Here is a 144179-nt window from a genome sequence, read left to right as displayed (position 1 = left end):
AGCTAAACAGCCACCTAGCTAGCTAGTTGACTGCTGTGGTTAGCCCAAAAGGGCTTTTATTGAAAGTTGGATAATCCTACCCTTTGAGGCTTTAAACGTGTTCTTATGCTATGATTTTTAACATTCAAAGCAACTGGTAAACATACATGGCAGTCACTGTTGTAACCTTAGCTTTCTACATAACTTCTGTGTGATAGGAAGCAGGAGCATCACCTATCAGCCTACACCACTGTGCGCACCACTGTATGGCGCACACACCCGTTGTTACTATGACAACTGGCATAGCCATGTCAGCAAAGGCCTGCTGTCTGAACACACACATCAGATAATTGTATGTGTGGGGTACAGAGATGGGGTACTCATTCAAAACTCATGTTAACCACCAGTATTGCACACATTTAGTCCGTACAACTTATTATCTGACTTATTATCTGATATTTAGGATTGCCATAACAAAGGGGTTGAATACTTGACATTTCAACTTTTCACTTTTGATTAATGTGTAAGAATATTTAATTCCACTTAGACATTAAGGGGTATTGTGTCTAGATCTGTGTGTCACTGGTGTAGAGAGGAGTAGGCAGGAGGCAGTTGCAGGTTGAGAACTACTGAAGTTATTTAAGCACCACAGATCAAAGCGGGGACGAAACCCAAACGCTGTTGTGCTCAAAATATATCTTCATAAACAAAAAGGCACAGGGCGAACCCAAAGTGCAAAATATAAAGTACTCAGGAAAGAGTAGGAGAGATTCCTCTCAGGAAAATGACTGACAGAGACAAATGGCAGAAGGAGTATATATACAGTGATAGAGTGGGGATTGGAACCAGGTGTGTGTAACGATGACTAGACAAGTCCGGGGTTGATGAGTGAAGGGCGCCGAACACTTGAGCTGGGCAGGAGGGGGAGCCAAAGCGAAGGCTGGTGTGACACTGTGACACAAAATCTAAATGTAATACATTTTTAATTCAGGCTGTAACACAACAAAATGCGGAAAAAGTCAATGGATGTGAATACTTTCTGAAAGAACATTAAAAATCTGAGTCTAATCTGAGTCTTGTGAGAAAATACAACAATAATTATTATCATCAACTATACATATCAGAAGACTGCTCCTTACTAATAAAATAATATATGACTAGATACATGTGCAATGTTCCCCAGGTCAATAATTTAAAAAAAGAGAGGCGGCAAGAATATTTAGAATTCGGCCTGATATATATATTTTTTCAATAAAACAACTAATTGTTTATGGATTCACGCAAAACTTCCTAGATATGTAGATGCACTAACCAATCATTAGCAAATTGAATTCTAAGGAGTTTATATCTCTTTTGTTATTTAGTTGTTACTTTGTGCCCGTGCTACTTTGTGCCCCGAAGTATGCGGTTATAGCAGAAAGTATTGTTACCTGTAGTATAGCTTGGACATTGCCCGAATAAACTTGTGTGTATTTAAAGGGGAAGTTTACCTAAAATCCAACATTTCCCAAGTGATTCCATACATTGAAACTATGTAGTTCGGTGAAGTTTGCCTTCTCCCCCTCTCTCTCCCTACAGTCTACAACTTGAAAGCTGCCAAAACAACTTGCACAGTTACCTATTTCCACAGCTATTGCAGTTGGCCACATAAAGTAATAAAAAATATAATTTTAGGTGTCAAATTATTTCCCCAGTAAAAACCGATAGTACTTTTGTTAAAAAAATAGCTATTTCAGCATAAGGACACATCACGAGTCACATGACCATTTTTGCAGCTCTCCAGATCTAGACTAATTAGAGAAAGGGGGAGAAGGCAAACTCCACCTAACTAGTTTCAATGTTTGGAATCACTTGGAAAATGTGGGATTTTATTTTATTTGTATTTTTGCACCTTTATTTAACCAGGTAGGCCAATTGAGAACAAGTTCTCATTTACAATTGCGACCTGGCCAAGATAAAGCAAAGCAGTGCGACAATAAACAACAACACAGAGTTACACATGGGATAAACAAACGTACAGTCAATAAAAACAATAGAAAACTCTGTATGCAGTGTGTGCAAGTTATGTAAGGAAGAAAGGCAATAAATAGGCCAATAGTGGCGAAGTAATTACAATTTTGCAATTTACACTGGAGTAATATATGTGCAGATGAGGATGTGCAAGTATAAATACTGGTGTGCAAAAGAGCAGAAAAACAAAAACAAACATGGAGATGAGGTAGGGAGATGGTTGGATGGACTATATACAGATGGGCTGTGTACAGCTGCAGTGATCAGTAAACTGCTCTGACAGCTGACGCTTAAACGTAATGAGGGAGATATAAGTTTCTAACTTCAGTCATTTTTGCAACTCGTTCCAGTCATTGGCAGCAGAGAACTGGAAGGAAAGGCGGCCAAAGAAGGTGTTGGCTTTGGGGATGTCCAATGAAATATACATGCTGGAGTGCATGCTACGGGTGGGTGTTGCTATGGTGACAAGTGAGCTGAGAAAAGGCGGATTTTTATCTGGAAAATACTTTATAGATGACCTGGAGCCAGTGTATTTGGCCACGAATGGAACGGATGGCACTGTGATAGACTGCGTCCAATTTGCTGAGTAGAGTTTTGTAGGCTATTTTGTAAATTACATCGCCAAAGTCAAGGATCGGTAGGATAGTCAGTTTTACGAGGGTATGTTTGGCAGCATGAATGAAGTAGGCGTTGTTGTGAAATAGGAAGCCGATTATGGATTTAAATTTGGATTGGAGATGCTTATTAATGTGAGGTGGAAAAGGTGGAAAGCATGGCCAGCTGTAGAGAAATGCTTATTGAAATTCTCCATGGGTTCAAGCTCTGATTCAGATTGGTCAACGAAGGAGGGAGAGAGGTGATGATGGTGCTGAATCTCCCGCAGAAGGTTATCCAGATGGATGACCATCACGATAAGTGCGTCCAAGGAGAGGTTGTCATCTCCGCCAACTCTGTCTGGATCACCTCGCAAATCCTCTACAGGATAGGGTGCGGAGCGCCGGCTCATTCCATCTGCTGGATTCTGCCACTGTCCTGAAGGTGAGGGCGTACTACATATTGGTCTGGCCGTCCTGCCATAGGTGGAGTAAACACTCACCTCCAACTCTGCCCTTGGATGGATAGTTAAAGATCCCCCTGAACAGAGCCATGAACTCCTCATACAAATCCAGCTCCTGCTCTCCTCTCTCCCATATGGCCGTAGCCACTTCCTTGTCACGAGGTGGCCTATCGTAGCGGTGTGCAGGCCAGTACTAAGCATACCCCTACGAAGAAGTATTTGGGCAGGAGTTTGTGCTACCTGTTGATATTCTCATGGACAGATGTGTGAGGGATTATGTGCATGCATTGAAACAGAGGCTGCGGTCAGTGGCCTGGTCCGTTCAAGGACAGCAGCGAGCAGCAGCTCAAAGCCAGAAAGCATTCCATGACTTGAAAGTTGCCTATCTGTTTTATGAACTAGGGGAGAGGGTCTGGGTGTGAGATGAAAGGAGACTAAGAGGTCAGTGCCCTAAACTAAGAAGGCGGTATGCTGGACCCTTTGTCATTTTGCTGACTTTCTATAGGCTAAAGGGAAATAATGGGGACACTGTATTACATTTAAATAGCCTAAAACCACGTTATGACTCTGATTACATTTTGGCCCCTGTAGACGCCAACCAAGCAGTTGACCCAGCCCTGTCAGAGCTGGCAGATCCACAGCCCCCATCCAGGCAGAGTGTGATAAACTGAGTTCATAAATTATATGGCCATGCACTGATTAATTCTCCAGGTAACTGGGGGGAACTGCACAGGTGCAAGTGAGACAGGACTCTATATTGGGACCGGGTAAGAAATCCTGTTCTCTTGTGTTGGGGAACTATTGTGTAGAGCAGGGGTGGGAAATTCCAGTCCTCGAGGGCCTGATTGGTGTCACAGTTTTGCCCCAGCTAACACACCTGACTCCAATAATCACCTAATCATCATCTTCAGTTTAGAATGCAATTTGATTAATCAGCGGTGTTTGCTAGGGATAGAGAAAAGGTGTGGAACCAATCAGGCCCTTGAGGACTGGAGTTGCCCACCCCTGGTGTAGAGGAAGCTGCAGGGGGTGGCGTAAAGCCAAACTCTGCTGATTCAGTGTAGCATGAAGTTATAGTCAAGAGTATTGTTAACTGTAGCGTAGCTTGGTCAGTGCCTGAAGTAATTGTGTGCATTTAAGTACGGACAGAGTATTGGCCACTTAGGCCAGAAGAGTATCGCTATATGTAACAGCTTAGCCTGGTTTATGCTGAAGATGTGTGAGGATGGCGTTTGCCACCGGCTGAGGATTTAGGAGACCCATTACCATATAAACTGAGTTTTGGGCCTCAACTTGCAGCTTCATTAAATAGTACCCACAAAACACCAGTCTCAACGTCAACACTGCAGAGGCGACTCTGGGATGCTGGCCTTCTAGGCAGAGTTGCAAAGAAAAAGCCATATCTCAGACTGGCCAAAAGAAAGAAAATAATAAGATGGGCAAAAATAACATAGACACTGGACAGAGGAACTCTGCCTAGAAGGCCAGCATCCCAGAGTCGCCTCTTCACTCTTCACTGTTGATGTTGAGACTGGTGTTTTGCGGGTACTATTTAAAAACGTCTTAGGGATAAGGGGCAGTATTCGGAAGTTCGGATGACTGAGATGCCCAAAGTAAACTGCCTGTTACTCAGGCCCAGAAGCTAGGATATATAATTGGTAGTATTGGATAGAAAACACTCTGAAGTTTCTAAAACTGTTAAAATAATGTCTGTGGTATGACAGAACTGATATGGCAGGTAAAAACCAGAGGAGAATCCATCCGGAATGTTTTTTTGTCGTTGAGGTGACCACCCATTGAAATGGGTGTCTATGGGAAAATCAAAGGAAATCATCCCAAATTGCAGTTCCTATGGCTTCCACTAGATGTCAATAGTCTTTAGAAAGGGTTTTAGGCTTGTTTTTTGAAAAATGACCTAGAATTTGTAGTTTTTCAAGGTGGCTCTCATTTCGTTATTTATCTCCGGTATTGAACACACTATTCTCTGTCTTAAATGTGATTGTTTATTTACATATTAGGGTAGGATTGATTAGAAACGTTGTTTGACTTGTTTGGACAAGATTATTGATACATTTTGGGATTCCTTTGTGTGCATTTTGAACGAGTGGAACAGGTGGATAGCTGAATCAAGTGCGCCAACTACACTGACATTTTTGGGATATAAAGAAGGACTTTATTGAACAAAACAACCATTTGTTATGTAGCTGGGACCCTTGGGATTGAAAATAGAGGACGATCTTCAAAGATAAGTGTTTTATTTTCTCGCTATTTCTGACTTTTGTGATGCCTCCGCTGGTTTGGTAAATGTTTTTTTAATGCTTATGTACAGGGGGCGCTGTCCTCAGATAATTGCATGGTATGCTTTCGCCGTAAAGCCTTTTTGAAATCTGACAAAGTGGCTGGATTAACAAAAGGTTAACCTCTCTGATCTCCCCATCCCGGATCCGGTATCGTGACTACAGCCTCAAGCTCATTACCATAACGCAACGTTAACTATTCATGAAAATCGCAAATGAAATGAAATAAATATGCCATCTCTCAAGCTTAGCCTTTTGTAAACAACACTGTCATCTCAGATTTTCAAAATATGCTTCTCAACCATAGGAAAACAATAATTTGTGTAAAAGTAGCTAGCTAGCGTAGCATTTAGCGTTAGCATTAGCGTTAGCATCCAGCACGCAACATTTCAACAAAAACATAAAATCCTTAAAATAAAATCATTTACCTTTGAAGAACTTCGGGTGTTTTCAATGAGGAGACTCTCAGTTAGATGGCAAATGCTCAGTTTTTTCCAAAAAGATTCTTTGTGTATTAGAAACAGCTCCGTTTTGTACATCAGATTTGGCTACAAAAAAACCCTGAAAATTCAGTCCTCAAAACGTGAACTTTTTTCCAAATTAACTCCATAATATCGACTGAAAACATGGCAAACGTGGTTTAGAATCAATCCTCAAGGTGTTTTTCACATATCTCTTCGATGATATATAGTTCGTGGAAGCATGGTTTCTCCTCTCAATCAAATGGAAAAAAACTTGCAGCTGGCTTTGCGCACCAATTTCGACGCAGGACACCAGGCGGACACTTGGAAAATGTAGTCTCTTATGGTCAATCTTCCAATGATATGCCTACAAATGCGTCACAATGCTGCCGACATCTTGGGGAAACGGCAGAAGGTCTAAGCTTATTCCTGTCGCATTCACAGCCATATAAGGAGACATTAGAAAACAGAGCTTCAGAAATTCTGCTAATTTCCTGTTTGACGTTTCATCTTGGTTTTGCCTGTAGAATGAGTTCTGGGGCACTTACAGACAATATCTTTGCAGATTCTGAAACTTCAGAGTGTTTTCTTTAAAAAACTCAAGAATATGCATAGTCGAGCATCTTTTCGTGACAAAATATCGCGCTTAAAATGGGAACGTTTTTTATCCAAAAATGAAATAGCGCCCCTAGAGATCCAACAGGTTAAGCTTTTAAATTATGTTTTACAGTTGTATTTTCATGAAAGTTTAATATTACGATTTTTGTATTTTGAATTTCGAGCTCTGCAATTTCACCGGATGTTGTCAAGGTGGATGGCTAGCAGCACGTCTAGCCCAAAGAGGTTAATGAAGCTGTCAGTTGAGGACTTGTGAGGCGTCTGTTTCTCAAACTAGACACTCTAATGTCCTTGTCATCTTGCTCACTTGTGCACCGGGCCTCCCACTCCTCTTTCTATTCTGGTTAGGGACAGTTTGCGCTGTTCTGTGAAGGGAGTAGTACACAGTGTTGTACGAGATCTTCAGTTTCTTGGCAATTTCTCGCATGGAATAGCCTTAATTTCTCAGAACAAGAATAGACTGATGAGTTTCAGAAGAAAGTTCTTTGTTTCTGGCCATTTTGAGTCTTGAATCGCTAATAGCTAACACAACGTGCCATTGGAACACATGAGTCTCGATGGTTGCTGATAATGGGCCTCTGTACGCCTATGTAGATATTTCATTCAAAATCAGCCGTTTCCAGCTACAATAGTCATTTACAACATTAACAGTGCCTATACTGTTTTCCTGATTAATTTGATGTAATTTTAATGGCCAAAAGCTTTTCTTTCAAAAACAAGGACATTTCTAATTGACCCCAAACCTTTGAATGGAAGTGTGTGTATATATATCATATATTGTAGCAGGCTCAAGGGTGTGGAGTTTCCACATCACCAGTTCAATAACCAAACACGCACAAGGAGCACAACTAGAATGCAAATGGGGAATTTATTATGTCACCTCTTTGATCCTCCAAAGGACCTTGAACAGCCACACGAAACCGGGGGTTCTGCTTCTTAAAGTCAGGTGCTGTGGGAGGTTCCTGGTGGAGAGCCAGACGCGATCACCAGAATGGAAGATGGGAGCCTCACTGCGGTGGCGATCCGCCTGCTCCTTCTGGCGGCAGATAGTGCGCTGGAGTCTCACATGGGCATCGTTCCAAACCTCTTCTGAACCACTCGTCCATGGCAGGAGCGTCGGTCTAGCTTAAGGTCCACGGAGCCAAGGCTGGCTGATATCCCAGAACACAATGGAAGGAAATCAGCCCGGTGGAGAGTGACACAATGAATTCTGGGTGAACTCTGCCCAGGGAAGGAATTGGGCCCAATCCCCTAGCCGGTCCCAACCTCCCCAGCTCCTGGTTCATCCTCTCCACCTGCCCGTTAGAATGAGACTGGTACCCGGAAGTGAGGTTGCCCGTGACCCCCAGCTTCTCCATGAAGGCTTTCTATACCCGTGACGTGTATTGGGGGCCACAGTCAGCCGGAAGACCTGATAGAACAGTGCCTGAGTGACATGGAGAACAACATGGAGAACCAGAGAGAGGGATAAAATGGCAGGAATTAGAGAATCTGTCCACAACCACCAAAATGGGGGTGAAACCATCAGAGGAAGGGAGATCTGAGGCATGGGAATGGGAAGGAGTTTCCCTGCTGGAGCGTGCCGAAATGATTTAGTAAAGGCACATACGGAACAGGAGTTGGCATAGCGAGCAATGTCCTGCGCCAAGGTGGGCCACCCACCTTAGTTCTGGTGATACCTGGATGTCCAGCGATGACAGTTGTGTGCGCCCAGGTCAACAGCCAATCCCTTATCCCCGAGGGAATGTAGGTGCACTCAGGAGTACAGGTAGCAGGTGAGGGTTCCCTCCCCAGGGCCTGGTGAATGTCCACATCGACATTCCAGAGCAAGGGGGCTACGACTCAAAAGGGCAGAATTATGGGTGCCCTCAGGACAGTAACCTCTCCTGAATCGTAGAGACGGGGCAGGGCATCGGTTTGGATGTTCTTTGAACCACTCCTCTAATGCCAACTTCACTGCCAGGAGCTCCCGATCGCCAATATAATACTGCCTCTCTGCAGAGACAATTTCTTTGAGTAATATGCACATTAATACAATTTCTGTGGATTACCTTGTCGTTGGGACAGGACAACCCCCACACCCACTTCTGAAGCGCCCACCTCCACCATGAAGGGCAGCGTCGGATCTGGGTGTTTTGAGCAACGGGGTGGAGGTGAAACATCCCTTCAGTAGGCGGAAGGCCACCCTTGAGGAAAGAGGTGAGAGGAGAGGCGATAGATCTAAAATTCTTAATGAAACGGCGGTAGAATTTGGCAAACCCCCAAAATCGTTGTCACCCCTCTATGGTGGTTGGGACTGGATATGACCTGACAGCATCGACCTTCTTATCATTCATTATCACACCTGAGTGGGTTGATTCACTGATGTGGTCATCCTGTCTGGGTTGGCGCCCCCCCCCCCCTTGGGTTGTGCCGTGGCGGAGGTTTTTGTGGGCTATACTCAGCCTTGTCTCAGGATGGTAAGTTGGTGGTTGAAGATATCCCTCTAGTGGTGTGGGGGCTGTGCTTTGGCAAAGTGGGTGGGGTTATATCCTTCCTGTTTGTCCCTGTCCGGGGGTGTCCTTGGATGGGGCCACAGTGTCTCCTGACCCTCCTGTCTCAGCCTCCAGTATTTATGCTGCAGTAGTTTATGTGTCGGGGGGCTAGGGTCAGTTTGTTATATCTGGAGTACTTCTCCTGTCCTATTCGGTGTCCTGTGTGAATCTAAGTGTGCGTTCTCTAATTCTCTCCTTCTCTCTTTCTTTCTCTCTCTCGGAGGACCTGAGCCCTAGGACCATGCCCCAGGACTACCTGACATGATGACTCCTTGCTGTCCCCAGTCCACCTGGCCGTGCTGCTGCTCCAGTTTCAACTGTTCTGCCTTATTATTATTCGACCATGCTGGTAATTTATGAACATTTGAACATCTTGGCCATGTTCTGTTATAATCTCCACCCGGCACAGCCAGAAGAGGACTGGCCATCCCACATATGCTCTCTCTAATTCTCTCTTTCTTTCTCTCTCTCGGAGGACCTGAGCCCTAGGACCATGCCCCAGGAATACCTGACATGATGACTCCTTGCTGTCCCCAGTCCACCTGACCGTGCTGCTGCTCCAGTTTCAACTGTTCTGCCTTATTATTATTCGACCATGCTGGTCATTTAGGAACATTTGAACATCTTGGCCATGTTCTGTTATAATCTCCACCCGGCACAGCCAGAAGAGGACTGGCCACCCCACATAGCCTGGTTCCTCTCTAGGTTTCTTCCTAGGTTTTGGCCTTTCTAGGGAGTTTTTCCTAGCCACCGTGCTTCTACACCTGCATTGCTTGCTGTTTGGGGTTTTAGGCTGGGTTTCTGTACAGCACTTTGAGATATCAGCTGATGTACGAAGGGCTATATAAATACATTTGATTTGATTTGAGACAGCCTCCTAATGGAATTTGCACTTCTCCTCTTTTACATACAGGTGGTTGGCCATTAGGTGTTCCAGGACTACGCGGACATGAGCGATGGCATCCTCCAAGGTAGCCAAGTAGTACAGGATATACATGACCACCTGGTGTCCGAGCATGTCCCAGAACATCTCGTTATCGAATGCCTGGAACACTGACGGAGCATTGGCTAATCCATAAAGCATCACAAAGTACTCGTATTGACCAGACATCGTGCTGAAAGTTGTTTTCCATTCATCCCACTCCCGGATAAGATTGTAGGCACTCCACAAGTCCAATTTGGTAAAGAACCGGGCCCTGCAGAGTTGTTTGATCACGGCCGGTACCAACGGGAGAGGGTAGCAGTACTTTGTGGCGATGGAATTCAGACCTCTTATCAATTCACGGCCGTAACCCTCCATCCTTCTTGGCCACGAAGAAGAAGCCTGCCGATGCAGGGGAAGTGGACGTGCGAATGAAACCTCGTTGGAAAGCCTCATGGATGTACTCCTCCATAGCCTTTGCTTCACCCACCGACAGAGGGTAGCCTGTAAGAAGGTCGTTGGCACATTCCCAGGGGTGATGAGGATGGAGACAGGAGAAAACCTCCCGCAGGTCTTGGTATACCTCTGGGATGTTGGGCTGAACGTCCACCACAGGACCCTTGACCGACTTGGAACCACAGGGGAAGGGAAATCATGTCCTCCGGCATTCGGGTGCCCAGTCCGTGATTGTCATCCTCGACCATGAAATGGTGGGAACATTACATTGGAGCCATGGGAGGCCGAGGATGATCTTGTGTACGGGTGCACTGATGAGCAAGGGAAGGCTGTCTGATGTATGGACTCGACAGTGAGGGTGGTGCTGTGATGTGTGTGATAGTCCTGGATCCCAGTGGTCGATTATCCAACACTTGAATTGGAAAGGAGAGCAGGTATGAAGTAATGTTCATGGAGGAGGCGAGGGCCTGGGCAATAAAATTCCCTGCGGAACTAGAGTCCACTAGAGCTGTAGAAACAGCATATGAGGGACAGACAGTGTGAAAATCGTGAAATCGACACTAGAAAGGGTTTGGGGGAAAGTGATGATGATGGAATACTGATGCCTAACCCAGGAGACAGATGATTATGGGGCCGTCCCTCTGCTTTCAAAGACCCCGGGTTGGAACGTACCCGACATCGTTGAAGCTGGTGTCACTCCTGACCGCAATAGGGACAGAGCCCCAGCTGTAAGGTTATCCAGATGGATGGCCATCGCGATGAGTGTGTCCAAAGAGAGGGTGTCGTCTCGTCATGCCAACTCTGTCTGGACCTCATCGCACAGTCCTCTTCTGAAGAAGGTGCGGAGCGCCGGCTCATTACACCCGCTGGATGCTGCCACTGTCCGGAAGGTGAGGGCGTATTCCGTAGCAGTCTGGCCTTCCTGCCGTAGTTGGAGTACGCATTCACCACGTTCTCTGCCCTCTGGTGGATTATCAAAGACCCCCTGAACAATGCCATGAACCTCTCATAGGAACCCAGCAGGGAAATAACCATGGCAACCTTGTACCGCTCGGTGGTGGGTGCTCCCATCTGATGGACGAAATAGAGGGATCACTGGAGTAGGAAGCCACGGCATTTAGATGGAGTCCCGTCATATTTGTCCGCGAGGGACAATTGGGCACCTGGGCAGACTGCTGAATGGGTTGGGGTGCTGGCTCACTGGGTCGACTCGTGGTCGAGAATCCTCTACTAGCTGGAGGTGACGATCCTCGGGTAATGTCGAGATGTTGAAGAACGTGGAGGACGTCATTCATAGCCATCCCCAGTTGCACTAGCTGGTCGTGGTGTTGGCGAAGTAGGTGTCCATGTTCGCCGACCATCTGGGACATGTCTTGATTACCTGCTGCTTCCATTTGTTGAGGTAGTATTCTGTAATGGAGATGCAGGGAGTCAGGAAGCAGGTGCAGTTGGTGAGTGTAATAATAATGAGCATGGAGAGATACAAAACAAGAGAGGCTTCTGGACAAGAAAACATAACAAATACTGCCTGATGAGTGAGGCTACAGAGGAAGGGGAAGTAATCAAGGTAGTGATGAAGTCCTGGTGTGCATAATGATGGGGAGCAGGTGTGCGTAATGATGGTTACCAGGTGTGCGTAATGATGGTTTGCCAGAACCGGTGGTTAGTAAACCGGAGACGTCAAGTGCCGGAGTGGGAGAGAGAGAGAGAGTAGGCGTGACAGATATTCAACATCTAATATTTGAAGTGCTATTATTTTTTCCCTTTTTGTTTAGTTTGTCTTTGAGTTGCAAGTAGGGTTGCAAGTGAATAATGGTGTGATAGACATTGACAGGTAGGGAAAGCGTTTAGGTATAACGAGTATATTTATATGGTCTGTACAAATAACTTAATAACATGGGTTGTGTAGCAAAATCAGATGGGTTGAGAAACTAACGTAAACATATGGGCCTGTGTTACTGTCAAAGCCAGTTATTGCGCCCCTACGGGGCAAGACCCTACTCTTTCCCCTACAGAAGGACATCAGCTCTGCTATTCATTCTGGCTGTAATAAACTGCAAACTTTGTCTGTGTTGTGTCCACTGCACACTCAACCCCATAATAGGTTTTACTACACACCTTACTATCCCTGTTGTGGTTTCATCAAAGAATGTTACTCATAACTGGACCAATACATGCACCATGCAAAATAAACTCTTAGTGTTAATTTTAAGTTGTCAGTGATAAAGGAAAACAAATGAATGGAAAATATGTTATCCATTTATTTTCACCTATTTATTAGGACGCAACGTTTTGGAACATTCAGATAGAAATAGGCTGTAGATGTGGTAAAGACATCAATAGAACTTGACCAAAACAATGGTAATACCATGGCAACTCCACTCACAAGTCCCCTAGTGGGTGAAAAATTCACTGAACACTGAACAATAATATAAGCATATGCAACAATTTCAAAGATTTTACTGAGTTACGGTTCATAAAAATAAATCAGGCCCTAATCTATAGATTTCACCCGACTGGGAATAGAGATGTGTACATGTATCTGTTGGTCACAGATACCTTAAAAAAGGTAGGGGCATGGAACAGAAAACCAGTCAGTATCTGTGTCGACCATTGGCAGTGGGACACGTCTCCTTTGTGTAGAATTGATCTGGCTATTGACTGTGGCCTGTGGAATGTTGTCCCACTCCTCTTCAATGGCTGTGAGAAGTTGCTGGATATTGGTGGGAACTGGAACATGCTGTCGTACATGTCAATCCAAACAGGCTGTCGTACATGTCAATTTGATTAACCAGAGAATCATCATTTGTTTTTCAACAGGACAATGACCCAAAACTCACTTCCAGGCTGTGTAAGGGCTATTTGACCAAGAAGGAGAGTGATGGAGCACTACATCAAATGACCGGGCCTCCACAATCACCCAACCTCAATCCAATTGAGATGGTTTGGGATGAGTTGGACCACAGAGTGAAGTAAAAGCAACCAACAAGTGCTCAGCATATGTGGGAACTCCAAGACTGTTGGAAAAGCATTCCTCATGAAGTTGGTTGGGAGAATGCTAAGAGTGTGCAAGGCTGTCATCAAGGCAAAGGGTGGCTACTTTGAAGAATCTCAAATATAAAATATATTTTGATTTGTTTAACACTTTTTTGGTTACTACCTGATTCCATATGTGTTATTTCATAGTTTTGATGTCTTCACCTTTATTCTACAATGTAGAACATAAAGAAAAACCCTTGAATGAGTAAGTGTGTCTAAACTTTTGACTGGTACTGTAATTCCACTTTGACATTTTGGGGTATTGTGTATAGGCCAGTGACACAAAAACTCAATTTAATCCATTTTAAATTCAGGCTGTAACACAACAAAATGTGGAAAAAGGTTTGTGAATACTTTCCGAAGGCATTGTACATTATTTTACTGCACTGGTAGATCATTTATTCATTATCAAGTGCTTTGGAGTCTGAGGTATCAAGAATGAATGCCTGTAAGCCTGTAGAATAATTAAGAAAGCCATGCCTAAGCTGCAGGTGGCTTGTGCTTGGTGATCTGAATTTCAAAGCTATGGGGCCCATCTCTACAGCAGGCATATTTCTCACATTTCAGTCTTGGCTATGTTCTCTGAAGAAAATATTCTGTTTCAGAGTCCTTATGCAAGTTATGATCACTGAAGCATGAAAGTGGCAATTCTGGTCCTATAGGAGGAATGTCAAGCCAAGTCCCTTTTATATTCTAGAACTTAGTCTCTATACTCTAGAAGACTGGGTAATTAAATGCCTTAATATGTCATCCAGCAGTCCCTGGGTTTGAAAATTCTTTAATTGACCTTTTATCCCAGCTGTCACAGCATAAATCTATCCAGATCTGCCAAGCAAATGATTACCAGCTAGGCTACTTCAATACAACTCCATTTGACCTTAAAACAAATGTCAATGCCATGAAGCGCAATGAGCTTGTCCAAAAATGGGTTGCCACTCAAACACCATCCCCTGGTTCCATTTACTGTACACTCCCCTCCGCATTTATTTGGACAGTGAAACTAAAACCTTTAACTTGGTGCAATACTCCTCTATTTTGGATTTGAGATCATGTGCTTTCATTTTTAAACGGTAAAACATACTGTATGTATGAAATACCCTTGACATTCTGAACTATTGGGCTAAAACATTAGCTCAATAATAGACCAAAAGACGCTAACATTACTCCATACTTGTTCTGTTTAGAGGCGAAATAGATCTGGCAGCCAAAACAGCCAAATAATCCATCTAAACGTGAATTCATCTTCAATTGCAGGACGGTTTTTAGAAACATAAATCTCTCTACTTTAATGGACAGAATTTCAGAATCTCCACATGAGACCTGGATGGAGTCTGAGGAAGTAAGGGAAACGATCTCAGAGAAACCGAAGATTGACCACAGGAAGATTGAGGTGGAGTGTGCACACAGAACTGGTGGAGTGTGCCCACAAAACCCACCACCGGCCCAGGTGACAGGCCCAGGCCAATAGTGGTCAAGTTGCTGAGGTTCAAGGACAAGGACGCTGTTCTGGAAAGAGCCCAGAACTTGAGAAGAATATATATCTTCCTCAATGAGGACCATCCTGAGGCTGTGCACCCGAGGAGGAAATAACTTATCCCTGCCATGAAAGCGGCCAGAGCACGTGGGGACGTTGCTTACATTTGCTATGACAGGCTCACTGTCCACTCTCCCTTTCAAAAGCCTGGAAGTGAGTGAAGCCTATGGGTTCGTAACTTCAACCCCGCAGCACACACACACACACACACCAATTGATTAATGGACTGCTGAATGTATATATTTTTTCTCTTGTTTTGTTTGCTCATTTCCATATTATGTCTATCTCTCATAACCTACCCAGGAAAGGCCTGAAAATAGCCCATATTAATATATGTAGCAAGGTTCATGAAATCAATAACTTGCAAGCATCAGATAACATTCATATATTAGACATTTCTGAGACTCACTTATATAACTCATTTGATGATACAGCAATATCAGTACAAGGATATAACATCTATAAAAGTACAGAAATGCTTATGGGGAGGTGTTGCTGTATATATTCAGAGCCATATATCCCTGTAATGCTTAGAGAATATCTTATTTCAAGTGTTATTGAAGTGTTGTGGTTGCAGGTTCACTTCGCACATCTAAAGCCTTTTCTTCTGGGGTGTTGCTATAGGCCACCAAGTTCTAACAGTTATTATCCAAGTAATATATATTAAATGCTTGAAAGTGTCTGTTTTGAAATGGGTGGCCAGTAATAAACTGGTCCTGAACATCTCTAAAACTAAGAGCATTGTATTTGGTACAAATCATTCCCTAAGTTCTAGATCTCAGCGGAATCTGGTAATGAATGGTGTGGCTGTTTGAACAAGTTGAGGAGACTAAATTACTTGGCATTTCCTTAGATTGTAAACTGTCATGGTCAAAACATATAGATTCAAATGTAAAGATGGGGAGAGGTCTGCCTGTATAAAGAGATGCTCTGCTTTTTTGACACCACACTCCAAAAAGCAATTCCTGCAGGCTCTAGTTTTGTCTTATCTTGACTATTGTCCAGTCGTGTGGTCGAATGCTGCAAAGAAAGACCTAGTTAAGCTGCAGCTGGCCCAGAAAAGAGCGGCACTGCTCTTCACCGTAATCAGAGGGCTAATATAAATACTATGCATGCCAGTCTCTCTTGGCTAAGAGTTGAGGAGTAACTGACTGCATCACTTCTTCTTGTTATAAGAAACGTTCATTAAAATTCCAAATTAAATGGGAGAAACTCGCCAAGTACAGGTGTGCCAAGCTTGTAGCTTCATACCCAAGAAGACTTAAGGCTGTAATCGCTGCCAAAGGTGCTTCAACAAAATACTGAGTAAAGGGTCTGAATACTTATGTAAATGTGATATTTCAATTTTTGATTTTGAATACATTTGCAAATATAAAAAAAACAGTTTTTGCTTTGTTATTATGGGCTATTGTTGTAAATTGATGAAGGAAAACAAATGTCATCAATTTTAGAATAAGGCTGTAGCATAACAAAATGTGGAATGAGTCATGGGGTCTGAGTACTTTCCGAATGCATTGTATCCTGTTACCTAGTCACTTTATCCCTACCTATATGTACATAGCTACCTCAATTACCTCATACTCTTCACATTGACTCAGTACTGGTACTCCCTGTATATTGCCATGTTATATTAACTCGTTATTGTTGTTCATTATTCTGTGTATTTATGCCTTGTGTCACAATTTATTTTTATTTTTTCTTGTTGGAAAATGACCCGTAAGTAAGCATTTCACTGTTAGTCTACACCTGCTGTTTACCAAGCATGGGGTAAATAAAATAAAATTAGATTAGTATTTTATATGATCTAAAACGAGACCAAATCATGAAGTGCAGTCACCCTTTAACAAGCTGATCATTTTTACACTGTGAATTGACCGCAAGAATACCAAACAGAATTAACAACGGAATTATTTCAAGCCTTGATTACATTGGGATATGATCACATATGCCTCTCTATTTATGCGTGGGAATAATTGTGAACAGATTTCCTAAATTAAAATCACATGTAGCTGATTTCCTGGTGATTTTACAGTGTTTTATGTCCAAAAATGAAAATAATAAAAAAATAGATTCATTATTTTGCTCAGAAAATATTTGGGGCCAAATAAAATCACTTGCGGGCCGAATTTGGCCAGTGGGTCACATATTGGGGAACACTGCTGTACAGAATGTCAAGGTGGCTGGGGATTTGGACCAACACAAAGGATTGTAAACAAATACAGACTGTGGACTTTCTGAAAAGGGAGGTGATGGGGCTGAGGACAGGCTTTGGAAGAGCTGTTGAGAGGGGTGGATATCAAATTAGGCAAACAGTGCTAACTGATTTCCAGTAAGCAAATTATAATAGCATGATAAAATTATTCAATCAACAAGTAGCCTCTATGTACCCTACCAAAGTAGCCGAGGATAATGTCCCTACCCGCAAAGAGGCTCTCAAAACAATAGACTGATTGGCAGAGTAGAAGCAATGCTGCCATTATCCAATCAGTCTGGTTTGATTTGTGACAATCATTGCAATTCAGACATTTGTTCGTGACAGGAGACTCAATCTATCAAGTCCATTGCCTTTGCTGCTGTTGTAATCTGTCCATTGAATAGGACTGAGGGAGGGAACTGGGTTTTCATTCATGCACTTCTATGGAGGACAAGGAATGACTCTTTCTTTCATTCTTTCTTTCTACAGTGATATTTTAATTGTTTAGCTGTATTTGTAGGTGTTCTAGGGACGGCAGGTAGCAGTTAAGAGTGTTGGGCCAGTAACCAAACGGTCCCTGGTTCAAATCCCAAATCCCGAGTGTCTGCTAACATGTAAATGTACAGCATATTAGGCCAAAGGACAGCAGATGGCGATATTGAGTCATCTTCATTTTACCATTCATATGCATTGAATGCAGACAGCAATATTCGTATCCCTCGTGGACCAGTTTGTGTCTAAAACATGCAATTTCCTCCCTAACTTTATTTAATTGCGAAAAAAGCTGGGAAAATATGCATACTTTCCATATGAAATACCATTGTCCACCACCATGCTAGAGCGGCTAAATACTTATCCTGGATGTTGTGTATCGCGTTCAGCGGAAAAATAAAGAAGATTTAACGAAGAGTCAACTCAAATTATTACATTGCTAAAAAAAAAATGTCATGCCATGAGATGTTCCAGAACGAAACAGTCCAAAACAGAGAGGTGGCAGATCCTGTTCCGGCAGGATTGGCTCAAATGAAGCACTGCTTTTCATCACTCAAAATGTTCTGTGAAATAATCTATCCTATTTTATATTTTACAAGGTTGAAGTTCTTCTGGCACCATGTTGTAATCTTAGTCAGACTGTAGCCTACTGAGCAGCAAAGCACAAGCAACTGGCTCAGCTTCAAAATGTTAGTGATCAATTTAATAATACCCAAGCCCTGAAGGTACCCTACTTATTGATGAAAAAACAGGCCTTACCCGGCCCTAACCAGATATATAATGAATGTTGGGGCCTGTTGGACTCGGGCAGGTAGCAGAGATGTATTACCTAGCCAGCTAGAAGGATGAAATAACAAGCTAACATTAAACGGAGCCTACCTCAGCTGTTCAGCAGGAGCAAAAAATAAGCTACAAAATTCTCATTATAACGTTGCTTTACAGAGAGTAGGCTACTGAGACAGACAGTGATGTGTCGCACTGGCGCTCAGTGGTAAGGCTGAGGCAGGAAGAGAGGAAACAAGCAGAGAGAGATTAGTACAGTGGTTCCCAAACGTGGGGTCGGGGCCCACCATGGGGTCCCCTTAGAAAATCTGTGCTAATCTTAACATCTCCATATGGCCAATCTTCCCCATAGGCCGACGTTAAAATGCAATGAAAATGCAAACAATACAGTTCTACAAATGTTATACCTTGTTGTTATATCTGTGGTTGTTCATCTTATCTCAATTGTCCACTGGAGTTTATAGTTAACCTTTTTTACCACTACATCACTGATAGTAATTCAGAAGCGTAAGTAATATTCTAATAATTAATTTGAATGTGATATGATCATCTGTGTGCTTAATTGATGTCTGTTTGTGCATAGCTTGATTATAAATGCCTAGGAATACAAATGTGAATGCTATGCAACTTGAGAAAAGAGATATCTATGTAAAGAGTTGATGATTTTATGCAATTCATCATTACAACTGACTGAACTGTCTCTGATGCTACAGGTTAGTGTGAATTATTTCTCATATTTACCTCTTTTCAGGGGTATAACGTTACAATTGCATAGCTAATAGACTATGTGTTTGTAGATTGACTGAGGTCAATAAACCTTTTAGCCACCAATTGTCTTGTTTTGCACACTTTGTACAAAATAATAAAATGCAGTACTACAGGATATTTCTTAACGTAACTCTTTATTAGCTAGCTATAACTGGCATGTTCACGTATCGCCAACCAGGATCAAACTGCCATAAACCTAACCATTTGGGTGGTCTTAACCAATAATAGCACAGTATGATATGGCAGTAAAATGCATCCAATTACAATTCAGTATGTTTACACATATGAATATTACATCCCCCTTCTTTTACAACAAAAGAAAAATGTTTACATATTCTAAGCGTTTCTTTTGAATACATGCTCTGTAGTTTGAACTCAAGGTAAGTCACCATTTATATTGCATACTACACCAACAGAATCAACATAGACTCTGAAACAATGATCCAGCATACTGTTACTTTTCAAACAAGGGATTCTCAGCAACTCAGCTTTCACTGTAGAAATTACATCTTAACATTTCAAACAAGTACAATACCAAAGCATTTCAAGTGAACTTTCAATAACAAGTTTACAGTCTGGAACTCTATTAGGGCAGCGATCCGCCTACACCCTTTGACATTTCACAGGTCTAGGACAGCTCTGGGCTTGACCTCTCTTCCTGACCTTGTGCGATATGATGCTGAGCATGCTTCTGTGTCAGTCAACAGTTCTTGTGGTGTTGCAGGTAAGTATGGTGTATGTTGTGCTGTGTGTGTGTTTAGTCCATCACGTTCTCTTTCAGGGGAACAGTTCATCTCATCAGTGTGGTGTTCTTTTGTGTTCAGTAGGTGACGACGATTGCGGGAGTACACCACTCCTTCTGTGGTGCGGACGTGATATGAACGTTCAGAGTCAGCTGGCTGGATGACGACTGCTGGCTTCCAGAGGCCATGCTCCTGGATTCTAACTGACTCTCCGTCAATCAGTGATGGCAGTGGTCTAGCTGATCTGTCGTAGTTTTGCTTTTGTTGTTGTTGTCTCTGTGCACGTTTTTCATGCATTTCCGTGTAGCTGACGACCTCAGGTTGCAGGTGCTGGGAAGGATTGAGCGAAGTCTGCGGCTCATCAACAGCTGGGGTGGTGATTTGAAGTTGTCAACTGGAGTGTTGCGGTATTCAAGGAGCCTGAAGTAGGGGTCTCTCTTGTCTACTTTTGCTTTATCCATGAGTGATTTAGCAATCTGCACAGATTTTTCAGTAAGGCCATTACTTTGAGGGTAATGTGGGCTTGTGGTGAACTCCCATGCTTTTGTGAAGGATTCAAACTCATTTGATTTGTAACAGGGCCCATTGTCAGATATTAAAGTCTCTACAATGCCATGCCTAGCAAAGGCCACTTTCAGCTTGTGTATCACAGCTGCAGATGTGGTGCTGTGAAGCTTGTCGAGTTCAAAGTATCTGCTGTAGTAGTCCATTGTTACGATGTAGTCCTTGTTGTTCCAGGTGAACAGATCGGTTGCCACGACCTGCCAGGGTCGGTCTGGGATACAGTGAGGTAACATTGGCTCTTTGGTGTTTGAGGGGCATCGTTCAAGACATATGGCGCATTTACCAACGATGTCCTCTATTTGTTTGTACATTCAGGGCCAAAAAAAAATGTCCCGTGCTCTCTGTTTGCACTTTTCCATGCCCATGTGTCCAGCATGTGTCCAGCATGGATCTTTGTCAAAATCTCTTCTCTGAGACTGGTAGGAATAATGATTTTCTCTCCTTTGAAAATTATTCCGTTGATTTGTGATAGTTCATCACGATGGTTCCAGAATTCTGAAACACTGTGAGGGCATTTTCTCCTCTCCTCAGGCCATCCATCCTGTATGACTTTCCTCAGCTGTACGAGTTGTGAGTCCTGTTCTGTTTCTGCTTGGATCTCCTTTAGTTTTGTGTCACTAACTGGTAAGTTGCTGTACACAGTGTGCACTTGCATGTCCATGCCTTCACTGAGGCTGCTGTCCTTATAGGTAAGAAACTTCCTGGAGAGTGTGTCTGCGACAGGGATGTCTTTGCCTGGACGGTGGGTGATTGTGAAGTCGTATTTTTCTAGTTGAAGGATCTCGGTAGCCTTGGCGGGGCTGCGGCTAGTGGTTTCCTCATAATTGACTCAAGGGGCTTGTGGTCAGATTCCACAAAGACTTGTCGTCCATATCTGTACTGATGGAAACGTTTACATCCGAACAGAATGGCGTAGAGCTCCTTTTCAATTTGAGCGTAGTTGATTTCACAGTCTGTGAGAGATTTTGGAAGCGTAGCCGATGGGCTTTCCTTCTTGCAGTAGCACTGCACCTAGTCCATACTTCGACGCGTCCACTTGGAGTCTGAGCTCTTTGTTGGGGTCGTAGTAGGCAAGGATTGGTCCTGGTTCTCTCGTGATCAAGTCTTTCACATTCTGGAAAGCAATGTCGTGTTGCTTGTCTGAGAGAAACTCACTGGACTGCTTTAGCAGTTGGCACAGGGGTGCATTAGCATTGGAGAGGCTGGGTGCGAACTTGGCTAAGTAGTTGACCATGCCAAGCACTGTTTCCAGCTCTGCACGGTTCTTTGGTGGCTCCATTTATTTTATTGCTGAGCTCTTCTGTGGATCTGGCTTGATTCCAGTCACTGTGAGAAGATGTCCGAAGTAGCTGACCTCTGGAGCGCCGACTGTGCTCTTCTCGGGGTTGAGCCGGACTCCTCCCTCGCGGGACCTTTGCATCATCGCGAGGCAGTTTTGGTCGTGCTCCTCTTTGGTTCGACCATAGACAAGGATGTCGTCCACAATTGCCACAACTCTGTCGAGGCCTTCGTACACTTCGTCGATCTTTCGCTGAAACTCGTCTTGGGCTGAGATAATCCCAAAAGGCAGGCGACAGAACCTGTAGCGTCCAAACGGTGTATTGAATATTGTGAGCTTAGATGACTCTTCTGTGATCTTGATAGCCCAGTAGCCTGATCTAGCGTCCATGACACTGAAGTAGTGTGCTCCCGCTAGCTTGTGTGTGATGCAATCTAGCGTCGGTAAAGGATAATGGGGGCGTTTGATAGCCTTGTTCAAGTCTCTTGGGTCGAGACATACTCGGAGCTTGCCTGTGCGTGGTTTCTCCACCAACACTAACGCGTTCACCCAGTCAGTCGGTTCTGTAACCTTGGTGAATATGTCAGATTGCTCCATGCTCTAAAAACTCTTTCACCAGACGGGCACGGAGAAAGCAAGGGGAATCTTTCTCGGTGGGTAGACCACATGGTTTGCGTCTAGGTCAAGGTGAATGGTACATTCTCCTGGGAATAATCCTATTCCTGTAAAAACATCAGCAAACTCCTCCAGTACATTGTCTGTTTCTACTGGTGCTGTCACTGATAAAACTAGCTTGATGAGGTCCATGTCTAAACATGCTTTAAGACCTAGCACTGCAGGTGCTCTAGTGTCAACAACATAAAAGTCCAACATCATGTCACTTTCCTTGTATTTGCATTTGAAAGTGCATGTACCTTTTACTGGGAGCTGTTCACCACCATAACCAGTCAGTCTGTGCGTGGTGGGCCGTAGCTCGCACTCAGATGTCAAGCTGCGATACTTATTCAGAGGAATAATGTTTACTTGTGCACCAGTATCTAGTTTGAACTTTAGCTCTGTGCCTTGTGTTCCTATCTCAATGTCAGCAAAGGCTTGCTCTGTCTCTGATATTTGACTTTTCTGTGTCACTGACTCAATAAACAGTTCATTAGCGTTTGACATTTCATCTTCACTCACTGTGTTTACTGTTTTTACACGATAAGCTCTGCACACTTTTGCAAAGTGATTCCATTTTCCACATTTAGTACACTGTTTGCCTTTAGCTGGCAATTTCCTTGTTCGCCATGCACTTTGTATCCACAATATCCACATGTTTTGGGGCGTTTTGAGTCTGTGTCGCTATTGTGGGGGTTGAAAATATGCTTGGCCTATCATGAGGGTGTCTGTGAGTGTTAGAAGTAACATTTTGCAACATATGGTGTGACTAGCGGAAAGGCTGTGGCTGGCCTTGGGTAGGCAGTTATCATCAGTTGTTGGGGGCACATACAGAATATAGTGTTGCGAGAACAAACTGTCTTTTGTTAGATAACAGGAGCCAGATGTGTGCTAACTGTATCGAGAGTATGAGCGCATAGATATTCTACACAGAAACAACGACTGACCGCTGAAGCGCCTAGGGGCTGGGACCAGCTCGTGCGCCAACAATCAATGATAGGCTGAGTGAGTTTAAACCACGCCCAGTATTTTAGAAGATAATATTAGTGTGTTGGCTAGTTGTCTGTTCTACCCTGCGTGGTGTTACAGCGAACCCGTAAATACGAAAATTGCATTTACCATTTATTGCTTCAGTTAATAAAAAGTACTTATAGAATAAAATCGATGTTTCTGAAATTCACTCTCTAACCTGAAACCAGATTCGAATTGACGCAACCCCTTACACTCTGTTTTGGAGACATGTCTCTCTCGTTATAAAACGCGCTCTCTGTGCACCTGAGGTGTGCTTTGATGTCTGCCTGACTGCATGCACTGGTTGTTCACGTGATGCGCTCGTGCTGCCGCGCAAAATGGTTTTCATCTGAGCCAGTGCTAGCTCGTGAGATCTAGCTATGTCGATAGCTTTGTCCAGCGTTACCTCAGACCCAACATTCTCTCTCACTCGCGGTGAGTGTATTCCAAATACAATACGGTCCCTGACCATCTCATCCTTGTTTGCATAATCACAGTCTTTCACAAGCAGATGCAGCTCTGTCACAAACTGTTCAAAAGACTCGCTAGCTCCCTGTACTTTCTCATGGATTTTGTACCTAGCGAAAATCGTATTGGTTTTCGGCGCAACATATACTTCAAAACGATCATAGTACATTTTCAGTACTTTTGATTCAGCCTCGGTAAGTGTCCATGTGTTGTAAATATCTCCCCTTTTTCACCGATCCAGAGGAGCAAGTAGCTGCATTTTTCCTCTTCTCATTTGCCCTTCAGAGGACCCGTGAACATTAGCGCCACATGCTGTTTGTACTTACAAATGCATCGGGTAAGTTTGTAGACTCCCAGTCCATTCGAGGTGAAGGAACTCCAGAAAAATCCATCTTTTAAGACCTTTTACTCTGACACCATGTCTTGTTTTGCACACTTTGTACAAAATAATAAAATGCAGTACTACATGATATTTCTTAACGTAACTCTTTATTAGCTAGCTATAACTGGCATGTTCACGTATCGCCAACCAGGATCAAACTGCCATAAACCTAACCATTTGGGTGGTCTTAACCAATAATCATAGCACAGTATGATATGGCGGTAAAATGCATCCAATTACAATTCAGCATGTTTACACATATGAATATTACACCAATTAAATCAACATTTGCAGTCCATCACATAATAATTGGAAGAATTATTATTTCAAATTATTTCATACTCTGAAAGGTTTTACTGTTAGACCGTGATGATTCTGATTATTCACATTCACAAATGATGAGACGCAACATCAAGGTCAAGGGTTAATTTCCCCCAGGGATCAAATATCCACCTGTGGATAAAAGTGTCTGCTAAGTGGCATATGTTTTGGACAATATCTGGTCGTTAGGCTACAGCTCATGTGGTGTGTAGATGATTCATAGCACAACTGGTATACTCTCCAAGGTCAACTGAACCAGCTCCACATAAATAACTGCACTTTAAACCCACATTGATAAGGTAAGTCAGATATAGGGCCATGCCTTTTGGTGCAGAAATGGTTGCACTGTGCTTTTACCGATATTTCCAGCATTATCCCGCTCTTGGGTTACTGCATGTAGGAAATCCTAGGAAATGGTCTGGAGTGTACACAAGCTGTCTCCTATCAACAAATCAATGTCTGGTTGTGTGAACGTATGCTTGGCAGGGAGGATTGCCTGAGCCAGGGAAGACGTAGCTCTGCAAATCTGGATTGCACAAAACCTGTTATTAAGCAGGAATATTATTAGTAGATCAATAATTCTACACCTCACTTTTCTGTATGGATTCGGTAGAGATCAATCAAACCCGAACAAAACAATGGAAAAATGCCATGGCAACGTCACTCACACTCGTCCCCCGTGGGGAAATATTCATAAACACCCCATTGTCCCCCATCAAAATGAGCTTACATTTAGGCTATTCACACTATTTTGGGGTAATAATCGAGTATACGTTTGTTTTACTCACTGCTTTAGCACACTCTGCCAACCCTGATCCTTGCCGTGTCTGAATCCTGGCTTAGGAAGGCCACCAAAAATTCTGAGATTTCCATACCCAACTATAACATTTTCTGTCAAGATAGAACTGCCAAAGGGAGAGGAGTTGCATTCTATTGCAGAGATAGCCTGCAAAGTAATGTCATATTTTCAAAGTCTATACCCAAACAGTTCGAACTTCTAATTTTTAAAATTAATCTCTCCCGAAATAAGTCTCTCACTGTTGCCGCCTGCTACCGACCCCCCTCAGCTCCCAGGTGTGCCCTGGACACCATTTGTGAATTGATCACCCCCTATCTAGCTTCAGAGTTTGTTCTGTTAGGTGACCTAAACTGGGATGTGCTTAACACCCCGGCAGTCCTACAATCTAAGCTAGATGCCCTCAATCTCACACAAATCATCAAGGAACCCACCAGGTACAACCCTAAATCCGTAAACATGGGCACCCTCATAGACATTATCCTGACCAACTTGCCCTCCAAATACACCTCCGCTGTCTTCAATTAGGATCTCAGCCCTCATTGCCTGTATCCGCTACGGGTCCGCGGTCAAACGACCACCTCTCGTCACTGTCAAACTCTCCCTAAAACACTTCTGCGAGCAGGCCTATCTAATCGACCTGGTCCGGGTATCCTGGAAGGATATTGACCTCATCCCGTCAGTTGAGGATTCCTGGTCATTCTTTAAAAGTAACTTCCTCACCATCTTAGATATGCAAAAAATGCAGAACTAAGAACAGATATAGCCCTTCGTTCACTCCAGACCTGACTGCCCTCGACCAGCACAAAAACATCCTGTGGATGACTACAATAGCATCGAATAGTTCCTGCGATATGCAACTGTTCAGGGAAGTCATGAACAAATACATGCAGTCAGTCAGGAATGCAAAGGCCAGCTTTTTCAACCAGACATTTTCATCCTGTAGCTCTAACTCCAAAAAGTTCTGGGACACTGTAAAGTCCCTGGAGAACAAGAGCACCTCCTCCCAGCTGCCAACTGTACTGAGGCTAGGTAACACGGTCACAACCGATAAATCCATGATAATCGAAAACTTCAACAAGCATTTCTCAATGGCTGGCCATGCCTTCCTCCTGGCTACTCCAACCTCGGCCAACAGCTCCGCCCCCCCGCAGCTACTCGCCCAAGCCTCCCCAGCTTCTCCTTTACCCAAATCCAGATAGCAGATGTTCTGAAAGAGCTGCAAAACCTGGACCCATACAAATCAGCTGGGCTTGACAATCTGGACCCTCTATTTCTGAAACTATCCGTCGCAATTGTCACAACCCCTATTACCAGCCTGTTTAACCTCTCTTTAGTATCGTCTGAGATCCCCAAGGATTGGAAAGCTGCCGCGGTCATCCCCTTCTTCAAAGGGGGAGACACCCTGGACCCAAACTGTTACAGACCTACAGTGGGGAGAACAAGTATTTGATACACTGCTGATTTTGCAGGTTTTCCTACTTACAAAGCATGTAGAGGTCTGTCATTTTTTTATCATAGGTACACTTCAACTGTGAGAGGCGGAATCTAAAACAAAAATCCAGAAAATCACATTGTATGATTTTTAAGAAATTCATTTGCATTTTCTTGAATGACATAAGTTTTTGATACATCAGAAAAGCAGAATTTAATATTTGGTACAGAAACCTTTGTTTGCAATTACAGAGATCATACATTTCTTGTAGTTCTTGACCAGGTTTGCACACACTGTAGCAGGGATTTTGGCCCACTCCTCCATACAGACCTTCTCCAGATCCTTTCGGTTTTGGGGCTGTCACTGGGCAATACGGACTTTCAGCTCCCTCCAAAGAGGGTTCAGGTCTGGTTTCTATTGGTTTCTATTGGGTTCAGGTCTGGAGACTGGCTAGGCCACTCCAGGACCTTGAGATGCTTCTTATAGAGCCACTCCTTAGTTGCCCTGGCTGTGTGTTTTGGGTCGTTGTCATGCTGGAAGACCCAGCCACGACCCATCTTCAATGCTCTTACTGAGGGAAGGAGGTTGTTGGCCAAGATCTCGCGATACATGGCCCCATCCATCCTCCCCTCAATACGGTGCAGTCGTCCTGTCCCCTTTGTAGAAAAGCATCCCCAAAGAATGATGTTTCCACCTCCATGCTTCACGGTTGGGATGGTGTTCTTGGGGTTGCACTCATCCTTCTTCTTCCTCCAAACACGGCGAGTGGAGTTTAGACTAAAAAGGTATATTTTTGTCTCATCAGACCACATGACCTTCTCCCATTCCTCCTCTGGATCATCCAGATGGTCATTGGCAAACTTCAGACGGGCCTGGACATTGCGTGCGCTGCAGGATTTTAATCCATGACGGCGTAGTGTGTTACTAATGGTTTTCTTTGAGACTGTGGTCCCAGCTCTCTTCAGGTCATTGACCAGGTCCTGCCGTGTAGGTCTGGGCTGATCCTTCACCTTCCTCATGATCATTGATGCCCCACGAGGTGAGATCTTGCATGGAGCCCCAGACCAAGGGTGATTGACCGTCATCTTGAACTTCTTCCATTTTCTAATAATTGCGCCAACAGTTGTTTCCTTCTCACCAAGCTGCTTGCCTATTGTCCTGTAGCCCATCCCAGCCTTGTGCAGGTCTACAATTTTATCCCTGATGTCCTTACACAGCTATCTGGTCTTGGCCATTGTGGAGAGGTTGGAGTCTGTTTGATTGAGTGTGTGGACAGGTGTCTTTTACACAGGTAACGAGTTCAAACAGGTGCAGTTAATACAGGAAATGAGTGGAGAATAGAAGGGCTTCTTAAAGAAAAACTAACAGGTCTGTGAGAGCCGGAATTCTTACTGGTTGGTAGGTGATCAAATACTGATGTCCTGCAATAAAAAGCTAATTCATTCATTAAAAATCATACAATGTGATTTTCTGGATTTTTATTTTAGATTCCGCCTCTCACAACTAAAGTGTACCTATGATAAAAATTACAGACCTCTACATGCTTTGTACGTAGAAAAACCTGCAAAATTGGCAGTGTATCAAATACTTGTTCTCCCATCTGTATATCCATCCTGCCCTGCCTATCTAAGGTCTTCGAAAGCTAAGTTAACAAACAGATCACTGGCCATCTCGAATCCCACCGTACCTTCTCCACTGCGCAATCCGGTTTCTGAGCCGGTCACGGGTGCACCTCAGCCACGCTCAAGGTACTAAACGATTTCATAACCGCCATCGATAAAAGACAGTACTGTGCAGCCGTCTTCATCGACCTGGCCAAGGCTTTCGACTCTGTCAATCACCATATTCTTATCGGCAAACTCAGTAGCCTCGGTTTTTCTAATGACTGCCTTGCCTGGTTCACCAACTACTTTTCAGACAGAGTTCAGTGTGTCAAATCGGAGGTTATGTTGTCCGATTCTTACCTTATCTTTTCTCTGCAAATATCAACGATGTTGCTCTTGCTGCGGGATCCACCTCTACGCAGACGACACCATTCTGTATACTTCTGGCCCTTCCTTGGACACTGTGCTATCTAACCTCCAAACGAGCTTCAATGCCATACAACACTCCTTCGGTGACCTCCAACTGCTCTTAAACGCTAGTAAAACCAAATGCATGCTTTCAACTGTTTGCTGCCTGCACCCGCACGCCCGACCTAGCATCACCACCCTGGATGGTTCCGACCTAGAATATGTGGACATCTATAAGTACCTAGGTGTCTGGCTAGACTGTAAACTCACCTTCCAGACTCATATCAAACATCTCCAATCCAAAATCAAATCTAGAGTCGGCTTTCTATTTCGCAACAAAGCCTCCTTCACTCACCCCGCCAAACTTACCCAAGTAAAACGGACTATCCTACCGATCCTCGACTTCGGCGATGTCATCTACAAAATAGCTTCCAATACTCTACTTAGCAAACTAGACGCAGTTTATCACAGTGCCATCCGTTTTGTTACTAAAGCACCTTATACCACCCACCACTGCGACCTGTATGCTCTAGTCGGCTGGCCCTCGCTACATATTCATTGCCAGACCCACTGGCTCCAGGTCATCTACAAGTCCATGCTAGGTAAAGCTCTGCCTTATCTCAGTTCACTGGTCACGATGGCAACACCCACCCTTAGCACGCGCTCCAGCAGGTGTATCTCACTGATCATCCCTAAAGCCAACACCTCATTTGGCCGCCTTTTCTTCCAGTTCTCTGCTGCCTGTGACTGGAACGAATTGTAAAAATTGCTGAAGTTGGAGACTTTTATTTCCCTCACCAACTTTAAACATCTGCTATCTGAGCAGCTAACCGATCGCTGCAGCTGTACATAGTCCATCTGTAAATAGCCCACCCAATTTACCTACCTCATCCCCATACTGTTTTTTAAAATGTACTTTTCTGCTCTTTTGCACACCAGTATCTCTACTTGCACATGATCATCTGATAATTTATCACTCCAGTGTTAATCTGCTAAATTGTAATTATTCGCTCCTATGTTCTATTTATTTTCTACCTCCTGAAGCCTTTTGCACACAATGTATATAGACTCTTTTTTTCCTACTGTGTTATTGACTTGTTTATTGTTTACTCCATGTGTAACTCTGTGTTGTTGTCAGTTCACACTGCTATGCTTTATCTTGGCCAGGTCGCAGTTGTAAATGAGAACTTGTTTTCAACTAGCCTACCTGGTTAAATAAAGGTGAAATAAAATCAATTTAAAAAAATGTCAACCCCAATACATATATATGTTATTAAAATGGCTTAAAGTACCACCACCGATTTCTATATGGCTAGCCATGCTAACATCTTATACGGACGGGAGATAGCATATAGCATAATTTTTTTCTAACCCCCAAAAATTATTATTTCGAAAACAACTAAATATATACAAATTGGATTTTAGTAACCACATTGTGGTAACAGATTTTTAAAAATATACACTTTGTAAGAACAGATTCTTTGAACATCCGCCAATGATGCTGTCCTTGTTCTTCCCCCAACTGTCTGTGTTCCATTGATCTCTTTACCGCATATACAGTAACCAGTCAAAAGTTTGGACACACCTACTCATTCAAGGGTTTTGCTTTATTTTTACCATTTTCTACATTGTAGAATAACAGTGAAGACATCAAAACTATGAAATAACATATGGAATCATGTAGTAACCAAAAAAGTGTTCAATCAAAATACATATTAGATTGTAGATTATTCAAAGTAGCCACCCTTATGTTAGATAATTACGGTATAGCCTACACACGTGACAGTTAATTGACACGTGGTGTGAGAAGGTGCTGTATCGGCCCTGTAATGGCCTTTTGAGGTGGGGTGATCAACTTGCTTGGTAGAAAATAACTGGAACAAAAGACATGGCTCTGGGCATATGCTGTAGGTCTACCATGCTGTTCCTTCTAAAGTGTTAAAAACACAGGGTTGCAGAAATCAGCCAGCAAGCCCTCAGCGGATGGCATGTCCCCACAGATAGCTGACAGTGTAAGCCTGTGATGCATTTTAAGCCTGTGATGCGTTCTGCAGCTTTTAGCACATCCTGTATATTCTTCTGCCTTCCTGGAATTGATTCAAACTGCTCTTCATCACTGTCTTCCACCTTTATCTCTCTCCCTGGCATTCACTCCTAGTCTGAATATCATTATTTTTAGCTAACATTCCACTCCTTGGCACTCCTGTCTGGTAAGTGGGAATAAAATGGATTTAATTGTAATTTTTGGTTAATGATTTACACAAAATACTGTAATGTCAAAGTGAAAGAAAAAGTAAAGCAGTAAAAAAATGTAAAACTAATATACTACAGTATATCTTGATTAGATACGTATTCAACCCGAGTCAATACATGTTATAACATTTTAACCTATAATCTATAACCTTTGGCAGTGATTACAGTTGTGAGTCTTTCTGGGTTGTGAGTCTTTCTTTTACAATATAAGCTCTGGTAAATTGATTGTTGATCATTGCTAGACAGCCATGTTCAAGTCCTGCCATCGATTTAAGCCAATTTAAGTAAAAACTAACCAGGCCACTCAGGAAAAAAAAATTATTTAAATGTTTTATTTCACCTTTATTTAACCTGGTAGGCTAGTTGAGATCAAGTTCTCATTTACAACTGCGACCTGGCCAAGGTAAAGCAAAGCAGTGCGACGCAAACAACACAGAGTTACACATGGAATAAACAAACAAGAGAGTCAATAATACAATAGAAAAAAGTCGATATACAAATGCAAATGAGGTAGGATAAGGGAGGTAATGCAATAAACAGGCCATAGTGGCAAAATAATTACAATATAGCAATTAAACACTGGAGTGCTAGATGTGCTAGATGTGCACCCCAGTAGAGATACTGGGGTGCAAAGGAGCAAAATAAATCAAATAAATATCAGTATGGGGATGAGGTAGTTGGATGGGCTATTTACAGATGGTCTATGTACAGGTGCAATGATCTGTGAGCTGCTCTGACAGATGGTGCGTGAAGTTAGTGAGGGCGATATGAGTCTCCAGCTTCAGTGATTTTTGCAGTTCGTTCCAGTCATTGGCAGCAGAGAAATGGAAGGAAAGGTGGCCGAAGGAAGAATTGGCTTTGGGGCTGTGCTACGGGTGGGTGCTGCTGAAATATACCTGCTGGAGAGTGTGCTACGGGTGGGTGCTGCTATGGTGACCAGTGAGCTGAGATAAGGCGGGGCGTTACCTAGCATAGACTTATAGATGACCTGGAGGCAGTGAGTTTGGCGACAAGCAAGGGCCAGCCAACGAGAGCCGAAGTCAAGGTTCGGTAGGATAGTCAGTTTTACGAGGGTATGTTGGCAGCATGAGTGAAGGATGCTTTGTTGCGAAATAGGAAGCCAATTCTAGATTTGATTTTGGATTGGAGATGCTTAATGTGAGTCTGGAAAGAGAATTTACAGTCTAAACAGACACCTAGGTATTTGTAGTTGTCCACATATTCTAAGTCAGAACCGTCCAGAGTAGTGATGCTGGACGGGCGGCAGGTGTGGGCAGCGATCAGTTGAAGAGCATACATTTAGTTTTACTTGCATTTAAGAGCAGTTGGAGGCCACGGAAGGAGAGTTGTATGGCATTGAAGCTCGTATGGAGGTTAGTTAACACAGTGTCCAAAGAAGGGCCAGAAGTATGCAGAATGGTGTCGTCTGCGTAGAGGTGGACCAGAGAATCACCAGCAGCAATAGCGACATCATTGATGTATACAGAGAAAAGAGTCGGCCCTAGAATTGAACCTGGTGGCACCCCCTTAGAGACTGCCAAAGGTTTGTCAGACTGAACTCCGATTTGTCAGACTGAACTCTGTCAGAGAAGTAGTTGGTGAAACAGGCGAGGCAGTGATTTGAGAAACCAAGGCTGTTGAGTCTGCCGATAAGAATGTGGTGATTGACAGTCGAATGCCTTGGCCAGGTCGATGAATACAGCTGCAAAGTATTGTCTCTTATCGATGGCGGTTATGATATCGTTTAGGACCTTGAGCGTGGCTGATTTGCACCCATGACCAGCTCGGAAACCAGATTGCATAGCGGAGAAGATCGGTGGGATTTGAAATGGTCGGTGATCTGTTTGTTAACTTGGCTTTCGAAGACCTTAGAAAAGTAGGGTAAGGATAGATATAGGTCTATAGCAGTTTGGGTCTAGAGTGTCTCCCCCTTTGAAGAGGGGGTTGACCGCGGCAGCTTTCCTATCTTGGGGATCTCAGACGATACGAAAGAGAGGTTGAACAAGCTAATAATAGTGGTTGCAACAATTTTGGTGGATAATTTTAGAAAGAGAGGGTCCAGATTGTCTAGCCCGGCTGATTTGTAGGGGTCCAGATTTTGCAGCTCTTTCAGAACATCAGCTATCTGGATTTGGGTGAAGAAGAAATGGGGGAGGCTTGGGCAAGTTGCTGAGGGGGGTGCAGGGATGTTGACCGGGGTAGAGGTAGCCAGGTGGACAGCATGGCCAGCTGTAGAAAATTGCTTATTGTCGCAGATTTATCGGTGGTGACAGTGTTTCCTAGCCTCAGTGCAGTGGGAGGAGGTGCTCTTACTCTCCATGGACTTTACAGTGTACCAGAACGTTTGGGAGTTTGTGCTACAGGATGCATATTTCTGTTTGAAAAAGTTAGCCTTTGCTTTCCTAACTGCTCTGAAAAGTTGCATATCGCGGGGGCTATTCGATGCTAATGCAGTCTGCCACAGGATGTTTTTGTGCTGGGCAAGGGCAGTCAGGTCTAGAGTAAATTGAGGGTTATATCTGTTTCTGGTTCTAAATTTTTTGAATGGGGCATTCTTATTTAAGATGGTGAGGAAAGGACAGGGTGCCCGTAAACAGGGTGCCAGTGTTTACGGATTTGGGATTGTACCTTGTAGGTTCATTGATCATTTGTGTGAGAATTGTGAAAGCAGGTCCTCCAGCATTCAAGTGACCAGTCCGTCATTCTCCTCCTCGATCATGAGATGGTGGGGTTATGGCGTTGGAGCCATGGGAGGCCGTGAAGCCCCCCTTGATCACAATAGGGACAAGGCCCTGCCTGCGTCACAGCTGCGGGGAGGCATGTGACCCCTACCTCCATGGGTTCAGGCTCTGATACAGAGTGGTCACTGAGGAAGGGAGAGAAGTGATGAGGGTACCGACGCTCCCGGAGGTTATCCAGACAGATGGCTATTGCGATAAGTGCGTCCAAGGAAAGGATGTCGTCTCGACATGCCAGTTCCGTCTTGACCACCTGGTGCAGTACTCTTCTGGCTCATTCCATCCGCTGGATGCTGTTACTGTCCGGAAGGTCAGCGCGTACTCTGCAGCGGTCTGGTCATCCTGCCCCAGTTGGAATAGGCGCTCACCCCCTTCTCTGCCCTCTGGTGGATAATCAAAGATAACGCTGAACAGAGCCATGAACCCCTCATATGAAGCCAGCTCCTCCTCTCCTCCTGATGGCCGTATCTCACTCCAATGCTTGCACAGTCAGCAGAGATATAACCATGACAACGGTTAGGTGTACCAAACTACTAACATTCTTTATTTAAACTTTTTTATTTATCAGATTAACTTCCGGCAGGTCAGCGCGTACTCTGCAGCGGTCTGGTCATCCTGCCCCAGTTGGAATAGGCGCTCACCCCCTTCTCTGCCCTCTGGTGGATAATCAAAGATAACGCTGAACAGAGCCATGAACCCCTCATATGAAGCCAGCTCCTCCTCTCCTCCTGATGGCCGTATCTCACTCCAATGCTTGCACAGTCAGCAGAGATATAACCATGACAACGGTTAGGTGTACCAAACTACTAACATTCTTTATTTAAACTTTTTTATTTATCAGATTAACTTCCGGCGCAGACAGAGATGATCCAGAGAAACCCTGGATCATTGTTATTCTAACTTCCTCAACGCATATAAGGCCCCCCCCCCCCGCCCTCCTTTCGAAAGCTGACCACGACTCCATTTTGTTGCTTCCAGCCTACACCACCCACGCTCAGGTCTGTTCAACGCTGGTCCGACAAATCTGATTCCACGCTTCAAGACTGCTTCGATCATGTGGATTGGGATATGTTCTGCATTGCGCCCAACAACAACATTGACGAATACACTGATTCGGTGAGCGAGTTCATTAGAAAGTGCATCGGCGATGTTATACCCACAGCAACGATTAAAACATTCCCAAACCAGAAACCGTGGATTGATGGCAGCATTCGTGCGAAACTGAAAGCGTGAACCACTGCTTTTAACCAGGGCGAGGTGACAGGAAACATGACCGAATACAAACAGTGTAGCTATTTATTCCCTCCGCAAGGCAATCAAAAAAGCTAAGTGTCAGTATAGAGACAAAGTAGAGGCGCAATACACAAGAGGTATGTGGCAGGGTCTACAGTCAATCACGGATTACAAAAAGAAAACCAGCCCCGTCGCGGACAAGGATGTCTTGCTCCCAGACAGACTTAATAACTTTTTTGCTCGCTTTGAGGATAATACAATGCCACTGACACGGCCCGCTACCAAAACCTGCGGACTCTCCTTCACTGCAGCCGACGTGAGTAAAATATTTAAATGTGTCAACCCTCGCTAGTCTGCAGGCCCAGACGGCATCCCCAGCCGCGTCCTCAGAGCATGCTCAGACCAGCTGGCTGGTGTGTTTACGGACATATTCAATCAATTCTCATCCCAGTCTGCTGTTCTAACATGCTTCATGGGCCACCATTGTTCCTGTTCCTGTTCCCAAGAAAGCTAAGGTAACTGAGCTAAACGATTACCGCCCCGTAGCACTCACTTCTGTCATCATGAAGTGCTTTGAGAGACTAGTCAAGGACCATATCACCTCCACCCTACCTGACACCCTAGACCCACTCCAATTTGCTTACCGCGCCAATAGGTCCACAGACGATGCAATCGCAACCACACTACACACTGCCCTAAATACCTATGTGAGAATGCTGTTCATCGACTACAGCTCAGCATTTAACACCATAGTACCCTCCAAACTCGTCATCAAGCTCGAGACCCTGGGTCTCAACCCCGCCCTGTGCAACTGGGTACTGGACTTCCTGACGGGCCGGCCCCAGGTGGTGAGGGTAGGTAACAACATCTCCACTCCGCTGATCCTCAACACTGGGGCCCCACAAGGGTGCGTTCTGAGCCCTCTCCAGTAATCCCTGTTCACCCATGACTGTGTGGCCATGCACGCCTCCAACTCAATCATCAAGTTTGCGGACGACACTACAGTGGTAGGCTAGATTACCAACAATGATGAGACAGCCTACAGGGAGGAGGTGAGGGCCCTCAGAGTGTGGTGCCAGAAAAATAACCTCACACTCAATGTCAACAAAACAAAGGAGATGATTGTGGACTTTAGGAAACAGCAGAGGGAACACCCCCAATCCACCCGATGTCACAGGAAGGCCATAAAGATCATCAAGGACAACAACCACCCGAGCCACTGCCTGTTCACCCTGCTATCATCCAGAAGGCGAGGTCAGTACAGGTGCATCAAAGCAGGGACCGAGAGACTGAAAAACAGCTTCTATCTCAAGGCCATCAGACTGTTAAACGCCACCACTAACATTGAGTGGCTGCTGCCAACATACGGACTCAACTCCAGCAACTTTAATAGTGTAATTGATGGAAATGTATGTTACATTTTTTTTATCACTAGCCACTTTAAACAATGCCACTTAATATAATGTTTACATACCCTACATTACTCATCTCATATGTACGTATATGTATATACTGTACTCTATATCATCTACTGCATCTTGCCATCTTTATGTAATACATGTATCACTAGCCACTTTAAACTATGACACTTTGTTTATATACCCTACATTACTCATCTCATATGTATATACTGTACTCTGTACCATCTACTGCATCTTGCCTATGCCGTTCTGTACCATCACTCATTCATCTATCTTTATGTACATATTCTTTATCCCTTTACACTTGTGTGTATAAGGGAGTAGTTGTGGAATTGTTAGGTTAGATTACTCGTTGGTTATTACTGCATTGTCTTAACAAGATGCACAAGCATTTTGCTACACTCGCATTAACATCTGCTAACCATGTGTATGTAACAAATTAAAATGTATTTGATTGTCTGTTGTTTTTATGATGTAGTTTTCCTTAAATCGTTTTTAATCATAACAACAACATCTTTGTAACGGATGTCGTCTGGAGATAGAGAGGCGGACCAAGGCGCAGCGTGGTAAGTGTTCATGTCTTTTTAAATAAACAAACTGAACACTGGAACAAAACAATAAACGATGTGAACAAAACAAAACAGTACCGTGTGGCCAAAACACTCGGAACACGGAAACAAACACCCACCAACCAAAAGTGAAACCCAGGCTACCTAAGTATGATTCTCAATCAGGGACAACAATTGACAGCTGCCTCTGATTGAGAACCATACTAGGCCGAACTCAAAAACAAACATAGAAAAACAAACAGACTGCCCACCCCAACTCGGTAGCGCCGGACAGGCGGGAGAATCCGGCAGCTCCGGAATGAAGGGCGATTCCGGCATCGCCTGGCTGGCTGACGGCTCTGGCGGCTCCTGGCTGGCTAGCGGCTCTGGCGGCTCCTGGCTGACTGACGGCTCTTGCGGCTCCTGGCTGACTGACGGCTCTGGGGGCTCAGGACAGACTGGCGGCTCTGGCGGCTCAGGACAGACGGGAGACTCTGGCGGCTCAGGACAGACGGGAGACTCTGGCGGCTCAGGACAGACGGGAGACTCTGGCGGCTCAGGACAGACGGGAGACTCTGGCGGCTCAGGACAGACGGGAGACTCTGGCGGCTCAGGACAGACGGGAGACTCTGGCGGCTCAGGACAGACGGGAGACTCTGGCGGCTCAGGACAGACGGGAGACTCTGGCGGCTCAGGACAGACGGGAGACTCTGGCAGCGCTGGGCAGCAGGAAGGCTCTGGCAGCGCTGGACAGGCGGGAGCACCTGTAGGGAGAAGATGGAGAGACAGACTGGTGCGGGGGGCTGCCACCGGAGAGACCGGACCGTGAAGGCGCACTGGAGCTCTTGAGCACCGAGCCTGCCCAACCTTACCTGGTTGAATTCTCCCCGTAGCCAGGCCAGTGCGGCGAGGTGGAATAGCCCGCACTGGGCTGTGCTGGCGAACCGGGGACACCCTGTGTAAGGCTGGTGCCATGTACGCCGGCCCAAGGAGACGTACTGGGGACCAGATGCGCAGAGCCGGCTTCATGGCACCTGGCTCATTGCCCACTCTAGCCCGGCCGATTCAGGGAGCTGGGATGTAGCGCACCGGGCTAAGCACGCGCTCCACCACCATAACACGGTGCCTGACCAGTACGACGCCCTCTCTCTCCACGGTAAGCGCGGGGAGTTGGCACAGGTCTCCTACCTGACTTCGCCACACTCTCCGTGTTCCCCCCTCAATACATTTTTGGGGCTGCCTCTCGAGCTTCCAGCCGCGCTGCCGTGCTGCCTCCTCATACCGGCGCCTCTCTGCTTTCGCTGCCTCCAGCTCTGCTTTGGGGCGGCGATATTCCCCTGGCTGTGCCCAGGGTCCTTTGCCATCCAGAATCTCCTCCCAAGTCCAGTTCTCCAAATATCGCTGCCTCTCCTGCTGTTGCTCGTTACCACGCTGCTTTGTCCTTTGGTGGTGGGTGTTTCTGTAACGGATGTCGTCTGAAGATAGAGAGGAGGACCAATTTTGCGGCGTGGTAAGTGTTCATGTCTTTTTAATAAACAAACTGAACACTGAAACAATAAACGATGTGAACAAAACGAAACAGTACAGTGTGGCCCAAACACTCACACGGATACAAACACCCACCAAAAGTGAAACCCAGGCTACCTAAGTATGATTCTCAATCAGGGACTACAATTGACAGCTGCCTCTGATTGAGAACCATACTAGGCCGAACTCAAAAACCAACATAGAAAAATAAATATAAACTGCCCACCCCAACTCATGCCCTGACCATACTAAAACAAAGACAAAAACAAAGGAACTAAGGTCAGAACATGACAATCTTTAACCATTGGAACTTTTGATAGCTAAGGATTTCGCAATGAGGTTAGCTTTTTCGGCTGGGACCGCAAGTTTGTGTCCCGGATTCCTGCTAAAAAAACACAATCATGCTAACAGAGCAAGATAACGCTAGCATTGCTAGAGACAAAACACCAGTGTGGTATTTATGTCTACATCTGGGCTCAAATGCACTAGGTATGAGATGATATCTACGCAAGATGAGTCAAATAAGATGGAACTGATGAATGAACATAAATTCTTTGTCTATTCCAAATGTATCATCATCAAGCAGCTTGGGGAAGAAATTCTCCGGCTGCTAGCTCAGCTGTGGGAAAACAAGATGGGCTTTCCAAGTACCTCAATGCAGCCCAGACACACAGAATTTCAGTTCTGAAGGGCCGACCAAGGTCCACTGTCACCAAGGCTCCTATGTCCAAGACATCAACTCCCCCCTGCCTAAAGTTCTAGCCAACTTCTCTAATATTGTCACCATTGTCACTCACGTTGGATGTAATGACATTCGCTTTCGGAAATATGAGGAACTGAAGAAGGACTACAACATTCTCTTGATCAGCCTGGTTTGCACAGGGAAGAGAACAGTCATCTCTGGCCCCCTGCCATGCTATAGAAGGGGTTCCGAATGAGTTTTTGAATAACTCTGCAAAGACAGGAATGTCTCCTTTTGTGACAATTTTGACTTTCTGTGGGAGCAACCAACACTCTTTAAAAGAGATGGGATTCACCCTAACCACAGTGGTTCCAGGATTATCTTAATCAACATAGTGAACTGCTTAAGAGACTGACGCTCTGGTTTTGTTAGCGCTCCAGTCCTCCCTGTCATAATAAGCAACAGAGGACATGGAAATTATATTATATCCAAGAGAAATAGAAGTGCATTAAATGTAAGTAATGTAATGTAATGTAATGTAAATGTAAGTAACCTAATCTATGTTCCTTTAACTGTTAGCTCCGAGGGTATTGTCTGCAATAATTATATGTACATAGAATTTAATTCCACAATTTGCAATGAAACCGTGTGCCTTAGGAAGAAGCCCACTGTGGGCAGCCCACTCAGTACCATTAACTCAAATGTAAATGTCACTGACATGTCTATTCTGGATCAGCTTCTCAGAATAGCACTAAAAACAAACAAGCAACCCAGAAAAGGACCCCAAAAAATCCCATAATAACATACGTAGCCTGAGAAACAAGGTTCATGAAAATGACAACTTACTAACGTCAGAAAACATTCATATTCTGGCCATCTCTGAAACACACTTAGATCATTCATTTGATGATGCATTAGTAGCTATACATGGTTATATATATTAGAAAGACAGTGCAAATGGAAGAGTAGTTGCCATGAAAATACAGAGTCATATTCCTGTTAGGCAGAGAGAGGATCTCATTCTCGTAGGATAGTTGCTCTAGACCACCAAATGCTAAAAATCAGTATTTGGAATAAATGTGTGAAATTTTGGATAATGTTTGTGATTTTAACATAGAGGTACACTACCGTTCAAAAGTTTGGGTCACGTAGACATTTCCTTGTTTTTGAAAGAAAAGCAAATTTTTTGTCCATTAAAATAACATCATATTGATCAGAAATACAGTATAGACATTGTTACTGTTGTAAATGACTATTTTAGCTGGAAACTGGATTTTTTATGGAATATCTACATAGGCGTAGAGGCCCATTATCAGCAACCATCAATCCTGTGTTCCAATGGAACGTTGTGTTATCTAATCCAAGTTTATAATTTTAAAAGGCTAATTGATCATTAGAAAACCCTTTTGAAATTATGTTAGCACAGCTGAAAACTGTAGTGCTGATTAAAGAAGCAATAAAACTGGCCAGATACACTAATTGCGTATCTGGAGCATCAGCATTTCTGGGTTTGGCCAGAAACAAATAACTTTATTCTGAAATGTGTCAGTCTATTCTTGTTCTGAGAAATTATGGCTATTCCATGCGAGAAATTGCCAAGAAACTAAAGATCTCATACAACGCTGTGTACTACTCCCTTCACAGAACAGCGCAAACTGGATCTAACCAGAATAGAAAGAGGAGTGGGAGGCCCCGGTGCACAACTAAGCAAGAGGACAAGTACATTAGAGTGTCTAGTTTGAGAAACAGAGGCCTCACGAGTCCTCAACTGGCAGCTTCATTAAATAGTACCCGTAAAAAAACACCAGTCTCAACGTCAACAGTGAAGAGGCGACTCCGGGATGCTGGCCTTCTAGGCAGAGTTCCTCTGTCCAGTGTCTGTGTTCTCTTGCCCATCTTAATCTTTTATTTTTATTGGCCAGTCTGAGATATGGCTTTTTCTTTGTTTCTTGACCTAAGAGTTGAGGAGAGACTGACTGCATCACTTCTTCAAATTATAAGAAACATTCATGTGTTGAAAATCCCAAATAGTTTGCATAGTCAACTTACACACAGCTCTGACACACACACTTACCCCACCAGACATGCCACGAGGTATTTTCACAGTCCCCAAATCCAGAACAAATTCAAGAAAGCGTACACTATCAAGGTCAAATAGGCATTGTGTCATGAGGTGTTTTTGAAACCAGGTTTGCTTTTAATTTGAGCAATATGAGATGGAACGGAGTTCCATGCATTAACGGCTCTATATAATACTGTACGCTTTCTTTATTTTTAATTGTTATTATTATTATTTAAAAAAAAATTTTTTTACCCCGTGGCCTCCCGGGTGGTGCAGTGGTTAAGGGTGCTGTACTGCAGCGCCAGCTGTGCTATCAGAGACTCTGGGTTCACGCCCCAGGCCCTGTCGTAACCGGCCGCGACCGGGAGGTCCGTGGGGCGACGCACAATTGGCCTAGCTTCGTCCGGGTTAGGGAGGGCATGGCCGGTAGGGATGTCCTTGTCTCATTGCGCACCAGCGACTCCTTTGGTGGGCCGGGCGCAGTGCGCGCTAACCAAGGATGTCAGGTGCACAGTGTTTCCTCTGACACATTGGTGTGGCTGGCTTCCGGGTTGGATGCGCGGTGTGTTAAGAAGCAGTGCGGCATGGTTGGGTTGTGTATCAGAGGACGCATGACTTTCAACCTTCGTCTCTCCCGAGCCTGTAAGGGAATTGTAGCGATGAGACAAGATAGTAGCTACTAAAAACAATTGGATACCCCGAAATTGGGGAGAAAAAGGGGTAAAAAATAATAATAATAACAATTAAAAATAAAGAAAGCGTACAGTATTATATAGAGCCGTTAATGCATGGAACTCCGTTCCATCTCATATTGCTCAAATTAAAAGCAAATCTGGTTTCAAAAACACCTCATGACACAATGCCTATTTGACCTTGATAGTTTGTGTGGATGAATTGGTATTGATATGTAGGCTGCGTGTGCCTTTTGTTATTTATTTTTGAATTGATGTAGTTCGGTCCTTGAGCTGTTCTTGTCTATTAATGTCTATCAGGTATTTCCAAACTGGGGTACGTGCAAGGAGAGACAAGCCCCATACTATTGTGGAGGACTTATTCTTCCTTCTGCCGCGGACATGGCTGGGACAATGCTGGGGAAACAAACTATCCAGACAATGCCTTCATCAAACAACACTGTTTCACGACGCATCAGTGATATGGCAGGAGATGTTTTGAAACAATTACTGCTTCGCATATAAGCCAGTGAATTATATGCTTTACAGCTGGATGAGTCAACGGACGTGGCGGGCCTGGCACAGGGTATCGTTATGTTTATGGGGGATCAAATAAGGAGGATCTCCTCTTCTGCAAACCACTGGAAACCAGAACAACATGAGAGGATATTTTTTAAGTACTGGACAGCTTTGTGACATCAAATGGACTTTGGTGGTCAAGACATGTTAGTATCTGTACTGATGGTGCAAAAGCCATGACAGTGAGACATAGTGGAGTTGCTCCCGACACCACTTGGGTATACTGCAGCATCCACCGAGAGGATAATGCTGCCAAGGGAATGCCTGACAGCTTGAAAGACGTTTTGGACACTACAGTGAAAATGGTTAACTTTGTTAAAGCAAGGCCCCCGAACTCTCGTGGATTTTCTGCACTGGGCAGCAACCATGTAACGCTTTTACAACATACAGAAGTGCACTAGTTATCAAGGGACAAAGCATTGACAAGTTTTTTTTTATTGAGAGACAAGCTTAAAGTTTTCTTTACTGACCATAATTTTCACTTGTCTGACCGCTTGCGTGATGACGTGTTTCTCACACGACTGGCCTACCTGGGTGATGTTTTTCTCTGAATGATCTGAATCTAGGATTACAGGGACTCTCCGCTACTATATTCAATGTGCTTGACAAAATTGAGGCTATAATTAAGAAGTTGGAGCTATTCTCTGTCTGTATTAACAAAGACAACACACAGGTCTTTCCATCATTGTATGATTTTTGTGATATGGCGAAGCACCTGAGTGAGTTGGGTGCGCAATTACGCAGGTACAGTTGAAGTCGGAAGTTTACATACACCTTAGCCAAATACATTTTAACTCAGTTTTTCACAATTCCTGACACTTAATTCAAGTAGGAATTCTCTGTCTTAGGTTAGTTAGGATCACCACTTTATTATAAGAATGTGAAGTGTCAGAATAATAGTAGAGTGAATTATTTATTTCAGCTTTTATTTCTTTCATCACATTCCCAGTGGGTCAGAAGTTTACATACACTCAATTAGTATTTGGTAGCCTTGCCTTTAAATTGTTGAACTCGGGTCAAACATTTCGGGTAGCCTTCCACAAGCTTCCCACAATAAGTTGGGTGAATTTTGGCCCATTCCTCCTGGCAGAGCTGGTGTAACCGAGTTGGGTTTGTAGGCCTCCTTGCTCGCACACACTTTTTCAGTTCTGCCCACACATTTTCTATAGGACTGAGGTCAGGGCTTTGTGATGGCCACTCCAATACCTTCACTTGTGTTCTTCGGCTTGCAAGCCTCCCCCTTTTTCCTCCAAACAAAACAATGGTCATTATGGCCACACAGTTGTATTTTTGTTTCATCAGACCAGAAGACATTTCTCCAAAAAGTACAATCTTTGTCCCCATGTGCAGTTGCAAACCGTAGTCTGTCTTTAAGGCTTTTTTGGAGCAGTGGCTTCTTCCTTGCCGAGCGGCCTTTCAGGTTATGTCGCTATAGGACTCTGTGGATATACAATGTGATTTTCTGGATTTTTGTTTTAAATTCCGTCTCTCACAGTTGAAGTGTACCTATGATAAACAATTACAGACCTCTACATGCTTTGCAAGTAGGAAAACCTGCAAAATCGTCAGTGTATCAAATACTTGTTCTCCCCACTGTAGATACTTTTGTACCTGTTTCCTCCAGCATCTTCACAAGGTCCTTTGCTGTTGTTCTGGGATTGATTTGCACTTTTCACACCAAAGTACGTTCCTCTCTAGGAGACAGAACGCGTCTCCTTCCTGAGCGGTATGACGGATGGGTGGTCCCATTGTGTTTATACTTGCGTGCTATTTTTTTGGACAGATGAACGTGTTATCTTCAGGCGTTTGGAAAGTGCTCCCAAGGATGAACCAGACTTGTAGAGGTCTACAATTTTTTTCTGAGGTCTTGGAGGATTTCTTTTGATTTTCCCATGTCAAGCAGAGGCACCGACTTTGAAGGTAGGCCTTGAAATACATCCACAGGTACACCTCCAATTGACTCAAATAATGTCAGAAGCTTCTAAAGCCATGCCATAATTTTCTGGAATTTTCCAAGTTGTTTAAAGGCACAGTCAACTTAGTGTATGTAGACTTCTGACCCACTGGAATTGTGATACAGTGAATTATAGGTGAAATAATCTTTCTGTAAACAGTTGTTGGAAGAATTACTTGTGTCATGCACAAAGTAGATGTCCTAACCGACTTGCCGAAACTAAAGTTTGTTAACAAGAAATTTGTGGAGTGGTTGAAAAACAAGTTTTAATGACTCCAACCTAATTGTATGTAAACTTCCGACTTCAACTGTACTTTCTCGAAACGGATGACACAAACAACTGGATTCGTTATACCTTTCATGCCCTGCCTCCAGTCCACTTAACCATATCTGAAGAAAAGAGCCTCATAAAAATTTCAACAAGCAGTTTTGTGAAAATATAATTTAATCAGAAGCCACTGCTAGATTGGGTTGCGCTCAGAGTATCCTGCCTTGGCAAATCTCGCTGTTAAGACACTGATTCCCTTTGCAACCATGTACCTTCAGTGTGTGAGAGTGGATTCTTGGCCCTCACTAGCATGAAAACTAAATATAGGCACAGACTGTGTGTGAAAAAACACTGAGACACTCTCCAATATAACGCAACATTGCAGAGATATGTGCTTCCTTTCAAGCACACTCTTCTCATTAAGATGTGGTGATCTATTCACATTTTTTTATGAACAAATAAGGTTTTATATGTAAGATGGCTAAATAAAGAGCAAAATTATTGATTATTATTATTTCTGCCCTGATCCTGTAAGAGCTCTTTGTCACTTCCCACGACCCGGGTTGTGACAACAACTCGTAATTTGAGAGTGCGCTGACCCTGGTGCTAGAGGGGGTACGCAGCTGGAGGTTGAATGTTTGAAGGAGTTCGGGTTTGGGAACCACTGTTCTGTATCATGTCATGTTTCATGTTTTGTATGGACCCCAGGAAGAGTAGCTGCTACTTTTGCAACAGCTAATGGGGATCCTAATAACATACCAAAAATGCTCATGTGCCCACTCAAAAAGAAGCTCCAAGCTGTAACCAGCACCTTCAATCTGGTTCAAGTCATCAGTCTACCTACCAAGGCATTTACAAACAGAACAGGAACGACATCATTCACGTGTATTGATCACATCTTTACTAATCCTGCAGAAATATGCTCTAAAGCAGTATCCACACCCATCAGATTTAGTGATCACAATATAATAGCCAAATCTAGAAAAACCAAAGTTCCAAAGTCTGCAATTAAAATTGTGTATAAACAATCATACAAGAGCTTTTGCAATGATTCCTTTGTCGAAGATGTGAAAATTGTTGGTCTGATGTGTGTAGTGAGAAGGATCCGGACGCTGCAGTATTTATGAAACTGCTTCTTCCGGTTACTGATAGGCATGCAGCCATCAAGAAACTGATTGTTAGAACTGCCAAATCCCCATGGATAAATTATGAATTGAAAAACGGTATGGATGAGATAGATGAGGCAAAGGGAATAGAAAATGAGTCTGACAACACAGCAGACTGGCAAACATAGAGATAATTGAGAAATCACATGACTAAACTAAATAAAAAGAAGAAGAAACTATACTATGGAAAAAAGATACATCAATAATTATAGTAAAAAGCTCTGGAGTTTTTTAAATTAAATTCTCGGCAAGAAAGCAAACTCGGATCCATCTTTCATTGAGGCAGATGGCTTGCTCATAACAAAACCCTTTTGATATTGCCAACCACTTTAATAACTTTTTTGTTGACAAGATTAGCCAATTTTGGCATGACATGCAAAAAACAAATGCTCAGCCTTCATATTCATGCATAATGGACCAAATAATGAAAGACAAGCACTGTAGATTTGAGAGGTGAAAATATTGTTGCTATCTATAAATAAGGACAAACCACCTCGTACCGACAACCTAGATGGTAAATTGCTGAGGTTTGTAGCGGAATACATTGTGAATCCTGTTTGCCACATCTTAAATTTAAGCAGAAGGCGTGTGCCCTCAGACATGGGGTAGGCAAAGGTTATTCTGCTACCCAAGAATAGGCTGACCAATCAGACTTTTACAAGTGCTAAGCAAACTTAGGGAAAAATTGTGTTTGATCAAATACATAGTTATTTTACATAAAACTAAGACTTTCAGCATGCTTATTTTTTTATTTAACTAGGCAAGTCAGAACAAATTCTTATTTACAATGACAGCCTACCCAGGCCAACCATCCACTAACCCAGACGACGCTTGTGCTCCCCCTATGGGACTCCCGATCTTGGCCGGTTGTGATACAGCCCGGGTCTGTAGTGACGCCGCTAGCACTGCGTTGCAGTGCTTTAGACCGCTGCGCCACTTGGGAGCTTATAGGGAAGGGCACTCAACATGCTTGCCACTGACTCAAATGACTGATGATTGGCCGAAAGAAATTGAAAGTAAGTAGATTGTGGGAGCTGTTTCGTTAGACTTCAGTGCAGTTTGTGATGTCATTAATCATAACCTATATGCCTTATTATGGATTGAGAGTTACCTATCTAAAAGAACACAGAGGGTTTTCGTTAATGGAAGACTATCTCATGCAAATTCAGTTGAGTGTGGTGTACCGCAGGGCAGTGGGCAGTGCAATAATTTGTTTTCTGTTTTTACAAACTAACCTTGAATAAAGCCTGTCTGTCTATGTACGCTGACGACTCAACAGATTACACGTCGGCTGCAACAGTAAAATAAATAACTGAGACACCTAACATAGAGCTCCAGTCTGTTTTAGAATGGGTAACTAGCAACAGGCTAGTGATAAATATTTGAAAAACTAAAAGCATCATTTTTGGTACAAATCACTCGCTCAACACTAAACCTTATTTAGATCTATTATTGAATAATGTTGCTGATAAGAGAAGACTAAACTGCTGGGTGTAACCCTAGATAGCAAGCTTTCATGGTCAAAACCTATAGACTCGCTAAAATGGGAAGAGGTCTTCTCCATGATAGGGCATTGCTCTGTCTTCTTGACATCTCAGTCAACCAGACACGTCCTACAGGCCCTAGTTGTCACACCTGGACTACTGCCCAGCTGTGTAGTCATGTGTGGCAAAGGAGGACATACTGTAGGTAAATTGCAGTTGGTCCAAAACAAAGCAGCACGTATCTCACTTAGATATACATGCCGGGAAAGTGTCAGCAACACGCATGGCTCAAAGTTGAGGAGAGATTGACTGCATCACTATTGGTTTTTGTGCGAGGTATTGATTGATGTGTTGAAGGTACCGAACTGTCTGTTCAACCAGTTGGCACACAGTTCGGACTCTCATCGGTAGAGCACAAGACATGCAACCAGAGGTCTCTTCACAGTCCCCAGGTCCAGAACAGAGTCTGGGAAACACACAGTATTAAATAGAGCCATGGCTACATGGAACTCTCTGCCACCCTAGGTAAAGCAAGCTAGCAATAAAACCAATAAAAAAGCACAGATATTTTATATATGTTGTATTGCAATTTGCACTGTATTAGACCTAGATATTGTGTGTATGTACTGATAACGTGTGACATTTCACATTTATGTATTTCAGTCCTTGACTAATAATGTTCTGTGCTATGTATTATGTCATGTTTATGTGGACCCCAGGAAGAGTAGCTGATGCTTTTGCAGCGGCTAATGGGGATCCTAATAAATACCAAATACCAAACAACTTGTGTACATTCTTGAAAAATATAACTTATAAATGTCTCATGAGTGTAGTTCAACTGTTGTGCCGCATCAGAATCCAAAATATTAACTTGTTTTACTCCAATGTTTGTAAACAAAGTAAATGTTAACTACTATATAACCTCAAAACATGGTTAAAACTACAATGTTTTACACCATGGATGGTCAGTCCTTGCATCCATAGCTCTGTCTATGAATTTGAGCGTGGTTACATTTCTCTAGCCCCATCCCTCAGATTTGTTCAGAAACAGGGCGTGCAGAACTCTTATTGTTTCTACTGCTGATTGCCGCTTTAAAGCTAGTACACCCTGGTAAAACTGCCACATCCATTTTTGGACATTACAACAACAAAGATGTTACTGCAAACAACAAACAGTTTTTTCCCCCGCTCTGACGTCATTGCATGTGGGATAAGCAGAAGAATATGTACAGCATTTTTTTTTTCACCATTCTGCCAGACGCTACTCTCAACAAAAACAAAAACAGACACTGTGGAGAATAGTTGCGCTGTTTACCCAAATGCGGTATGATCTTTAAGAGAAGGATGATTAGAAAACTTATATCATATTTTTTAAGTGCAGAACACCTTACACTGCATTTTCAAAATACATTTATTAAGCAATGTTCCTCCACCCACTTTATAGACTATTTTCAATGCAAGGCACCATTTAAAACACATGGTGGAGTATCAATTTACATGTAGCATAGCAACCAATTATCACAATTACCATGTTCATGTTTCAAGACAGATTCAATTAATAGCACTGATTACTTTCAATTTGATTTGATTGAAATCTGTAATATGAATAATTTTGACTAATCTGTCATTGCAACATGAACTCAGGTTAAACATGGTTTGTTATGATAAAACAATTACTCCCAGAACATCAATAATATCAGGATACATAAACATAAATTTTCAAACACGACTCCCACTACAAATAGATAACACAAACAGTAATCTGACAATCATAAGATGTAATGGGTTAATTACATTGATCCTGCATTAGTATATACAAAGTGGCTCTTATCCCATCGTTAAATAAAATATACAAAATGCCATTTGGGTATTGTAAAAAACATTCTACTACAACCTGGTAGTCTTGCCTCACAGGAGAGGCTTCCAGTTGTCAGAATTATACCTGTGTCAGCAGGCAGTAAGTAGCCTTCTGTCTGTGTCAACTGCATAAACACTTCCATTACAGATTGGGTCAATACAATTTCCAATTTAATTCAGGAGGTAAACTGAAAATCCAATATTCCTCAAGGTTTTCCAGTGAGATGTGATCTCCAAAGTGCAAAGGGCATGAGGACTTAAGGTTGACATTAGGATTGGGCCAGAGCTTATCTGGTGCCATGCCACTGCCTAAACAAAGCTACCCTGTCTTCTGTTTTCCTCTATTTCTTTCTCAGGAGGATCATGTTGAAGACAGGCCTGAGACCTCAGCCGTGCTACTACCTGTCTGGACAGCACCTAATCCAGTTTGGACATCCTTTGTTGTTCTGACAACAAGCTTTTTTCAGTTTTTGTCCAATATTTATTAAATTTACTGAGGGTCTCAGCAGATCCTTGTTTTTATCTGTTATTTCTACTCTGGTCCTGCTGGCACTGTTTTTTTACTCCCACACATCACCACAGAGGAAATGTTATTTGACAAAACTGACACATTTGAAATAAACCCCAACCCTGCTTCCTTTAAACAAAAAACAGTTGCATGCATTTCCAGTCTGTAAATGGGAGAATCTGAAAAGCCGTTGACGCCATGCTTTCTCCTTTCGCCCCATCCCCTCCTGCCCACAAAGCTCCCACCACAAAATAAACCACATAATACAATATACTGTACACAACACAAATGTGGAGGCTTGCAGTACACCAAGCAGCATAACGCCATAGCAACCATACTGTGTAAAGACTAACACAAACATTATTCAGCAGATCTTTTTGCAAGCAAGCCGCTTTGATATTTAAACAGTTGCAAATGAGGCTGTTATCTTTTTTTAGATTGTATTTGTCTTATCAGGTTACGGTTTGTTATCTTGTGTTCTATAAAATATTAGCTAGATTGAGTTTTGTAAGGACTTGCCAGATGATTACCATTAAAACTATATTAGTAGTAAATTAATTAGGTCTCTATGGGTACAGTAACCATAACGACATTGCTTAACAATGACATATGGAATAGAAAAATAGCATTTTTTTTTGTGTCATACCACTGACCTGAGCGTGCTTTTCAGTTGAATTAGTGCTCTGTCTTTTCAGCACCTGAGTATGTCTACCCAATGATGTACGGTGGGGTTGAAATTATTGACACCCTTCAAAATAACCGTATAAAATAAACAATTCAAATACTAAATTATATTGTATGCTGGAAAAATGTAGGAAATTATATTATTTTATACTAATTCAGAGAAAGAGATCGTTTAATAAGTAATACTTTTTTATAAAAAAAATATTGACACCCCCGTTTTCAATACCTTTCAATACCTCACCCTGCGAGGATAATGGCACTGAACCTTTCTAAAATGTTTTATGAGTTGGAGAACACATTGGGAGGGATCTTAGACCATTCCTACATACAGAATCCTTCCAGATCCTTGAAATCCTTTGTCTGCACTTATGGACTACCCTCTTCAATTCAAACCGCAGCTTTTCCATGGGTTTCATGTCCGGAGACTGAGCTGGCCATTGCAAAATGTTGATTGTTGTGTCCAAATAAACATTTCTTTGTGAATTTTGATGTTTTATATTTTGTATTAAAATGTTTAAGTTCAAAGTATGCATTAAGGTGTCTGTAATAAAATGTTGTTTGCAAAACTAATGTACACAGGAATATTTTTTTTTTTTTACAATGGTGGAGGAATACAAAAATGGCTGCATAGTGGCTTCAAAACAGCAGCCCCTGTCAATCCTCTAGTGTTTATACTAGGGATGTATATAAACTCTAGATTGCAGATGCTATATATTGGCCAATGAGAGGCTTTGAAGTCACTGGACGACCATATTGATTTTCCTTAGAAGAAGCAGTCCTCCAAAGGAATAAATGGAATTCTACTGTATTTCAATTAAATGTTTCAAGCACACAAAGACATGTATTTCATAGTGGGGACAGTAACATTAGGTACTGTCTAGAAATGATACTTTAAGAAAAATGTTTTTACATATTTTTGTATTTGTATGTTTTGCTCACATAATATAATGTAAAGGTAGCCTCAGTGATATGATATAGATGCATAAAGTAAACATTGTAGTGGGTATAGAGCGTTGACTAGCGAGGCTCATCTTTTCTGTTTTTTTGTTGCCCTAGCTACTACGCTGTGAACAGCATGAATGGCACCCCGTCAGTCATCTAGTGTATATATAAATCATTGCTTTATACCAGGGGTTCTTAAACTTTTTCAGTTTGAAACCAAAATTAGAAGTGTTACGTCCTCCAGTGACCCAAATCGTCCTTCAATTACCCAAATGAAGAATAAATAATGTGTGATTAGAGATGTATTCTCATAACTCTTGACCCACCTCTCACATGCCCAGGGCCCACATAGGGTCACGATCTACAGTTTAAGAAACCCTGGTTTATACACATACATTTGGTCCTACCAAACTCTAGGCAAGGCATATTACTATTTCCCTAGTTAGAAAAACTGTCTGACTAGCCCTTAGCAATATTTGTGAGCGTTTGTTTTGTTTGACTCAGCCCCTTTTGGTGTTTTCATCAGTCCTATAGAGTAAGGGCATTCTCAGAAAACTTTAACAACACCTTACATAAAATACATCTTTCTCACTCCTTATTAAACTGATATGCTTGTTCAGTAACATGTACAAATGTATTGATCAATAAATAGTTTGGTCCCTGTTTTCACTAGCGACAGGGACTAGATTTCAGTCCAATACTGCTTCTCCAAAACAGTTATTTTCCACCTGTATACTTTTTAATAGTTGTTTAAAACGTATAACTTATTGTGTTAGTCATTACTCTTATTTTACTTTTTTTTTTAAATATTTCACTGCAATGTTGAGGTAGCTCGGAAGTAAGTATTTAATTGCACCGCTTACCTGTGTATACGATGAATAACCTTTGATTTAATTAGATATCATTTGATTTGTTGTGCTCTGTAGTATCAGATAATGCACTTCCCCTCTGTGCGGAAATTTGTTTTGCTTCAAGTTTCAAGATTGAATTGAACCAAACTGCCTTTTTCTGAGGCATTATGTTCTTTGAGACATTTTAAGAGACATCTATATTGTTGACAGTGTTCAGATTGAGACTACTTTAGGGCTAAAACGTTGACATTAAATAGTCTCAACTATATCCCCTCTCGTTGTTTTGCTGACAATGTTCAAAGAAATCTTCACTGAGCAAAACAGAATTAATTTTCCACTGATTCATATTACAAGCAAAAACAGAATAAGGGTATCACCATGATTGATGTATTTGCTTTGCTTTGCTTTGTTCTCTTTCTTTTCAAGTCTATCTTTGGTGTTTGGAGAGTACTTAGTGGCTATTAGATTATAGTTTGTCAGACATTTTCAAATCCCTATACAATCTAATCTAATGTTGAGATGAGTCCACTTCCTTCACAATGAGTTCACACATGCCATCTGAAAGAAAATAAAATAAGATGGTGCCTATCTTTTCTATGCATTAAGTATGCGTTTAGATTGTAAATGTAATGTACATCTAAACGTAAAATATTATTAGGGATGCTGAAAGCACCTCCACGGTTTACATCCCCACTAATGATCCCAGGCCTGACAAACTCCCATTGGGCTGGTCTGCTCGTCAACCTGTAGCCCCTTTTTGTTCATCCCATTTCCATTCCCTATTCCTCCGCCTGCCCCAGTCCCCCCAACCTCAACATGGACCGTGTTGCTTCCCACCTTAGAATTCTTCTTCAACTCCAGCTCAAGGTGGACAGAGTGCATCACATTACCATCAGTATACACTTTGTTTCTAGCCCCAAATGGGAGAGGATTGGGGTTGCTTGTAGGCTCCCTCAGGCCGCCTCCACCCTCTCCACCATTACCCCCACCCCCTGCTCTGCCTTCCCGGTTTCCCCTCCCTGCTACCTCAACCCTATTTCCCGGGCGGCAGCAGGAGTTGGTCTGGTAGACTGCCTGGAAGCCCCTCTTGAAGTTCTCATTGAAGTATCCGTAGATGATGGGGTTGACAGAGGAGTTGGAGAAAGCCAGCCAGTGGGCGAAGGGGAAGATGTATCCTGTCAGGAGCTCCAGCTGCTCCTCGTCCAGCCCTGCGTAGTCTGTCAGCAGCATCAGAGTCCACAGGGGCAGCCAGGACAGCATGAACAGCAGGGCTACTACGATCAGCATCTTGATCACCTTGATCTTCTTCTGTGAGATCAGATGCCTGCCCCCCTCATGCCTGGCTCGAGGAGGAGGATGTGCTGCATCCTGAGGCTCTCTTCTTGACACCACGGAGGTGTAGAGCTTCACGCCGATGCGTCCGTACATGACAGTGATGAGAGCCAGGGGCACCAAGTAGATGTGGGCGAACAGCACTGTGGTGTAGACCTTCCGCATCTTCGGGTCGGCAAAGTTCTCGTAGCAGGAGTACAGGGGGTAAGTCTTGTTGTAGTCCTGGTTATACACCATGTAGTGATCGGCCACTTCCACCACGGTCAGGGCAGCTGCTGAGGGGCACATGATTACCACAGCCAGGACCCAGATCATCGCTATGGTCACCTTGGCAACTATTAGGGTGAGTTTGGGTTGAAAAGGGAACACAATGCAGCGGAACCTGTGGAGAGCGGAAATAGACAGAGGAAAAGGAAGAACACTTGCTGTTTGTTTTTTTGGGGCAAGGCAAATCTATTTCAAATCTGTGTGAACTTCCATATTTTATCAACAGCTCTGCAAACCTCTCTCTATCCTGCCTTCTATCTATCCAGCCATCCAATCAACAAGTTTAAACAAGTTAAAATAATGAAGCAAATAAACTGTAAAAGAGGTAGAGGAAGAGGCATTGGCAAACCTAAAAAAAACATTAGGTAATTTATGGATCAAATCTACTATTCTCCATTCACCACCACCACCTCTCCTTCACACCACATGCCCCTGCCTCTCTGTAGATCTCCATCATACCAACCTGTCTACTGCAATGGCCACCAGGGTGAAGACTGAGGCAGCTACAGACATCCCCTGCACCAGACCACTCATTTTACACACAGTGTTGGTAAACGGCCAGCCTGTCAACAAAATAAATGACAATTACCAACAACATCATCTTGTAAAATAATTGTAAATAAAAAATATAGACTTTCCCAGCAGCAATTTGTGTAACTTGAGTGTGTACAGTACTAGGCCATATACAGCACAGTGGAGAACACGTGTGTGTTGAGTGGTTAGATTCTGCACAAATGGGAGTATAGATTTGACCCTTCTTCATAGAAGATCTGTGTTCAGTGAAATGAATGACAATGAATGATCTGGCCTAATCGTCAATAGAGTATAGTATTAACATACTGCCATTTAATTTTCACCCAGTTATTTATTTTTCTTTTTTTCTTTAACCTTTATTTAACTAGGCAAGTCAGTTAAGAACAAATTCTTATTTATGAGGACGGAACCCTACCCAAACCCTAACCTGGACGACTCTGGGCCAATTGTGTGCCGCCATATGGGACTCCCAATCACAGCCGGTTGTGATACAGCCTGGAATCTAACCAGGGTCTGTAGTGACACCTCTAGGACTGAGATGCAGTGCCTTAGACCGCTGTGCCACTCGGGAGCCCAAGTTTGTGTGGCTGCAGGCCAGGGAAACATTCTGTTTTTAGTGTGCTTTGTATCATATTGTACAACAGCTAATGAAACTAACACTGTAAAAATGGGATTGTTTTTTATTTATCAGTGTTATTTCCTCGTAGTTGATGTTTAAAAATAAAATCCACACAGGCCCTTCTAATCAGCAGGCTTTGCATGGGTGGAGCTTTGGCTTCCCTGGTGACATCACCAGGCGGTATAGTCCGGCGGCTAATCGTCAAATTTTTGGAGAATTGTGGCTTTTGTGATAGAGGCATCACATTTTACACAGCTAGGAGTAGTCCTTGTAAGTATTTTAAGCTATACTGCCATCGCATATGTTTTCATATTACCCCAGCTCCCTGGGGCCATATTAGACAAGAGTCACATGGCTATATCATCATAGATAATACAGTGCCTTAAGAAAGTATTAATACCAAATTTTGTTGTTACAGCCTGAATTCAAAATTGATTCAAAAAAATATTTCACCCATCTATACACAATACCCCATAATTACAAAGTGAAAACATGTTTTTAGACATTTTTGAAAATATATTGAAAATGAAATACCGAAATATCTAATATACATGAATATTCACACCCCTGATGCAATACATATATGTTAAAATCACCTTTGGCAGCGATTACAGCTGTGATTCTTTCTAGGTATCTAAGAGCTTTGCCCACCTGGATTGGTTGTCAATCATTGCAAGACAACCATTTTCAAGTTTTGTCATTGATTTTCAAACTGATTTAAGCCAAAATTGTAACTCGGCCACGCAGGAACATTCACTGTCTACTTGGTAAGCAACTTCAGTGTAGATTTGGCCTTGTGTTTTAGGTTATTGTCCTGCTGAAAGATAAATTCATCTCCCAGTGTCTGGTGGAAAGCAGACTGAACCAGGTTTTCCTATAGGAATTTGCGTGAGCTTAGTGCCTTTCCGTTTCTTTTTTATAGTGAAAAACTCCCCAGTCCTGAACAATTACAAGCTTACCCATAACATGATGCAGCCACCACTATGCTTGAAAAATGGAGAGTAAAACTCAGTAATGTGGTATTGTATTTGCCCCAAACACAACACTTTGTTTTCAGGACATAAAGTTAATTGCTTTGCCACATTTTTGGTAGTATTACTTTAGTGCTTTGTTGCAAACAGGATGCATGTTTTGGAATATATTTGTATTCTGTACAGGCTTCCTTCTTTTGACTCTGTCAATTAGGTTAGTATTGTGGGGTAACTGCAATGTTGCTGATCCATCCTTAGACTGGTTTCCTTCCTCTCCTGCAACTGGGTTAGGAAGGACGCCTCTATATTTGTGGTGACTGGGTGTAGTGATACACCATATAAAGTGTCATTAATAATTCACCAAGCTTAAAGGGATATTCAATGTCTTTTTATTTACCCCTCGACCAATATGTACCCTTCTTTGTGAGGCATTGGAAAACCTTTCTGTTCTTTGTGGTTGAATCTGTGTTTGAAATTCACTGCACGACAGAAGGACCTTACAGATAATTAATTGTGTGTGGGGTACAGAGATGAGGTAGTCACTATTATTGCACACAGAGTGAGTCCATGCAACTTGTTTAAAAATGTTTAATCCTGAACTTTTTTAGACTTGCCATAACAAAGGGGTTGAATACTTAATGATTTAAGTAATTTCAGCTATTCATTTTGTATTAATTTGTAAAAATGTCAAAAAAACATAATTCCACCTTGACATTATGGTGTAGGCCATTGAGAGAATGTCCCAACTCATTCTATACATTGAAACTAGTTCAGTGGAGTTTACTCTTTCCATCTTTCTCCCTGTAGCAAGCCTCGCTCTTCTCCGCTGTGAGGAAATGGGTGTTTCAGAAATCTGTGAATCATGGAAAAATACAATGTTTTACTGAAAGCGTACCGCCAAATTGGCTATTTTTATCAAAAGTATTATCGGTTTTGTCACGCCTACTCACGCTCTCGCTCTCCGGCGCTCGATGTCGCTGGTCTACTAACCACGGGCCCTGGCAACCATTATTACGCACACCTGCTCCCCATCATTACGCACACCTGGACTTCATCATCACCTTGTATTGGTGTGTTTTCATGTTCAGTACGCATCCCCTGTTTTGTTCGTTTGACTTGCATCATTGTTAGTATTCTCCTCTCCTTCTCCACCTACTTCCTGAGTCTCTGCGTATACGTGACAACTTGAGTCAGGAAATGTGTACCTTTGCAATTATTTTATAGCATTATTTTATGTGACCATCTGACAAGAGCAGAGATGGGTAACAGCTAAGCATATGCGCTTGTTGGGGGATCCCTGCTATGTAAAAGGACACTACATCCCCTTACTTTTTGGTGGGAGAAGGAACTGGTTTGTGAGAAAGGAATAACAAGCTCCCCCCTCCTTGCTAGTATCACTGCTCTTTATAAAGCTTTACATACTGTCTTCAAGGCCTTCGTCAAAGGTTAATAAAGAGCAGTGTGCGGGTTTGTTCTTTTTTCTCATGTTATTCAACTGTTACCATGCACCTGCAACAAAGATAGCTCAGATGTGCGAGTGCCTTTAGAACGAACTGGTTCAAAAGTTTAGAGAGTTATCAAAGGTAAAGTTTGTTCTGAAATGTGGAAATCTTAAGAGCTGGTGTTCGGTCCCTGGTTGCAATTTATATATGCAATCTAGGGAAGAAGGCACAAAATGTCACAGATGCAGAAAATTGTTCATAGCAATTAGAAACAAATACGATGTAAATATTACGCTGCTACAGTATTACGTTGCTAGGTGTCTGTGGTAAGTACTTGAACGGCGGCGACTATGAAATAGATTGAAAATTATGGGGACAGATCCCCGAAGAGTACTCAAAGATACAGCTACACCATGGACCATGTTACACCATGGACTGGATCTGGTGCAGGGCCAAAATACAGAGCCGTGTTTGAGAAGAAAAAGCAGCAAAGTGATCGTGTGGAGGTTCAGTTACGGACAAATATATTGGCACCCTTACACTTTTCTTAAATAATTCCCTATTTATTCTAAAATAAGTTGAAATTTAAAATAAAATGTTGGTCTCCACACCTTGGTATTGGATTTCCAACATGACAGAACCAATTTTATTTTTGTAAATTTAAGTTAAATTAAGACAAAGGGCATGGTCAAAATGATTGGCAACCCAGAGCTAGTACCTGCTAGTAAATGCTATTTGTAGCCATTGATGGGCTTGCTGCATATTTCTACTGGCAACAGGGAGAGGGAGAGAGCAAACTTGATGGGAAGATGGATGGAGACAAATACAGGACCATTCTGGAAGAAAACCTGATGGAGTCTGCAAAAGACCTGAGACTGGGATGGAGATTTGTCTTCCAACAAGACAATGATCCAAAACATAAAGCAAAATCTACAATGGAATGGTTCAAAAATAAACATATCCAGGTGTTAGAATGGCCAAGTCAAAGTCCAGACCTGAATCCAATCGAGAATCTGTGGAAAGAACTGAAAACTGCTGTTCACAAATGCTCTCCATCCAACCTCACTGAGCTCGAGCTGTTTTGCAAGGAGGAATGGGAAAAAATGTCAGTCTCTCGATGTGCAAAACTGATAGAGACATACCCCAAGCGACTTACAGCTGTAATCGCAGCAAAAGGTGGCGCTACAAAGTATCAACTTAAGGGGGCTGAATAATTTTGCACGCCCAATTTTTCAGTTTTTGATTTGTTAAAAAAGTTTGAAATGTCATTCCACTTCATGATTGTGTCCCACTTGTTGTTGATTCTTCACAAAAAAATACAGTTTTATATCTTTATGTTTGAAGCCTGAAATGTGGCAAAAGGTCGCAAAGTTCAAGGGGGCCGAATACTTTCGCAAGGCACTCTAAATAAGGGATACAGAGTATATTGAAAGCAAGTACTTCCACAAAGGTATGATTGAGTTAATTAAGAAATGAACATCCCATAATGCTTAGGGTCATGTATAAAAATGCCAATTTGCCCATTATTCTGTGTAACAGGCTAAAAGACAAGATCTAATTTACTTTGAAAGAGGGGTCTCAAAGAACCATAGGGGGTTTAAAGTGTGTGTGTGTCTCAGTCACCAGATCTCAACCCAAATGAACACTTATGGGATATTCAGGAGCGGCACCTGAGACCGCTTTTTCTATGACCATCAACAAAACAACACATTTTTGTTGTGGAAGAATGGTGTTGCATCCTTCCAATAGAGTTACAGACACACGTAGAATGTATGCCAAGGCACATTGAAGCTGTTCTGGCTTATGGTGGCCCAACACCCTATTAAGACACTTTCGGTTGGAGCTTCCTTTATTTTGGCAGTTACATGTATTTGTTTCCTTTTTAATAAGTGGCAAAAAAGTGCCCAGAAATCTATCCAAATTTCTGATTATCGAATATACACTGAACAAAAATATAAATGCAACATGCAATGTTTTTTTTATTTTACTGAGTTGCAGTTCATATAAGGAAATCAGTCAATTAAAATAAATTAATTAGTCTATGGATTTCACGTGACTGCGAATACAGATATGCATCTGTTGGTCACAGATACACTACATGGCCAAAAAGTATGTGGACACATGCTCATCAAATATCTCATTCCAAAATCAAGTGCATTAATATGGAGTTGGTCCCCCCATTGCAGCTATAACAGCCTCCACTCTTCTGGGAAGGCTTTCCATAGATATTGAAAAATTGCTGCGGGGACTTGCTTCCATTCAGCCACAACAGCATTAGTGAGGTCGGGCACGGATGTTGGGCGATTAGGCCTGGCTCGCAGTAGGCATTCCAATTCATCCCAAAGGTGTTAGATGGGGTTGAGGTCACGGCTCTGTGCAGGCTAGTCAAGTTCTTCCACACCGATCTCGACAAACCATTTGTATATGGACCTCACTTTGTGCACGGGGGCGTTGTCATGCTGAAACAGGAAAGGGTCTTCCACAAAGTTGGAAGCACAGAATCGTAGACTGTCATTGTATGCTGTATGAACCATGAAAAACAGCCCCAGACCATTATTCCTCCTCAACCAAACTTTAAAGTTGACAATATGAATTAGGGCAGGTAGCTTTCTCCTGGCATCCGCCAAACAAAGATTTGTGTGTCGGACTGCCAGATGGTGAAGCATGATTCATCACTACAGAAAACGCGTTTCCACTGCTCCTGTAGCAGTGAGCATTACACCACTCCAGCCGACGCTTGGCATTGTGCAGGGTGATCTTAGGCTTGGTTGCAGATGATTGGCCATGGAAACACATTTCATGAAGCTCCCGACTAACAGTCCTGTGCTGACGTTGCTTCCAGAGGCAGTTTGGAACTTGGTAGGGAGTGTTGCAACCAAGGACAGACAATTTTTACGCACTACACGCTTCAGCACTCGTCGGTCTCGTTCTGTGAGTTTGTGTGGCCTACCACTTTGCGGCTGAACCGCTGTTGCTCATAGACGTTTACACTTCACAATAACAGCACTTACAGTTGACTGGGGCAGCTCTAGCAGGGCAGAAATTTGATGAACTGACTTGTTGAAAAGGTGGCATCCTATGACGGTGCCACATTGAAAGTCACTGAGCTCTTCAGTACAGGCCATTCTACTGCCAGTGTTGGTCTACAGAGATTGCATGGCTGTGTACAAAATGTTATACACCTGTCAGCAACGAACATGGCTGAAATAGCCAAATCCACTAATTTGAAGTGGTATCCACATACTTTTAAAAGTAGTTTATCATTGTAATCAGCATACTTCTGGGGAACATACATCAGTTTTTAGAGTGTTTACTATACATGTAAAATATTGTAACTAGGCATGAGGACATTACAAAAAAACTAATTTGGGTCACTATATCAGGTGTGTTTCCTAATCGATTCCACGATTGATTAATGATGTTTGTCCCCCATGAGACACTGCAGATGCAGAAGCATACTTCACTTTCTCAAAATACCAGAATGAATCTAAGATAACACAAGAAACCTGTAATACATTTTTGCATAGGATGTTTTAGTTGCGCAATTTTATATCTAACTAAGCTGTTTGGTGCAGTATTTCTCAAGTTCAAAAATGCGCAAAATGTTGTCTTATGTAAACAAATTCAGAGCTGATGGGAAGGTCTGTCTCACTGTCTATGTTATTGGAGAGAGCCTTCACTGCAGTTTTTCACCTCATGTTAGTGGGCAAATGGACATTTTCAAATCATCACCCAACCTTAATTTGCTTCAAAGGGGTTGTTGCTTTTTAAAGGCCGTCACTCTTTAAAGTAGACCAATATACAGCATATTTGTGTTCTCCACATCACCCCACACATTTTAAGCTATCATTGGGCTTTATTTACCTTTTATTTATGGAGATATGGACATGTGCCTACTGTCCAATATGGCCCCATGGACCTACTGTCCAATATGGCCCCATGGACCTACTGTCCAATATGGCCCCATGGACCTACTGTCCAATATGGCCCCATGGACCTGGTTGGTGGCCATATTTGAAATGGTTGCTAGGGGGGGTAATGGACAAAATCTGTGATGGCACTATAGCCCAACATAATTATTTAGACATGCCCTAGCGGTGTGTACAATTTCGTGCCTCTTATTACAAACTTGTCCCCTACAATCAGACCACTCCCAGACAGTCCAAGCAAAATTCTTGAGTGGCCTAGTTACAGTTTTCACTTAAATCGGCTTGAAAATCTATGGCAATACTTGAAAATGTCTGTCGAGCAATGATCAACAACCAAACAGACAGAGCTTGCAGACTTTTAAATAGAATAATGTGCAAAAAATTGTCAAAGTCGTAGACTGTTAGGGTATAGACTGTTAGGGTCACTTGAAGTCACAATGAATATAGGAATACACACACTCCGTCTCTGAAGCATAGTAGATGAGTGTGTGGTGACGGCAGTGGGGATAAGTGACAGGGCTTAAGACACCCATTAGCTAATGGATCTCTGAGAGAAGAGAAACTTCCTCTCTCTCTCTCTCTCCTCCCTGCCACACATCACACCCCCCACTGCACTTAACCCCACCGGTCTCATCCCGTCCCTCCCCTCCTCCCTCCCGTCCCCCCCTCTGTCTATCAGGCTGTCAGGGGTTGGAATGGGTGGGGGGTGGGATCCTGCCCTCCTCCTAATGCAGGCATGTGATTGATAGATGACTAAGTGAAGATATAATTTAGCAATCAGGGCTGCTGGGCTATTTATCCTGGCTGACAAGGGGGTCGTTAAGCATAGAGCATGCTTGACCTGTGCCTGTGAGGAGGCTGTCGCAGGGTATTGAAAGGGAGGAGGTCTAAATATAATACACTTATAGCTGCCATTCAAACAATACACACTCCGCACCAGACAAGGTGCACTGATGGGCCTAGGATCACTAGTCTAACCATGTTTTCAGTGTGTACGACATTTGTCTCAATTCTTCTCTCGTCCCCTCTTTTTTTTCTATTCCTCCACTTTCTCAATAGTGTGGGACTATGGTTACGCGCAATGCTGTCGGGGGTACACCAAATAAAAATGTGATTCACATTTTCAAAAAAGTACATTTATATTTTCCAACAGGGCTATACATTTGGGTGACGTTTTTTTCTCGCCTCAGTAGCCTTCTTTCCCTGCCAAAAATAAAATTAAACCATCTAGTGTTCAGAGAAATAACGCCACAATGTCAAATACAGGTAGCTTAGTCAAATAATTAACAAACCAATCACATTAACCGTTACTCTCTCGCGGGAAACCTTCACTCTTGCGCAGACATTTAGAAATGAAACATAACAATTTGAAAAATAAGCCACAAGAGTTTTTTGAGCGAGAATAAATATGACTTTCGAGTAGAGAGACGTGTATAAAAGCAACAGACACCATTAATAAGAAGGGGCTAGAAGCATCTTATATGGTGAGCTACCGAGTGGCTAGGACAGGCAAGTCCCATACTATTGTGGAGGACTTTTAATTCTTCCTGCTACCGTGGATATGACTGGGACAATACTGGGGGAAAAGGCCCAAAACAATATACAGACAATGCCTTCATCAAACAACACTGTTTCACGACGCATCAGTTACATGGCAGGAGATGTTTTGAAACAATTACTGCTTCGCATACAAGCCAGTGAATTGTATGCGTTACAGCTGGATGAGTCAACAGATGTGGCCGCCTGGTACAGCTCCTGGTATATGTCCGTTACGTTTATGAGGGATCAATTAAGGAAGACATCTTCTTCTGCAAACCACTGGAAACCAGAACAACATGATAATATATTTTTTAAGTACTGGACAGCTTTGTGACATCAAATGGACTTTGGTGGTCAAGATGTGTTGGTATCTGCACTGATGGTGCAAAAGCCATGACAGGGAGACAGAGTGGAGTGGTAACGAGCATGCAAGCAGTTGCTCCCAACACCACTTGGATACACTGCAGCATCCACCGAGAGGCTCTTGCTGCCAAGGGAATGCCTGACAGCTTGAAAGACATGTGGACACTACAGTGAAAATGGTTAACTCTGTTAAAGCAAGGCCCCTGAACTCTTGTGTATTTTCTGCATTATGCAACGATGTGGGCAGTGACCATGTAACGCTTTTACAACATACAGAAGTGCACTGGTTAACAATCGGCAAAGTACCGACGAGTTTTTTTTAAATTGAGAGACGAGCTTAAAGTTTTCTTTACTGACCATAATTTCCACTTGTCTGGCCGCTTGCATGATGACGAGTTTCTCACACGACTGGCCTATCTGGGTGATGTTTTTCTCTCACCTGAATGATCTGAATCTAGAATTACAGGGACTCTGCAACTATATTCAATGTGCAGGACAAAATTGAGGCTATGATTAAGAAGTTGGAGCTATTTTCTGTCTGCATTAACAAGGACAACACATAGGTATTTCCATCATTGTGTAATTTTTTGTGAGCAAATTAATTCTAGCTTACGGACAATGTCAAATGTTATATAGCGAAGTACCTGAATGAGTTGGGTGTGCAATTACGCAGGTACTTTCCCGAAACGGACGACACAAGAGGGCCTCATCGAAATTGCAACAATCGATTCTGTGAAAATATAATTTAATCAGAAGCCACTGCCAGCAAATTGCGCTGTTAAGACACTGATGCCCTTTGCAACCACGTACCTACAGTTGAAGTCGGAAGTTTACATACACCTTAGCCAAACACATTTAAACTCAGCTTTACACAATTCCTTACATTTAATCCTCGTAAAAATTCCCTGTCTTAGGTCAGTTAGGATCACCATTTTATTATAAGAATGTGAAATGTCAGAATAATAGTAGAGAAATGTAATTATTTCAGCTTTTATTTCTTTCATTACATTCCCAGTGAGTCAGAAGTTTACATACACTCAATTAGTAGCATTGCCTTTAAATTGCTTAACTTGGGTCAAACATTTCGGGTAGCCTTCCACAAGCATCCCACAATAAGTTGGGTGAATTTTGGCCCATTCCTCCTGACAGAGCTGGTGTAACTGAGTTGGGTTTGTAGGCCTCCTTGCTCGCACACAGTTTTTCAGTTCTGCCCACACATTTTCTATAGGATTGAGGTCAGGGCTTTGTGATGGCCACTCCAATACCTTGACTTTGTTGTCCTTAAGCCATTTTGCCACAACTTTGGAAGTATGCTTGGGGTCATTGTCAATTTAGAAGACCCATTTGCGACCAAGCATTAACTTTCTGACTGATATCTTGAGATTTTGCTTTAATATATCCACATAATTTTCCTACCTCATGATGCCATATATTTTGTGAACTGTACCAGTCCTTCCTGCAGCAAAGCACCCCCACAACATGATGTTGCCACCTCCATGCCCCATGGTTGGGATGGTGTTCTTTGGCTTGCAAGCCTTCCCCTTTTTCCTCCAAACATAACGATGGTTTATTATGGACAAATAGTTATATTTTTGTTTCATCAGACCAGAAGATATTTCTCCAAAAAGTACAATCTTTGTCCGTGTGCAGTTGCAAACCGTAGTCTGGCTTTTTTTAATGGGGGTTTTGGAGCAGTGGCTTCTTCCTTGCTGAGCTGCCTTTCAGGTTTTGTCGATATAGGACTCGTTTTACTGTGGATATAGATACTTTTGTACCCGTTTCCTCCAGCATCTTCACAAGGTCCTTTGCTGTTGTTCTGGGATTGATTTGCACGTTTCACACCAAAGTACGTTAATTTCTAGGAGACAGAACACATTTCCTTCCTGAGCGGTATGACGGATGCGTGGTCCCATGGTGTTTATACTTGCGTACTATTGTTTGTACAGACGAAATTGGTAACTTCAGGAGTTTGGAAATTGCTCCCAAGGATGAACCAGACTTGTGGAGGTCTACAAATTTTTTTCTGAGGTCTTGGCTGATTTCTTTTGATTTTCCCATGATGTCAAGCAAAGAGCCACTGAGTTTGAAGGTAGGCCTTGATATACATCCACGGGTACACCTCCAATTGACTCAAATGTTGTCAATTAGCCTATCAGAAGCTTCTAAAGCCATTACATCATTTTCTGGAATTTTCCAAGCTGTTTAAAGGCACAGTCAACTTAGTGTATGTAAACTTCTGACCCACTGGAATTGTGATACAGTGAGTTATACGTGAAATAATCTGTAAACAAGTGATGGAAAAATTCATGCACAAAGTAGATGTCCTAACCGACTTGCCAAAACTATAGTTTGTTAAGAAATTTGTGGAGTGGTTGAAAAACAAGTTTAAGTGACTCCAACCTAAATGATATGTAAACTTCCGACTTCAACTGTATGTGAGAGTGGATTCTCGGCCCTCACTAGCATGAAAACTAAATACAGGCACAGATTGTGTGTGGAAAATGATTTAAGACAGACTCTCTCCAATTTAACAGTTACGTGCATGCTTTCAAGCACACCCTTCTCATTAACCTGTGGTGAGTTATTCACAATTTTTGATGAACATATAAGGTTATATATGTAAGATGGCTAAATAAAGAGCAAAATGATTGATTATATTATTATTTGTACCCTGGTCCTATAAGAGCTCTTTGTCGATTACCACGAGCCGGGTTGTGACAAAAACTAACACTCATTCTTATGTTTAATAAATGTATCATATAGTGTGTGCGTGGCAGGCTTACAATGTTGGCAAAAACAACATTTGAGAGTGCGCTGACCCTGGTGCTAGTAGTGACGCCTCTAGCACTGAGATGCAGTGCCTTTGACCGCTGCACCACTTAGTTACCTGTCCTCTGTTTAGAATATAAAAAATAAACATGTCCAAACATTCTAAATGTATAATGTATTTGATTCATACATATTTCTTAGTCTCGTATCACCAAAAGAAGCCAGATTCTTCAGGTCTGGGATAGGACTAATTACCGGAATCTGTGTCATCCCCCCATTCAAGGAAAATGTTATTCAATGTTGCTCAGTGACCTCCCACCTTTTAAGTTAAATGTTATCCTACAGGTCGATGTTGTCCACTACAGCAGAACAGGTCCACTCCCAGGTAGGTCACCATGTAACACTACAGCCTTTGTGTTCTGTCGAGGGGTCAAGAGTAACTAACCAAGTCTGTAGTGGTGCTGGGCCCTAACTAGACAATGGGGTCAGGAGAAATACTGAAGGACAAAGTTGTCATTGTATAACATTGCTGGGAAAATTACTGCTTCTCTATTGGTTTTCTTCTCTCTGTTCCTGCTTATCTACATGCTACCCCTAGCATGTTGTGTAACAAAGCTTTACACAGGACAATCCATATGCGTTGATCACTGATGCTCAACAATTGTGTTTACTGGCAGTTTATTTGCATGTTTAGACATGAAGTGCAGCGAACCTATTATTGTACTGTATACCTTTTATATCCAGTCATGGTGGTTACATCTTTACCTGCCTCCCACCCTGCCACTCTACTCCTCTATCCATAGCTTGGATCTCATTATGGAGGAAGTTTGCAGCACTGATGTTGCCGTGTCCCTGGTCCATTCATTATTCATACAACAACAGACTGAGACTGGCCTGACCCACAGAGATAAAGGCTGGGGAGGAAGGAGGGATGAGTGGAGGAGAAGAGGAAGGCAGACCCAAGTCATAGACTGTTCTCTCTGCTACCGCACGGCAAGCGGTACCGGAGTGCCAAGTCTAGGTCCAAAAGGCTCCTTAACAGCTTCTACCCCCAAGCCATAAGACTGGTGAACAATTAATCAAATGGCCACCTGGACTATTCACATTGACACTCCCCCTTTTGTTTTTACTCTGCTGCTACTCGCTGTTTATTATCTATGCAAAGTCACTTTACTCCTACCTCCATGTACAAATTACCTTGACTAACCTGTAACCCCGCACATTGACTCGGTAACAGTACCCCCTGTATATACAGTAGCCTCGTTATTGTGTAACTTTTTATTTTATTTTTGACTATGTTATTTAGCAAATATTTTCATAACTCTATTTCTTGAACTGCATTGTTGGTTAAGAGCTTTTAAGTAAGCATTTCACTGCGGTATTCGAAGCATGTGACAAATACATTTTGATTTGATTTAAAAAATGGACAAATGCTCTTAGAGACTTACCCAGAAAACTCACAGCTGTAATCACTGCCAAAGGTGATTCTAACATGTATTGACTCGGGTTGTGAATACTAATGTAAATTAGATATTTCTGTATTTCAATTTCAAAAATTTCTCAAAACATGTTTTCACTGTCATATTGTGTGCAGAGAACTTTACATTTTTTATCCATTTTGAATTCAGACCGTAAAACAAAATATGGAATAAGTCAAGTGGTGTGCATACTTTCTGAAGGCAGTGTACTTAATTGTGACCCAGAAATGATTCAATATTGAGACCAAGCCCTTGCCTGTGAAGCCCTTTCTACTTTGTGCATGCTATATGAACAATGATGAAAGTGTTTTTGTTAAGAGAGGGATATGATTTTTGAAACTATAATAGGAAATTGTTTCTATAACTGCACAGTAAGTAATCACCGCCACCTTGAGTGAGGTCAGAGAGCATGTCAGCCTGACGGAACAGCCCTTTTGAATGAACTGTATAAAATGATGAGTTAAGAATTAACATACCAGAGAGACGTTGAGCTGCAGCTCACATTTAAAGTGGTTTGAACTCAGAATCTCAACACGAGGTAGAGATGATAAACTCACCTCCCGGACAAATCACTGGTACGGCTGATTAGCTGCCCTAAGTAAAGTATCTAGAAACGCAAATTTAAGCGGGACCATTCTACTACTCTCTTCAAACCATCATATTCCGCTACTCTCATCACCCCACTGGGAACCATCAACATGGCAGGCTCGCCTATCTTCAAAGAAGCATCTTTCAGGGCGAATTGGAGGAGAATAAACTTGTAGTTCTGTTCAGAACTACACAACAAGTCACCGGATACCGGATGACTGGAGAACAACATTAGAAGATGTGTGGGGACACCTTTTTGACAATCAAGGCCTTAGAAGCATTCTGAGAAAAGGCCCAACCCCCTTTCCAAGGTTGCCCTGTTCAGATAGATACACAGCGAACAACACGGGAAACAAAAGGCATTTTTCACGTGAATACATTCATGATTTTTCTCCAAGCAGGTGGTGGTTCGTGTATAAAGTATAAGTGAGACTAGTTTCTAAATGTAGCAACGTTAAGTGTCTCTGTCCCTCTCTTCCTTTCTCTCCATGTCTTTTGTAACAAGCAGCCATATTGTTGTCAGTCCACCAGGGACCTGTTTCTTATGTATTAAGTGTATATGTCTATCCTGTGTTACTATTTAGTTAGCTAGTAAATAAATAATTAAACCAAGTTGTGTAGTACTGAATCATCTGTAAGGCTCAGGTTTTTGCAGATGAAAGGATACAACTGTTCAGAAGGATGATATGATATGAGGTTATGATTAATAAGTTGACTGTTTATGGATGTGATAGTTGTTTTATTTGTTTTTAACTAGGCATGTCAGTTAAAAACTTATTTGGAATAGGGGGCAGAATTTTCAATTTTGGATGAATAGCGTGCCCAGAGTGAACTGCCTCCTACTCAGTCCCAGATGCTAATATATGTATATTATTAGTAGTATTGGATAGAAAACACTCTGAAGTTTCTAAAACTGTTTGAATGATGTCTGTGACATCATTCAACAGAACTCATATGGCTGGCAAAAAATCCAAACAGGAAGTGGGAAATCTGAGGTTTGTAGTCTTTGAACCAGCCCCTCTCGAATTCACAGTGGGATATGGGTTATTTTGCACTTCCTAAGGCTTCCACTAGATGTCAACCGTCTTTAGAACGTTGTTTCAGGCTTCTACAGTGAAGGGGGGCCTTATGCAAGCTGTTTGACTAAGGGGTCTGCCAGCAGCCTCATTCTCAGTCACGCGCATTTCACATGACAGGTAGCTCTCGTTCCATTGCTTTTCTCCAGACAATGGAATTCTCCGGTTGGAACAGTATTGAACATTTATGATAAAAACATCCTAAAGATTGATTCTATACTTAGTTTAACAAGTTTCTTCGACCTGTAATATAACTTTTTGAACTTTTTGTCCGACTGGACCTGAAAGCGATTTTGGATTTGTTTACCAAACGCCCTAACAAAAGAAGCTATTTGGACATAAATGGACATAAATAGACATTATTGAACAAAACAAACATTTATTGTGGAACTGTGATTCCTGAGAGTGCATTCTGATGAAGATCATCAAAGGTAAGATAATATTTATAATGCTATTTATGACTAATGTTGACTGCGCAACATAGTGGATATTTCTTTTGGCTGGTTTGGGCTCTGAGCGCCGTTCTCAGATTATGCTTTTTCCGTAAAGTTTTTTCTAAATCTGACACAGCGGTTGCATTAAGGAGAAGTATATCTAAAGTTCCATGCATAACACTTGAATTTTCATCAACATTTATAATTAGTATTTCTGTGAATTCCTGTGGCTCTCTGCAATATCACTGCATGTTTTGGAACTACTGAACATAACACGCCAATGTAAAATAAGATTTTTGGATATAAATATGAACTTTACCAAACAAAACATACATGCATTGTGTAACATGAAGTCCTCTGATGAAGTCCTCTGATGAAGATCAAAGGTTAGTGATTAATTGTATGTAAAGCATTTTTGAAATCAGACACTGTGGCTGGATTAACAAGACTTTTCTTTAAAATGGTGCCTAATACTTGTATGTTTGATAAATTTGATTTATGAGATTTCTGTTGATTTGTATTTGGCACCATGCAATTTCATTGGCTGTTGGCGAGGGGTTCCGCTAGCAGAACGGGGTTCCCCAGTCCTAGACAGGTTAAGAACAAATTCTCATTTACAATGACAGCCTAGGAACAGGGGCAGAACGAGGATTTGATCTAACAACCTTTCGGTTACTGGCCCAATGCTCTAACCACTAGGCTACCTGCCGCCCCATAGGTAAAGACCTTTAGAGTTTAATTCGGGAGAAGGTAACTCTAGAACTGCTCTAGTGGTGCCCCAAATCCCAATGAGTTAATTGTTACATGATTCATTCAATTGGGTAACAATTAAACATAGTTAGTTAATTAGATAAATAACAGTCATCAGATTAATGAAAGTAAATTCATGACAAACATGTCAAAATACTGCACCAGTTTTTAAAGGCACCAACTTCGTGGAATGACCCTGGTACATCCATTTTTGGACTTATAAATGAATGATGTATGCATTGATTCTTGAAGAATATAACTTATAAATGTATCATGAGCTTAGTTCAACTGCCGTACCACATCAGAAACCAAAATAAAAGCTTGTTTTCATTCAAAGTACATGTTCACACCTGAAATTCTGATGAATCTCTGTTGCCTCTACACTAAATGTCTAAATTGATAATTGTACATTGGCCTATGTCTAATATGATCAGTGTACAGTAGGGTAACGTGGGGTAAATCCCCCCCCCCCCCCCCCCCATTTTAATTTTCCAACACTTTCCCTGGCTGATTCATAATGATGTGGCATCAACTATGCATGGACATTTTAATATGAGGATTAATTAATTAATCATATTATCTAATTCACTTTCTAGCAATGTCATGTTAATTATATGGACAGGCAGGATTTGAATTGGCATTCACATTGGTCTTGGGTTGACAAAAAGATAGTGGACAAGTATAACATTTTTAATGCTTATAGGCATCCATTGGTCCCTCCAAAATCTAAACCCAGTCTATGAACAATAACATATTAATAGTCACCTGATATACTTTGTTAATTATAATTGTTTGCTTATGTGCTTTCTTTTTGATGAGTCATTCAATTCACAAATTACTTTAATATCTACATACCAGACCTGAGTGGAAATGGATCTGACTCAATCTTTAGGTCTGATATTGATGTGTCACGGATATTACACTATTCATGGATTGTTTCTAGAGTGGAATTAAGTTTGTAGTTAAATTCACATTGATCAACACATTCACCTTGATATAGAGTTAAATGAATGGGATGTAATCAGTGGTGTGAAGTAAAAATACAACTTAAGTAGTTTTCGGGGTATCAGTACTTTTCTTTACAATTTATATTTTTGACCACTTTAACTTTTACTTCACTACATTCCTAAAGAAAATAATGTACTTTTTACTCCATACATTTTCCCTGACACCCAAAAGGACTTGTTAAATTTTGAATGCTGAACAGGACAGGAAAATTGTCAAATTCACACATTTATCAAGAGAACATCCCTGGTCATCCTACTGCCTCTGATCTGGCGGACTCACTAAACACACATGCTTTGTTTGTAAATGATGTCTGAGTGTTGGAGTGTGCCTCTGGCTATCCATTAAAATAACAAGCTTAATATAAGGAATTTGAAATGATTTATACTTTTACTTTTGATACTTAAGTATATTTTAACAATTACATTTACTTTTGATACTTAAGTATATTTAAACCAAATACTTTTATACAAGTAGTATTTTACTGGGTGACTTTCACTTTTACTTGAGTCATTTTCGATTAAGGTATCTTTACTTTTACTCAAGTATGACAATTGGGTACTTTTTCCACCACTGGATGTAATAGAGTTGATGATGCTGAGTTGCATTATCCTGCTCAGTTGCATTCGCCAAACTCAGACAGAGTTGAGTTCACCAGCTTAGTTAAACCAAGTTGTTTTACCTACCTGTGATGAGGTTGTCCACAAGAGTAGTGGGGATGCAGAAGATGCCCACCAGCAGATCGCTGACTGCCAGGTTGAGGATGAAGAGGTTGGTGACGGTTCTCATGCGACGGTTCCCCAGCACGATCAGACACACCAGTACATTACCCACCATGCACAGCAGGAAGATGAACAGGTAGGCCAGGATGAAGCTAGCAGCCACAGGGAGGGAGTGCTGGTAGTAAGGGAAGTAGGTGATGTTGTTGGTGGTGGTGTAGTTGGAGTCGTTAATAGCTCTGTGATGGAGGAGGAGGTGATTGGAGGTGGTCAGGGCTGTCATGGTGTCTGAGGAGCCCTCCAGTTCAGTCAGTCCCTCCTCTTCACCACTGTTCCACACCTCCATCACTTCTTCCTTCTTCAGGATGGATTGGTCTGATAACACACTACACCTTGTGACACAAACAAAAACATACAATCAGGAACTATTGTGAAATTCTAATGTATTCATTCACTGTGTATCCATACAGTGTGTGACAGTGCTGGCCATACCCTGTGCACGTCAACAAGATTAAATAACTGGACTGATAAAAATGGTCAAAATCAAATAAATATTTATTAGGCTATAAAACAGATGGTTTTAAGGAAGTTAAAACACACCATGCTAAAAGCTTATTAAACACAACAAAAACTGTTGCTGCAGAGCACATATCATGTCTACATCTCCCTCCCACTGTTCAAATAGACAACCTTTCAAGACACAGACCAATTAACACACTCAAAGGTCAACACACCTGAACACACTCAAATTGACAACAAACGACTGACTGTTGAAGATGAAGTTGATGGTAAATGTTTAAATATATGGAATGGTTTGAACAACGAAACTGTTTTGGGCCCAATTAACACACAAGTAACAGAATCGCACATTTAAAAGGTATAAATGAAGATGCATTGAATGCAATAAAATTAATCTTCACACAGTGTACAGTGCCTTGCGAAAGTATTCGGCCCCCTTGAACTTTGCGACCTTTTGCCACATTTCAGGCTTCAAACATAAAGATATAAAACTGTATTTTTTTGTGAAGAATCAACAACAAGTGGGACACAATCATGAAGTGGAACGACATTTATTGGATATTTCAAACTTTTTTAACAAATCAAAAACTGAAAAATTGGGCGTGCAAAATTATTCAGCCCCTTTACTTTCAGTGCAGCAAACTCTCTCCAGAAGTTCAGTGAGGATCTCTGAATGATCCAATGTTGACCTAAATGACTAATGATGATAAATACAATCCACCTGTGTGTAATCAAGTCTCCGTATGAATGCACCTGCACTCTGATAGTCTCAGAGGTCCGTCAAAAGCGCAGAGAGCATCATGAAGAACAAGGAACACACCAGGCAGGTGCGAGATACTGTTGTGAAGAAGTTTAAAGCCGGATTTGGATACAAAAAGATTTCCCAAGCTTTAAACATCCCAAGGAGCACTGTGCAAGCGATAATATTGAAATGGAAGGAGTATCAGACCACTGCAAATCTACCAAGACCTGGCCGTCCCTCTAAACTTTCAGCTCATACAAGGAGAAGACTGATCAGAGATGCAGCCAAGAGGCCCATGATCACTCTGGATGAACTGCAGAGATCTACAGCTGAGGTGGGAGACTCTGTCCATAGGACAACAATCAGTTGTATATTGCACAAATCTGGCCTTTATGGAAGAGTGGCAAGAAGAAAGCCATTTCTTAAAGATATCCATAAAAAGTGTCGTTTAAAGTTTGCCACAAGCCACCTGGGAGACACACCAAACATGTGGAAGAAGGTGCTCTGGTCAGATGAAACCAAAATTGAACTTTTTGGCAACAATGCAAAACGTTATGTTTGGCGTAAAAGCAACACAGCTGAACACACCATCCCCACTGTCAAACATGGTGGTGGCAGCATCATGGTTTGGGCCTGCTTTTCTTCAGCAGGGACAGGGAAGATGGTTAAAATTGATGGGAAGATGGATGGAGCCAAATACAGGACCATTCTGGAAGAAAACCTGATGGAGTCTGCAAAAGACCTGAGACTGGGACGGAGATTTGTCTTCCAACAAGACAATGATCCAAAACATAAAGCAAAATCTACAATGGAATGGTTCAAAAATAAACATATCCAGGTGTTAGAATGGCCAAGTCAAAGTCCAGACCTGAATCCAATCGAGAATCTGTGGAAAGAACTGAAAACTGCTGTTCACAAATGCTCTCCATCCAACCTCACTGAGCTCGAGCTGTTTTGCAAGGAGGAATGGGAAAATTTTCAGTCTCTCGATGTGCAAAACTGATAGAGACATACCCCAAGTAACTTACAGCTGTAATCGCAGCAAAAGGTGGCGCTACAAAGTATTAACTTAAGGGGGCTGAATAATTTTGCACGCCCAATTTTTCAGTTTTTGATTTGTTAAAAAAGTTTGAAATATCCAATAAATGTCGTTCCACTTCATGATTGTGTCCCACTTGTTGGTGATTCTTCACAAAAAAATACAGTTTTATATCTTTATGTTTGAAGCCTGAAATGTGGCAAAAGGTCGCAAAGTTCAAGGGGGCCGAATACTTTCGCAAGGCACTGTATCTCCAGTGCTTTGAACTTTTCTGTAATTTGTGTAAGAATTTTTCATAGCCTACTTATACTAAACAAAAATATAAATGCAACATGTAAAGTGTTGGTCCCATGTTTCATGAGCTGAAATAAAATATCCCAGAAATGTTCAATACTGTATGCACAAAAAGTTGTGTTCACAAATTTGTTAGTAAGCATATCTCCTTTGCCAAGATAATTCATCCACCTGACAGGTGTGGTATTTCAAGAAACTGATTAAACAGCATGATCATTACACAGGTGCACTTTGTGCTGGGGACAATAAAAGTCCACTCTAAATTGGAGACTTAAATACCCTGACCAAGTGAGATATACATGGCGGAGGCTTAATCAAGCTAGTCGTCTCGACTACTTTCTTATGTCATTCTCTCAGGCACTAAAAGTTAGAAAAGTGTTGATAGGGGACAGAATGCGGTCGGATCATCACATAATTGGCATAGGTATTACCCGTACAATATTTCCACGTGGGCGAGGATATTGGAAATTTAATCAAAGCCTATTAAATGATAAATTGTTTAGAACTAGGACAAAATAATTTATAACTGCCTTTTTCCAGACATGACATAGGTACAGCAGATCCCCTTATTGTACGGGAAACTTTTAAGTGTGCCATTAGAGGCCATGCAATTCAGTACTCATCTATAAAACAAACGCAATTTAGATCAAAAGAGTCCATATTATCAAAGGAAATTGAAGGACTAACAGTACAGTTAAATATCAATAAAAACTGTAAAATAGAGGCACAGAATAAGTCAGAGGAAAAACTAAAATAAATGGAGGAACTTATTCAAGAAAGATCCAGTGTAATATATTATAAAAATAAAGCGCTGTATGGAATATGGGGAAAAATGCACCAAATTATTTTTCAATCTTCAACATAAGAAATGCTACCAAAAAAATGTATTAAAACTTGTTACAAATGATGGAGTCATGCATGGTTCACCAAATTATATTTTGAAAGAGGAAGTAAAGTACTTTAAGAATATGTTTTCATTTCAGTCTCCTCCATCTCCACTAACAAACTAATTGTATGGATTTTTTCCCTAATAATAATGTAAAATTAACATCTGTACAAGGCCAAACATCATGTGAAGGCCAAATTACAGAGTAGGAACTTCTTGATGCAATTGGGGCCTTTAAGGATGGGAAAAAGTCAGGGCTATATGGCATACCAGCAGAAGTATACCAATTTATTTTTGATCTACACAGAGGACCATTATTAGCATGTTTTAATCACTCCGATATAAAATGGTAGATTATCAGACACTCAACAAGAAGGTCTGATTTCATTATTACTGAAACAGGACCCAAATGGTATTTATAAAGATCCAGTCCATTAGAAAAATTGGAGACCTCTTACACTTCAGTGTTGCGATGCAAAAATCCAAGCAAAATGCTTGCCGCATAGAATTTAAAAAGTATTGTCAGATATTATTCATCCTAATCAGACATTATTTTTACATGGACGATACATTGTAGATAATATAAGACAAGTACTGGAAACAATATAAAACTATGACATTTCGGGGACACCAGGCCTGGTTTTCATAGCTGATTTTGAAAAGGCTTTTGATAAAGTACGACTGGAGTTTATATTTAAATGTCTAGAATATTTCAATTTTGGGGAATCTCTTAAAAAATGGGTTAAAATTATATATAGTAACCCTAGGTGTAAAATAGTAAATAATGGCTACATCTCAGATTGTTTTAAACTGTCAAGAGGAGTAAAACAAGGTTGTCCACTATCGGCATATCTATTTATTATGGCCATCAAAATGTTAGCTGTTAAAATTAGATCAAAACAATAATATTAAGGGATTAGAAATCCATGGCTTAAAAACGAAGGTGTCATTGTACGCTGATGATTTGTTTTCTTTTAAAACCATAATGATAATCTCTCCACGGCCTCATAAAGGATCTAGATACTTCTGCTATCCTCTGTACTGTATTGCGTATTGGATCATTCAAAAAATGCTAATTCTACATTACCATGTAGTTTACCAATTAAATGGTCTGACGGAGATGTGGACATACTCGGTATACAAATCCCAAAAGAAAGAAATGATCTCACTCCAATACATTTTTATAGAAAGTTAGCAAAAATAGATAAGATCTTGCTACCATGGAAAGGAAAATACCTGTCTATTTGTGGAAAAATCACCCTTATTAACTCTTTAGTCATATCACAGTTTACCTATTTGCTTATGGTTTTGTCTACACCGAGTGACCTGCTTTTGAAATTATATGAACAAAAAATATTAAATTATTATTTGGAATGGAAAGCCAGACAAAATTAAAAGGGCCTATTTGTATAATGAATATGAATTCGGAGGGCAGAAATGATTAAATATTAAAGCATTAGACCTCTCACTAAAGGCATCATTCATACAAACGTTATACTTAAATCCAAACTGGTTCTCTAGTAAATTGGTAAGAATGTCTCATCCTGTGTTCAAGAAGGGCCTTTTCCCTTTATTCATATTACACCTGCTCACTTTCGGTTGTTTGAAAAGGAAATCATCTCCAAAATATCGTTATTTTTTAAACAACAAGTTGGTTGCAATTTCACTTTAATCCACCTGAAAAGACAGAACAAATAATACAACAAATAGTGGTTCAACTCAAATATACTAATTGATCAAATATATAGATTTTTTAAAGGTATAATTTTTGTGAATGATATCATAAATAGGACTGGTGGAGTTGTCACACATACAGCTAACACAGACATGGACATGTCTGCTCTACCCAAAATTGCAGCATTGCCACAAAAATGGAAGAGGCAAGTAGAAGGGGAAAAGGGAAGGAACTTGTATGTCAGCCCTGTATTAAAGAACATAAATGGTTAAAGAAAAGTGTGATAAATAAAAATTTTAAAATGTCATTTAACTTCTTCGGGGTAGGGGGCAGTATTCAGAAGTTTGGATGACTGAGGTGCCCAAAGTAAACTGCCTGCTACTCATGCCTAGAATCTACGATATGCATAGAATTGGTAGTATTTGATGGAAAACACTCTGAAGTTTCTAAAACTGTTTGAATGATGTCTGTGAGTATAACAGAACTTATTTGGCAGGCGAAACCCCGAGCACAATCCAGCCAGGGGAAAAAATGGAGGTCAATCTGTTCTCCATTAGTTTTCTATGGCAAGCCCGTTTTAATAGAAATATGATTGCAGTTCCTATTGCTTCCACTGGATGTCAACAGTCTTTAGAAATTAGAAAGAAGTCACAATAATTATTTTAGCAAAAATGTTTATTTTACAATCTGTAGAAGCTATGAGAATAGAACGTTTCAATACTTTTGTGAAGCATCACTGCACAGTTGAAAAATATATGGCAAATAGAAATCCAAAATGGATTATGTTGAGAGATAGATGGGAGGGGTTGAATGGAGCTGAAGGGTGGGATTAATAACAAGATAACCAATGTAAAACATACAGGGTCTGTAAAATGTATACAGGTTCAGAACTTTTGTGAAATATCACAGTTACAAATAGAAATCAAACTGGATGGACATCAGAAAGAGAGGAAGGACTAAAAACAAATAAAATATAACTATTATAAAATAAAATGTGTATAAGATATAAAATGAAGGTATAAGCCTAAGTGTTTATTGGTTTACTCCAATTGGGGGAAGGGTGGTAGGGTTTGCGGGGAACAATAAAGGTATATTCTATTCTAAAAAAAAGTATGTACTGTATGTCTAGATAGGTATGTATATATGTATGCATGCGTGTATATATATTTACCCCAAAAATATATGGGGGATTGGAAATGATGCAGACAATTACATTGATGGAAGCAACATTCTTTCCGCAATATTAATGATCCACAACAAAAAAAAAACAGAAAAAAAGTGCAGTTTTGTCACACAACCCAATGTCACAGATTTATCAAGTTGAGGGATTGTGCAATTGGCATGCTGACTGCAGGAATGTCCACCAGAGTTGTTGCAAGGGAATTTGTTAATTTCTCTACCATAAGCCACCTCCAACGTCACAAGGGCCCACCCAGGAATGCGTCCCTGACCAGTCATGTGAAATCCATAAATTAGGACTTAATACATTTATTTCAATTGAATCATTTCCTTCTGTGAACTGTAATTCAGTACAATGTTCGAAATTGTTGCTTGTTGTGTTTATATTTCCGTTCAGTATACTTTGGCCAATACATCACTTCATACTTGGTAGTGCACAAGTTTGGCTATTGGGACAAAGAAAGACAATGTAATCTACTTTTGATCTGGGCTTGAGGACATTGCTTTCAGAATGAATAACAATGATCTCATATCACAGATGTTTCATTGTAGTAATGTACGCTTACCTCATACGCACTGAGATGAAGCACAAGGATGCGATTATGTGCACATAAAACTCAAGTCCACATCTACAAACTAGAGTGATGACTATTTTTACAGTATATTCAGAAAATAATATAAAAAAGTACTATAATTTAGAACAAATCCATATTGAAAATTGGTAGTAATTGGCTCAGCTGGACACCTCAACCACTCAACCTGTCCTTGCAGGAATGAAATATTGGTAATGACTCATATTTGTTTCATGACTTATCTTGAGGCTGGTGAAATGATGAACCAGCCATTGAAATGGAAGCTCTTCAAAACATGAGGCAGAACAATACATTATGTTACCTTCTTGATAATGTAAAAATTACTGCAAACATCACTGAAGCCCTTTTGACCAATAAGCAAGCAGGTCTAAATGACGCTTCGAAATGTACTGTAAATATACTTTTTTAAGTAACAAAATGCCCACACCCACCCCTCATAGAACTCACTCAAAATGAGTGTTTATGAGCACGAATAACAATTACTCTAGCAACTATAATGGAGAGGCGTGACACTCCACATTATAGTGTTTATAAACATAGATAATGACTTTGCCACTTAGTAAATGCCACGCAGGGCTACAGGCCAGAAGGTTTAGGGTTGCTGACCACCACAGACGAGCTCACTCTCCCTGCCTATAGGCCTACCATACTATCAGCGCTGGCTGCAGACAATCAGCTAGGGGGAAATCAGATTTAACATTTTGATGCCATATTTATAGTTCTATAAAATATATGCAACACATTTTCCACCAATAGGTTTGTGTGCCAATGTACCACACAACCAATTAACAAAGCATACCGACTTTGGGTGTTTCGATATCATGGTTTGCCTTTTCAACACCTAAATAAATATACTATGACTATGTCAATCTCGACAAACAGAAAATACATCCATCCCTACCTTATAGGCCTAACCAGTATTGAAGGCTTGGCTTGTCATGAAACCTTTTGGTGTTTTATAACGATTTCTCTTTCCATTCATCAAATGGACGCTGCACAGTTTGGGTTTTGTCAGTTAAAAACAATGACTTTCAGAAAGTATTCATACACCTGGACTTATTACACATTTTGTTGTGTTACAGCCTGAATAAAAAATGGATTAAATAAAAATTCTCTCACCCCTCTACACACAATAAATACCCCATAATGACTAAGTGAAAACATGTTTTTTATTAAATGTTGCTAATTTATTGAAAGTTATATACAGAAATATCTCACTTAAATAAGTATTCACACCACTGAGTCAACACGTTGTAAAAGCATCTTTGGCAGCAATTACAGCTGTGAGTCTTTCTGGGTAAGTCTCTAAGAGCTTTCCACACCTGGATTGTGAAAAATTTGCCAATTATTCTTTCAAAAATTCCTCAAGCTCTGTCAAATAGGTTGTTGATCATTGCAAGACAACTCAGCCACTCAGGAACATTCAATGTATTCTTGGTAAGTAACTCCAGTGTATATTTCATCTTGGGTTGTAGGTTACTGCCCTGCTGAAAGGTAAATTAATCTCCCAGTGTTTGCTGGAAAGCAGACTGAACCAGGTTTTCCCTTTAGGTTTTGCCTGTGATTAGCTCCATTCCATTTATTTTTATCCTGAAAAACTTCTCAGTTCTGAACAATTACAACCGTACACATAACATGATGCAGTCACAACTATTCTTGAACATATGGAGAATTGTACAAAGTAATGTGTTGTATTGGATTTGCCCAAAACATACACTTTGTATTCAGGACAAAAAGTTAATTTCTTTTCCACATTATTTTAGTGTAAACAGGATGCACGTTTTGTAATATTTTTATTCTGTACAGGCTTCCTTCTTTTCACTCTGTCAATTGGGTTAGTATTGTGAAGTAACTATAATGTTATTGATCCATCCTCAGTTTTCTCCAATCACAGCCATGAATTAAACTCTAATGGTTTTACAGAGCGGTTTCCTTCCTCTCAGGCAACTGAATTAGGAAGGACGCTTGTATCTATGTAGTGACAGGGTGTTTTAATTCACCATCCAATGTGTAATTAATAACTTCCCCATGATCAAAAGGATATTTTTTTACCCATCTACCAATAGGTGATCTTCTTTGTGAGGCATTGGAAAACCTCCCTGGTCTAAGTTGTTGAATCTGTGTTTGAAATGCCCTGCTCGATTGGGGGACCTTACAGATAATAATTGTATGTGATTTTTAAAAGTGACCGGGATTGCACAATAAAGTCGGGGACTTATTTCCATTGTAGTCCCTATTTTTTACATAAATACATATGAAATTACATAGATAGACACATTACAGAAATAAAGTGGTTATGGTTGGTATGGCTTTGAGTTGCTATGGTAGTTTTGTTCCACTCAACAGCGCCTGTAGATAAACACAATTTCTTACCAGATAAAGTCTTACATTTAAAAGAGTGAATATTAGAGTCTCTGGCTCTGGTATTATGCTGGTGGACATCTCTAACAAATGTAAAATAGTTAGATAGGTACCTGGGGGCTGAGTCCATGAAAATTCTGTGGACCAGACCATGTTAATTAATGATACTTTTTTCGCCCCACAGATTGAGCATTTTAAGCAGCTAAACTGGCTATCTCCAGATGAGTATGAGGGGGTGGGGGCATAATCAAAGTGACACTGGACTAGTGCAGTCTTTAGGGTGTCTATAGCTAGGTTTTCATCCAATTGGTGACACATTTCATACGAATGTCTAAAATCAGCATATGCACATTTTCGTTTCCACCAAATTGACTTGTTGCAGATAAAAGTCTGTGCCTAAATACATTTAAAAATAACTGTGTTTAAAAATAATAAAATATAAGTTAAATGGGTTTGTGATGGAACATTTTATGTTTGTGCTTTTATAATAACCAATGTCTTTGTACTGTTTGTGCTTTTCTAATAACACATTTCTGTGTTCATGCGAGTGACTGACTAGTGGGGATTCGTTCAGTGTTTTCAATTTGGCAGTAAGCCCAGAACCTTTTTTTGAGAACGAAATTCTCTCAGTTTCAAGGTCTCAGCTTGGAGAGAAGAAGCCTCATGACGTATTGGTCAGTCACATGCATGAACCAAGCGTTAATGATTAATTAATTATGAATGATGAATAAGCTAAATCACGCCTGTAAGCAGTATAAGAGATCTAAACGGGACTGCCCCGAGAGAGCTCCTAACAGATATGTGCTATGGTGCCTCTACAGTTAACTGTTAATAAACAATGATTAATTGAAGATTGATTTCGCGTGTCCCTGTGTAGAATTTCCATGACATGTTTCCATCGCATTTTGAGCTCTAGGCCTACTGGTGGTTTTGTCACAAAAAAAATGTTGCGTAGTTATAGCAAATGTGCCCACTAGTGTTGGCACGTGCGCTCTAGTCAATAGCTCGCAGATACAGTGCGGTATAGCCTAAATTATGTGATAACTATGGGTAAGAACAATAATATTTGTATTTGTCAAATGGCAGCCAAGCATCGATCATCATGTCACCAAAGTCAGACACTCGATATTTATTGGAAAGGTGCATCAAGATCACTGTGCAATTTCCCCACCCTGTGAAGTTCATAAGTTATTTAATCTGTAGCCTAATAAACTACATGGTTTCCCAAGTCGTAATGGGAGGACCACACACACCATACTGTATCATCACATGGCTCCCAAGTGTACTTCAATACGATGGTTATTATAGCAATATTTGCGCATAAAGGCATTTACACCTCCATTTCTCTCCAAAAATATTTTACAGACGGAAAAGGATCTGACCATGTCAAACAAACAAAGTCTCTGTTGGCATTTATAAACTGTACTGAAAATTCCTGTCTCCATCACAGGTGTCGTGATTTTTATTTTATACATAATGAGTTTACCCACATAACTATAGATGGAAACATGGTCATTAGCTTGGTTTCCATCCAATTGGAAACAGATTTTTACGTGAATATTCATCAAAACAAGGCTCACATTTTCCCACCAGAGATGTGTTTCCATCAAATTGACCTGTAGTGGATAAAAGGCTGTGGGTGATGACATAGTGATATAATATACAGTAAGGAGAAAAAGTATTTGATAACCTGCAAAATTGGCAGTGTTCCTACTTACAAAGCATGTAGAGGTCTGTCATTTCTATCATAGGTACACTTCAACTGTGAGAGACGGAATCTAAAACAAACATCCAGAAAATCACATTATGATTTTTAAGTAATTCATCTGCATTTTATTGCATGACATAAGAATTTGATACATCAGAAAAGCAGAACTTTTTGCAATTACAGGGACCATAAGTTTCCTGTAGTTCCTGACCAGGTTTGCACACACTGCAGGGATTTTGGCCCACTCCTCCATACAGACCTTCTCCAGATCCTTCAGGTTTCAGGGCTGTCGCTGGGCAATACAGATTTTCAGCTCCCTCCAAAGATTTTCTATTGGGTTCAGGTCTGGAGACTGGCTAGGCCACTCAAGGACCTTGAGATGCTTCTTACGGAGCCACTCCTTAATTGCCCTGGCTGTGTGTTTCAGGTCATTGTCATGCTGGAAGACCCAGCCACGACCCATCTTTCCTATTGTTGATTGTGAGGTTATTCTAAGACAGCAGGACAGCAGCCAAGTCGATAACCACCATCATGGGACCAGCCTTAACACAGTTAAGTTAGTCCAGGGTCTAAACGTGGCCGATCTTGAGTTCAGTTGTATCCTACTTTTCTTTAATCAATTTATTAGAGTTATCCAAAATTAATCTCTTCTAGTTCAGCGTCAGTTTGACATCATCTTGATTGTTATGTTCATTGGCTTTCTGAATTACCGTCTTGTCTCTCAGTTGACAAATACTCAGTTCATTTCTGTAATATCTCTTGGGAAATGTGAAGATAGTGATTCAATCATAGAAAATTGTGTGCTAAGTGGTTTGTGAGAATATTGTTAAGTAAATGTGTACTGTACAGTAGACACGTCAATCTATCTCCAATTAAATGAGACATTCAGTTGGAATCATTCTAATTGTCACCATGACTATTTCTTCACGCAATATCGGTACATTTAAATGTTTTCATGCCATCTATTGAAAACTTTTTTATTTTACTTGGTACTTATTTTAGACATGATGCTGTAGAATTGAGTTCTCAGAAAAATATAATCAAAGCTAGTGGGCACTCATAGGAAAGGACATGGTGGGTATAATGGAGCAGTAATGCCATGCCCATTTTGAATAAAACATTAGATAAGGCAAGAAAAATGTCACAGTAAAGTTTTAAACCCATTTACTGAGGCAGCTTTATGGTTGCATTTGACATCTGGGAAAGTTTACTTTTCAAAATGATTTCCAAGACCACAACCACTTCCCCTTAGACTCATCGATCCTTCAGTTCATATTGCATCCTTGACGGAGTCGTGTACAATGATCATTACATGCTCTCTATGGCTGCGTTTACACAGGCAGCCCAATTATGCAATTTTTTCCCCCCGCTAATTGCTATTTTGACAATAATTGTGCAAAATATCAGAATTTGGCTGTCTTTGTTAACATAGCCATTTTATGCTCTCAAAGAATTGTACAATGAGAGACATTTATAATAAGTGACCTTAACCTGACATTTTTTCTGTCATTGCCTTTTGCACAGATACATACTGTACCTTCCTGAAACAGCATACTAGAAGGCCACGGAAAACAGTGAACATATTGTTTGTGTTCCCCTGCTCTGACGTTGATGCCGTATGCCAGATCTTACAACACCTGGATAGGTGTTTTACCTATCCGCTAACCACATATGCTGTCGCAATCTGGTGCCCGACTGCACAGTCGATGATATGGCACGCAACCATTGGTAGACGCATGCAACGTCAAACCAGAAGAACGCAAGCATTGCTGACCCTGGCCTGACATATATAGAGGTTGTGTCCGTAATCAAATACCTACAGTATACTTGCATTCTAAATAGTAGACATTTAGTGTATGCGAAAATATAACCTTTTATAGTATGTGAAATGTAATTTTTAAAAATATAGTTTAAATGCCAGGATGTCATACTAATTTGTCCAGATCTGCAATAGGCTAAATAGCAATCATATCACACAAAAACATTCTAAGCTGCATACACTTTTTATATGAACCGACATGAACAAATCGGAATAGCTGATAGGGCCGCCGGGCTCTGCTGCTGCCTATATGCTCACTACGGAAGTTGTGCGGGTATCAATGTTTACAACTTCGATGAGAGGATGAAGCGGAACCATCCTTCTGGCCACGAAAAGAGAGAAAAAAAACACCATGAAAGTGAATTGCGGGAACAGCAATCAGGTAAACTTGTGTTCTCTCCAAGTTTGATGTCAGCAAATAACAGTAAAGTTGATGTGCTAGCTTGCAGTGCATCTCTCTCTAGTCTGTCTGTCTTGGTAACCTAGCTGGGCAGTGCATCTCTTGGTCGGTCTGTGTCTTGCTTGTTTACCAGCCACTTCCAGGGGTGTGTTCAGTTACTTGGTGCCTGACAAAAGAGAGGGAAACACAACTATTTATTACATTTGATAAATATGTGTGTGCACAAAATTAAACTCGGGCTTTCCAATAGCAACCTCTGTGGGGACCAGTCCAGACAATATACGGGCGTGATGACACTCCTCATAGGCGCACAATTTCAAAACAAGACAATGATTATCTAGTCTCTCAGTCAAGGTTTAGTTACAACTCTGGACTAATGCAAGAAGAAAAGCAATGGATTGACATTGACTATTGATTTATATATTGAATTTGAAATGTTGATTAGCTGGGCATATGGATGCTGATCTCTCAGTAAATAACCAAGTATTCAGCCAAGCCATAGTATAAATACTGTAGTATTTTATATTTGAAAATGTATAAAAGGAAATCTGGGGAAGACCGTTTGAATGGCCTAATGCAGCTGATAAATTAATAATAGTATTGTTATCTATAATATACAGGTGCTATGCTTAAGTTTGTCAGCAGAGGAGATGCTGGATCATCAGCCAGTACAAGCACAGACTCAGTTGATCCACATCCAGCCAGTACTAACACAGACCCAGTACAAAATGGCTTGACATTAACCAGGTTTCCATCCAACCTTTTTATGCGAGTAAAGTAGCATACATGTCTGATAAAATGTCAACACATCAAAGAATGCAGTCTACAAATGAAATAAGTTATGATGAACTTCACATGATGGTGAAAGTGCACAGTGAGGAGGTTGATGCTCCTGTTGATAAATATTGAGGGTCTTATTCTGGTGACATGATGATCGATGCTTGGCTGCCATTTGACAAATAAAAATTTGTCAAATAAATTTGACAAATAATCTTGTGACAAAACCATCAGTATGCCTAGAGTTGAAAATGCAATGGAAACCCATTTATGTTGTATTTGTTATTGGGTACATGGGAATTTAACCGCAAACTGTATTTTTATGTGTACTACATATTTACACACAGTCAATTTGATGGAAAGATAACTGATTGGAAAATGCTCCAGGGTTTCCCTTAGCTTGTAATTGTCGGCATTTGGCCAAAATTTTTTGTTTTAAGCCCATAAATCAAATTGTATCAGGCCAACTTGTCCAAGAGAGGCTGTCTATCATAGCCCACACCCCGAATTCGCACTTCAGCAGCATTTTCTCACACCTTGTGTGCACTTGATGCTGAGGAGAGAGCAAAAGAGGAGCCTTGACCTAGGCTACTTTTGATTGCGAAGATGGAGGCTTTTTTCATTGAAGTAAAACAAAAAGTTAGAGGAAAAAAAGTATGCATGGCAAGTGAAAAGCCTACAAGGGGAATTTAATGTAAGTTTTAATGGATGTAGTGGAATAACCTGAGAATGCAGGCTACTATGCAACTCCCTATTATTATTGTATACCATTGTTATCATTGTAGGCCTATTTGTTAATCTAAACCAGTTCTTTCAATATGCAAAACCTGTTTTGCTTAATTCTGTTGAGACATATTCATTGGCTAAATTAAATTAGATCTGTCTTTTTAATTGTGTGCTCCATATTTAGTTTGAGGTCTGTTGTAAAATAAATAACAGCCTATTTCTGTCAAAAGTTTTGTGAAGGTTTAAACCAGTTTGAAAGTGTTTGGTTTCATTCTGTTGAGCCATGTTCTTTGGCAAAATTAAGTTCCAACTGTAATGGTGTGTTTGCCACAATATTGCTTGTATTTCCCCTATAAACAATAGCTTGACTTACAGTGCCTTGCAAAAGTATTCGGCCCCCTTGAACTTTGCGACCTTTTGCCACATTTCAGGCTTCAAACATAAAGATATAAAACTATTTTTTTGTGAAGAATCAACAACAAGTGGGATACAATCATGAAGTGGAACGACATTTATTGGATATTTCAAACTTTTTGAACAAATCAAAAACGGAAAAATTGGGCGTGCAAAATTATTCAGCCCCCTTAAGTTAATACTTTGTAGCGCCACCTTTTGCTGCGATTACAGCTGTAAGTCGCGTGGGGTATGTCTCTATCATTTTTGCACCTCGAGAGACTGATTTTTTTTCCCATTCCTCCTTGCAAAACAGCTCGAGCTCAGTGAGGTTGGATGGAGAGCATTTGTGAACAGCAGTTTTCAGTTCTTTCCACAGATTCTCGATTGGATTCAGGTCTGGACTTTGACTTGGCCATTCTAACACCTGGATATGTTTATTTTTGAACCATTCCATTGTAGATTTTGCTTTATGTTTTGGATCATTGTCTTGTTGGAAGACAAATCTCCGTCCCAGTCTCAGGTCTTTTGCAGACTCCATCAGGTTCTTCCAGAATGGTCCTGTATTTGGCTCCATCCATCTTCCCATCAATTTTAACCATCTTCCCTGTCCCTGCTGAAGAAAAGCAGGCCCAAACCATGATGCTGCCACCACCATGTTTGACAGTGGGGATGGTGTGTTCAGCTGTGTTGCTTTTACACCAAACATAACATTTTGCATTGTTGCCAAAAAGTTCAATTTTGGTTTCATCTGACCAGAGCACCTTCTTCCACATGTTTGGTGTGTCTCCCAGGTGGCTTGTGGCAAACTTTAAACGACACTTTTTATGGATATCTTTAAGAAATGGCTTTCTTCTTGCCACTCTTCCATAAAGGCCAGATTTGTGCAATATACGACTGATTGTTGTCCTATGGACAGAGTCTCCCACCTCAGCTGTAGATCTCTGCAGTTCATCCAGAGTGATCATGGGCCTCTTGGCTGCATCTCTGATCAGTCTTCTCCTTCTATGAGCTGAAAGTTTAGAGGGATGGCCAGGTCTTGGTAGATTTGCAGTGGTCTGATACTCCTTCCATTTCAATATTATCGCTTGCACAGTGCTCCTTGGGATGTTTAAAGCTTGGGAAATCTTTTTGTATCCAAATCCGGCTTTAAACTTCTTCACAACAGTATCTCGGACCTGCCTGGTGTGTTCCTTGTTCTTCATGATGCTCTCTGCGCTTTTAACGGACCTCTGAGACTATCACAGTGCAGGTGCATTCATACGGAGACTTGATTACACACAGGTGGATTGTATTTATCATCATTAGTCATTTAGGTCAACATTGGATCATTCAGAGATCCTCACTGAACTTCTGGAGAGAGTTTGCTGCACTGAAAGTAAAGGGGCTGAATAATTTTGCACGCCCAATTTTTCAGTTTTTGATTTGTTAAAAAAGTTTGAAATATCCAATAAATGTCGTTCCACTTCATGATTGTGTCCCACTTGTTGTTGATTCCTCACAAAAAAATACAGTTTTATATCTTTATGTTTGAAGCCTGAAATGTGGCAAAAGGTCGCAAAGTTCAAGGGGGCCAAATACTTTCGCAAGGCACTGTACTTTTGATATTACCCTAATAAAGTTGAAAAACGTTTGTGAACGTTTGGTGTGGCTATTATTCATCTTTAGCTACTGCAAGCCTATGATATTAAGGCAGTGTGGCCGACGCTCCAACTAACTCTTGAACTTGAAGTGAGGGAGAATGTTCCTCATAAGTAGCTATCAGAAAAGTGAGTGCTAGTAAGAAAAGACAAATGATAGTGTTCGTTCAAGAAGACAATAGACTGAAGGTAGGGAGGGGCATCACTTAGTCATACACACTGTCAATCTGTACCTACACAGTATGCTTGTTACATCTCTTTAACCTGAATCACACTAAGAGTGTGCAGTATAATGCCTATCTGAAGGAAGCAGCTGGTATTCTGAATGAAACACAAATTGTATTGTTGCTGGGATGGGGACTGATAAATTGCCTACAGGTGGAGAGGTTGACTTTCCCAGCAGTTTGTATCAGAGGGATGTCTACAACAGAGGGAAGCAATGTTTTCTTATCAACTTCTTATCAGACCCTACTGGGCATTTCCATGTAAAAGGATCCATGAGCACCAACATGTGATAGGAGCATAACAAATTGGATGTCAAATGAAAGCTAAGAATCTATATTTTATGGGAAATGAAGGCATGGAAAATGGTTGAAAAATGTATCTATCTTTGAAATTAGGCATAAGTAAAGGCTTTGATTTCTGGTCAAACAGACGGAAAAGATGTCTTAGGAAAAAATTCTTAAAAGCTACCAGAAATACATCAGAACACAATGTTGACGTAAAGACTCCTGCCAACTAACATCAACACTCTTAAGGGGGGGGGGGGGGGGGAGAAATTATTTCCCTTCTGTAAGTATAAGAAATATTGCCTGGTAGACATTTCCTAAGACCCCTCGTGTAATTCCATTACCAAAAACCCACATATCTAAGATATTTTCACATTTGTCTCCCTAATGTGGAGGGAGGATAATGAAAGTTCACAGAAGTAACAAGTAATGGAAAACCTACCAATTAGTTAGTGATTTTACTGATATATTTTTTTAAATGAATTATTTAGTAGTAAAAATCTAAGGGATTTACTGCAGCTGAATTAGCAAAAATGGGAAATCATAAGTTACAAGCCACAGTTGTCACCTGCTAAAATCCTCCCTTCCACCGGCATACTGTTATGTTCAGCGGAAAGCTGTTCTTTCTTTCTGTCGTCTGGTGGTCAAACCAAGAATGTGACAAATCTGGACAATCACACCCTCCCAGTCTCTCTCTCTTCCTTTATCTCCCTCTACTTACTGTCACCTCTCCCAGCTCTTACTGCCACCTACACATGTGTCCCCTCACTTTCCATTTTCTTTAACCAGCATCCTCAGCCACTGAACACCAACCGACACCGGACTTCCATGGGTGTTGAAAAGTGGTTGAAATTTGGTCAGTCCACCTTGGCCTTGATGTTAATGTCCACAGACAGACCAGACTGGACCAAATCTGAACCTATCATAGATGTATGTTTCATAAGTTTGGATAGCAAAGTACAGTGAGTAGAGCACAGTAGAGTACAGTCCAGTACAATGGTAAAGTCCAATACAATACAGTAAAAGAGTATAGCAAAGAAATGTAGTATAGTACAGTAGAGTATATTGTACTGTACTCTAGTGTACTGCTATGCTCTACTTTACTGTACTCTGCTGCACTGTCCAAACTTGTGAGACATCAGGAGAATGACATTCATATCCATAATTATGCATTTCTGTATAGTACAGATCAGGCACCCATTGATTTAATTCCATTACCGGGTGTAAATCCACTTCACTTACTGTAACCAAAATAGATTTGTTCAAACTTAAGGTGTCATGTCATAGCTGACACCCCAGTCTTTCTGCAGACATCTTTGAATTGTAATTCGGGACAGATATTTAACAGAGTTTCTGAAAAACGTGGTCGCATTAAAACCTGAGAGAATATCGTAATTCCTTTAACAAAGTTTGTGTCTGCACAGTTCTTCCACTAAATAAGTTTTTGTACATTTTTTAGTGGACACAAGTAGTTCTTGTGCAAAGAATATGGTTTGTTCAACACTGAAATCAATGGATTTGAGTCAAAGCGTAATTCCATAGCCCTACTGCAAAATACTGTACCTCTCATACAAAATACAGTGGTTGACTTGTTGCTGACCTCTGGAACGTAGTGTACTGTACTCCTGGAGAACATGGCATCCACTCTAAAGACCCTGGGTCTCATAAAGTAGGCCTAAACAGTGGGTATCATTGTAACGTTCGTCGTCCTCGGATGAGGAGGAGTAGGAGAGATCGGACCAATATGCAGCGTGGTTAATTTATTCAACAGAACACTAAACTAAATAACAACGGCGAATGAAACGAAACAGTTCTGAAAGGTGACATACAGAAAACATTTGCCCACAAAACACAGGTGGGAAAAGGCTACCTAAGTATGATTCTCAATCAGAGACAACTAACGACACCTGCCTCTGATTGAGAACCATACCAGGCCAAACGCAAACACAACCTAGAAAAACAAACAGACTGCCCACCCCAACTCACGCCCTGACCATACTAAAACAAATACAAAATAAAGGAACTAAGGTCAGAACGTGACAATCATAAGTATTCACCCCCATTATATTTATTTATTTAAAACTTTTTTTTGCGTCAAAGGGATTGAAAGTAGTGATGCACCGATATGACATTTTTGGTCGATACCGATATCCAATATTTTCCTTGCCCCCCAAAAAACGATACCGATATTTAAAATTTTAGCAACCTTTTATGCATTTTAGTTCAATTAAATAGTTAACACACACACACACACACACACACACACACACACACACACACACACACACACACACACACACGGATGCATAACAGTCCTTGGTTCGAATCCAGGCTGTAACACATTCGGCTGTGATTGGGATCCCATAGGGTGGCGCACAATTGGCCCTGCTTCGTCTGCATCACCGTCATTGTAAATAACAATTGGTTCTGAACTGACTTGTCTCGTTAAATAAAAGGTCTCACACACACACTGACCAAAAAGTTATTTTGTTGGCATTTACGTATGTCCCCATTACCAGTAAAACATAATCAAAACCCATTTCTTTCACTTACTTGCTCTGCTGTTTTGTTGTTCATTTGATCAGTCATTTCATTATCAACAAGGATTTCTATGGAACGCCGTTTGGGTCTTTGCATGTCAAAAAAATATACACTATTTGACATGTCATGACCTATCAGGACCTGAATATGACTGCAAGTCACGTAATTTAACGCATTCATACATTTCTTACGTAGTTATTAAACATTGATTACACTAGCACTCATATTTCATATGTCAAAACGATTCATTGATACGTATGCAATGATGCTGGTAAAGTTGTTTCACGCACCTACAGTGCTGGTCATAAAAAAAAGCTAGCTAGCTCATGGATGCAAACAGTGGCGGCAGGTAGCCTAGTGGTTAGAGCATTGGGCCAGTAACTGAAAGGTTGCTAGATCGAATCCCCGAGCTGACAAGGTAAAAATCTGTCCTTCTGCCCCTGAACAAGGCAGTTAACTCACTGTTCCTAGGCCGTCATTGTAAATGAGAATTTGTTCTTAACTGACTTGCCTACTTAAATACATTTTAAAAAACAATGTTCTTCCCCAAAAGCATAGCAAAATGTCAATCTGTTTCAGTAGCTATATAGTAAGCTAGCTAACTATATGGCTTGGTGTCACCATCTAAAATAAACCTAATTTATAAGACAGTTCTTATTTGATTAATGGTGGTCGGACCCATCTATGTGAAGCTAGCCACAATAGTGGACATTGCCGTTAGCCTTCAAAATAAGAGTATGCCATAATTCTACTATTTCTATTAATTTGCATCACTGGCAATGACAGTTTTATTTTGAAGGCAAACCGCAAATTCCGCTATTGTGCCTAATCCTTATTGTGGCTAACTTCACAACACATAACCCAGTCCGGTCGAGCCTCACCAGCCAGATGAACCTAGCTGGCTGCTTATAACGTTGGGCAACAGGGTTAAGTAGCTGGCTAGATATTTATTTTCATGAACTGAAGTTCAATTTCAACAGGCGAACAACAAGTGGCAACCTAGCTAATACTTACTCACAAGGACTCCTAAATCATTGCTAAGAATAATGAAAATTACTGCAGTTTATACTGGTCATTGTTTTCAGACTGGTTGTATTGGTGCTAGCTAGGTACCAAGCTAAAACTAGCTACTCCAGGAAGTTGCGGTCGAACAAATTATGCTTTACTACCAATGCGGTATTGTAAACACATCTTTCGTGGTCGGCATTTGCTTGTTTGCAGACTTTTTTGTACAGCTTTGACAGTGCTACTGTATCTTTTTTGACACGCAAAGACCCAAACGGCGTTCCATAGTATGCATGTCATGTAGCTCCGGTAGGGCAACATCAGAAAATAGCGCACTTGGTAGTGTGCACCAGTGCTCGACCAGTCGGCGAAAGCCAACATCACCCACAACGAAGGGCAATGCATTCCATTATCTTGGCTTTCATGGATTTCACCTTTGAGTTGTCTCGCTGAAATGTTCTTACTCTTTCAAATGACTGCTCGATCCACACAACAGACATTGGGTGGGCTAGGTTAAGAATGCTATGTTGCACGTGTAGCGCAACATTTTAATGTTATATAGGTATGCACGGTAGCTTTGACATTCGTTTTTCACATCTGCGTTAAACTAGACATCGGCTGATACCGATGTTGGCATTTTTAGCTAATATCGGCCGATTCTGATATGTTCACCGATATATTGTGCATCCCTAATTTAAAGAGATTAAATTTTTTTTGTAATTTACCTACACAAAACACTCCACATTGTCAAAGTGAAAAGAAAATTCATACATATTTTTACAAGTTCATTAAAAAAATCTTTTTTTTTTCTTTTAAAGGATTCCGCCCCTTTGTGAGGCGGCAGGGAGCCTAGTGGTTAAAGCGTTGGGCCAGTAACTGAAAGGTTGCTGAATCAAATCCCCGAGCTAGCAAAGTACAAAGTAAAAAGTTGTTCTGCTCCTGAACAACCCACTGTACCCAGGTAGGCAGACATTGTAAATAAGAATTTGTTCTTAATTGACTTGCCTAGGTAAATAAAGGTTAAATAAAACATTTAATAAAAAATAGTTTAGGCAAGCCTAAATTAGTTCAGGAGAAAAATGTGGCATAACAAATGACATAATTTGGCCTCACTGGGTCAAATAATAGGGGTTGACAATTTTTTAATGACTAACCCTTCCTCTGTCCCCTACACATACAACATCTGTATGATTCCTTGGTCAACCTACATGGAAAAAAAATACTACAGTTTACTAATGAATACTAACGTGTAGAACTATATAGTCAACTGTAGTATACTGTAAAATTCTATACACTAATATCCCTCGATCATGTGTAGTATTAATATAGAATGTTGTAGTATACTGTAGAATTGACCAGTAAATACTACAGTATTATCCGAAAACAAAACACTGTATAAAAACTGTCAGCAAAAACCCTAATCCACCAAATCCCTACACTTTTTTAATCATTGTAAATAATACAGGATAAAAATGTAAAGATACCCTGCTCATTCTCCTCCCCCATACCCTGATCATTCTCCTCCCCCATACACTTAATAGGAACCAGTAACTTTGAGACAAGAAAACTTGTTCAACTTAATATTAAAACGTGCTCTTTATGAAAGAATATTACAATTAGGTGAAATAAATGAATACAATATTCATCAAGTTACACGACTCAAGAGGCACTTAATTGGTGGAAATACCCAGACGCCCTTATCCAGAGGGTCTTACAGTTAGTGCATCTATCTTAAGATAGCTACAGTGGGGCAAAAAAATATTGTCAACCACCAATTGTGCAAGTTCTCCCACTTAAAAAGATGAGAGAGGCCTGTAAATGTCATCGTAGGTACACTTCAACTATGACAGACAAAATGAGAAAAAAAATCCAGAAAATCACATTGTATGGATTTTTAATGAATTTATTTGCAAATTATGGTGGAAAATACGTATTTGGTTAATAACAAAAGTTTATCTCAATACTTTGTTATATACTCTGTTGGCAATGACAGAGGTCAAACGTTTTCTGTAAGTCTTCACAAGGTCCACACACTGTTGCTGGTATTTTGGCCCATTCCTCCATGCAGATCTCCTCTAGAGCAGTGACGTTTTGGGGCTGATGCTGGGCAACACGGACTTTCAACTCCCTCCAAAGATTTTCTATGGGGTTGAGATCTGGAGACTGGCTAGGCCACTCAAGGACCTTGAAATGCTTCTTACGAAGCCACTCCTTCGTTGCCCGGGCGGTGTGTTTGGGATCATTGTCATTCTGAAAGACCCAGCCACGTTTCATCTTCAATGCCCTTGCTGATGGAAGGAGGTTTTCACTCAAAATCTCACAATACATGGCCCCATTCATTCTCTTCCTTTACACGGATCAGTCGTCCTGGTCCCTTTGCAGAAAAACAGCAACAAGGCATGATGTTTTCACCCCCATGCTTCACAGTAGGTATGGTGTTCTTTGGATGCAACTCAGCATTCTTTGTCCTCCAAGCACGACGAGTTGAGTTTTTACCAAAAAGTTATATTTTGGTTTCATCTGACCATATGACATTCTCCCAATCTTCTTCTGGATCATCCAAATGCTCTCTAGCAAACTTCAGACGGGCCTGGACATGTACTGGCTTAAGCAGGGGGACACATCTGGCACTGCAGGATTTGATTCCCTGGCGGCGTAGTGTGTTACTGATGGTAGGCTTTGTTACTTTGGTCCCAGCTCTCTGCAGGTCATTCACTAGGTCCCCCCGTGTGGTTCTGGGATTTTTGCTCACCGTTCTTGTGATCATTTTGACCCCACGGGGTGAGATCTTGCGTGGAGCCCCAGATCGAGGGAGATTATCAGTGGTCTTGTATGTCTTCCATTTCCTAATAATTGCTCCCACAGTTGATTTCTTCAAACCAAGTTGCTTACCCATTGCAGATTCAGTCTTCCCAGCCTGGTGCAGGTCTACAATTTTGTTTCTGTTGTCCGTTGACAGCTCTTTGGTCTTGGCCATAGTGGAGTTTGGAGTGTGACTGTTTGAGGTTGTGGACAGGTGTCTTTTATACTGATAACAAGTTCAAACAGGTGCCATTAATACAGGTAACGAGTGGAGGACAGAGGAGCCTCTTAAAGAAGAAGTTACAGGTCTGTGAGAGCCAGAAATCTTGCTTGTTTGTAGGTGACCAAATACTTATTTTCCACCATAATTTGCAAATAAATTTATTAAAAATCCTACAATGTGATTTTCTGGATTTTTTAAAATATTTTCTAATTTTGTCTGTCATAGTTGAAGTGTACCTATGATGACAATTACAGGCCTCTCTCATCTTTTTAAGTGGGAGAACTTGCACAATTGGTGGCTGACTAAATACTTTTTTGCCCCACTGTAGGAGAGACAACCGCATATCACAGTCATAGTAAGCAAAACATTTTCCTCAGTAAATAGCAACAGCAAAGTAAGTATCAGCAAAGTCAGTGCTAGTAAGAAAAGACAAATGCGAGTGTTCGTTCAAGAAGACAATAGACTGAAGGTAGGGAGGGGCATCACTTAGTCATATACAGTTGAAGTCGGAAATATACATACACTTAGGTCGGAGTCATTAAAACTTGTTTTTCAACCACTCCACAAATTTCTCCTTAAACTATAGTTTTGGCAAGTCAGTTAGGGCATCTACTTTGTGCATGACACAAGTAATTCTTCCAACAATTGTTTACAGACAGATTATTTCACTTATAATTCACTGTATCACAATTCCAGTGGGGCAGATGTTTACATACACTTAAGTTGACTGTGCCTTTAAACGGCGTGGAAAATTCCAGAAAATGATGTAATGGCTTTAGAAGCTTCTGATAGGCTAATTGACATCATTTGAGTCAATTGGAGGTGTACCTGTGGATGTATTTCAAGGCCTACCTTCAAACTCAGTGCCTCTTTGCTTGACATCATGGGAAAATCAAAAGAAATCAGCCAAGACCTCAGGAAAAAATGTGTAGACCTCCACAAGTCTGGTTCACCCTTGGGAGCAATTTCCAAATGTCTGAAGGTACCACGTTCATCTGTACAAACAATAGTGCGCAAGTATAAACACCATGGGACCACGCAGCCATCATACCGCTCAGGAAGGAGACGCGTTCTGTCTCCTAGAGATGAACGTACTTTGGTGCGAAAAGTGCAAATCAGTTCCAGAACAACAGCAAAGGACCTTGTGAAGATGCTGGAGGAAAAAGGTACAGAAGTATCTCTATCCACAGTAAAACATGTCCTATATCAACATAACCTGAAGGGTCGCTCAGCAATGAAGCAGCCACTGCTCCAAAACCGCCATAAAAAAGCCAGACTACGGTTTGCAACTGCACATGGGGACAAAGATCATACTTTTTGGAAAAACGTCCTCTGGTCTGATGAAACAAAACTAGAACTGTGTGGCCATAATGACCATCGTTATGTTTGGAGGAAAAAGGGGGAGGCTTGCAAGCCCAAGAACACCATCCCAACCGTGAAGCATGGGGGTGGCAGCATCATGTTGTGGGGGGTGCTTTGCTGCAGGAGGGACTGGTGCTCTTCACAAAACAGATGGCATCATGAGGTAGGACAATTATGTGGATATATTGAAGCAACATCTCAAGACATCAGTCTGGAAGTTAAAGCTTGGACACAAATGGGTCTTCCAAATGGACAATGACCCCAAGCATACTTCCAAAGTTGTGGCAAAATGGCTTAAGGACAACAAAGTCAAAGTATTGGAGTGGCCATCACAAAGCCCTGACCTCAATCCTAGAGAAAATGTGTGGGCAGAATTGAAAAAGTGTGTGCGAGCAAGGAAGCCTACAAACCTGACTCAGTTACACCAGCTCTGTCAGGAGGAATGGGCCAAGATTCACACAACTTATTGTGAGAAGCTTGTGGAAGGCTCCCCGTAACGTTTGACCCAAGTTAAACAAAGGTAATGCTACCAAATACTAATTGAGTCTATGTAAACTTCTGACCCACTGGGAATGTGATGAAAGAAATAAAAGCTGAAATAAATCACTCTATTATTTTTCTGGCACTTCACATTCTTAAAATAAAATGGTTATCCTAACTGACCTAAGACTGGGAATTTTTACTAGGATGAAATGTCAAGAATTGTGAAAAACTGAGTTTAAATGTATTTGGCTAATGTGTATGTAAACTTCCGACTTCAACTGTACACTGTCAATCTGTACCTACACAGTATGCTTGTTACATCCCTTTAATCTGAATCACACTAAGAGTGTGCAGTATAATGCCCAACTGAAGGAAGCAGCTGGTATTCAGAATGAAATACAAATTGTATTGTTGCCGAGATAGGGACTGATAAATAGCTGACAGGTAGAGAGGCTGGGTTTCACAGCAGTTTGCATCAGAGGGCTGTCTACAACAGAGGGAAGCAATGTTTTCTTATCAACTTCAAGACCCTACTGTAATATACCTCTCATACAGTTGTTGATTTGCTGCTGACCTCTGGAATGTACTGTACTCCTGGAGAATGAGTTCCACTCCAAAGAGCCTGGGTCTTATAAGGCCCATATATAATAAGTATTCACACCCCTTGGATCTTTCAAATTGTTTTTTTGTATTACAAATTGGGATTGAAATAGATTTACTGGTCACTGATCTAAACAAAACTCCATAATGTCAAAGTGAAAAGAAATTTGTACACATTTTTACAAATTAATTGAAATGAAATAACTTAAATATAGTCGTTGCATAAGTATTCACCCCCTTTGTTTAGGTTAGGCTAAATTAGTTCAAGAATAACATTTGGCTTAACAAATCAAAAAAAAAAGTTACATGAAATAACAGGGGTTGACAATCTATTCCTCTGACCACCATGCATACAGTATAACAACTGTAAGGTCCCTCAGTCAAATACTGAATTTCAAGCACAGATTCAACTTCAAAGACCAGGGAGCTTTCCAAATGCCTCAAAGAAGGGTAGTGATTGGTAGATGGGTAACAATAGCACATTAAGACATTGCATATCTCTTTATGCATGGTCAAGCTAATGCTTATGCTATGGATAACGCAATAAACCACCCAGAAACATCAAAAAGATAGCCATCATTCTGAACTGTGCTGCGGGACAGGAAGAAAGCAGTTTTAATGGTGACATCCCTGAGCAGTTAAGTCGTTCAATGGCTGCGATGGGAGATAACTGAGGATGGATCAACAGTAGTGACTATACAATAATGACAAATGACAGAGGGAAAAGAAGAATACAAATATACAGAATATAAATATTCCAAAACATGCATCCTGTATGCAACAAGGCACTAACGTAATACTGCAAAAAAACAAGGCAAATTAATACAGTTTCTGGCAAAGCCTTATATTCGGGGCAAAATACGACATCACTGAGTAGCTGCCTCCTTATTTTCAAGCATGACTGTGGCTGCATCATGGTATGGGTATGTGTGACATCACCAAAGACTGGGGAGTTTTTCAGGATAAAAAGAAATGAGGTGGAGCTAAGCACAGGCAAAATCCTAGAGGAAAACCTGTTTCAGTCTGCTTTACACCAGACACTAGGAGAGGAATTCACCGTTCAGCAAGATAATAGCCTACAACAAGGCCAATCATACATTGGAATTGCTTACCAAGAGGGCAGTGAATGTTCCTGAGTGGCCAAGTTACAGTTTTGACTTAAATCTGCTTGAAAATCTATGGCAATACTTGGAAATTGTTGTCTAGCCATGATCCCCAACACCTTTTTAAAAGAATAATGTCCAAATATTGCACAATCCAGGTTTGCAAAGCTCCTACAGATTTCTACTAGAAAAGTCACAGCTGTAATAAATGCCAAATGTGTTTCTAGCATGTATTGACTCAGGGGGGTGAATACTTATCTAATCAAGGTATATTAGTGTTTTGTCATTAATCGCTAATAAATGTTAGAAGTGTTCTTCCTGTAGATTATTGACAGAAAAGGACAATTAAATCCATTTTAATCCCACTTTGTAACAATAAAATATTAAGAAATGCAATACTTATGATACCCAATGTATATTTGTTGTTGTAGTTGAACTGTGGCGCCTACTGTGTGTTGACCTGGAGGATATGCTGTATGTATCTAGTCAACTCCAAAGACCCTACAGTGGTTATTATTTAAAAAAAATACAGTTGTGTAATTCTAAAGCATATGATTGTGGTTCACCTAGATAATATTCTGTCCAAGTAGTGAACTCCAAAAAATCTGTGTTTCATAAAGAAAATACAGTTGCTAAACTCTGGAATGTATACCAAATACCTGTAGGCTATGACTTTCTCTGGTGTAATTGTGGAATGCCTCAGGCTAGTCGAAACTGATTTCCTCTAGTCTGTTGTTTTGACAGTAGAATAAGTATAGAAAAGGTCAACTGCACTAACCTCTCGATCTCTGACCTGTTCACACTCGTTTACAGATTGTAAAACAAAGTATACCCAATCAAAGTCATCACAGAAACAGTTATTCTTTAAGTCATTTCATATTTGGTCATCACCAAAAGATGGACATAGCCTGTGTTAATCTTTGTGCTTTATTATTTTATGAAGAGTTATGAAGTTATGTGCACAGAAAGCATCCCTTCAGTGCCTCTATTGTGTCCTCAATCCATAAATTGACAGTTTTGACAAGAGGTTTGCTGCTTTCAAATGCTTTACGTTAAGTTTGAAAGGGCTGGCTGAATTTGCTTTACTGTCAAGGCATCATTGATATTTCCATGGTATTTAGCCAGGTCTTTCTTCTTTCCTGCGTGTCATTCAGAATGGTTATTCAATACAAAACTGTAATTTGTGCAGTTTCCAAATATGAAATATAGTCAGATATGACCATTAAAAAAGGTCATCTGTCCTGAAGCACAGTAAAATAATCTTTGAAATTGATGTAACTGAATGATCAGGGGTATATTTCAGAAATGTATTTCATTATTACATGGGTTATTATTACTTTAGATGATGGCTGATGAATTTGGCACCTGGCGTCACCCTGCAAGAGTTTGTCAAATTAAAGAACAGCTGAACTCATCACTTCCACATTTGTTGGTCGGCTGCTTATTAAGCAAAACAAGATTTGCGGCTTGGGGGTGTGGTTCCAGTCTGTGGTGATATTTGCCAAATAAAGGGCGAGGGAGAGCTTTGTATGTGTCTCTGTGTGTGAAGTAAAGGTGGTCCAGAGTTTTTTTCCCCTCTGGTTGCACATTTGACATGCTGATAGAAATGAGGTAAAACGGATTTAAGTTTGCCTGCATTAAAGTCCCCGGCCACTAGGAGCGCCGCTTCTAGATGTGCATTTTCTTGTTTGCTTATGGCCTTATACAGCTGGTTGAGTGTGGTCTTAGTGCCAGTATCTGTTTTTTTGCTATTTAGTGAGTTATTAGCCCAGTTATAGCTCATTTGTAGTCAGAAATGTGGGAGTGATTGCTTCCAACAAGAGAACAAAACGTGAACATTTCTAGCCAAAAATTCTTACACGGCGACATTCGAGAAATTGGTTTATAGAACAGCACATGAATAGAACACATAAATTAGTTACAAGCACAAATATTTAAATTTCCATTACAGCGAGTCAAGTAAACAGCTGTTTTTTTATGTCTTAAAGGGGCAGTGTTGTATTTTGAGACTAGGCTTGAATAAGCTAAGTAGCCATAGGCAGAGGGTGGCATAATTTGTCTGATTCTCTGTAATAATGGTATGGGAATAATAATGCATTTTATTTTGTCAAGTGGTTTCTTGCATCAAACAACACAACAAAATGTTCAGTCACCTCCTTGTCTGAAGGACAAGTGGATAAACAGGTTAATGTCAAGCCCTGCATGTTTTTTTTCAAAAGTCTCACGGAATGTAGGCCTACATGGAACACTACACATTGGCTACTACTGTAGGCTGAATGATATAACTGCTATTTCCATGTGAAAATATTTATGTGATGCATTTTCTACATTGTTTTGTATTGTAGGCCACTCTGGTAGGCCTACATTATGATCAAATAGCTACAGTAGCCTACAGTACTTAGCCACTTAAAACGGTAAAGTGGTTACAGCCTCAGTGTTCACATTAAACATGCGCCGGAAGTTGCACCAAATTTTGTGAACTTTGAAGTTTGAGCTCGGCAGAACTGAAATTTGCTTGGTGCCGGAATTTATTTAGGGAAATCTGTCAATAAGGAGTTTTGTGGTTTTTGGCCAATATACCACTTCTAAGGTCGGGCCTAAGAACAGCCCGTAGACATGGAATATTGGCCAATTAATCGACATGGCCGATTAATTAGGGCCGATTTCAAGTTTTCATAACAAATTAGTAATCAGCAATTATGGCCGATTACATTGCACTCCACGAGGAGACTTGCGTGGCAGGCTGACCACCTGTTACACGAGTGCAGCAAGGAGTCAAGGTAAGTTCATAGCTAGTATTAAACTTATCTTATAAAAAACAATGAATCTAACAAAATCACTAGTTAACTACACATGGTTGATGATATTACTAGTTTAACAATGCTTCCTGCATTGCATATAATCAATCAAAGTGCCTGTTAATATACACTGCTCAACAAGTCAATCACACTTCTGTGAAATCAAACTGTCCACTTAGGAAGCAACACTGATTGACAATACATTTCACATGCTGTTGTGCAAATGGAATAGACAACAGGTGGAAATTATAGGCAATTAGCAAGACACCCCCAATAAAGGAGTGGTTCTGCAGGTGGTGACCACAGACCACTTCTCAGTTCCTATGCTTCCTGGCTGATGTTTTGGTCACTTTTGAATGCTGGTGGTGCTTTCACTCTAGTGGTAGCATGAGATGGAGTCTACAACCCACACAAGTGGCTCAAGGAGGTGCAGCTCATCCAGGATGGCACATCAATGCGAGCTGTGGCAAGAAGGTTTGCTGTGTCTGTCAGCGTAGTGTCCAGAGCATGGAGGCGCTACCAGGAAACAGGCCAGTACATCAGGAGACGTGGAGGAGGCCGTAGGAGGGCAACAACCCAGCAGCAAGACCGCTACCTCCGCCTTTGTGCAAGGAGGAGCAGGAGGAGCACGGCCAGAGCCCTGCAAAATGACCTCCAGCAGGCCACAAATGTACATGTGTCTGCTCAAACGGTCAGAAACAGACTCCATGAGGGTGGTATGAGGATCCGACGTCCACAGGTGGGGGTTGTGCTTACAGCCCAACACCGTGCAGGACGTTTGGCATTTGCCAAAGAACACCAAGATTGGCGAATTCGCCACTGGCGCCTTGTGCTCTTCACAGATGAAAGCAGGTTCACACTGAGCACATGTGACAGACGTGACAGTCTGGAGACGCCGTGGAGAACGTTCTGCTGCCTGCAACATCCTCCAGCATGACCGGCTTTGGCAGTGGGTCAGTCATGGTGTGGGGTGGCATTTCTTTGGGGCGCCGCACAGCCCTCCATGTGCTCACCAGAGGTAGCCTGACTGCCATTAGGTACCGAGATGAGATCCTCAGACCCCTTGTGAGACCATATGCTGGTGCGGTTGGCCTTGGGTTCCTCCTAATGCAAGACAATACTAGACCTCATGTGGCTGGAGTGTGTCAGCAGTTCTTGCAAGAGAAAGGCATTGATGCTATGGACTGGCCCGCCCGTTCCCCAGACCTGAATCCAATTGAGCACATCTGGGACATCATGTCTCGCTCCATCCACCAACGCCACGTTGCACCACAGACTGTCCAGGAGTTGGCGGATGCTTTAGTCCAGGTCTGGGAGGAGATCCCTCAGGAGACCATCCGCCACCTCATCAGGAGCATGCCCAGGCATTGTAGGGAGGTCATACAGGCACGTGGAGGCCACACACACTACTGAGCCTCATTTTGACTTGTTTTAAGGACATTACAAGTTGGATCAGCCTGTAGTGTGGTTTTCCACTTTAATTTTGTGTGACTCCAAATCCAGACCTCCATGGGTTGATAAATTTGATTTCCATCGATAATTTGTGTGATTTTGTTGTCAGCACATTCAACTATGTAAAGAAAAAAGTATTTAATAAGAATATTTCATTAATTCAGATCTAGGATGTGTTATTTTAGTGTTCCCTTTATTTTTTTGAGCAGTGTATCATCGAATCACAGCCTACTTCGCCAAATGGGTTATGATTTAACAAGCGCATTCGCAAAAAAAAGCAATATACCTAACCATAAACATCAATGCCTTTCTTAAAAATCAATACACAAGTATATTTTTTAAACCTCCATATTTAGTTTAAATAAATTAATGTTAGCAGGCAATATTAACTAGGGAAATTGTGTCACTTCTCCAGCGTTCTGTGCAAGCAGAGTCAGGGTATATGCAGCAGTTTGGGCTGCCTGGCTCGTTGCAAACTGTGTGAAGACCATTTCTTCCTAACAAAGACCATAATTAATTTGCCAGAATTTTACATAATTATAACAGTGAAAGTTGTGCAATGTAACAGCAATATTTAGAATTAGGGATGCCACCCGTTTGATAAAACACGGAACGATTCCGTATTTCACTGAAAGAATAAACGTTTTGTTTTCTAAATGATAGTTTCCGGATTTGTGTGTTTATATTATAATTAAGTCTGATTTGATATTTGATAGAGCAGTCTGACTGAGCGGTGGTAGGCAGCAGCAGGCTCGTAATCATTCATTCAAACAGCACTTTCCTGTTGTCGTGTCTTTGGCTATGCCGGGTTAAGTGACATGACATGCTATTCTATAAAATCCTTTCTCCGTAATTAATATTACCTGATTGAACTAATCATGTAAATGTAATTAACTAGAGAGTCGGGGCACCACAAAATAATGTTTATAGAGCTGTTATCTTCCGAATAAACTCAAAGACCTAGTAATATTTTACATCAATAGCCGTCAATATTAATCGTCGCCTTAATTCAGTCTCATCTGAAAGTTGTAAATTCTTGGTTATCTTCACGAACCCTGGCTAACAAGTTGAATCAGCAATATAAAATTAGGTTTAATTATTTATTTACTAAATACCTTACTAATCACACAGAATTACATGTACAAATAATGAATACCTTGATGAATACCTTGATGACAAATTACGTCATAAAGGAAAACGTCCCTAGCGGGCGGAACAGATATGACAGCTGGTTACACAAAAGAAAAGGGGCTGGGTTTGAGTGAAAGAGCGGGAAGACTGAGGGACAAAGGGAGAAGCTGTGCTATCGTAAATACAGTATCTTATGCATTCTAAATTACTGCTCATTTGGAAAAGGAAAATGCAATAAATATTTACTCTGAGCTGCACTTCGGTAGGTTGGTGGTAGATGGAAGGCCGTGTTGCCAAACAGTCCTTTGAAGAATGTCTCTGGTGGTCAATTGGATACGTGGTAGTAACGTCGTTGTGTGGTAGACTGGATACTCTGTCTGTTCTTTCCTAGCCCGCGTTTGCAGCTACTGTGGCTAACTCAACGGCTAGGAGGTATCACTTCTGTAGTGAATAAGATTTCAAAGTTCATACCATTCGCAACCAAAGCTCACGCTGAGGTTGGCTTAGTTCTGTAGTTGACATGTTAGTCCTTTTAACGCAGAGGCTGCAGACCTCACATACTTGGAACAGGAGGTTATATCGTCATCAAGGCTTTATATAGGAAGTGGAGGAGGCCGTAGGAGGGCGTGTTTGAAAAGTTTTATAACCCATGTCCCTTCACAGGGGCGCCCCACTGATTGAGCAGAGCCCTAACCCAAATCTCTCATTTGGAAGCTAAAATTACATTTAATCGCTTCACCAATAATTGTATATTCAAACATTTAAATTGAACAACAATTCCATGTGAATCGAATAACTCTGATGTGTAGACTTTCCACTGTAGAGTTCATGTCATCTTATCATTGATGAGAATGTCTCAGATGACAACCGAACTGACATCATATTCATTAAGTAACACCGTATATGTTCAATTGGTCGGATTACCAGAATTTAGTTCATTTCACCCCACCTTCTGATGTTCCCAGAATCTCTGTTAACCAAGGGGTTTTCAAATGTCACATCAGTAGGGTAGAGAGAGGAAACAGGGGGGGAAGAGGTATTTATGACTGTCATAAACCTACCCCCCAGGCCAACGTCATGACACTGTGTTTGCCAGCAGCTCTTCACAATGCTTGAAGCACAGCGCTGTTTATGACTTCAAGCCTACCAACTCCCGAGATTAGGCTGGCAATACTATAGTGCCTATAAGAACTTCCAATAGTCAAAGGTATATGAAATACACATGGTATAGAGAAAAATAGTCCTATAATTCCTATAATAACTACAACCTAAAACTTCTTACCTGGGAATATTGAAGACTCATGTTAAAAGGAGCCACCAGCTTTCATATGTTCTCATGTTCTGAGCAAGGAACTTAAATGTTAGCTTTCTTACATAGCACATACTGCACTTTTACTTTCTTCTCCAACACTGTGCTTTTGCATTATTTAAACCAAATTGAACATGTTTCATTATTTATTTGAGACTAAATTGATTTCATTTATGTATTATAATAAGAGTTATTTCAGTCCTGTTGTAATTGTCATTAGCACACAAACACACACATACACAATAATTTTTGGTCCTCCAATAATCAGTATCGGCATTGAAAAATCATAATCGGTCGACCTCTATGGCCAATACACCACACTTCCTGGGGCCTTGTTGCTTAATCGTACCCTGGCAGTTATTGTTAAAAAAAATTAATAGGATGGGAGACCCATGGTATAGGCGGCAACCGCACAGAGACAACGCGTGTTTCAATAATCGTCAATAACAAATTGTTTTAACCTAAAGCATTTAATAAAGACATGTATATTATGGGGAATTGGAATGAGAGGGTTACTTACACAGTGTTGGGAAAGGATCACAGCAGTGATTAAATGAGGGTATGAGGCATGAGTTGAGGTGTTCAGAGACTTGACTTCAGTGCAGGACAGGGGTTGAGGTGTTCAGAGACTTGACTTCAGTGCAGGACAGGGGTTGAGGTGTTCATAGGCTTCAGTGCAGGACAGGCTCATCATGGATGGATGGATGGTGTTGGAGCAGAGCTCAACTCTTCCACTGAGGGCAGGACAGGATTTGACTGGGGAGACCAAAAACAATAACAAAATACACTACACAGACAAAATATCAAAACATGTGTTTGTCCAAGGAGTAAAATCATTGATGTAATGTGATTGTGATCAACTCTACATACAGTAATGAGAAAATGTACAGGTCTACTCACTAAATGGCTACTTTGTTAGATTCTTCAATGGTTGGAGAGGAAACATTCAATATGCCAGTGGTTGTGCGGGCAATATGAGACACGGCTTCAGTTAATGTCAAGAGAGTTGATAATGGTAGTGGAGTAGAGTGGTCATTACCTCTTTACATTTTTCTGAAATTCACTGAGTAGGATGGTCCTTCCCTTCCTCCTCTGAGAAGCCTCCACTGTTGTGTATGGTTTCCTAGAAACAAGGGTGTCTCAACTTATCCCACTCCCCCCTTATCACAATGTAAATCATTTAAACATTTGTAGGCCAATATTGAAACTCGGTAAAATGACCCATAATGCTCATTGACTGGACATCAAATTACCATGACAATTATGCATCACAATAGTCAAATGTACAGTATTTATGCAACATGCAGCAGTTCACTGTATCCATCAACTGCACTGCTGCTGCACACAGCATATGAGTAGCCCAAGCAGTCTGATTTTGCGTAACCGCATCCACTACAGCGTCAAGTTCCTTCTAATTGGCTTAAACAGAATGAGCCTATCCCCCAGAGCCATTGAAGACTCTCCTACATACATTATTGTACAGCCAGAGAGAGCCTCCTTCATGTGTATTAGTGATCAGTCAAATCACTACTAGTTAATGTCCTGTTCCTTGCATCCATCAACTATATTTAAAGAAAAAGCGAGCAGGTCACACCCGGTAACTGGCTAAATTATTTTACAAAGAAATCATGCTGTGACCAGGTGCTAGAATACTGAAAGACGAATCATCCTGTGACAAGACTATAGGCACTATTATTAGAATGTCATCACCACCTCCACAGTGTGAGAGTAGAGATCAATGTCAAGGACAAACTGGTTTCAAGCAGTGTTCGAAAGTTATTATTCTGTAGGTCAGGACAACTCCTGTGGCGGTAAGTGATGTGAGTAGCTGAGTCATAGCCTCTGGACTGATTCAATGCCGTTATTCACATACGTTTTTTACTGGTGTCAAGTTCAATGGTTCAGAAGTCTATACCTACCCATCTTCTGTAATTGTCATGCAAATATTTTTTTTATATTTCCCTTATTATCTGAGGTAATGGTGATAAGAAGTTATGGTTATGTCCCAAATGACACCCTTTCCCTTTAGGGGAAACTAGAACAAAACAAATATACCTTGATTTGTGGGATTTTCACTAAATGTAATCCATAGTGTTACGTCTGCCCTGCCACACCCTCTACTTCTCATACTGTGTCTCCCTAACCTGCCACCACTCCCCTAGTGCTCTCTCCCTCTCTGTGTGGGTGTATCTGATTGTGTGAGTGGAAACAGGTGTGCTGGAGTCAGAGCAGATCCCCACCAGCTGCAACCTGTTCCATAATCAAGACCTCTACAAATACTCAGTCCTGCCACTCCCATCCTGCCAGATTGTAGCCTCTGTTCAGTCAGTCTGCATTTCAAGCAGTTTTTTCCTGCATAGATCTCGTTATCCTGTGGTGCTCGTTTTCCCTAGCCTGACGCTGCATTTCTCTCCGCTACAGTTCCGTCCGCTCTGACTCTGGTCCCTGTGTCACCAGTCCCTCATCTCGTCAGTCTTGCTTCCCTGCCCTGGACCCCCCAATATACTGCTTCCTTGGATTCTGCTCCGGACCAGCTTCCCCTTCCCCTACTCCCCTTGCCCCAGTTCCTGGTTCCCTGCTACCCAACCGAGCTCCCCCTGGCCTGCACCCCATCTCCCCCTGCTTTACAATAAATACCTTGGTTACCTTATCCCTGCCTCCTCGTCTGAGTCTGCACTTGGGTTCACCTGCTCCACCCCGCTTAACACATAGAAGGGTGTTTTGGGGGAAGTGTTGTTGATATGACATTTGTATGTTAATAAAGCATAATTGAAATAATTAATTGAAGTTGAAACGTGAGATTTTGGCCTTAACCAGACTTCCTTTATGAATTGGTGTCATGAAGCTTTACCACTTGCTCTAATATAAGCAGTGTCTTCATGATCCAATATGTAACCATTAACAACAGAATGTGAAAATCGATTCAAAATGGTTGCCCTCTGCTGGCGATTCGAAGGACGTGCAATGACCAGTAAAAGGAGGGATGTGATTGATTACATTGCCTACCAATTTCTCTCAAAAAATGGGCCATAACTTTCAAACTAGCAGAGATCCCACTGGAACTTTGATATGCCCGTAGAGTGGATAGGTTCAACAATATATATATTTGACTAGCCAAATTAAAAACTGTATATATATTCATTTATTAATGTCTGAATATTTTATGCAAGAGCATTTTTATTTAATAAAAAAATACTCATCACAGAGCAAGAGGTAAAGCTTCATATATTACCAATTTTTGCTTTGTAGCTCCTACAGATGAATCATTACGGTCTTAAAGGAGGCCTGGGTAAGGCCAAAAAGTCAACTATTCAAACATATATTCATTATTTGTCAATGATGCTTTAAGATATAAATATCAAAATCAATGTCCTTTGAAAGCTTACAAAAAAGGTTGTCAAACTATTTTATAATTCAACTCAAATGTTTATCATTTTCCCATATGTTGTAGCATAGACCCTAGTTTACATTGTCTGATCTGTTTGTGTTGTGCCAGTCATCGGTTGAGACACAGCATTCTCTTGAATATAGGGTCATTTCAAATCAGAGAAACTGATTTGGTCTCCTTCCAACAAAGGTTCAGCTTAAACAGGCGTCATAAAGCGTTCATAATGCCTTCATAAAATGGAAAAGCTGTGTGACATAACCCATGTCAAATCAGACATAACCCACCATGTCAAAAATTACATGAACCTGTTCTTTATGAAGTGTGGCATAAAGGCATTATAAATCACATTAAAATGGAGGCTTCACAAAAAATGTATAACCTTGTCATGCATCTTGGTAGAGCATTGCAACACCAGGATAATGGTAAAGATTCCCAGGATCACTGACACATCAAAATGTAAGTCACTTTGGATAAATGGTTTATACAAGTATTACTCTAAACTCTTTCTAGGATGGCCCAAACAATGTTGGACCTGATCTCAACTTTCCCCCAAATGCTGTGCTGCAGAAGAATACACACTCTAAAAAAGTTGATAAGGCACTTTAAAATCCAATTCTGTTTTTTTACTACTCAGTTTTCTACGTTTTGTTTTTTCAGGTTTCGGATTTGCTCCATTTTATTTCAGGTTTCTCCAGAAAATATCAAGTTTGGATTTCCTAGGATTTTCTGTGTTCAGAATAATGCCTAAATCACACCAGGGGACCAATTTTGAGGTCTGGGAAAAATGAAGGAAACTTTTTTTTTTTGTGTAGTTCCCTTTAATTCAGTATGCATGCACCATCTGGTTAGCAGTGTTTCTGTAGTTCAGTAAACGCACATGTTATGGAGTTCGACAATCAAATGACCACTTCTGGTGCCAGTGGGCAGTGAAAAAAAATAGTAAGTTAAAATAATTTGAATTCCAATAAAAAAGGTTGTAGTAGTTGTATAAGTGTTAGATTACGTACAGTGCACTCAAAGTATTCAGACCTCTTGACTGTTCAACATTGTTACAGCCTTATTCTAACATTGATTAAATCGTTTTCCCCCCCTCAATCTACACACAATAGCCCATAAAGACAAAGCAAAAACGGGTTTTTAGAAACATTAATATATATAAACTCAGCAAAAAAAAAAAAATGTCCTCTCACTGTCAACTGCGTTTATTTTCAGCAAACTTAACATGTGTAAATATTTGTATGAACATAAGATTCAACAGACAAACTGAACAAGTTCCACAGATATGTGACGACCAGAAATTGAATAATGTGTCCCTGAACAAAGGGGGGGGGGGGGGGGGGGTCAAAATCAAGAGTAACAGTATCTTGTGTGGCCACCAGCTGCATTAAGTACAGCAGTGGATCTCCTCCTCATGGACTGCACCAGATTTGCCAGTTCTTGCTGTGAGATGTTACTCCACTCCACCAAGGCAAGTTCCCAGACATTTCTGGGGGGGAATGGCCCTAGCCCTCACCCTCCGATCCAACAGGTTCCGGACGTGCTCAACGGGATTGAGATCCGGGCTCTTCGCTGGCCATGGCAGAACACTGTCTTGCAGGAAATCACGCACAGAACGAGCAGTACGGCTGGTGGCATTGCGATACTGAAGAGTCATGTCAGCATGAGCCTGCAGGAAGGGTACCACATGAGGGAGGAGGAGGTCTTCCCTGTAACGCACAGCATTGAGATTGCCTGCAATGACAACAAGGTCAGTCCGGTGATGCTGTGACATCGCCCCAGACCATGACGGACCCTCCACCTCCAAAATCGCTCGCTCCAGAGTACAGGCCTCTGTGTAATGCTCATTCCTTCGACGATAAACGCAAAGCCGACCATCACCCCTGGTGAGACAAAACCGTGACTCTTCAGTGGAGAGCACTTTTTGCCAGTCCTGTTTGGTCTAGCGACAGTGGGTTTGTGCCCATAGGTAATGTTGTTGCCGGTTATGTCTGGTGAGGACCTGCCTTACAACAGGCCTACAAGCCCACGGGCCAGCCTCTCTAAGCCTATTGCGGACAGTCTGAGCACTGATGGAGGGATTGTGTGTTCCTGGTGTAAGTCGGGCAGTTGTTGTTGCCATCCTGTACCTGGAGGTGTGATGTTCGGATGTACCGATCCTGTGCAGGTATTGTTACACGTGATCTGCCTCTGCGAGGACGATCAGCTGTTCGTCCTGTCTCCCTGGAGCGCTGTCTTAGGCGTCTCACAGTACCGACATTGCAATTTATTGCCCTGGCCACATCTGCAGTCCTCATGCCTCCTTGCAGCATGCCTAATGCACGTTCACACAGATGGGCAGGGACCCTGGGCATCTTTCTTTTGGTGTTTTTCCAGAGTCAGTAGAAGGCCTCTTTATAGTGTCCTAAGTTTTCATAACTGACCTTAATTGCCTACCATCTGTAAGCTGTTAGTGTCTTAATGACAGTTCCACAGGTGCATGTTCATGAATTGCTCATGGTTCATTGAATAAGCATGGGAAACAGAGTCAAAACCGTTTACAATGAAGATCTGAAGTTATTTGGATTTTTACGAATTATCTTTGAAAGACCGGGTCCTGAAAAAGGGGCATTTCTTTTTTTTCTGAGTTTATACACTGCTCAAAAAAATAAAGGGAACACTTAAACAACAATGTAACTCCAAGTCAATCACACTTCTGTGAAATTAAAAACAGTCCACTTAGGAAGCAACACTGATTGACAATACATTTCACATGCTGTTGTGCAAATGGAAGACAACAGGTGGAAATTATAGGCAATTAGCAAGACATCCCCCAATGAAGGAGTGGTTCTGCAGGAGGTGACCTCAGACCACTTCTCAGTTCCTATGCTTCCTTGCTGATGTTTTGGTCACTTTGAATGCTGGAGGTGCTTTCACTCTAGTAGTAGCATGAGACGGAGTCTACAACCCACACAAGTGGCTCAGGTAGTACAGCTCATCCAGGATGGCACATCAATGTGAGCTGTGGCAAGAAGGTTTGCTGTGTCTGTCAACGTAGTGTCCAGAGCATGGAGGCGCTACCAGGAGACAGGCCACATCAGGAGACGTGGAGGAGGCCGTAGGAGGGCAACAACCCAGCAGCAGGACCGCTATCTCCACCGTTGTGCAAGGAGGAGCACTGCCAGAGCCCTACAAAATGACCTCCAGCAGGCCACAAATGTGCATGTGTCTGCTCAAACGGTCAGAAACAGACTGTATGAGGGCCCGACGTCCACAGGTGGGGGTTGTGCTTACAGCCCAACACCGTGCAGGACGTTTGGCATTTGCCAGAGAACACCAGGATTGGCAAATTCGCCACTGGCACCCTGTGCTCTTCACAGATGAAAGCAGGTTCACACTGAGCACGTGACAGACGTGACAGAGTCTGGAGACGCCGTGGAGAACGTTCTGCTGCCTGCAACATCCTCCAGCATGACCGGTTTGGCGGTGGGTCAGTCATGGTGTGGGGTGGCATTTCTTTGGGGGGGCCACATTTTTTTTATTTTCTTTGAGGAGTGTATGTTACATTTACATAAGTATTCAGCCCCTTTGCTATGAGACTCGAAATTGAGCTCAGGTGCATCCTGTTTCCATTGATCATCCTTGAGATGTTTCTACAACCAGGAGTCCACATGTTGTACATTCAATTGATTGGACATGATTTGGAAAGGCACACACCTGTCTAGAAGGTCCTACAGTTGACAGTGCATGTCATAACAAAAACCAAGCCATGAGCTCTGAGACAGGATTGTGTCGAGGCACAGATCTGTGGAAGGGTACAAAAAAACGTGTGCAGCATTGAAGGTCCCCAAGGACACCGTGGCCTCCATCATTCTTAAACGGACAATGTTTGGAACCACCAAGACTCTTGCTAGAGCTGGCTGCCTGGACAAACTGAGCAATGGGAGGAGAAGGGCCTTGGTCAGCGAGGTGATCAAGAAACCGATGGTCACTCTGACAGAGCTCCAGAGTTCCTCGGTGGAGATGGGAGAACCTTCCAGAAGGACAACCATCTCTGCAGCACTACCCAAAGCACACAGCCAATACAACACAGGAGAGGTTTTGGGAAAAGTCTCAATGTCCTTTAGTGGCCCAGCCAGAGCCCGGATTTGAACCCGAACTAACATCTATTGAGGCCTGAAAATAGCTGTGAAACGATACTCCCCATCCAACCTGACAGAGCTTGAGAGGATCTGCAGAGAATAATGGTATAAACTCCCAAATACAGGTGTGCCAAGCTTGTAGCATTATACCCCAAAAGCCTCAAGGCTGTAATCGCTGCCAAAGGTGTTTCAACAAAGTACTGAGTAAAGGGTCGGAATACTTACGTAAATGTGATATTTAATTTATTTATTTTGCAAAAATTGCTTCATCATTATGGGGTAAGTCTCATTTCAAACAAAGCATTACAGGACACTACATAATGTGTCAATATGTAGGTTAAAAGTTCTGCTGATTTATGAAAGTTCTCTCATGATCCAAAGGTTACTGTAGGGTGTGAAGTTCTTACATAGGTTGATGGAACTGCAAAGCTTGCGTTTGTGTATGTCAGAGCCGAGATGATTTGGAGTAGTCCTACCATACCTGAGACTACCGCACCAGGTAGTCCTCTTCTGTTTACAAGATGGAGACCAAACTTGATTACAACCTGTTACAATGGTGCCAACATTTTGTGGCTGATCTTTCAGCGGTAGAGAGGGTGAATGTGTCAAAGACCTGACTGGGCCCAGCACCCCACGGTATGGTTTGTTATATTGTTGTCAAAGACCTGACTGGGCCCAGCACCCCACGGTATGGCTTGCTATATTTTTTGTGTGCGTGTTTGTGAGGAACATTTAACTTTGTTTCACAACAAAGCCATTTTCAATTTCCTTATGTTGGTGGCTTTCATCAAGGTAATTGTTGCCTGGTGTCACATTAGTCACATTACTTCTCTTTAGAGCGTGTGTCATCCTGCAGCACAACATGTCACCCTTTATAATGCACATGTTTGTCATATTCAACATAGTGGATTGTCACATTTGACATTGGTGATTGTTACACAGTTATGTCACATTTGTGAACCCTTTTATTAATCACGACATACTGTTATAGATGCTTTATAACACATTTATGTAGTTCTTATGAAAGCATTATGAAGTCTTTATGAAGCCTTTATTAGCTGAACGTAATTTAAAGTGGGACCAGAGAATTCATAGAATGGACCTATCCCTTCAGACCACTGCAATTTAGATGGTAAACTTTTTTTTAAAAATTTTAAATAATAACATTACTAACCTTTATTTTAGCAGGGAGTCCCATTGAGACCAATGCCTCTTTTCCAAGGGAGCCCTGCATAAACAAAATTTAAGAAAAATGTAATACATTCAAACATACAACGTACACTGAGTGTACAAATATTAAGAACACCTGCTCCTTCCATGACCAGGTGAACCCAGGTGAAAGCTATGATCCCTTATTGAAGTCACTTGTTACATCCACTTCAAATCAGTGGAGACAGATTAAAGAAGGATTTTTAAGCCTCGAGACATGGATTGTGTATGTGTGCCATTGAGGGTGAATTGGCAAGACAAAATATTTAAATGCCTTTGAACATGGTAGCAGGTGCAAGGCGCGCCAGTTTGTATCAAGAACTGCAACGCTGCTGTTTTTTTTTCACTCCAGTTTCCCGTGTGTATCAAGAATGGTCCACCACCCAAAGGACATCCAGGCAACTTGACACAACTGTGAGAAGCAGTGTCTCAGCCAGCCTTGACCGGGAGACCCATGAGGTGGCACACAATTGGCCCAGCATTGTCCGGATTAGGGGTGGATTTAGATTTCCTTGTCCCATCACGCTTCAGTGACTCCTTGTGGCGGGCCAGGTACCTGCATGCAGACTTTGGTCGCCAGCTGGACGGTGTTTCCTCTGACATAATTGGTGCAGCTGGCTTCTGGGTTACACCCTGACTACACCGCTCTCATCGCGTGCATAATAAATGTAGAAATCTATATTATTCAATTATTGCACCCACTGCGCGTGCGTGCCAATGAGCGTCTGCGTTGCCAAGGACTAAAATAGAAGTTTGTGCTATTTGTGAAGCAGATCGCACAGAAAGTCCTTTCTCTCCAATCTCCTCATTGGTTTATAGAAGCAGGTACCCCACGTGCCATCTCCTCATTGGTTACGTGGGTGACAAAGACAAACGTGGTCAGTGGCGGCAATGCACCTAATTTCTGAAAGTTGCCAATCGCAATATAAAGTCCTGAGAAGAAAAGGCCTGGAAGGAGGAGAGATGACTATAAACGATTCGGTTGACCGTTTTATGTGTGGATTAATTGGCGGAGTAAAGGAACTTGTGCATTTCAGGTAAAATAACAACTCAATGTTTATATCCCAGGACAAATTAGCTAGTAACAGCAAGCTAGCTAAATAGGACAAATTAGCTAGCTTGCTAAATTGCCATAAATGTTTCATGCATTTTGACCTGTCCCCAAATTAATGTAATTGGTTCAGAGTTTTTAAAAATATTTTAACCTGCGTGCAGTGATCGCGTTTGGTGTGGGGGTACAAAATAAATGTATGCACGATGGCGCACACGCGCAGCCGTTTTGGGTTCCGTGTAAAGCAAGCAGTGCGGCTTAGCAGGGTAGTGTTTCGGAGGAGGGATGGCTCTCAACCTTTGCCTCTCCCGAGTCCGGAGGAGAGTTGCAGAGATTGGACAAAACTGTAACTACCAATTGGATATCACAATATTGGAGAGAAAAAGGGAGGGGGTACAACAACAATAAAGCTCTGCAGATCATTCCATACAAAGAGTGAGAGTGGCTCCCCCTTTGAAGAGGGGGATGACCGCGGCAGCTTTCCAATCTTTAGGGATCTCAGACGATACGAAAGTGGTTTGAACAGGCTAGCAATAGGGTTTCAACAATTGTCGTGGATAATTTTATAAAGAGAGGGTCCAGATTGTCTAGCCCAGCTGATTTGTAGGGGTCCAGATTTTGCAGCTCTTTCAGAACATCAGCTATCTGGATTTGGGTGAAGGAGAAATGGGGGAGGCTTGGGCAAGTTGCTATGGGGGGGGTGCAGAGCTTTTGACCGGAGTAGGGGTAGCCAGGTGGAAAGCATGGCCAGCTGTAGAAAAATGCTTATTGAAATGATTGATTATCGTAGATTTATCAGTGGTGACAGTGTTTCCTAGCCTCCGTGCAGTGGGCAGTTTGGAGGAGGTGCTCGTATTCTTCATGGACTTTCAGGTGTCCCAGAACTTTTTGGAGTTAAAGCTACAGGATGCGAATTTCTGCTTGTAAAAGCTATCCTTTGCTTTCCTGACTGCCTGTGTATATTGGTTCCTAACTTCCCTGAAAAGTTGCATATTGCGGGGGCTATTCGATGCTAATGCAATACGCCAGAGGATGTTTTTGTGCTGGTCAAGGGAAGTCAAGTCTGGAGTGAACCAAGGGCTATATCTGTTCTTAGTTCTAAATGAATGGGGCATGCCTATTTAAGATGGTGAGGAAAGCACTTTTAAAGAATAACCAGGCATTCTCTACTGACGGAATGAGGCCAGGTCGATTAGAAAGGCATGCTCACTGAAGTGTTTTAGGGAGCGTTTGACAATGATGAGGGGTGGTCGTCTGACCGTGGACCAATTATGGACGCAGGCAATGAGGCAGTGATCGTTGAGATCCTGGTTGAAGACAGCAGAGGTTTATTTAGAGGGCAGATTGGTCAGAATGATATCTTGAGGGTGCCCATGTTTACGGATTTAGGGTTGTACCTGGTAGGTTCCTTGATTATTTGTGTGAGATTGAGGGCATCGTTCTTAGATTGTAGGATGGCCGGGGTGTTAAGCATATCCCAGTTTAGGTCACCTAACAGTACAAACTCTGAAGATAAATGGGGGGCAATTAATTCACATATGGTGTCCAGGGCAGAGCTGGGGGCTGAGGGGTGTCTATAACAAGAACTGTTTGTCGGGAGCTTCATGAAATGGGTTTCAATGCCCTAGGAGTCGCACCCAAGGCTAAAATCACCATGTGCAATGCCAAAATAGGTCAACTTTGAAATCACCGCACTAAACTTTGAAATCAGTCAAATCGAGAAGGAAAATATTTACACAAGAAGCAACCTAATATCACACAGTCAACTCTAGTCATTTTGTAAATTCACCATTCTGCGATTCTCACTTTTAAATATTGCACAGTTTTCAACACAATGCTCTTTATGTCATCCAAAAGTCAACCAAAATATAAAATCAAAAACAAGCAAGTATAATTGCGTATAGTATAATTTTGGAAAGCGGTATACACATTCCCACCAAAAAGATAAATACACTCACTACATGACCAAAAGTATGTGGACACCTGCTCGTCAAACAACTCATTCCAATATCATGGGCATTACTATGGAGTTGGTCCCCCATTGCTGCTATAACTGCCTCCACTCTTCTGGGAAGGCTTTCCACTAGATGTTGGAACATTGCTGCAGGGACTTACTTCCATTCAGCCACAAAATCATTAGTGAGGTCGGGCACTGATGTTGGGCGATTAAGCCTGGTTCGCAGTCGGGGTTCCAAATTATCCCAAAGATGTTCGATGGGGTTGAGGTCAGGGCTTTGTGGAGGCCAGTCAATTTCTTCCACACCAATCTCAACAAACCATTTCTGTATGGACCTCGCTTTGTGCACGGGGGCATTACCATGCTGAAACAGAAGAGGACCTCCCCCAAACTGTTGCAACATAGTCGTAAGCACAAAGTAATCTAGAATGTAATTGTATGCTGTAGCATTAAGATTTCCCTTCACTGGAACTAAGGGGCCTAATCCAAACCAAAAACAGCCCCAGACCATTATTCCTCTTTTGGCAAACTTTACACTTGGCACTGCTTTGGGGCAGGTAACGTTCTCCTGACATCCGCAAAACCCAGATTTGTCCGTTGGACTGCCAGATGGTCAAGCATGATTCATCACTCCAGAGAACGCGTTTCTACTACTCCAGAGTCCAATGGCGGCAAGCTTTAAACCACTCCAGCAGACGCTTGGCATTGCACATGGTGATTTTAGGCTTGGGTGCGGCTGCTCGGCCATAGAAACCCATTTCACAAAGCTCCCGACAAACAGTTATTGTGCTGACGTTGCTTCCAGAGGCAGTTTGGAACTCGGTAGTGAGTGTAGCAACTGAGGACAGAACAATTTTACGCACCTGTCGGTCCCGTTCTGTGTGCTTGTGTGGCCTACCACTTCGCAACTGAGCCGTTGTTGCTCCTAGACATTTCCACTTCACAATAACAGCACTTACAGTTGACCAGGGCAGCTCTAGTAGGGCAGAAATTTGACAAACTGACTTGTTGGAAAGGTGGCATCCTATGACGGTGCCACGTTGAAAGTCACAGAGCTCTTCAGTACTACTACTACTGTACCAATGTTTGTCTATTGAGATTGCATGGCTGTATGCTCGATTTTGAACACGCGTCAGCAACGGGCATGGCTGAAATCGCCAAATCCACTCATTTGAAGTGGTGTCAAAATGTGTGGATTTGTCAATATCAGAACTTTTCAAAATGCACATAACGGTTCTTCGTTGCAAGGGTTCACCTTCCTCCAAAGGACCCTTCTATGGATTCCGTTTTGTGAAAATCTCTAAAATCATGGTATTTTTTGTTCTAGTTTCATGAGGAATCACCCATGATGCCTGGAGCAACACACACTTATGCCAATATCATCTGCTATCAAGGACAGTGAAGAGTATTTTAAGTTTGACTCCTCAGTCCTCACTGGACTAGCAGAGTTATAAAATGATTTTTTTCATGTAGTTGTCAAGTGTACATTTTTGCAGATACCTACCCATGTACTGAACTTTTAAGAAATGTGCTTTGTTATTTCTGACTATGGGGATAAAGGCTCATTTGTAGCGGCACAGTTGAGGTAGACAATTCTCTCTGACACATCACCTCTGTACTCATCACCTCACTAAAGGAGTCAAAGCTGTGTCTCTCATTTCAGTCCATCTTCACCTCAAATACAAGATAGAAGACGGGATTTCCACTCAACAGCAGCACTACACAGTAAGGCTACTTGAGACTGAAACCATGCATCCTTGGCCAGTTCACACCACTCTTGGCTAAATGTCACCCAGTGAATTGTTACACATACTCTCATTTCTAGCACACACTGAAGCAATTACTCATATCTTTATAGCATATACTGTATTTGGTACAAAGTATCACACATTCAACGATATTGTAACTATTTTTTAAGATCACTAAGCACGTTTCCATGCAGTTTTTATGCGAGTTAAGTCATATCATATACACAAAAATTAATGACAGCTGTGATGGAAACAGGAAGTATAAATGTCAACTGATCATTTGTTCTTCACATGGTGGGATCTTTTTGGGTCGGTAAAAGGAATTATGCGGGGGAAAAATAAATCGGTGGAAACTCCATTATGCGGAAATAGAGATACAATAAATATCATATAGAAGTAAATTTGGAGTCACGAGATTATATATCGTGTGTGGTCATCCCACAACGATTTGGGAAAACATGCAGTTTATTAGGCTACAGTTGAAATAAATGAAATTATCAGGCTGGTGAAAGTGCGCGGTAACGAGTTCGATGGCGCTTTCCCAAAAAAATATCGAGGGTTTTATTCTGGTGACATGATGATCGGTGCTTGAATGCCATTTGACGAAAACAAATATTCTCGCTCTTATCCATAATAATAAAATCCTTGACAACCCGCCCAGTGTCTGTGAGCGGTTGGCTAGAGCGCAGGTGCCAAGACCAGAGTAGGCACATTTGCTATTTAACGCAACAGTTTTCGTGACAAAACTATCCATAGAGTTGAAAATGCGATGGAAACACATTGAACTTTAAGTTGTAATGTACTGAATAAAAATCTAAGCGAAAAAGTACTCTGTGTGCATTACCTCATTAGCTGATTTTTATCCGCAACAAGTCCATTTGGTGGAAACATAACACTGGGTTGGAAAAGGCTCATATTTTCTTTATGCGGATTCTAGAATATTCATATGAAAATCTGTCTCCATTTGAATGGAAACCCAGTTACTGGTTTAAAAATACTCTTTTAAAAAAAATCTCTCCCCCTCGCTCCAAAGTGTAACTGATTTGAAAAAATATGGGAATTTCAAATGAGGGGAAGGCAAATAGCCTAATCTTTAATACCCTAAAAAATGAATATTTTCTACGGTCATGTAGATGGAAAATATTGGATAGTAAATATTTATTCTGGCTGGCATAGCACACCGACCTAACATAAACCAATGTTTGTGCAAATGCCTCGTATGCAAGTAAAAGTAATTCAATATCTGTGAACTTACCTTTTTATTGATCGTTTCGTCCCAAAAATATATTTATATGAAAATGTATTGCTTCAGGTCAACCTTTTTTTCTGATTGAGAGCAATGCTACTTTAAATTTACAGGTTAAACAAAATATACTCGTTTTGTTCTAAAAACCCACGAAGCACAGCTGCTAGCATGCGTCTAGAATCTTGCGGATAAAAATATATACTTTACAAAAGGTAATGCAATATTAGGCTACTTCTGAGAACATACATGCGATTCATTGACAGTTATTGACCCATGCAGCAATAACGCCCAAACATTTGAGAAAAAGCCTACCTTCTTGAGCGAGCGCTTCACTCCAATTACTTTGACAGAAGTTGAAAATAGTTATAAGCTATGCAAATGTTGATGAATAAACACGCCACGAGTGGTTGTCGCAGAATAGCCTAGACGTTTTCCCAATTAAACCAAATCGAGTTGCAGGAATTGATTATTCATTGCTGATCAAATTTAGCAAACTCAACGCGACATGCGGCTTGGCGAGGTAATTCCATATTTCTCATCTTAATGCCTCGCCTCTCAAGTCCAACTGAGCTACTGAGTTTAGGGAGCTGTGTCAATCACACAAAGTCCATGGGAGCAAGTACCCACCTAACAAGCATACATGCCTAGCATAGCCTACTGTGCACGTCCCTTCACCATACACACTCCCTCCACCCGGCACGCACGTGCACACGCACGCACTAAACCTCTCCCCTTGAGAACTGAGGTGGTTTTCTGACACTCTGAATTCAGTAAGCCCTACAATAGCTATTTTTTCAATCCTGTGTCAAATTGTTGAAGTTCTAACTTGCCAATTAAACTCATTCCCACAAGGGGCTGAAGGCACATAAGCCCACACCATGTGGTGAATTCAATTCTCAGCTGGAATGGTGAACAAGGCTGATTCATTAATTGCTAATTCAAGGACACTATGAGAGCCAGATTCAAGCAAATCAGTATTGTCCAAAACTCCACCACTGAAATACACCCTTTATTTTCACCCAGCAAACGTTGTTTGATTAATTCATCATATTACCGTTGGTTACAGGATGGGTTAGAGAGGGGGGCTTGGGGGGGTGGGGAAGGCAGATGGACAAGAACCCATGCAACATGTTAATTACACTAAAATAGATTTCACCCATTGAATTGTGTTTCGTATCTATCTATACCATGAATACTATGATCAATCTTACAGTATTTTCCTGAAAAGCACAGGATCTGAATAAATCTCATGATCGCACAAGCACACTGAATTGAAAAATGTATTTAGCCAGCAATCTCAGTTCGAAATGGGATGTAAACAGGGATGGAACCTAAGGATTTTAGGCACTGGCCAGCCGGGCTAGTAGACTCCAATTTTGACTCTCCCGGGTCCAAAATCTGTGCCATGCGATATCTTAAAATACAACATTTCACTTGCTGGTGGGCTCATTGGGCACATTTTCTACTAGCCCGGTCTGAAGGGCTAGCGGACTAGCTTAATTTCCATCCCTGGATGTAAACAAATACAAAACAGATACAGTATGTCCATGTTCTTGCCCCCTCTTAGAGCAGCAAGAAGACCAAATGGAGGCTGATTGTAGCTAGATGCAATTATCATTATGAAATTGATTTAGATTATTAATGAAGATTCAGCAGCACAAAGTCCATAGTAAAGTAGATGGACAGCCCACCCCAAAATAGTATTCTATCGGTGCACACTAGTTAAATCAACGTTGTTTCAACGTTATTTCAATTAAATTACATTGAACCTACATGGAATAGACATTGAATTGACACCCGTTGGGTATTGCTCTGCACAGACTCATTTCGTCCGCAGACGAGTTCAGTGTAAAGAGATTCAACAAAGTAACCACAGGTGGCCATAATGACTATTTCCAGACCACAAGTAGTCACCAAAATGAAAGCTATTCTAAACAGGCAGGTAAAATACCAGTCTATGGATACATTACAAGCCAAGGTAGGCAACCCAATTTGCAGTGTGTCCTTCTGGACATTAGTGTGAAGACAGGATATGGCCCTTGGGATGAAGAGAGTTTGACCAACCTTCCCTAAAAGTGTTAAGAATGGCTCCGGCGGGGATGGCTGCAATTTTACAGGCTCCTAACCAACTGTGCCATTCTGTTCGCAACTTATTTTGTACATAATGTTGCTGCTACCGTCTCTTATGACCGAAAAAAAACTTCTGGACATCAGAACAGCGATTACTCACCTCGAACTGGACAAATATTTTTTTCTTTAATGAGACCGACACGAAGGATATAATGCTTTCTCGGGAATGGGCCCAAATCCCTGTAATTTGTGTGAAGAAAAGATGTAGAAAAAGAGGATGGAGGTCGGGCTGCCTTCTGAGAATTCATAGGCAAGTAAGTAAACCTCCACTGCCATCTTTTATTTTTTAAAATATTTAAATATTTCACCTTTATTTAACCAGGTAGGCCAGTTGAGAACAAGTTCTCATTTACAACTGCGACCTCGCCAAGATAAAAGCAAAGTGACACAAACAACAGAGTTACACATGGAATAAACAAACATACAGTCAATAACACAATAGAAAAGTCTATATACAGTGTGTGCAAATGAAGTAAGATTAGGGTGGTAAGGCAATAAATAGGCCACAGTGGCAAAATAATTACAATTTAGCAATTAAACACTGGAGTGATAGATGAGCAGAAGATTAATGTGCAAGTAAAGATACTGGGGAGCAAAGGAGCACAAAAAAACAATATGGGGATGAGGTAGTTGGGTGGGCTATTTACAGATGGGCTATGTATACAGGTGCAATGATCTGTAAGCTGCTCTGACAGCTGATGCTTACATTTAGTGAGGGAGATATTAGTCTCCAGCTTCAGGGATTTTTGCAATTCGTTCCAGTCATTGGCAGCAGAGAACTGGAGGGAACTGGAGGGTGACCAGTGAAATACACCTGCTGGAGCGTGTGCTACGGGTGGGTGCTGCTATGGTGACCAGTAAGCTGAGATAAGGCAGGGCTTTACCTAGATGACCTGGAGCCAGTGGAGAGTTTACAGTCGAACCAGACACCTAGGTATTTGTAGTTGTCCACATATTCTAAGTCAGAACCATCCAGGGTAGTGATGCTAGACGGGCGAGCAGGTGCGGGCAGTGATCGGTTGAAGAGCATGCATTTAGTTTTACTTGCATTTAAGAGCAGTTGAAGGTCACAGAAGGAGAGTTGTATGGCATTGAAGCTCATCTGGAGGTTTGTTAACACAGTATCCAAAGAAGAGCCAGAAGTAAACAGAATGGTGTCGTCTACGTAGAGGTGGATCAGAGAATCACCAGCAGCAAGAGGGACATCATTGATGTATACAGAGAAAAGACTCGGCCCGAGAATTGAACCCTGTGGCACCCCCATAGAGACTGCCAGAGTTCCAGACAACAGGCCCTCTGATTTGACACACTGAATTCTGTCAGAGAAGTAGTTGGTGAACCAGGTGAGGCAGTCATTTGAGAAACCAAGGATGTTGAGTCTGCCCGATAAGAATGTGGTGATTGACAGAGTTGAAAGCCTTGGCCAGGTCGATGAATACAGCTGCATAGTATTGTCTTTTATCGATGGCGGTTATGATGTCATTTAGGACCTTGAGCGTGGCTGAGGTGCACCCATGACCAGCTAGGAAAACCAGATTGCATAGCGGAGAAGGTATGGTGGGATTCAAAATGGTCTGTGATCTGTTTGTTAACTTGGCATTCAAAGACTTTAGAAGGTAGGATAGGTCTGTAACAGTTTATTATTTGGGAGCATTGCCTTTAAATGGTTGAACTTGGGTCAAACGTTTCAGGTAGCCATCCATAAGTTGGGTGACTTTTGGCCCATTCCTCCTGACAGAGCTGGTGTAACTGAGTCAGGTTTGTAGACCTCCTTGCTCGCACACGCCTTTTCAGTTCTACCCACAAATTGTTTATAGGATTGAGGTCAGAGCTTTGTGATGGCCACTCCAATACCTTGACTTTGTTGTCCTTAAGCCATTTTGCCACAACTTTGGAAGTATGCTTGGGGTCATTGTCTATTTGGAAGACCCATTTGCGACCAAGCTTTAACTTCCTGACCGATGTCTTGAGATGTTGCTTCAATATATTCACATAATTTTCCTACAAAAAGTATTTAGTCAGCCACCAATTGTGCAAGTTCTCCCACTTAAAAAGATGAGAGAGGCCTGTAATTTTCATCATAGGTACACTTCAAATATGACAGACAAAATGAGAAAAAAAATCCAGAAAATCACATTGTAGGATTTTTTATGAATTTATTTGCAAATTATGGTGGAAATTAAGTATTTGGTCAATAACAAAAGTTTATCTCAATACTTTGTTATATACCCTTTGTTGGCAATGACAGAGGTCAAACGTTTTCTGTAAGTCTTCACAAGGTTTTCACACACTTGCTGGTATTTTGGCCCATGCCTCCATGCAGGAGCAGTGATGTTTTGGGGCTATTGCTGGGCAACACAGACTTTCAACTCCCTCCAAAGATTTTCTATGGGGTTGAGATCTGGAGACTGGCTAGGCCACTCCAGGACCTTGAAATTCTTCTTACGAAGCCACTCCTTCGTTGCCTGGGCGGTGTGTTTGGGATCATTGTCATGCTAAAAGACCCAGCCACGTTTCATCTTCAATGCCCTTGCTGATGGAAGGAGGTTTTCACTCAAAATCTCATGATACATGGCCCCATTCATTCTTTCCTTTACATGGATCAGTCATCCTGGTCCCTTTGTAGAAAAACAGCCCAAAAGCATGATGTTTCCACCCCCATGCTTCACAGTAGGTATGGTGTTCTTTGGATGCAACTCAGCATTCATTGTCCTCCAAACACAACGAGTTGAGTTTTTACCAAAAAGTTATATTTTGGTTTCATCTGACCATATGACATTCTCCCAATCTTCTTCTGGATCATCCAAATGCTCTCTAGCAAACTTCAGATGGGCCTGGACATGTACTGGCTTAAGCAGGGGGACACGTCTGGCACTGCAGGATTTGAGTCCCTGGCGGCGTAGTGTGTTACTGATGGTAGGCTTTGTTACTTTGGTCCCAGCTCTCTGCAGGTCATTCACTAGGTCCCCCCGTGTGGTTCTGGGATTTTTGCTCACCGTTCTTGTGATCATTTTGACCCCACGGGGTGAGATCTTGCGTGGAGCCCCAGATCGAGGGAGATTATCAGTGGTCTTGTATGTCTTCCATTTCCTAATAATTGCTCCCAATTGCTCTGTTTCCCAAAACGATCGTTATTAATATTGCACTTGAAAACGCTCATAATGCCGGCATCAGACAACTCATAGAACAGCTAAGTGTGTAGTTAAATTCATTTTTTGCCCTCCCGCATAATTTTATACACAGAACATATTCGCTAAACATAGAATCACATGGTTTATGCAACTCTCTGTGAAGGCTGATAACTTCAGAACAAAGTTAACTACAAATATAGTGAACAAAAATATAAATGCCACATGTAAAGTGTTGGTCCCATGTTTCATGATCTTAAATAAAAGATCCCAGAAATGTTCCATGAACACAACAAGCTTATTTCTCCAAAATTTGTTTGTGAGCATTTCTCCTTCACCAAGATAATCCAGCCACCTGACAGGTGTGGCATATCAAGAAGCTGGTTAAATGTCATGATCATTACGCAGGTGCAGCTTGTGCTGTCGACAGACATTCCTGCTGTTCCAGAGCTGTTGAGAATTTAATGTTTATTTCTCTACCATAAGCCACCTCCAACGTCATTTTAGAGAAATTGGCATTACGTCCAACCAGCCTCACAACCGCAGATCATAAGTAACCACGCCATCCCAGGACATCCTCTCGGTTTCAACTGTACTGGGAAGATGGCGTCGTGTGGCAACGAACTGAACACAATTGCATTTTATCTATGGCAATTTGAATGCACAGAGATAACGTGACGAGATCCTGAGGCCCGTTGTCGTGCCATTCATCCACCGCCATCCCATTATGTTTCAGCATGATAATGCACAGGCAAATGTTGCAAGGATCTGTACACAATTCCTAGAAGCTGAAAATGTCCCAGTTCTTCCATGGCCTGCATACTCACCTACATGTCACCCACTGAGCAGGTTTGGGATGCTCTGGATCGACGTGTACGACAGAGGGTTCCAGTTCCCGCCAATATTCAGCAACTTCGCACAGCCATTGAAGTGGAGAAGGAGATGTGTTGCACTGCATGAGTCAAATGGTGGTCACACCAGATACTGACTGGTTTTCTGATCCACGCCCCTATCTCTTTTTTTAAGGTATCTCTTCTTTAAGTCATGTGAAATCCATAGATTAGTGACTAATTAATAAATATCAGTTGACTGATTTCCTTATATGAACTGTAACTCAGTAAAATCTTAGAAATTGTTGCACTGCCTTTGAAATGGATACAAACAAGCGATGTAGGCTATACAAAATACTTCAATTGAAAACCGAGATGACTGCATAAAAACAGTAGGCTATAGGTCTATTTCAATCAAATACATTTCATGTTCAATGAATTGAGTTCTATTTTGCTACATGTGGGCTACTGCCTGTAATTTGTCTCAATATATTTCATGATGTGTAGCCTAACAGGTGAGCAATAATATTCCAATAGGGTTAGGAGGTAATATCTCTCTAGGAGCTGATCCGTTATCAGTATTGTGAAATAATTCTAAAGTTATAGCTTCAATCAGCAGTTGAAACAATAACAACTCACATCCTCACCCCTTTTACAGTAAAAGGCTGAGTAAAAAGCGGAGGGATGATGCTGGAGAAATTGTACCACTCTTAAATTAATAGAGAGAACTATAGATTCAAGGACTGACAATCCATGATGTAAAAAGTATAGTTTAATCATGTTATGAGGCTATATAGTGTTTTTTTTACATTTACTTTCTTTACAAACATTGGCGTAAAACAAGCTTATATTTTGGGTTCTGATGGGGTACGACAGTTTAAATAAGCTCATGAGGCATTTACACTGAGTGAACAAAACATTAGGAACATCTTCATAATATTGACTTGCACCCTTTTTGCCCTCAGGACAGCCTCGATGCTTGAGGACATGGACTCTACAAGTTGTCTGTCAAAAGCATTCCACAGGGACACTGACCCATGTTGACTCCAATGCTTCTCACAGTTGTGTCTAGTTGGCTGGATGTCTTTTGGGTGGTGGGCCATTTTTTATACACACGAAAAACAGTTGAGTGTGGAAAACCCAGCAGTATTGCAGATCTTGACACACACAAATCGGTGCGCCTGGCACCCACTTCCATACCCAGTTCAAAGGCACTTACATTTTTCTCTTGCTCATTCACCCTCTGAATTGTGCATACACAATCCATGTCTAAATTGTCTCAAGGCTTACAAATAGTTCTTTAACCCCGTCTCCTCCCCTTCATCTACACTGATTGAAGTGGATTTAACAGGTCACATCAATAAAAGATCACCTGGATTCACCAGGTCAAACTACTGTGTGCTATGGAAAGAGCATGTTTTGCACACCCAGTGTATAAGTTATATTCTTTAAGAATCAATGCGTACATATCATTAATTTACAAGTCCAAAAATGGATGTAGCAACTGCAGATTGCCTCTTTATTAAGGAAAGATTTGAATGGAGAAAACTGATCCAAGAGCAGTGCTCTCTTTCTTTTGATCATATCAGTATGGACACATGCTCCAACCAGGCACTTAGCGACCGTTCTCTCTGCGTGGTATGTTACATCTTCGTGTTGTAAGAAACAAGCATCGTTAAAACAGTGTAAGCAGTGTTTATCTCTATCTTAAACATATGTTTTTTTGATGGGGATTTTTAAAATATGCTAATTCGATTTCCGAGGGGGTGCGGACATTGTCTCTAGGGGACAACACTGATCAAATGTTTTCACACTTTTACAGTGTTAGTTTCATCAACTGTTGTACAATATGATACAAAACAGAAGAAAAACTTCATTTTCACTGCCCGGGACCTTTAAGGAGATGGATTGTGTGTAAAACCCTGCATCAGACTAGCTTCTTGTCCAGGGGGTGTACTTGTAAATCAAGCTATGTTACGCTAAAAACAGCCTATGGGCTGTCTAGCTTAGACAAGGCTTACTTACTGAATGCTTGTTGCTCTGTCAATCTAAGAGACCATGGTGCAGATGGAGAGGAAACATCCCCCCACAGACAACAGGCTGCCAATTAAATTCAGGAATGTTTTTATTAATTTAACTGTGTCATGTAGAGCAGGTGGACAAGACACTGTTATAAGTGACGCAGGGAGACGGATGATCACGTTGTCATGAATGGATGTTTTCTGGTTGATGTATTAATTATCAGATATTTTGGATGTTTGTATAATTGGGATGCAGTTGTTGACTTGGCTATTCAATTTATGCAATGTGGTTGAGTTCAGATGGTTAGGTAGAGAGCATAAAGACACATTTCCATTCCATTAAAAAAGGATTAAAAGCTTTCTTTCTAATTAATAAGTACTAGAATTACTATAACTTACAGCACTTTCATTAGAGCTCTTTACACAGGCCAAACTATGGATTATGGCCGAATTACGCGTACTTGAAATGGTGAATTAATGCCAAAATGGTTCACCTTTGTTTTCTTGTCGATCTACACAACCTACTCCACATTTAAGTGAAGGAGAAAAACAGAAACATTTTCTCTTCACACCACAGAGTTAATACTTGGTCGAAGCACCTTTGGCAGACATTGCTGGCAAGAAAAGACTGTAATGATTTTGCTGATAGCTGATTTACTTAGAATGATTGTGAGTTATGTGGTTTCTTACCTAGCTACCTTATTAAAGTTGAATGCACTGACTGCAAGTCGCTCTAGGTAAGAGTGTCTGCTAAATTACCAAAATGTTAATGCAAAATGTCTATCCCGTGTCCATTCCCAGAGGGATCACATACGCATAGATCTACTAAAAATGGATGCACTCTGTGTCCTGAAAGTCCCTTTATAGACAGTATAAAAAATGTATTAAATTGTGATTATTATGGGGTCACTGGTTTACACACAATACCCCATAATGGTCAAAGTGGAATTATGTTTTTAGATTTTTTTTTACAAGTTAATACAAAATGAAAAGCTGAAATATCTTGAGTCAATAAGTATTTGACCTCTTTGTTACGGAAAGCCTAAATAAGTTCAGGAGTAAAAATGTGCTGAACAGGTCACATAATACGTTGCATGAACTAGCATTGCAGTGCTAGAGGCGTCACTACAGACCTGGGTTCGATCCCGCTGTGTCGCAGCCGGCCGTGACTGGGAGACCCATGAGGCGGCGCACAATTGGCTCAGTGTCGTCCGGGATAGGGGAGGGTTTGACCAGCAGGGATGTCCTTGTCCCATTGTGCTCTAGCGACTCATTGTGGCGAGCCGGGCCCATGCACGCTGATTTCGGTCACCAGTTGTATGATGTTTCCTCCGGCACATTGGTGGCACTGGCTTCTGGGGTAAGCAAGCAGTGTGTCAACAAGCAGTGTGGCTTGGAAGGGTCGTGTTTCGGGGTACGCATGGCTCTCGACATTCACCTCTCCCGAATCCGTACAGGAGTTGCAGCGACAGGACAAGACTGTAACTACCAATTGGATATCATGAAAAAGGGGTAAAAAGTACCACATAAAAAATGAATGACTACATAATCTCTGCACTCTGCACATATTTTGTCTGATTTTAACATTGTTATTGAACAGCTATTAATCTGGCTTTTCTGTTTGATCAAATCCATTAATAAACTGACAAAGGCACATTGTCGACAAGCAGACTGCACTTGACTTTTAAAGGCAATTTTCTTTTGTCGTTTTGTTGCTCAGTCGAGCAAATAATTTCAAACACAGATTCAACCACAAACACCAGGGAGGTTTTCCAATGCTTGCAAAGAAGTGCACCAATTGGTAGATGGGGAAAGAATTGAATATCCCTTTTGAATTACACTTTGGATGGTGTATCTATACACCCTGTCACTACAAAGAAGTAAACTGCTCAGGGATTTCACCATGAGGCCAAATGTGACTTTAAAACAGTTAGAGTTTAACGGCTGTGATAGGAAAAAACGGAGGATGGATCAACAACATTGTAGGTACTCTACATACCTAACAAAAAGAAGGAAGCAGAATAAAAAACATTGCAAAACATGCGTCCTATTTGCAACAAGTCACTAAAGCGCTAAAGTGATACTGTCAAAATGTGGCAAAGCAATTCATTTTTTTTGAATGAATACAAAGTTTTATGTTTGGGGCAAATATAACACATTGCTGAGTACCACTCTTCATATTTTCAAGCATAGTGGTGCCTGCATAATGTTATGGGTATGCTTGGAAAGGTTGTAAAGGATTGGGGACTTTTTCAGAATAAAAAAAAACAGAGCTAAACACAGGCAAATTCCAAGAAAAAAAAACTGGTTCAGTCTGCTTTCCACCAGACACTGGGAGATTAATTCACCTTTCAGCAGGACAATAACACAAGGCCAAATCTACACGAGAGTTGAATAACAAGAAGACAGTGAATGTTCCTGAGTGGCCGAGTTACAGTTTTGACTTCAATCTGCTACAAAGTCTATGACAAGACCTGAAAATGGTTATCTAGCAATGATCAACAACCAATTGGACAGAGCTCGAAGAATCTTGAAAATGATAATGGACAAATGTTGCACAATCCAGGTGTGCAAAGCTCTTAGAGACTCACCCAGAAAGACTCACAGCTGTAATCACTGCCAAAGGTGTTGGTGTATTGATTCAGGGGGGTTACTTATCTAATCAAAATATATTAGTGTATCTTTATTTTTTTTACAAATGTTAGAATTGTTCTTCCACTTTGACATTACATATTATTTTGTGTAGATCATTGACAAAAAAATGACAATTCAATATTTTTTAGTCCCACATTGTAACACAACAAAATGTGGATACTTTCTGAAGGTACTGTATCTGCTAAGTAACATATGCTATTATAAGTGACCCACGTTTCTAATATTGATTGAGGTACTACAGATACGGCATAATGTAGTACTGTATTTTAAATCCCAAAACATTTCTGACGCAAAAGTCTACGCTCTCTTCCAATTCTGTAACACTCTCACACAACATATTGATGTTAATGACTATTTTAATGGAAGAGTGACCAACTGCATAAAGAAGGAAGAACGGCACACAACCACAACAGTGGATTCATGTGGAGTAGTAGCCCGTTGTATAAAACATCTTATGGATTTCACGGGTCTCTCGCTGCCGATTTGGTTCTGGGCACCGAGATTAGGGTTTCACTTAAGATGTTTTATGCATCTGGACTTCTCCACCCTAAGACACCATCTGTTTAGTAGTCTGTAGCAGGGTTCTAGTGTGAGACAGACGATGCTGTCAATATGGGAGATGTATTGATGCTATATTGCTATAGGCTGCTCGGACAGCCCAGGGTTCTCACAGACTATTTGATTGATCTGGCATTGTGTCACCTCTGTCTTATGGATAGAAAGCCTGAGTCAAGCTAGGGCCCTTAAAATGGTCTCAGACTCAACAGGACACTGTGCAACTGTCCAGAGAGCATAATCAGGTGAGCTCTCAGGACAGTTATGAAACATTTCCAACCTTTTTCTGAATGAATCACACTAACACTGTGTGGTGTCTTGTGCGAAGGTGTGTCTACCATAGCTAGACATCTGCTTTGTGTAACTAATCAGGTCACCGACCTGGGCATGAAGACATGACATCTACATAACATCACCTCACACTCACAAAGCAACTTCCAACCAATCGCTCTACCAAAACCATGGTCTTGGACTGGTTGAGCAAAAGAAAGTCTCAGGCAGGGTGAAGACACTGCGCAATGCTCGCTCTGGTGCTCGGGCAAACAACTAGTAATACTACATCTTAGCTCACACATGCACACATACAGTGAGGTCCGAAATGATTGAAACCCTTGATAAAGATTATAAAAAATGACTGTATAAAATAAATTATTCAAATACAGCTTAAAAAAATGGGGAAGTTATATTATTTAATACTGATACCTCACCTTGCAAGGATAACGGCACTGAGCCCTTTTCTAAAATGTTTTATAAGTTAGAGAAAACGTTGGGAAGGATCTTAGACCATTCCTCCATATAGAATCCGTTCAGATCCTTGATATCCTTCACATGCACTTATTTATGGACTGTCCTCTTCAATTCAAACCACAGGTTTTCAATGGGTTTCAAGTCCGAAGACTGAGATGGCCATTGCAAAATGTTTATTTTGGGGCCAATTAACCATACCTTTGTGGATTTTGATGTGTGCTTGGAGTTATCCACTTGCGGCCAAGTTTCAACCTCCTGGCAGAGGCAAAGAGGTGTTTTGCTAAAATGTCCTGCGACTAGGTAAAGTTCATGATGACATTAACCTTAACAAGGGCCCCCGGGCCAATGGATGCAAAATAGCCTCATAAAATCGAAGATCCACCACCATATTTTACAGTATATATGGGGTTATTTTCTGCTCATGCATTCTCATTTCGAAGCCAAACCCACCACTGGTGTGCGTGCCCATCTGACCAAAGCACCAGTTCCAATCCAAGTGTCAATGCAGTTTAGCAAACTCCAGGCATGTGTTGGATGACATGAAAATAGAGCTCTTTGAAGCTCTGTCGCTATCGTTGGACCAGCCAGAACAGAACCCCAATAGGATTAAGATTTGAAACTCTCTCTGACCTGGGGTAAAATAATATATTTCCCAGTACTTAAGTTTACTTTAGTTATTGCCTTAAAGGGACAGTGTTTAATTTGGGAGTGTTTGGGAGTGTTTCAGTGAACTTTATTTTGGGACATGAAGAGTTTCCAAGCCACCTGTTAAGCCTTTTGAGTTAATAAATCCCCATTTGAGAACTGAATTGCCTTGCCTGACTCTTGGTTTTCCACTACCGCACGTGACACACTCTTCCATCTACGGAGTTGTTACAATTTGTTAAACAAAATCTCTTTCTCTCAGCAATTGTATTAGTATAAAATAGTATAACTTCCCAGTTGTTTAGAGTATACAATACAGCTACATTTTATAGTCATTTTTGCATATCTTTAACAAGGGTGTCAATCATTTCAGACCCCACTGTATGTACACACAGACACACACGTGTGCAAGTAAGCATTTCATTGTACTGTGTACCATGTGTATCCTGTGCATATGACAAATATATTTGACTTCTATAGGGTACATCTGTTCCACTTGAGAGCAGCGGGTGTGTTTGACAGTCTTAGCCAACAATCAACCTACCATCATGGCTTAGAAATCCATTGGCTATGCTCCTTTTATCTGTACACTCTTAGAAAAAAAAATTGCAATCTAGAACCTAAAATGGTTATTTGGCTGTCCCCATGGGATAACCTTTTGAAAAACCCTTTAGGTTCCAGGTAGAATAACCATTTTGGGTTCCATGTAAAAACCCTTTCCACAGAGGGTTGTACATGGGACCCAAAAAGAGTTCTACCTGGAACCAGAAGGGGTTCTCCCTGGCACCAAAAGGGGTTATCCTATGGGGACAGCTGAATAACCCTTTTGGAACCTTTTCTTCTAAGAATGGTAGCCATAGCAAACAGACTATCTGTATAGATGTGCTTCAATGATTTCAATGCATATTCAATGCATCAATATGCTGTGCAACCATCTCAGTGCTTTGCCTTGCATTCCAGAATGTGCATCACATTCCAAGAGTTTAACGCTCCATTAAACAATGCTCCATCGAAGGGGCGTTTGACCTTCGATCAAATGTGTTATCTATTAGACTGCATTATCTGTATTTCATTTATATTTTAGTGCTGTAGTCTAACCTTACATGCAGGCCTGACATTAGGATAGCTATGAGGCTCATGAGCGAGAAAAAAACGATGATACTTTGGGACCAAATTAATGGTAAATTGATGAGAAATATATGATGAAAGGTTTTCCAAGGGAAATGGCCTGGTACTGACATTTTCAGGGTTTTCAAGAATTGCTGAATTAAGGATATTCTCTGTGTTGGCTGGTTGGGAAATGCTTCTAATATACAAAATAACAGGTGGGAACCTACTGTAGATTTGGCACCTATGTAAGCAATTGTTTATGTTTTTGTGACGGTTTATGGAATTTGAACAGCATGGCCAGTCTTTGGCAGCAGAGTCAACCCACTGGGCACACACTGGTTGAATCAAGGTTATTTCAATGAAATGATGTTGAATCAACGTGGAATAGACATTGTATTGAAGTCTGTGCCCAGTGGAAAATGCCTCGTGTTATCGTGCTCTTGAACTTTAAATAGATTTTCCTCGATTGTCCGCTTAAAAATGACTGATCCCGGTCACTGTCATTACATCCTGCAGGGCTTTGACTTGCTAACTGTACAAAAAAATGGCGAGACACTCAGTCAATGACATTGAACAAAGGGCAAGTCTTCAGTTCCTATTGATTTTTGCCACAAAGTGCTTCTTGGCAACATATGCTTTTTGGACAATTATTTCCCATTGAAGACATGATTGAAGAAAAATAGTTTTTTGACCTCCCTGGACTGAACAATGAAAAGGGGCTGGACAAAAAGAAAAAAAGGGTATCCATCCATCCTGGCTCTTGAAACAGAGACAGAGAACGTGTGTTTTTCATAGCGTAAAACATCAGGTTTTACATTAACAACTGTAACTATTTTTGCCCAAGGCACATGTAAACACAATGTTGAATGAATAGCACTTAAATAGAATAAAATATGGGATGTGTGGGATGTAACATACAGATGTAGGATCTTAATTTAACCTATATTGTCACAGAAACAGGATTTGAACTTTTATTCCATGATGTTGCTTGATTGGTGGATCAAATTTGCTGATCAAAATGAGGCTACATGAAAAGCGGAATACTGTTAATATAACCATGTTTCAGTGCAGGTTTTCAGTGAAATTATGTAAATCATGAAGCTCATACGCATATCCTATGGCACAGGAAAATTCTAAGCAACAAAAGAAGAGTGATCAAATTAAGATCCTTAACCTGTATGCATCAACTGACTTACTAGGAAAAGTGGGCATCCATTAGAAGGTTTTAAGGTACCAGGACTCCTGTGCATAGCCTGTGTATCCTTATCCTGTACATAGCAATAATAAAAACTTGGAACCAGCTTAAGTGCCGCTTTAGATACATAGATACTCTTTTGAGTGTCCATTTCCTCAATACAAACCTTTTTGTAGGGTAAACAACTGGACCTTGTAAAATAGAAATCAAAACTGTATGTTCGTCAGAGATACAGTAGATGGGAGGGGTTGAGGGTAGCTGAAGGATGGGGCTAAAAACAAACAAAAGATAACTCATGTAAAATATACTGTGTCCGTAACATGTACAGTATATAGTATGTATAAACTAGAAGTAGAAGCCTAAGTGTTATTGTCTATTAGTTTACTCCAATTAGGGGAGGAGTGGTAGGTAGGGTTAGGGGTAAATTATACAAAAATACAGGACAAGTCAAAGGTTTGGACACCTACTCATTCAAGGGGTTTTCTTAATTTTTACTCTTTTCTACATTGTAGAATAATAGTGGACATCAAAACTATGAAATAACACATTTGGAGTCATGTCGTAACCAAAAAAGGGTGGCTACTCTTCAAAGTAGCCACCCTTTGCCTTGATGACAGCTTTGCACACTCTTGGCATTCTATCAACCTGCTTCACCTGGAAGGCTTTTCCAACAGTCTTGAAGGAGTTCCCACATATGCACTTGTTGGCTGCTATTCCTTCACTCTGCAGGTCCAACTCATCCAAAACCATGCACTCCATCACTCTCCTTCTTGGTCAAATAGCCCTTACACAGCCTGGAGGTGTGTTTTGGGTCATTGTCCTGTTGAAAAACAAATGATAGTCCCACTAAGCGCAAACCAGATAGTTTTTATTGTGCTATGACACTGTGCGCATGAGCCACATTTGTAGTTCCCATGTGGGATAGGTGTTAAGAGATTTGACATGTCCTCTGAGCCCACTCAAACACTCTTAACACCTATCCCAAATGGGAACTACAAATGTGGCTCATGCACACAGTGTAATAGCACCATAAAAACATATTTCTTCAGACACCCACATACAGGTCAAAAGATCCCTATTAGGAGTATCATCTCATGCAACACCAAGGGAGTAATCTATCTCATCACCTGTTCATGTGGAAAAGCCTATGTAGGACAAACAAAAAGACAATTAAAACAGATGAAGATGAACACGGCAACTCAATTAGGTGTAAGAACATTGACTATCCAGTAGCAGCTCACTTTGTTGAAGCTAACCATCCCATCTCCTCCCTCAAATACACAGGCAATGAGCATGTTGCTCTACCAAGGAGAGGAGGTAACATTGAGATCCTACTACTACAGAGGGAGGCCTACTGGATATCTAAAAACATTGACCCCTAGTGGTCTGAATATTGACTTTGATCTCAGGCCCTTCTTATGAACACATTTTCCTTTATGAACAAGTCTTATAAATTGAGCAAATATTTTTTGTCTTTTTACAGCTTATTAGCGTACACCTAATATGTTCCCTCTGTTGATGATGTTCGTTATATATTAAGGTTGAACCAATATTACATGTAACAAAAATGAAATATGAAATTATGTGAAATTGAATGAAACAATAATGTATGTTGACGCTAATAGGATGTACTATATTCCATTATGTTTCTATATGATAACAATAGCATAATATATTTAATATGCCATATACTATTTTTTAACAGTTTCACTAATTCATTTGAATTAACTTAGTCATTATGACACACCCCTCTGTCATTGGTTACACTAATTGCACTGTGTGTCTACATAACCTGGTTCAAGTATTCAAGACATTACCCTGAGGAAGGCACAGTGATGCCGAAATGTTGGCAAATACCTGTTAAATTGCTGGGAGTTTAAACATGGAGTGTGCGACTTTCTTCATTTTGATAGTTTATAGTTTATTCGCCGTTAGTCAGCACCTCCACACAAGCTAATATTCTAGGTGTGCGCCAGCTCATGGTTTTTTATCTACTTTAAATAATCTAAAATATATTTTGATTTGTTTAAAAACAAATTGGTTTCTACATCATTCCATATGTATACGTATTATACGTATTATTCCATAGTTTTGATGTCTTCACTATTATTCTACAGTGTAGAAAAGAGTAAAAATAAAGAAAAACCCTTGAATGAGTAGGTGTGTCCAAACTTTTGATTGGTACTGTATATATGCAAAAAAATATATGGGGGATTGGAAATGATGCAGACAATTACATTGATAGAATCCACAATCTATTTGCAATATTAAGGCTGTTCCACCCCCCTCAAATGATTATTATTATTTTTAAAACAACTGGACCTTGTCTCTTCAGATAGGGTCATTCTATTTATATGGTGCCTTTGCCTTGCTTTTATGAAATTGATTTCTGGAGAAGCCCAAAAAAGCACTGCGTCATTTGCGCTACACTCTGGCGGGCATACGTGCTGATCTGCCCTGAGTTCCCTCCAGATGTGAAAGTGTCTATTTATTTGAATGTATTCTATGCTTTTCTCATCTTCACATTTGAATGGCAGTTCAGCCCAGGGAATAAAATCATCATATTTTGCATATCATCATGCCTTGCCCCCTGCTCCTGGGCTCTTAGGACCCGATTCAGAATTACTGTCGGAAATCTATTTATTTTTTTACACGTTTTGCTTTAAGCACTTCTCAGTAGTTGGTATTCAGACTCAACATATTTTCAGGTGGGTAACGGGCTTTGCAGATGTTGTTCCCTTGCACATGCTAAATACATTTAATTCAGCCACTGAAGCCCTCTCCCTTGCTGGCCAACAAATGTTCTCATGGAGTTTTTATTCAATAGTGTTTTCAGTACATTTATCTAAAGCCATCCCTTTAAATAGGGTGTACCTTTAATTAGGATTTCCGGGAACACACTCAGCGTCATAACCATGTCATAATATGTCATAACAGCTGACATAACTTGTCTTAACCTGTCATAATATGGTCATATCACTGTCATGACCCATATATTTACATCTGTTGTAACATATATCGTCTTATTTTATGGTTGTTTATGACACCACACAAGAGTGTCAAAACCCACATTAATACAAATGTGTTTTTTCCCTGCCAAGAAGTTTCCTTTCATTTGAAAGTTGATTTATTTTGCCCTTTGCTGTGTTATAATAAATGTTTTGCAGTCATGTTTTTTTTCTTCATCTTATTTTAAACAACTTGCAGGAAATGTACTTTATGACACTGTCATGGAGCATTATGACCCTTCTGTGTCACTTTACTTGGACTAATAAAATACACTTTATGACACTGTCATGGAGCATTATGACCCTTCTGTGTCACTTTACTTGGACTAATAAAATACACTTTATGACACTGTCAAGAAGCATTATGACCCTTCTGTGTCACTTTACTTGGACTAATAAAATTCACTTTATGACACTGTCAAGAAGCATTATGACCCTTCTGTGTCACTTTACTTGGACTAATAAAATTCACTTTATGACACTGTCAAGAACCATTATGACTATCATAATCACACAGTGCATTCAGAAAGTATTTAGGCCCCTAGACTTTTTCCACATTGTTACTTTACAGTCTTATTCTAAAATGTATTAAATTGTTTTTTCTCCCTCATCAATCTACACACAACACCCCATAATGACAAATCAAAAAGAGGTTTTAAGAAATTTTACATAAGTATTCAGACCCTTTGCTATTAGACTCGAAATTGAACTCAGGTGCATCCTGTTTCCATTGATCATCCTTGAGATGTTACTACAACTTGATTGGAGTCCACCTGTGGTAAATTAAATTGATTGGACATGATTTGAAAAGGCACAAGCTTGTCTATCAGTTGACAGTGGAAGTCAGAGCAAAACCAAGCCAAGAGGTCAAAGATATTGTCCATAGAGCTCCCAGACAGGATTGTGTCGAGGCACAGATCTAAGGAAGAGTTGCAGAGCATATCTGCAGCATTGAAGGTCCCTAAGAACACAGTGGCCTCCATCATTCTTAAATGGAAGAAGTTTGGAACCACCAAGACTTTTCCTATCGCTGGCCACCCGGCGAAACTAACCGACCTGATGGTCACTCTGACAGAGCTCCAGAGTTCATCTTTGGGGATGGGAGAATCTTCCAGAAGGACAACCATCTCTGAAGCACTCCACCAATCAGGCCTTTATGGTAGAGTGGCCAGACAGAAGCCATTCCGCAGTAAATGACAGCCCACTTGGAGTTTGCCAAAAGGCACCTAAAGGACTCTCAACCCATGAGAAACAAGATTCCCTGGTCTGATGAAACCAAGATTTAACTCCTTGGCCTGAATGCCAAGCGTCACGTCCGGAGGAAACCTGGGACCATCCCTATGGTGAAGCATGGTGATGGCAGCATCATGCTGTGGGGATGTCTTTCAGCGGGAGGGACTGGGAGACTAGTCAGGTGTTTTGCGGGTACTATTTAATGAAGCTGCCAGTTGAGGACTTGTCCTCATCTGTTTCTCAAACTATACACTCTAATGTACTTGTCCTCTTGCTCAGTTGTGCACCGGGGCCTTCCACTCCTCTTTCTATTCTGGTTAGAGACAATTTGCTCTGTTCTGTGAAGGGAGTAGTACACAGCGTTGTACAAGATCTTCAGTTTCTTTGCAATTTCTCACATGGAATATCCTTAATTTCTCTAAGCAAGAATAGACTGACAAGTTTCAGAAGAAAGTTCTTTGTTTCTGGCCATTTTGTGTAGTCGAACCCACAAATGCTGATGCTCCAGATACGCAACATAATTGCAAAAGGGTTTTCTAATGACCAATTAGCCTTTTAAAATGATAAACTTGGATTGGCTAACCCAACGTGCCATTGGAACACAGGAGTGATGACTGCTGATAATTGGCCACTGAAAGCCTATGTAGATATTCCATTACAAATCAGCCGTTTCCATCTACAATAGTCATTTACAACATTAACAATGTCTACACTGTATTTCTGATCAATTTGATGTTATTTTAATGGACAAAAAAATAGCTTTTCTTTTAAAAACAAGGCCATTTCTAAGTGTCCCCAAACTTTTGAACGGTAGTGTATGTGGGTATAACTGACGGTGGCTACCGATAGTGGCTAATATTTAACATGATACAAATTGCAGTGAAAAGTCTAGGCATAGGCAAGTCTAGGCAATTAAAACATTCTAGAAATCATAAATCAGCTCGGTAGGTTTGGGGCTATAATGTCATCTACAAGTGGATACAGAAGCCTATAGCTTGGGTCTCCATATTTCATATTTGCAAGTTATAAGGCCAGCGTTTCATTTACTGTGGAAAAGGTGATATGTTGATAAGCTTCAGTTTGCTGCCATGTTACTGGTTTCACATGTGTCTTCAGCGATTATAAGGTAAAATGCACTATATATACACAGAAAGTATGTGGACACCCCTTCAAATTAGTGGATTCAGCTATTTCAGCCACACCTTTGGCTGACAGGTGTATAAAATTGAGCACACATCCATGCAATCTCCATAGACAAACATTGGCAGTAGAATGGCCTTCCTGAAGAGCTCAGTGACTTTCAACGTGGCACTGTCAAAGTACATTTGTCACATTTCTGCCCTGCTGAGCTTCCCCGGTCAACTGTAAGTGCTGTTATTGTGAAGTGGAAATGTCTAAAAGAGCAACAACGTCTCAGCCGCAAAGTGGTAGGCCACACAAGCTCACAGAACGGGACCGCCGAGTGCTGAAGCACATAGCGCGTAAAAATCGTCTGTCCTCATTTACAACATTCACCACTGAGTTCCAAACTGCCTCTGGAAGCAAAGTCAGCACAGGAAGTGTTCATAGGGAGCTTCCTGAAATGGGTTTCCATGGCCGAGCAGCTGTACACAAGCCTAAGATCACTATGCGCAATGTCAAGTGTCGGCTGAAGTGGTGGAAAGCTTGCCGCCATTGGACTCTGGAGCAGTGGAATCGCGTTCTCTGGAGTGATGGATCATGCTTCCCCATCTGGCAGTCTGACGGACAAATCTATGTTTGGCGGATAACATGAGAACGCTACCTGCCCAAATGCATAGTGCCAACTGTAAAGTTTGATGGAGGTGGAATAATGGTCTGGGGCTGTTTTTCATGATTCGGGCTAGGCCCTTTAGTTCCAGTGAAGGGAAATCTTAACGCTGCAGCATACAATGACATTCTAGACGATTCTGTGCTTGCAACTTTTAGACAACTGTTTGAGGAAGGCCCTGTCCTGTTTCAGCATGACAATGTCCCCGTGCACTAGACTGGCCTGCACAGAGCCCTGATCTCCTCAACCCCATCGAAACATCTTGCAGCTGTATTGGAACGCCGACTGCGAGCCAGGCCTAATCACCCAACATCAGTGCCCGACCTCACTAATGCTCTTGTGGCTGAATGGAAGCAAGTCCCTGCAGCAATGTTCCAACATCTAATGGAGGCTGTTATAGCAGCAAAAGGGGGGACCAGCTCCATATTAATGCCCACGATTTTGGAATGAGATGTTCGACGAGCAGGTGTCCACATAATTTTGGTCATGTGGTGTGTATATAAAACAATTGTAATTTATATTTACGATCCCCTTATCCAAACGGAATACTCATTTATCTAGCTCGTATCAATTTGTAAAATTGCAGTGCATGAAGAATGGTGTTATTTCTATCAGAGAAAAAGAAAGTAGATGTTGTTTCACTTGGAACTGACAGGTTGCGCAACCTTATTCATCATTCATCGCGCGTAAAGGTGGTGCAATTATGAGGGAATTAAGTCAAGTTCAAAATATGGTGTATCTGTAGACACACCGCAACACCTTCATTTCTTTGATCTCCCAAAACGAATAGCGTTTGAATAGCATGCTATTCTCATGCTTAAGTTCAACGTCAGAACACACGTAGAGGAAGCTGCATAAGAAAAGGGAATAACATTCCATTTGGAATTGGCCCCTTATTGCACAAGTATATGTGCAGACAGACAGACACCTATTGAACATCATATTGCTGTGCTGCCCTCATGTGGACGTGAAGAGTTAACTGAACCATGGGTTGTGTGGTTGTTATACTAGTTCAAAACTAATATACTATTTACTGTCATACAAGTCAGAAAGTATTCAGACTTTTTCCACATTTTGTTACGTTACAGCCTTATTCTAAAATTGATTAAATATATTTTTTTCCTCATCAATCTATACACAATACCCAATAATGACAAAGTGAAAACAGGTTATAGAAATTTTAGCAAATAAAAATAAAAAACAGAAATACCTTGTTCACATAAGTATTCAGATCCTTTGCGGTGAGACTCGAAATTGAGCTCAGGTGCATCCTGTTTCCATTGATCATCCTTGATTGGGAGGTGACCAAGAACCCGAGGGTCACTCTGGCAGTGCTCTGAAGTCCCTCTGTGGAGATGGGAGAATCTTCCAGAAGTACAACCATCTCTGCAGCACTCCACCAATCAGGCCTTTATGGCCAGGATGATGCCACTCCTCAGTAAAAGGCACATGACAGCCCGCTTGGAGTTTGCTAAAAGACACCTAAAGGACTCTCAGACCATGAGAAACAAGATTGACCAAGAACCCGAGGGTCACTCTGGCAGTGCTCTGAAGTCCCTCTGTGGAGGGTCTGATAAAACCAAGATTTAACTCCTTGGCCTGAATGCCAAGCATCACGTCTGGAGTTAACCTGGCACCATCCCCACGGTAAAACATGGTGGTGGCAGCATCATGCTGTGGGGATATTTTTCAGCGGCAGGGAACGGAGCAAGGTACAGAGAGATCCTTGAAGAAAACCTGCTCCAGAGCGCTCAGGACCTCATACTGAGGTGAAAGTTCACCTTCCAACAGGACAACGACCCTAAGCACACAGCAAGACAACGCAGGAGTGGCTTCGGGAGTCTCTGAATGTCCTTGAGTGGCCCAGCCAGAGTCCGGACTTGAGCCCGATCTAACATCTCTGGAGAGACTTGAAAATAGCTGTCCAGCGACGCTCCCCATCCAACCTGAAAGAGCTTGAGAGGATCTGCAGAGAAGAATGGGAGAAACTCCCCAAATAAAGGTGTGCCAAGCTTGTAACCCAAGAAGACTGGAGGCAGTAATCACTACCAAAGGTGCTTCAACAAAGTGCAGAATGAAGGGTCTCAATACTTATGTAAATGTGATATTACATTTTTGTATTTCTTAAGTGGTTTTTGCTTGTCATTATGGGGTATTGTGTGTAGATTTATGAGGGGAAAAAACTATTTAATCGTTTTTAGAATAAGGCTGTAACGTAACAAAATGTGGAAAAAGTCAACAGTTCTGAATACTTTCTGAATGCACTGTATATAGCAAAAATGTTGATCATAACAC

General features: G+C 41.4%; 1 protein-coding gene across 3 annotated transcripts; it reads right to left on the bottom strand.

Moving 5' to 3' along the window:
* Positions 1-48795: 48795 nt before the first annotated feature.
* Positions 48796-121532, bottom strand: LOC110536247 (neuropeptide FF receptor 1). Of its 3 annotated transcripts, XM_036936147.2 has the most exons (7): positions 121151-121499; positions 114802-114855; positions 107161-107244; positions 106642-106877; positions 72020-72444; positions 54300-54399; positions 48796-53951 (listed from the first exon to the last, which is right to left on the bottom strand). In XM_036936147.2, exons 5-7 carry the CDS (start codon positions 72396-72398, stop codon positions 52931-52933), a joined length of 1500 nt encoding a protein of 499 aa, XP_036792042.1. In that variant the 5' UTR covers positions 72399-72444; positions 106642-106877; positions 107161-107244; positions 114802-114855; positions 121151-121499; the 3' UTR covers positions 48796-52930. The 3 variants fall into 3 exon arrangements, 1 of the variants encoding a protein (XP_036792042.1); XR_002475390.3 differs by lacking the exons at positions 48796-53951; positions 54300-54399; positions 72020-72444 and adding an exon at positions 83157-85433 and having other exon boundaries at positions 121151-121532; XR_005034719.2 differs by lacking the exons at positions 48796-53951; positions 54300-54399; positions 72020-72444 and adding an exon at positions 83157-85433 and having other exon boundaries at positions 106642-106855.
* Positions 121533-144179: the final 22647 nt, after the last annotated feature.

This window comes from Oncorhynchus mykiss, chromosome 11 (assembly GCF_057628025.1).
Source record: "Oncorhynchus mykiss isolate SJ-2025 chromosome 11, ASM5762802v1, whole genome shotgun sequence".
Classification (NCBI taxonomy): Eukaryota; Metazoa; Chordata; class Actinopteri; order Salmoniformes; family Salmonidae; genus Oncorhynchus; species Oncorhynchus mykiss.
The sequence above is the reverse complement of the archived record's forward strand: the minus strand, read 5'-3'. Positions and strand labels throughout refer to the sequence as shown.

Excerpts from the sequence above, each read along its gene's own strand:
- LOC110536247 (XM_036936147.2), bottom strand. The coding sequence starts at position 72,398 with ATGGAGGTGTGGAACAGTGGTGAAGAGGAGGGACTGACTGAACTGGAG. Across the intron at positions 54,400-72,019 it reads TGTGGACAACCTCATCACAG|GCTGGCCGTTTACCAACACT; the intron begins GTAGGTAAAACA and ends TTTTGTTGACAG. Across the intron at positions 53,952-54,299 it reads GTGGCCATTGCAGTAGACAG|GTTCCGCTGCATTGTGTTCC; the intron begins GTTGGTATGATG and ends CGCTCTCCACAG.